At 43.0% G+C, this 144,179-nt stretch overlaps 2 protein-coding genes across 3 annotated transcripts in view; both read right to left on the bottom strand.

Annotated features, from left to right (window-relative positions):
• Positions 1–10,225: 10,225 nt before the first annotated feature.
• Positions 10,226–78,141, bottom strand: etfdh (electron transfer flavoprotein dehydrogenase). 2 transcript variants are annotated; one of them, XM_078540493.1, is made up of 13 exons: positions 77,886–78,141; positions 65,336–65,485; positions 44,766–44,995; positions 43,276–43,357; positions 42,896–43,014; positions 39,902–39,979; positions 37,300–37,446; positions 30,462–30,602; positions 28,828–28,971; positions 28,147–28,315; positions 27,718–27,900; positions 25,288–25,509; positions 10,226–11,385 (listed from the first exon to the last, which is right to left on the bottom strand). In XM_078540493.1, the coding sequence occupies exons 1-13, from the start codon at positions 77,899–77,901 to the stop codon at positions 11,222–11,224; spliced, it is 1,845 nt and encodes a 614-aa protein (XP_078396619.1). In that variant the 5' UTR covers positions 77,902–78,141; the 3' UTR covers positions 10,226–11,221. The 2 variants fall into 2 exon arrangements, with proteins under 2 accessions (XP_078396619.1, XP_078396630.1); XM_078540504.1 differs by lacking the exon at positions 77,886–78,141 and adding an exon at positions 61,989–62,456 and having other exon boundaries at positions 65,336–65,474.
• Positions 78,142–95,845: 17,704 nt separating this feature from the next.
• rxfp1 (relaxin family peptide receptor 1) overlaps positions 95,846–144,179 on the bottom strand; it is a 161,252-nt gene continuing 112,918 nt past the window's right edge. The window contains exons 13-18 of the mRNA XM_078552868.1: positions 140,031–140,102; positions 135,615–135,686; positions 135,288–135,517; positions 131,969–132,379; positions 128,870–129,088; positions 95,846–96,126 (exon numbers count right to left, since the gene is read on the bottom strand). Of these exons, the coding sequence (XP_078408994.1) occupies positions 95,846–96,126; positions 128,870–129,088; positions 131,969–132,379; positions 135,288–135,517; positions 135,615–135,686; positions 140,031–140,102 (1,285 nt within the window). The remainder of the gene's footprint in view (positions 96,127–128,869; positions 129,089–131,968; positions 132,380–135,287; positions 135,518–135,614; positions 135,687–140,030; positions 140,103–144,179) is intronic.

The following is a 144,179-nucleotide window of genomic DNA, read 5'->3' on the forward strand; positions in this document are numbered from 1 at the left end:
GTGCCTGGTGCTGCTTGTGGCATGCTCTCCTGCACTCTTCATTGAACCTTGACTTGATGGTATTTGTAAAGTGGGGGTTATGCTGAGCCTGAGATTACAGATTGTGGTTGAACACAATTCTGCTGCTGCTGATGGCCCACAGCACCTCAGGGATGCCCATTTTTGTGTTGCTAGGTCTGTCCTGAATCCATCTAATTTAGCATAGTGGTAGTGCCACACAACGCTGGATAATTCTAGGTGTCAATGACAATTTGCTAAGGTATAAAATGAAGTTATGAGGGAATGAAATGCATGAATCAAGTACAGTTTCTCACTTATTGGTTTGTCTCTCAGTTTGATGTTAAAAAGTGCCTCTTGAACTGTCATTTCAAAGGCTGTACAGAGGTTTCCAGGTAGTTTTAACATTGACATAAATGAACACTTAGGAAACTTGTAAGCATCTCCCTTCAGGAGCCACTGATGCATGCAGAACTTAGTTTTAAAAAGGAACAACAATGATGCAGGTCACTTGTGGAAATTCTAAGCCAAATACTTTTATCAAATTAAAAAATTTGCATACAACCTTTGATGCTGCAGAATTTGGGCTTTTTTGGGTCAGCAACCTTTTCCCTGACTGCCATGTCTGCAGGAAATTTCTCTACCTTGAGTCACTCCATCTCAGAGATGTTGAGCTGGAGTGCAAGTTAGAGACCTTCTGACACATAATGGAGGAGGAGGAATTTCACTCTAGAATGCAATCACAACTCAGGGCGGCATAGGTGCAGGAAAGGGGGAGTACGTGACTCAGTTAGTTGAGCAAGAAGAGGGTCAGGGAAGCAAAGGAGGTCTCGAAGACACTGGTCCATCCCAACAGGTTCAAAGTACTTGCTACCTGTTAGGGATCACCATGGCACTGTGGAGCAGCAGGCAGTCCAAGTTGGAGAAGGAGTAGAAGCAAAAGTCCCCATTCAGTATCGCTCTTCTCCACCTGGCTGAAATGTCCTGACATTGAACAACTTACAAACATATGAATTAGGAGCAGGAGTAGGCCATTGGGCCCCTTGAATCTGCTCCACCATTCAGTAACATCATGGCTCACCTGATTGTGGCCTCAACTCCACATTCTGCCTACCTCCCATAACCTTAGATTCTTGATTAACAAGGGAGTCAATCTACTTCTGCCTTAAAAATATTCATTGACAATGCCTCCACTGGTCTCTGGGGAAGAGAGTTCCAAAAATTCACAATCTCTGCATTAAATGGGAGACCCCTTATTTTTAAATTGTGTCACCTAGCTCTAGTCTTTCCCATGAGGGGAAACATCCTTTCAGCATCCACCCTGTCAAGTCCCCTCAGGATCTTATATGTTTCAATGAGATCATCACACAATCTTCTAAACTCCAATGTATCCAAGCTCAGTCTGTCCAACCTTTCCTTGTAAGATAACCTGCTCCATCCCAGGTATCAGTCGAGTGAACTGCTTCTAATGCATCCATATCCTTTTTTATATCAAGAGACCAAAACTGTACCCAGCACTCTAGATGTATTCTCACATCTGCAGCAAAACATCCCTACTTTTATATTCAATTCCCCTTTCAATAAACAACAACAGTCCATTTGCCTTCCTGCTGTACCTGCATACTAACTTTTTGTAATTCATGTACCAAGACACCAAGATCCCTCTGTACATCAGAGTTCTGTAACCTCTCTCCATTTGAATAACATGCTGCTTTTCTATTCTTGCCGAAGTGGGCAAGTTCACATTTTCCCACATTATACTCCATCTGCCAAATTTTTGTCCACTCACAGCTTAACTATGTCCCTTTGCAGACTCCTTATGTCTTCTTCACAACTTACTTTCCTACCCATCTTTGTGTGATCAGCAAATTTAGCAACCATACATTCAGTCCCTTCATCCAAGTCATTGATATAAATTGTAAATAGTTGAAGTCCCAGCACTGATCTCTCTGGCACTCCACTCGTCACATCTTGCCAACCTGAAAAACATACATTTATCTCTACTCTCTGCTTCCTGTTAGCTAACCAATCCTCTATCCATGGTAATATGTTACCCCCCGTACCATAAGCTGTTATTTTGAGTAGTAAACTTTGATATGGAACCTTATCAAATGCCTTCTGGAAATTTAAGTACAGCACATCCACAGGTTCCCCTTTATCCATGTTACTAGTTACTTCCTCAAAGAACTCTGATAAATTAAACTTCTCCTTCAACTCCACTCACTTCCTCCAAATAAAAAGTTTTGCACTAAGTATCCGTATGGGTCCTAACTATACATGCATTTTTGTAGGATATGTAGAACACCCTGTGTTCCAGTTCTAATCATACTTCATTTTTTTTCTGGTATGCTGATGACTGTATCAATATCGTTACCTGCTCTCGTCCTGAACTGGAAAACTTCATCGACTTTTCTTCCAATTTTCACCTTCTCTCACCTTCACATGGTGTATCTCCAACTCTTCCCTTCCATTCTTTGACTTCTTTGTCTCCATTTCTGGAGTTAGGCTGTGTACTAATGTTCACTATAAGCCCACTGATTCCCAGAGCTACCTTGACTACACTCCCTCACATCTCACTTCCCATAAGGATTCTTTTCCATTCTTCCAGGTTCTCCTTCTCTGTTGCATCTGTTCAGATGATGCAACCTTTCACACTAGTGCTTCCAATGTCTATTTTTTGCTTCAACTGAGGATTCCCCCCACTGTGGTTGACAGGGCCTTCAACTATGTCTGCTCTCAGCCCTTCTCCTCCCTCCAAGAACCACAATAGGGTTCTCCTTGCCCTCACTTTCCACCTCACCTCCAACAACCTCTGTCATGCCCCCACCTCCAGTGTATTGCCACCATGAAATACATTTCCCCTCCCCTTTCAGTATCCTGAAGCGACCTTTCCCTTGGTGGCACCTTTCCATGCAAGCACAGGTGCAACACCTGCCCCTTTACCTCTGCCCTTCTCACAATCCAAATGCTCAAAACAGTGCTGCAAAGTGAAACAGCAATTTACTTGTGCATCTTTCAATTAATTATACTGTGTTTGCTTCTCATGATGTGGTCTCTGCTACATTAAACTGGGTGACCGCTTTGCGGAATGCTTCAGTTGTGTCTACACGTGTGAGTCTAAGCTTCTGGTGGCCTGCCATTTCAATTCTCTATCCTGCTCTCATGCTGATCCCTCTGTTCTTGGCTACTGCAATGTTGCAATGAAGCACAATGTAAGCTTGATTAAAAAAAACGCTCATCATTCAACCAGCCTTCCAGACTCTTGAGTTCAACAATTTCAGACCGTAATCTTGGCCCATTTTGTTTCCTTTCCTTTGCAAATTTCAATTATGGTCTTTCCCTTGTTTCTGCTTTTGGACAGTGGTTGTTCATCATTCTACCATTCACAACTCCCCTAGACATCTTTTTGTTTTTTTACTTATCCCGCTGTCACTACTTTTGGCTCTGCATCACCAATTCTTTTGTCATTTAATCTCTCCTATCTTCCAACTCATCATAGATCTTTTTGTTCTTTTTCCACCCTTCCACTTTTACTTGCCTAATACCTATTACATTTCCCAGTTTTCCAAGAAGGCCATTGACGTGAAGCTTTAAACTCTGTTTTTTCTCTCTCCATAGAGTGTTTCACAGAATCACACAGTGCAGAAGAGGCCCTTCTGCCCATCAAAACTGCACCGACACATGAGAAACACCTAACCTACCTACCTAACCCCATTTACCAGCACTTGGCCCATAGCCTTGAATGTTGTGACGTGCCAAGTGCTCATCCAGGTACTTTTTAAAGGATGTGAGGCAACCCACCTCCACCACCCTCCCAGGCAGCGCATTCCAGACCTTCACCATCCTTTGGGTAAAAAAGCTTTTCCTTACATCCCCCCTAAACCTCCTGCCCCTCACCTTGAACTTGTGTCCTCTTGTGACTGACCCTGCAACTAAGGGGAACAGCTGCTCCCTATCCACCCTGTCCATGCCCCTCATAATCTTGTACACCTCAATCAGGTCGCCCCTCAGTCTTCTCTGCTCCAACAAATACAACCCAAGTCTATCCAACCTCTCTTCATAACTTAAATGTTTCATCCAAGGCAACATCCTCTGCACCCCCTCCAGTGCAATCACATCCTTCCTATAATGTGGCGACCAGAACTGCACACAGTACTCCAGCTGTGGCCTCACCAAGGTTCTATACAACTCCAACATGATCTCCCTACTTTTGTAATCTATGCCTAGATTGATAAAGGCAAGTGTCCTTTATGCCCTTTTCACCACCTCACTAACATGCCCCTCCACCTTCAGAGGCCTATGGACACACAGACCAAGGTCCTTTTGTTCCTCAGAACTTCCTAGTGTCATGCCATTCATTGAATACTTCTTTGTCAAATTACTCCTTCCAAAGTGTATCACCTCACACTTTTCAGGGTTAAATTCCAACTGCCACTTATCTGCCCATTTGACCATCCCAAGACATTCAACCGCACTGTTAACCACCCAGCCAATCTTTGTGTCATCCACAAACTTACTAATTCTACCCCCCACATAGTCATCTATGTCATTTATATAAATTACAAATAATAGGGGACCCAGCACAGATCCCTGTGGTATGCCACTAGACACTGGCTTCCAGTCACTAAAGCATCCTTCTGTCATCACCCTCTGTCTCCTACAACTAAGCCAATTTTGAATCCACCTTATCAAATTACCCTGTATCCCATGTGCATTTGCCTTCTTTATAAGTCTCCCATGTGACTTTATAAGTCCCCAGGACCTGATGGCCTACATCTCAGGGTCTTAAAGGAAGTGGCAGTGGAGATAGTGGATGCATTGGCTATAATATTCCAAAATTCCTTGGATTCTGAAAAGGTTCCAGTGGATTGGAAAAATGCCAATATAATGCCCTTATTCAAAAAGGGGGGGAGGCAGAAGGTAGGAAACTATAGACCAGTTAGTTTAACGTCTGTCGTTGGGAAATGTTGGAATCCATTGAGGTAGTAATGGGACATTTGGAAAGTCAAAATGCAATTCATCAGAGTCAGCATGGTTTTATGAAGAGTAAATCGTGTTTGACTAATTTGCTAGAGTTCTTTGAAGATGTGACAATCAAAGTGGATAATGGGGATCCTGTAGATGTAGATGTAGATTCTGGACTTCCAGAAGGCCCTTAATAAGGTGCCGCACAAAAGATAAGATCGCAAGAAGTTAGGGGTAATATATTGCTTGGATAGAGCATTGGCTAACCAACAGAAAGCAGAGAGTCGGGATAAATGAGTCTTTTTCTGGATGGCATCTGTAACTAGTGGGGTGCCACAGGGTTCGGTCCTTGGGCCCCAACTATTTACAATCTATATTAATGACCTGGATTCAGGGGTAGAAGGTACTATAGCTAAATTTGCAGATGATACCAAAATAGGTGGGAAAGTAAGTTGCAAGGAAGAAATAAGAAATTTACAAATGGATATTGACAGGTCAGGTCAATGGGCCAAAATTTGGCAGATGGAGTTTAACGTGGATAAGTGTGAGGTTATCCATTTTGGTCAGAAGAATAAAAAGGTGATTTATTATTTAAATGGAGAGAAACTTCAGAATACTTCAGTGCAGAGGGATCTGGGTGTCCTCGTGCATGAATTGCTGAAAGCTGGTATGCAGGTACAGCAGGTAATAAGGAAGGCAAATGGAATTTTGGCATTTATTGCTAAAGGAATAGAGTATAAAAATAGGGAAGTGTTGTTGCAACTGTACAAGGCATTGGTGAGACCGCACCTGGAGTACTGTGTACAGTTTTGGTCCCCTTACTTGAGGAAGGATGTAACTCTTTCAGAGTTAAAACAATTAACTAAATTAACAAAAACAAGGGATAAATCAGGCACAGCCCCTAAGTCAGGTCAGCTGTAAAACCAAGGAAGGAAGGATGTAGTTGCACTGGAGGCAGTTCAGAGGAGGTTCACTAGATTGATTCCAGAGATGCGGGGCTTGTCTTATAAGAGATTGCGCAGTTTAGGCCTATACTCGCTATAGTTTAGAAGGATGAGAGGAGATCTAATTGAGCTATATAAGATGCTAAAGGGGATAGACAAAGTAGACATGGAGCAGATGTTTCCCCTTGTAGGGCATTCTAGAACAAGAGGCCATAGTTTTAGGCTAAGGGGTGGTAGATTTAAATCAGAGATGAGGAATTATTACTTTTCTCAAAGGGTCGTGAATCTGTGGAATTCACTACCTCAAGAGTGCAGTGGATGCCGGGACGCTGAATAAATTTAAGGAGGAGATAGACAGATTTTTAATTAGCAATGGGTTGAAAGGTTATGGGGAGAGGGTGGGAAATTGGAGTTGAGGCCGAAATGAGATCAGCCACGATTGTAATGAATGACGGGGCAGGCTCAAGGGGCTGAATTGCCTACTCCTGCTCCTAGTTCTTATGTTCTTACATACAAAAATAAGAAAAATCAGGATAGGGACAGTGCCACATGGGATGCACAAGAAAAACTTCGGTTATGACATCAAAATGGCAGAAATATTGAAGAATTACTTTGCCTCAATATATGGGATAATAAAGGCATATGGGATACTTGCCTTTATTAGTTGAGGCATAAAATACAAGAGCAGAGAGGTTATGCTGGAACTTTATAAAATGCTGGTTAGGCCACAACTGCAGTACTGCGTGCAGTTCTGGTCACCACATTATAGGAAGGATGTGATTGCACTGGAGAGGGTGCAGAGGAAATTTACCAGGATGCTGCCTGGACTGGAGGGTCTGAACTATGAGGAAAGATTGGATAGGCTGGGGTTGTTTTCCCTGGAGCAGCAAAGGTTGAGGGGACCTAATAGAGGTGTATAAGATTATGAGGGGCATAGATAGGGTGAATAGGAAGGTACTTTTTCCATTAGTGGAGGGGTTAATAATCAGGGAGCATAGATTTAAGGTAAGAGGTATAAGGCTAAGAGGGGAGTTGAGGAGATTTTTTTTCAAGTCTGGGACTCACTGCCTGGAAGGGTGGTTAAGTCAGAAACTCTATTAACATTTAAGAAGTATTTAGATATTCACTTGCGTTGCCCTAGCCTCCAGAGCTATGGACCAAGCACTAGAAAATGGGATTAGTATAATCAGATTGTTGTTGACCGGCATGGACACGATGGGTCGAATGGCCTCCTGTGCTGTAAATGTCTATGAGTTTATGTACCAAAGAGACATAACAAGGTAGACATCAAAAAAAAAAGACATTTAAGATAAAAAGGGAGGGGAGATAATTGATAAACGAGTCAAAATTAACAGTGAATAAAACCTTGGTCTGGATGGATTACATCCCTGAATATTAAAATATTAGGGACTATAAAGGAGAAGTATTATTACATATACATAAACATTTATTAGAAATGTGAATTGTACCAGAGGACTGGTGGGCATGGGAAAGTGAAATTGGGTGAAATTCGTAATCTGGATATGAATTGCGACAGTATTGAGAAGTGTTTTTGTTTTCAAATTTCCGCTCACAATCTTCCATGAACACATATTTGAGCAGTGCTTTAAAACCTAATTTTTGTTTTAATCTTGCTTAAAGTGTTTCTTAATATATTTGAGTGGTAACTTGGTGCAGTTTGATCAATACAGTTCACCACCAACAAGTAATTGGATTTTAAAATCACTGACTTAAAAAAACTATACAGAACCATTTAAAACATATCTAGAGTCACTAAGCCTAAAAGAAACTTAATTTTTAGACCCTCAGAGGCCTGCAAATGAATGTAATTAGTGGCAATGGTTATTAATTTGATTTTGAGTGAACTGTGCTGAAAAAACCAGAAAAGCTGAGCAAAAGCTCCAGGCTAGCATGTTTGAATTCTGCTATTTAAAAAGGGAAATAGAATAAGTCCACCGGTTAGCTTAACTTAGTTATTCTAATCTATACTCAAAGATTATTAATAATATAGTTCGAAACCAAAAGCATAAGGGGAATCACCAGTAATTTCAAAAAGGTCATGCTTGACCAGCCTTATTGAATTCTTTAAAGAAGTAACAAAGAGTAGACAAGGGTTTTGCAGTATACTTGGATTTTCAAAAAGCCTTCACTAAGGTACCACTAATGGTATCATCACTGAAGTCGGAGTATGTGGAGTCAGGGAACAAACAGCAGAATGGATAGCAAAACAAAAACAGAATTACCTGTTACCTGGAAAAACTCAGCAGGTCTGGCAGCATCGGTGGAGAAGAAATCAGTCAACGTTTCGAGTCTTCATGACCCTTTGGCAGAACTGAAGCATAGTTAGGAGAAAGATGAAATATAAGCTGGTTTAAGGTGGGGGGGAGAGAGAGAGAAGTTGAGGGTGTGGTGATTGTGGAGATAAGCAAGCAGTGATAGGAGCAGATAATCAAAAGATGTTACAGACAAAAGGATCAAAGAGGTGTTGAAGGTGGTGATATTGTCTAAGAAAGGTGCTAATTAAGAATGGAAGACAGGACACTCAAGGTACAGCTCTAGTGGGGGTGGGGTGGAAAGACTGACAGGGCATTACAGGTATAGATTTAAAAATAATGGAAATAGGTGGGAAAAGAAAAATCTATATAAATTATTGGAAAAAACAAAAGGGAGGGGGAAGAAACGGAAAGGGGGTGGGGATGGGGGAGGGAGTTTAAGATCTAAAGTTGTTGAATTCAATATTCAGCCCGGAAGGCTGTAAAGTGCCTAGTCGGAAGATGAGGTGCTGTTCCTCCAGTTCGCGTTGGGCTTCACTGGAACAATGCAGCAAGCCAAGGACAGGCATGTGGGCAAGAGAGCAGGGTGGAGTGTTAAAATGGCAAGCGACAGGGAGGTTTGGGTCTTTCTTGCGGACAGACCGCAGGTGTTCTGCAAAGCGGTCGCCCAGTTTGCGTTTGGTCTCTCCAATGTAGAGGAGACCGCATTGGGAGCAACGAATGCAGTAGACTAAGTTAGGGGAAATGCAAGTGAAATGCTGCTTCACTTGAAAGGAGTGTTTGGGCCCTTGGATAGCAATCTGGCTGTAAAAACAGAGTAGGAGTTAAGGTTCATTATTGAGACTGGCAAAAGGTGGGAAGTGGTGCTCCACATCAATCAGTGCTGCAATTTACCTTAACGATCTTGATTCAAAAGTACAATTTTCAAATTTGTGGATCACACCAAATTGGGGAGCATAGTTGATACAAAGGAAGAATGTGACAAAATACAAGACAACATAAACTTGCAGAATGGGCATATAATTTGACAAATTAATTTAAAAGCAGAAATCCAAGAAGTGGTGTATTTTGTTCGGAAAAATAAGGAGGCCACAGGTGGGGCTGGATTTTACGTGGAGGCAGCGGCCCCGCTGGCCTGGGAAACCATGACCAGATTTTATGGTTGTAAGGCCATGGCTTCTGTCCCCCTTGTGGAAGGTTGTCCCACCTCCAAGAACTGCTGGCCAATCAGATAGCCAGGAGCTCCCCAGTCCCATCTGCGCCACCGGAAGCAGTGGCCACAGCTAGAATGGCAGTCAATCCCCAAGCAGAAGCCAGGGAGGGGGCCAGTCTGGAAGATAAGGGTGGCTTCACTCGGGCCTTAGGCAGGCCCTGGCAAGGTGGGTGGTGATCAGTTGAGGGAAAGGGGGCTCCTCTGGGGTGCCTGAACAGGAGGGACCGCCCACAGCCAGACCACCAGGGTTTACGTGGCGGCCTCACCATGTGGCATGGCCCTCTCCCACTGCAGGTAAAATACTACCAGCAGAAGGAGATTGGCCCTTAAGTGGATAATAAGTCTCAGTCTAGTAGACAAGCAAAGAGGTCTAGTGGCACAGACAGATTACTAAAAGTAGTGATGCAGGTTAATACGACCATATAAACGGCAAGTCAAGAAGTGGGGAACTTTTCTAGAGGGATAGAATTGAAAAGTAGAAAAGTTATGTTAAAATTGTATAGAATCTTAGTTAGATCACACTGGGAGTACTGTACAGAATTTTGGTTTCCATATTATTAAAAAAAATATATATATATAGGAAAGATGTTATAAAGGATTCACAAAGATGATGGCAATGCTGGAAATCTTGAAATAATAACAGAAAATGCTAGAAATACTCAGCAGGTCTGGCAATGTCTGTGGAGAGAGAAAGTGAGTTAATGTTTCATGTCTGTGACCTTTCATCAGATTGGTTCTTGATAATAGTATATTGGAATTTAGGATCCACGGGAAAGAATTTACAATACTTTAAACATAGATGCTTTACAGGAAAATTGATGTTCATACAAAAATATTTCACAAATTATTTTAATTTTTATTACAGAAATAGAACATTTACAAGTTTTTATTTACAAACCAATAACATATCAGATTACATAATAATCAATTACTTGAATGATATGAGTAATGGGCACAAAGCACCACTACTTATTACTGTTTTTCTATCACCGAAACAGTAATCATCACTTCTGGTAATTAAAAGATGTCCATCTATCCTCCCCTCAATAAGGCTTTGCATTGCTTACAAATAATTTTTACTTCATATTTTGTTAAATTAAGTTCAAATAATTGTTTTCAATAGTATTTTAGCTTACAAATCAGCTTGTCAAAAGGTACATGCAAGTATAATTTTATCATCTCACAGGTAGCACCTTGGGTAAGGCAAGAAGGAACTGCAATTCAGAAGAATAGTTATGTTTGACTTTTCCTTGTTGAGCTGTATTTAGTGTTAAATTATTTTTTTTACAGCACTTGTTCCTTTTTAAGAATCACTTTCAATGTTACACAGCAGTCCACATAAGTTAAATTCTCAACAAAAAATGTATCAAGTAATTCCTGTTCTGCATAATGACTAAAATTAATTTTGAACCCAGAATTTTAATTTGCAGTTTACCAAAAAAACTTGTATTCTCAATGTACACATTATTCAAATATTTTTGCAATTAAAAGTGAACTGTCTAATTCAAGGATTCATATTTTATGCCAATTAACTGCCAATGAAATAAATGCCAATGAAACACATATCTGAGTCAGTAACATCAATAAGGGCAAATGTTGGACACAGTTTTATTTTGATCTATTTGACTGACAGTTTCTTGGAATAACTGATCCGAATTATAGAGAGTTGGTGAAATCAGAATGAAATATATATAAAATTAATTGCAAAAATGTAATTCTTCACTTTTAGATTTACAGTTGAACACTTGATTTTAAAAAAGAACCTCTCATACAATAAACAATATGCCAGTACATAATACTGGAGTTCCAGTTTGTGATTGAATGGTTGTTTACATTCCATTATAAGCAGGGCCACCACCTCCTTCAGGTACTACCCAGTTGATATTCTGGCTGGGATCTTTAATATCACACGTCTTGCAGTGAACACAGTTCTGGGCATTAATCTGCAATCTCATCCCATTACCACTTTCCAAAGGAACATACTCATAAACACCTAAGAGGAGGGGAAAGAAATGATTCATGTGATAAATAACCACAAGGATGGTATTGTGGGGAATTAAACAGTAACATGTATAGGAACTACAATGCAGACAAATCTCTCAGACTAACAGAAAAAATCAACTTGCAATTATATGGCACCTTTCATGACCTCATGATGCACCAAAGTGCTTTACAGCCAGTGAAATAATTTTGAAATGTTTTCACTGCTGTAATGTAGGAGATGCAACAGACAATTTGCACACAGCAAGGTTCCACAAACAGCAACATGATAATGATAGGATAATCTGATTTACTGATGTTGTTTGAGCGATAAATATTGGACAGGACAGCAGGTGGAATACCATTGCTCTTCTTTGAAATAATGCCCTTTTAAGTACACTCAAGAGGCCAGATTGGGCCTTGGTTTAATGTCCCATTCAAAAGATGGCATTTTTGACAGTATTATTAGCCTAAATCTTATGGCAAATCTCTCCATTGATCCCACAACCTTCTGACTCAGAGACAAGATTGCTACTAGCTGAGGAACAGAATGTCATAGGTGAATTACTCCAGCTAAGTCCCTTTACTTCTTAGTGGGCTACATGAAGCACTGGCAGAAGAGGTGCAAAAAACAGTCGCTAGACCTTCCTTTCATTTATAAATGAATCCATAATAACAGAATGTCAAGATTTTTATAAATTGTTCATGTAAATCTCTAACATAGCTATCTCCCTTTAATTTTTCACTTTAAAAGCCAAATCGGAAGCTGTTTTTTTAAACCAAGTAAGCTGTTTTAACAAGCAAGTGCAAAAGCAAAATTTACCTTAAACAGTGAGTTTTGACATTTGGAGCTTTCAGAGGTAGGAGAGTCTGCCATATTCTTACAAGTGTTGATAACTTTGTTCTGTATCAATACACTGAAGAGAATATCATGCCCCCCACATATATGTATTTTTAAAAGCTGATCTCTGGACGACTGGCTGGTGGTTCAGTTGGCCTCAACAACTCTTAGATTACAGAAGTACAGCAAATAAAAACAAAGCACTCGAGTTCTCACACACACACACACACACACATATACACATTCATCCGTGACTCCTGCTGATATGTGCATATATGTCAAGAACAAGGTTGAATTCGGTTGCAATACCTACACTGTTTTATAGCTCACAATGTCCAGACTTATGGGTGAAAAATAACCAATTGGACAAAACACTAGGGAACTTCCAACAAAATGCAATCTACTCTGAGGTCATCAAGGCAGCATTTGGCCAAGTATGGCTTTAAGGAATCCTCTTAAAATTGAAGTCAATGGGAATCTCCACTGGCTGGAGTTATACACAAAGGAAGATGTCATCTGGGACCGAGGACATCACTGCAGGATTTCAGGTTACTGTCTTAAGCCCAGCTATCTTGAGTTACTTCCTTCCATTGCAAATGCAGAAGTGGGGATATTCACTGATGTTCAGTGCCATTTGCAACTCCTCAGATAGTGAACAGTCCATGCCTGCATGCAGCAAAGCTTAGACAAATTCAGGCTTGGGCTGATAAATGGCAAGTAACATTTGCGCCACACAAGTACCAGGCAATGATCACCTCCAACAAGGCAGAGTTTAAGCATCATCCCATGACATTCAACAGCTATATCATCACTGAATTCTTTACTATCAAGATTCTGGGCGTTACTATTGACCAGAAATACTGTGGCTACAAAAAAAGGATGAGGCTGAGAATTCTGGAAATTCAAATTTCTCACCAAATAACTCAATAATTCAAATAACTCACTTCCTGACTTCCCAAAGCCTGTCCACCATCTACAAGACACAAGTCAGGAGTATGATGAACTATTCCTCACTTAGCTGTATCAGTGCAGCTCCAACAACACTCAATAATCCCAACACCTTCCAGGACAAAGCAGCCTGCTTGTCTGGCATCCCATCCATCACTGATGCACAACTGCAGAAGTGTGTACCATGTAGAAGATGCACTGCAGCCAGTCACCAAGGCTACCAACATCAACTTCCAAACCTGCAACCTCTACCACCTAGAAGAACAAGAACAGAAGATGTGTGGGAAAATCATCATCTGTAAGTTCCCTTCCAAGCCACACAACATCCTGACTTGGAAATATACTGCTGTTCCTTCACTGTCACTGGACCAAAAACCTGGAACTCCCCCCATTAACTGCACTATGGGTGTACACATGGCACAAGGAAGGATAGCAGCGGTTCAAGAAGGCGACTCACCACCTTCTCAAGGGCAATTAGGGATGGGTAATAAATGCTGACCTTGTCAGTGATGCCCACATCCCATAATGCAGAAGGTGGAACAGGCCTACTGTAGATCGTGGCACTTAAGTCAACCCAATATTTAAGACAACCCCATTTTTCCGGCCCCAAAAATCATGGTTTTGCATATAGTCAATGTATAAGCTGTTACAATCTTCGTGGAAACCAATAACTTTTAAAGAGAAATTTGAACTTCCAGTTACTAGCTGAAAGACACACAAGAATTCTTGTTTTATAACGTTTACTGAGACAAATACAAAAAGAACACTATTAACTAAACATTATTTGCATTCTGTAGGCAACTTAAACTTTAAATTACTGAACAGAATATGCCCCTTTCTACTTTTAATAGTAACTGAAAAACTCAATTTAAAGAAAAACTTACTCAAACTCTTAAGTAGACATCCAATTCTCTTGGAGCCAATCCAAAGAGATTTGCAGCTCTGGAAGGTTTATTTCTGTTCTTTTCCTTTCCCAATACTATTTTCCACAATGAGAGTTTTCCTGGGGGTTCTCCCTCTAGCTTCAGCTGGGTGAACCTTCCAGTCTTGTTTTAACTCTTCGTGAGCTTAGTTTTCAAGCTGACCGTGAGCTTCCACCCGCATTCCACATGGTGAGCAATAGAATCAGCATTTTGTTTGCTTAAGGTGCAAGCTTGGTTATATTTTAAACTTTCCTTACTCTCCCCCTCCCAGTTGGCTGAAGACACAAGACCAAATTGCAAATGCCACTCTCCATGATATTTCAGGATTTATAGGGAAGCCTGTAACTTGATCTCAAAATAGCTTCCTCTATCCCCTTCTCAATGGCAATGAAAAACATATTAGCTACGTATCCAAGTAGAACTGTTAATCAGCTATCTCTGATATCTGCCTTTCATACAGGTTTCAGCACAGCTGTTTACAACTTGATATCAATAACACTTTTTTAGGTCTTAAGAGACTTAGGGTCTTCTCATTGTGGACTTAGAAACAACTGTCATTGTCTCCAAGCGCAAATATCTGGCACCTCCCTCTCAATAAAACAATCTGAGTCTGCCATTTGATCCAGAACAATTAAACCACACAGGTTTACTGTCAGGCAGACTTCAACATGTCATATCATCTTTCAATTACATGAAATGTAAAGATACAGTCCCAAACTATAACACTCCTATAAAACAAAGGATATATTCCAAAAACATCATAATCTTATAAACCTCAAAGTTGTAACAAAGGACGGAATCGTCTGTGCCCGCTGGCATCAGGCATGTTCGGTGGCATGAGCAGATAATACGGCGAGAAGACCAAAAATTGGTTTCATGAATGACGTCGTGAAACCAGTTTGCGATCGTCTGCTCCGCCCGCTGATGGCGGGCTGCGTTTCCCATCATCGGATGTTGGGAACCTCATTGTAATACATCTGCATATCATTATAAGCCCAGCCTGCCGGAATTGTCACCCCACTGCTGGATCGTCCGCCAATTACGCCAACGTGTTTTACAACAGCATATAAAAGACATGCACTTTGTGGGCTGTACTTTGAGGGGTTCTTGGAGGTGAGTTCACAGTAACATTGCAGAGTGCTCACCCGGGTTGCCTGTTGGATTTTTCAAGGTTGAGGCGTATGGGGAGGGGGGGGGGTGGGGTGGCAAGGGCTGCCCTGCAGTTGAAGATAGCACACAAGCATGTGCAGGGTGTTGGGGGGGTGGGCGAGGGAAGCGGCCATGCATTAGGGAAACCTTGTATAAAATGACCATTTCTCGCAGTTGAGACAGTTCAGGCACAGCCACATTGATATGATTGGAATTGGGCCTCTAGCTTCTCTGCCCACTCAAGCAATGCAGAGGCATCAAAGTGCCACCAAATGCTCCAGAGCTTTTCACCCCTTGGGCACAGACTGCAAAGTAATGAATGTTTTAGTGAGCTGCAGAACAATTGGATGACTGGGCACTTGTACAATGTCCTTGCTAAAGTTGGCCATGGAGCAGTTAAAGGTGGAGGCGCTCACAGCCCCTTGCAATGTCAGCATCCTGGTTTGGACCAGTCTCCCCCACGGTTCAAGCTAATAGTGCAACCTTGCAGCGCGGGTTAGGAGAATGCCTGCGCCTGAGCATGCAGTCCAATGGACAAAGCTGCCGTCAATCGGTTGTCTGGATTGGGGTGGAGGTGGGTGGGGTTTTGGGCAGCCATGCAGCTCACTAATCTCTGGCCATCCAGGTGGTGGCCAGCACTCTCCGGGATATGTTAAGGGGCCTTCAGACTTAACCAAGACAGGTTCTTAGTACACCCATGCTAACCCAAGTGTGGCTCTCTTTCATCTGCAGGAGTACAATAGGGTCATGGAGCCTGGTGAATTAGCTGTATGCCTCATGGCTTACAGAGAGTGAAGACAACTGAGAAGAGAGCGACTACCTGGCTGTGCAGAGGGAGGAGCAGCGCCCTCTGGTAGAAGGAACGGCTGGGGCTCCTGCACACGGCACCGAAGAGCCACAGCAAGCCATTGCTGGTTGGTGCCTAGCTAGACGCAGGGTCTATAGATGCCGCCTTTCATTCCTTCAGATGACCAAGTGAACCAGTGTTGCCGAAGACTGCGCATGTCTATGGAACTAGTTGGTCACATCTGGAAGCTACTGCAGGATTTGGTGCCATTGGGACATGGAAGGCATCCACTGCCAGTGGCCGTGAAAGTGACTGCGGCGTTCAATTTCTATGCCAGTGGCCCCATTCAGGGTTCCGCAGGTGACCTCTGTGGGATATCACAAGCCTCCATCCACAAAGGTCACAGATGCCATCTTTGCAAGGGCACATCAACATTGTGCATTTCGCCCGGGACCAGGACAGCCAGGATGCAAGAGCAATTGGATTTGCCCAGATCTCAGGTTTCTCACCGGTGCAGGATGCCATCGACTGCACTCACGTGGTGCTCATATCTCTATTGCATCAAGTGGTCAACTATGTCAACCGCAAGGGATTCCATTAGCTGAATGTGCAGATGGTGTACGTCCACCACAAATGCATCCTGCAGGTCTGCACATGGTTTCCAGGGAGTGTCCACAACTCCTACATTCGCAGTCAGTCTCAGATCCCTGACATCTTCCAGGGTCCACAGAAGCTGCAGGGATGTCTTCTTAGGGACAAGGGCTACCGCAGAGGACGTGGCTGATGACACCTGTGTTGTGGCCTCAGACTGCAGCAGAGTGAAGATATAATGAGACTCCTGCTACAACTCGCAACTTGGTGGTGCAGACCATGGGATGCTGAAAATGAGGTTCTGGTGCCTGGGCCGGTCTGGTGGAACCCTGCAATACAGTCCACAGAGGGTGTCACGCATCATCATCATCTGCTGCGCCCCTTACAATCTGGTGCTGCATCAGGGAGATGAACTGGTTGAGTGGGAGATGGAGGAGCTGGAGGTCTCCTCCAATGAGGAGGATGCCGGCAGGAATGAGGGTGAGGTCCTCAAAGGTGACGATGATGGGTATGAGGCCCTCGCACTATGAGGCAGGCATGCTCGGGAGGCCCTCATTGCTGCTAGATTTGTGAAGGAGAATGATGTCGACATGCAGTGAGGAGATGCCATAGATCCTCACATTGCATCTATGAATGTTTGACTCCAGTCTGACTTATGGCAACGCACATACTCTCTGTGATAATGTTCCTGCCATGGAGATGCAGTGGAGGCCTTAATTATTGCTCAATTGCAGGAGGATGACGACGCCATGCAGTGAGGGCACTCCATAGATCTTCACACAGCCTCTGAGAATGTCTGACTCATGTCTGGTCGAGAGCAGCTCGCTTGCACTCTGATGAGGGTCATACCATAGAGATACAGCCATCAAACTTTAAAAGCATCTGATCCTTTGACCGCCTTCAGCACCTGACTCCTTTAGGAGCACAGCGTCACTGGTCATAGATGCTGAAGAGATGGGGGCCAGCCTCACGTAAAAGGTGCTGAGAGCACACAGAGAGAATGTGGGTACTTTGTGATGCCTGCCCACAACATTCTGGCAGCAACGACAAGCACCATTGAGGTGCAGGCATCAGTGATGTGTGGAGTGCGAGGCCGGACCATCACTTCGGTCTGAAGGCAGCACAAAACACAAGGAAGAGGACCTGGACTGAGATACCCGCCTTTATCTTATGCAGAAAGATTTCACATCTAGGTGAAATAAACACTGCTCAACAGAACAAGGATCCATAGGCAGGGAGACATTGTTGGGAGTTCATTGACAATAGTGAACAGTATGTACAAGTGATTGACACATGTGCCCAGCTTGTGCAACTATATCTTCTTAACCTTCCTAACCCCTGCCACCATGTCTTGGTGCTCCCCGGCCATCCACAGCAGAAGTGGAGATAGCCTGCTGACTGCTACGCCTGTCTGTGATGACCTTGGTGGGCGTCCTCTGGAGGGCCAAGACCTGGAGGGCCCCGGCCTGCTTTCGGACTCCTGCCGTGTGGCAATGACACTCTCCTCGGTCTGTGAAGCTGGAGTTGCTGAGGTCACAGGAAGAGAGGGTTCAGAATGGGCCAGACACTGCCAGGAGCACCTGGATGGATTAACCCGGGGGGTACGCCTGCTGATCCTCCTCCCTATGGGTGCCCAAGGGCCCTGGCTAACTCCTTGAGGAGAAGGGGTAGCTGGAGTGAGATTGAGCTGCCTTGCACCCCTCTCGCGTACACACTGTTGGAGGCCAACTGTGGCTTCAGTGATGGAGTTGAGCCCGCGCAACATTGCAGGAGCGACATCCTGGACCAAGGTCTCCATGCAGCTGCCATCCTACTAGTGTTGACCTCAGTGCGTTGGCATGCCGGCGCTATCATCTCAGCCTGAAGGCGGACGGACTCCTCCATTGTGCCTTGCAATGTGAGGAGTGCAACGGACATCCCTTCCTGATGTTACTGAGCTTCCCTTTGCAGCTCCAGCAACTGTGACACGACCAAGTCCAGAGGCTCGTCAAATGACTTGGACTCAGCAAATTTCTGGCCTCCAGCAATCCTCCGAGTGCCGGGGACCTGGGAAATTCCTGTCGCTGCCTGCTGAGGATCAGACAGTGCGATGTGCTCACCTGATTGTGATCCTGAGGCTACTGTAAAGCTAGGTCCCACCAAGGTGTGTGTCTGCACTGGTGGAGGGTGTGGGTGAGCACCGTGATGGGACTTCAAGGAGGGTGCCTCCAGATTCCTTTTCAGAAGTTTCTTCGGGGCTTGATTGGAGGCCCTGGGTCATGGACTCCATCGGCTGTTTCCTAGATGTGCCTATGGAAGCAAGGGGAGATAATTAGTGCATGGCAGTGGCCTATGAAACAGGAAACATTGGTCACACCATGGTTGTCTGATGGATGCTGCACTGCTGGATTCTCACTTGGTAGAGCACCACCGATCTCACCGTCAGCACAGGAATGGTCCAGATCCGCACCGACCAGCTGGATGGCCATGTTTTCAAAGTCAGTGAGCACCTTGATTTCAGGCATTCATCCACCAATGTGCGACCTCTGCCTCTTGTTGTGTGCCAGCTTGCCCTGCATGAACAGAGATGGACAGTGTGTAAGCAGGATACCTGCTAGGCCACATGATAAGTATGTTTGGCATATGTGGGTGGTAAGTGGTCTCATGGGATGAAGACAATGAAGGTGTGTGAGAGAAAGTGAATGGTGATGTGCCTTGAACTGGCAGTGAGTGAGGGCCCTGTGGATGTGTGATGGGTTTGAGCGTGTGAGAGTTGAGAATGATGAGAAGAGTGACTTACCCTGGTGGAACAGAGGAGATCATTCATCCTCTTTCGGCACTGGGTGGCTGTCCTCTTTTGAAGGGCGTTGGCGCTGACCACTGCTGCCACCGTCTCCCAAGCTGGATTAGTGAAGCTGCTGCCCATCCTGCGCCCAGAGCAGGGGTAGAGGACATCATGGCGAGCCTCCACTGTGTCCAAAAGGCACTCGAGGGACAAGTCATTGAACCTGGGGGATGCAGTCTTTTTGCCTTTTAGGGCCACATCTTCTTTGCAGCAGTCTTGGGCTGGAAGCACTGAGAGGTGTGCATGCGGCTCTACTTTAAATATGGTACCCGGCGTGCTGAAATGGTAAAGTGATGGTGTGGCGGGCGAATAAGAGCCCCCCTCCATGTAAGTGCCGTGTTTGCTGGGACTGCATAATTAATGCGGCGGGTTTGGGTCGATAAGGCGTGAAAAGCCGCCATTGCGGCTGGTGGGCTTAGTGCAAATCTGGGACAAATCCGCCCAAAGGCTACCCCCCTTTTCAGCCACAATATGCTATACTCGCATTAGTAATCAGCCTCAATTTTTCACCCCATAAATACATATTTTACTTAACGATACCTTATAGGGGTACAAGGGATCAAGTAGGTGATACGGGCCATGTTGCGAAGATATGCAGGAGTTTAACACATATCCACACATGTTAGTCCATTCGTGGTGAACGATGAAGAGAGATGAGTCTTCCAACAAAATGAACGAAGTATGATGCTGGTTTCAAGCTAAAAGTCATAAAATTTGCTAACTTATCAAATAACTGTGCTGTGGCGAGGGAAGTTGGTGTTAGTGAAAAATTGGTGTGAGAATGAAAGAAGCAGGAATCCACCTTGAAGAAAATGTCCAAGATCAAATACGTCATTTGAACCAGCCACTGGCTGGATCTTGAGATTAGTCCTTGAAAATCATCAGAATGGTTACATAGTCATCAGAAATGCAGTGCATATCTACACGCTTAAGTGGGCCAATTAAATGAGCCAAATCAAAGCCTGAGACCAGCAAAGATTTCCGAGTAACAGCTAGTTGGTGCAGTCACCTTATGGAATGAAAAGGTCTAATGTTGTGGCAGAAGGCTGAGATCACTCAGATTATCAAAAAACCTTGATGCCAAAGTTACCAGTTTCCGGTGAATCATTAGAGGACAGTGGCAAAAATGAGTACTCATTATATCAAATTGGCAACATGGTTGAAACGCTCATATTTTCGATGTACCCAGTAACTAAACTATGGAGTGAAAAGGTTCGAAAACAGTTCCAGTGAAAACCACAGGACATGAGAAGACACAATTCACGGTGATACTAGCCTGCATGGCCGACAGAACAAAATTAAAGCCTATGGTAATTTTCAATTGTAAAACCATGCTGAATATGAAGTTCCCTACAACAGCATGTCCAGGACAACGCTTAGATGGATGAGGATGGAGTGAAGTTGTGGATTGATAATGTGTGGAATAGGGGAGGTGATGGTGTAGTGGTATTGTCACTGGACTAGTAATCCAGAGACCCCGCGTAATGCTCCCCAACCTGGGTTCGAATCCCGCCACGGCAGATGGTGGAATTTGAATTCAATAAAATGCATTTATGCCCTTTAGGGAAGGAAATCTGTCATCCTTACCTGGTCTGGCCTACATGTGACTCCAGATCCACAGGAATGTGGCTGACTCTTAAATGCCCCAGAAAGCCACTCAGTTGAAATAAATCACTACAAAGTCACAAAAAAGGAATGAACTTCAACTTAGGCACCAGAAATGACAACCTGCAAAGCCCTCCCTCAGCTGATGAATCAGTATTCCTCCATGTTGAACATCATTTGGTGGCAAGGACGCAGGGTGGGGGACTTCAATGTCCATCAAGAGTGGCTCGGTTAGCACCACTACTGACCAAGCTGGCCAAGTCCTAAATGACATAGCTGCTAGACTGGGTCTGCAGCAGGTGGTGAAGGAACCAACGAGAGTTGACCTCATCCTCACCAGCCTGCCTGCCACAGATGCAACTGTTCATGACAGTATCAGTAGGAGTGACCACCGCACAATTGTGGAGACGAAGTCCTGCCTTCACATTGAGAATACCCTCCATCATGTTATGCGGGATAGATTTTGAACAGATCTAGCAACTCAAGAATGGGCATCCATGAGGCGCTGTGGGCCGTCAGCAGCAGCCGAACTGTACTCAAACACAATCTGTAACCTCATGGCCCGCCATATCCCCTACTCTACCATTACCATCAAGCCAGGGGATCAACCCTGGCTTGGTTCAATGAAAAGTGCAGGAGGGCATGCCAGGAGCAGCACCAGGCATACCTAAAAATGGGGTGGTCAACCTGGTGAAGCTATAAAACAGGACTACTTGTGTGCCAACCAGCATAAACAGCAAGTGATAGGCAGAGCTAAGCGGTCCCCCAGCCAAGGGATCAGATCTAAGCTCTGCAGTCCTGCCACATCCAGCTGTGAATGGTGGTGGACAATTAAACAACTCACTGGAGGAGGCAGCGCCACAAATATACCCATCCTTAATGATGGAGGAGCCCAGCACATCAGTGCAGAAGATAAGGCTGAAGCATTTGGAACCATCTTCAGCCAGAACTGCCGAGTGGATGATCCATCTCGGCCTCCTCCGGAGGTCCCCAGCATCACAGATGCCAGTCTTCAGCCAATTCGATTCACTCCATGTGATATCAAGAAATGGCTGAAGGCACTGGATACTGCAAAGGTTATGGGCCCTGACAATATTCCGGCAATAGTACTGAAGACTTGTGCTCCAGAATTTGCTGCACCCCTAGCCAAGCTGTTCCAGTACAGCTACAACACTGGCATCTACACAGCTGTGTGGAAAATTGCCTAGGTGTGTCCTGTATACAAAAAGCAGGACAAATCTAACCCGGCCAATTACCACCCCATCAGTCTACTCTCGATCATCAATAAAGTAATGGAAGGGGTCATCAACAATGCTATCAAGCGGCACTTGCTTGGCACTGATGCCCAGTTTGCGTTCTGCCAGGGCCACTCAGCTCCTGATCTCATTACAGCCTTGGTTCAAACATGGACAAAAGAGCTGAACTCCTGAGGTAAGGTGAGAGTGACTGCCCTGGACATCAAGGTAGCATTTGACCCAGTGTGGCATCAAGGAGCCCTAGCAAAACTGGAGTCAATAGGAATCAGGGGGCTCAGTTGGTTGGAGTTATACCTAGCACAAAGGAAGATGGTTGTGGTTGTTGGAGGTCAGTCCTCTCAGCTCTAGGACATCAATGCTGGAATTCCTCAGGGCAGTGTCCTCAGCCCAACCATCTTCAGCTGCTTCATCAATGATCTTCCTTCCATTATAAGGTCAGGAGTGGGGTTGTTCGCTGATGATTGCACAATGTTCAGCACCATTCGCAACTTCTCAGATACTGAAGCAGTCCATGTCCAATGCAGCAAGACCTGGACAATATCCAGGCTTGGGCTGACAAGTGGCAAGTAACATTCGTGCCACACAAGTGTCAGGCAATGACCATCTCCAACAAGAGAGAATCCAACTATTGCCCCCTAGATGAACAATGGCATTACCATCACTGAATCCCTCACCATCAGCATCCTGGGGGTTACTACTGACTAGAAACTGAACTGGACTAGCCATATAAACTGTGGCTACAAGTGCAGGTCAGAGGTTCGGAAACCTGCGACGAGTAACTCACCTCTTGACTCCCCAAAGCCTGTCCACCGTCTACAAGGCACAAGTCAGGGGTGTTATGGAATACTCCCCACTTGCATGGATGAATGCAGCTCCCACAACACTCAAGAAGCTTGACACTGTCCAGGACAAAGCAGCCCACTTGATTAGCACCACATCCACAAACATTTGCTCCCTCCACCACCGATGCACAGTAGCAACAGTGTGTACCATCTACATGATACACTGCAGGAATTCACCTAAGCTCCTTCGACAGCACCTTCCAAACCTACGGCCGCTACCATCCAGAAGGACAAGGGCAGCAGATAGATGGGGGGCAGAATTTTCTGCCTGTCGGGTGTTCCTGACCCAATCTCCGGCAGGCGGGGAGCCGATCCCTGCCAGCGAAGCGGGCCGCACCGCCATTTTACGTGGGCAGGCCAATTAAGGCCCGCCCAGCGTGACGTCCGGCGGGAAGCACTATCTGCTTCCTGCTCGGGGGGATTCCCTAAAAGCGAAAGTGTGTTCTTTCGCGCATGCGCACGAAAGAGCGCACATCTCCCTGAGGCTAAGTGCAGCCTCAGGGAGATCGCTTCCACTTTGAAAAAGATTAAAAATAGAAAAAAAAAATTCCCTAACATGTCTCCCTCAATGTCACATGAGATGGGGCTTGGTCATAATTTACAGATTAACTTTATTAAAATTTTTAACACCCTGCATGAAACCTCATCCCGCCTGTGGATGAGGTTTCATGTTTTCTCTATTTGCCGCTGGGGCTCCTGGCCTGCCCGCCAATCTTAAGGTTGGACAGGCAGGTCCTTTAATTGTTTAAATGATCCAATCAATGGCCTCATTTGGCCATTGACAGGTCGGCGGGCCCGCAGCTGATTTTGCTTCGGGCTCGCCTTCCTGAAAATTTAAAAGGGGCCAGATGACGTCAGGGGTTCTGCCTGACGTCATCCCGTGTCAGCGAGTGGGCCCTGCCCACTGCTCGCCGACGGCAAAATTCTGCCCAGGAACCCACCACCTGGAAATTCCCCTCCAAGTCACTCACCATCCTGATCTGGAAATATATCGCTGTTCCTTCACTGTTGCTGGGTCAAAATCCTGGAACTCCCTCCTTAACAGCATTGTGGGTATACCTACACTACATGGACTGCAGCAGTTCAAGAAGGCAGCTCACCACCAGCTTTTCAAGGGTAACTCGGGATGGGGAATAAATGATCGCCTAGCCAGCGAAGCCCACATCCAGTGAACGAATAAAAATTTTTTTTTAAAAAAAAGGTGGCTTATACAAAGAATGCAACTCCTTTGTGTGGGACATGTTCAGATCCCATGTAACTGATAAGATCAAGAGATATCTGCAAAGAAACAATGCCCAAATTACAGTTATACCAGGTGGTCTAACATCCATAGTTCAGCCTTTGGATATGTGTCTCAACAAGCCATTCAAGGATCATATTTGCCCCGAAGAGAATAGATGGATGGTTAACGTAGAAAAGACCTTCACAAAAAGTGAAAATTTGTATGCTGCCCCATTTTGTTTTGTGTGGTTTCTTCATCAAACCATGAGATGCTATTAGTGCACAAAGTGTCCATCTTTCAAAGATCTTTCAAAAAAACGTGGAATATTCAATTCAATGGATGGAGAGCAAGATGATGTGGAGGGTTGATTATGAAGCTGAAAGTGCCACGACTGATTCAGTGAGATCCTTACAATGATGCCATAGCCAAACTGATGCAGAATGAATTTGATGAACTCTTTGCCTCGGATGCCAAAGACAACAATCTGAAGGGTTTTAAGATGCTTTGATTGTGCTTAAAGGTATCTTTGTAGAATTAATTCAATAAGCTGCGGCACATTATTTTAATACGAATTACCAGTGTAATTTTTTTCCCACATTTCTAAATGGCAACCGCCCACACTGGTGGGTTACATCTTATACTAGGCATATAAACTGATCTCCATTTTTGGAGGGATTTTTGGAGGGTTCAAATGCTGCGCTCTGTGGTACTTATACTTGCTTCATTTCAAAAAATAAAACACAATAATAAAAAGGAATACTGGTGTTAATTACAATAATTTGATTTCAAAGGGTTTCAACTATAAAAAAACATATTTAATAATTGTAAACCATACAGATTACGAAGCAAGGCTTTGCCCATATCTTTACGTCTGAAAAAAATTTAATGAAAAAACTTCCTGAAATCAGATTAGTTAATAAAAAATACCTGCAGGACAGAATCTTTGCTCTGGTCCATCAAACTCAGCCAAGTTCCTGTTTACTGGTATACTATCATTTAATAGCGTCAAGTGTGCTGGCTGATCATCTTCATGATTGGTTCCGCTAAGAGCCACAGAGGAAAGAAGGTCAAAGCTGATTTTTCCATCTGGTTTAGGGTAATCAATGGGTGTACAATCCTTGGCTGGCTTTAACTGAGAATAATCTGCTCCTGTAATTTGATAGAAATATTTATAGACAAACACTAAATAATACAAGGTTTTACGTTGCATGTAAGTGCAAGGAGCTTGTCTCATTGAAAGTTACAACTTTGTTTCAGTGAGACAAGATCAGCTAACCTGTTCAAATTTCTGCCTGAGCATAGCTGAGAGTAGAATCAAGTAATATATTTAAGCACACTAATGAATCTGCTGTGACACTGAAGATTATATTGAATATCAGGATGGGACAGATGTTTGGGAGGAGGATTCAGGTGCAAGTTGAGGTCTACAGTGTGTGGATGGCGAGTCTGAAGAGGCAAACTGAGTTACAAAAAAAAATTTCCATCATATGAAAGTTAAGCTCTGGAAGAGGAAAAGGTAGGCCCTTTTGCAAAGCAGGCCAGGAGCTTATTAAATCAAATCCTTGTGTATCTCAAGGTATGTTTACAGTAATGTTCTCTAAGTGGAGTTTTAGCTTTGTGCAAATTTTACCCCCATAATTCTCTTGCAGCATATGATAATCCATGCATCTCGCATTTAAAGGAACACTATTAATAACACTTTCAACACTGAGCAGATGTGCAGTGTCGTGGTGGCTACAATCCAAACATTTTCTTTTCAATCAGCAGCCTGTAACTCATGCAATAGCCTTTGATGTCAATTCCCTCAAAATGATACAAATAATGCAAGGGGCACATAGGGTGTAGATCTGAAATATCATGTTAATTAAAATATTGAAATAATACATGATTGAGAAGAATCGTTGCTGAATTGTGGAGAAATGTTTTACAGGAACATGAGTAGGCCATTCAGCCTCAGGTCTATTCTGCCAATTAGATCATGACTGGTCTGATACTTAACTCTATTTTATTTAATATCAAAAGTATAACGAAGATAGAAAATAACTATCATTTGGAAGGAAAAAATAGAGACAACATTTCAAAGATGAAGAAAGTGACTTTGGATACAAAATAAATTTACCGAAGAATCAACTGATTGTATTGAAAAGATCTCTAAATGTGCAGGTCATACAAACCAAATGTAGAAATAAGACAAGATAAATGAAAAGAGGTGTTACTATATAAGTATAGAGTCCATCGCAAATACCATGTGCAGTACTGGCCATTATATCGAAGGGGTGGTATTAAGGCTCATGAGAGGGCACAGCGTAGGGCAAGAAAGGGTTATGTAGAAAAATGTAATAAAAAATGTTGTGCTAATTCTTATCGTAGAATAGGAGACTTTGAGTTGACCAGATAGTCAAAATCACAGACTGAAAGTTGATCCACACAAATTATTCTCTATGTGCTTCCTGTACCGGGGGGGAGGGAATCCCCATCTGTCAAAGTGCGCTGTTTCGCGCATGTGCGCGAAAGAGCGCACTGCTCCCTGAGGCAAAGTCCTGTTTCAGGGAGAATACTGACAGTGGAAAAAACTTTAAAAATAGAAACATTAAAAAATTATTAACATGTCCCCCGCATGTGACAATGTCACATGAGATGGGACATGTTAATAAAGAACACATAAACTTAATTAATTTTTTACAAAACAGACATGAAACTTCATCCCGCCAGTGGATGAAGTTTCATGAATAATCTGGAGCCCGCTGGGGCTCCTGGCTTGCCTGCCAGCCTTAAGGTTGGCTGGGCAGGTCTTTAATTAGCCTGTCAATGGCCTCAGCTGGCCATTGACAGGTCGGCGGGCAGACGGCTAATTTCGCTGTCTGCCCGCCTTCTTAAAAATTTAAATAGACCGGGATGACGTTGGGGATTCCTCCCGACGTCATTTTCCCCTCGGCGATCGGGCCCCGCCCCCAAATCGCCGAGGGGAAAATCCTGGCCAATGTATTACAACATAATATGTCCTTGGCAAGCCTGAGCAAAACTATTAGTTTACAAAATAAAAACAGAAACCACTGGAAATACTCAGCAGGTCAGGTAGCATCTGTGGGGAGAAACAGGGTTAATGTTTCAAGTCAATGACCCTTCATCTGGTGTTTTTATTTGTTGCTGTTAAAGCAACATGAGCTGAAGATGTTATTTAATTCTAATGTTGATTTTTTTAGTTGTTTATGCCTGAAGTTTCTTTAGGGGAAAAAAAAGCTTGTTAAATTTGTGTGGAGATAAAAAGGCATTTCCACAAATTAAAAACATTTTGCACCTTTTGGCCCTACATATTATCTTTGCAGAAATACCCGACATATTGTTCTGACATATCACCTTTGTGTTTCAGTGTCCAGGGCTCCAAACCTCGAAATATCCAGTAAAATATCCCAGTATAAATCATTCCACCATAAACACCCAATGGTCCATGGCAGGAGGGTCGGATATTCCTCACAGAATAAAGTTCCTTCCAAATCCAAGAGTTTCTTATGTCCACGTCATACTCTGGTACATGAAGACCTAAGTACAGAAGAAAATTTATTTCAATTTCAGAAAAGGAAACAATTAAAAAATCTTTTGATGATTTGAGCAAAAATAGCTGATGACGTGAAGGGTTGCCAACAAGAAAAACTTAACTTCTTTTTATCTCTAATTTAAAAAGAGATCAAAAGTCTAAAATCTAATTGTACATGCTCCTTTTCTACTATGTACATTGTGAAGAAGTATTTTAAAGGAGATTTGAATCAAAAGCTATCAGATCCATACCTTGAGTCACAGGCTGGCTATTATCTTCAAGTAGTTTTTTAAATATGGCCTCTGCAGCAATCATGCCACTCTTCATTGCAGTATGTGTTCCTTTAATTTTAGGGACATTCATCAATCCTGGGCTGCAGCCAATCAGTAGTCCTCCAGGGAAGGACAGTCTAGGTATAGACTGTGGAACAATATTGCTTCAATCACTAACTTCTTAAATTATATAATAACATGATCCATACAGATCTGTGAGGGTATTCCTTCTTTCACAAAATTATTGATAATATACTGACAACCAACATTGTCCAATATACCAGCATTACAAAAAGAGAAATAGTATCATCCTTAAGATTTTAATTGTAACCAAAATATGCCATTTCAAATTGCTACTTTGACCTTCTCCACTATAATGGAATGCGAATGGTAACTATTTTCCATGGATCTGGGGTGGAAGAGGGAAAGGGGAAAGGGTTTGAAATAGCTTATAATGATTTGTTTATGATTTTATATACTCACTTCATTTGGTGATTTAAATTATTTTAATTGGAGTGAAAAAGGTAAGGATTACTCATTTGTGTCAATAATCACATTGAGAACCACTGACTGCTAGCAATAACGAAGGTCAATCTCTCTAGAAAAGTATTTACATAATTTAAGTTAATGTTACACATAGTGCAGTATATCTTACGATACCTGAAAACCACCCTCATTTAAGGCACGGGCTCCATAGGCAATCCTTTTTCCCCCCTCTAAGGTTGGTACTACTGAAGGATGGTGCTTCCACCTCTGGAATTCTTTGAATGGATTCAGATATGGATTTTGATAATCCAAACCCACCTATAGAGCAAAACAAGCACCAAAGGTAAACATCTTGAGAAATGAAAAGTTCAGGTGCAAATAAACACCCCAAAAAAAATTCACATTGTAATTTACTGATAACTGATAACAGTGAAATAAACTTCACTATCTGAGGCGATCTGTTTATTCTGTATGGCTTTCAGAATAAGCACTGGGCTTTCCTATTTGGTACAAGTAAATGATGTAGGTATACAATGATTATCAATGAATTTACCATTTATACCCATGGGGTAAATACCAAATCACACTTCTGTCTGAACAGGATAAATTCAAAGGTTACACACTTAGACCTCAGGAGTGCCTGAGGGAATGGGTATATGGGTAAGAGAATTTATATGGAGGGAAAAGATTGCAAAGAATAGAAGGTCAATGAATTCAGGAAGTTGAGGGGGTATGAGAAATTAGTCAGAGATGTATTTTTCTGTGATGAGGTCATGGGAGAAGAGTGGAAATAGTCATGGATGGCAAGGACATTGTTTGCAAATGAACATACATTCTGGAGGGAAATGTTGCACAGGTGTCAACTGTTGGTCGGTTGGCAAAGTCTAAGGCAGTAATGGTGGATTGGGATGTGGAGGAGCTAACAAGGTTAGCTCCCAATGAACACAAAGGTTGACAAGCGATGGCTGAACTGTGAGGACTGTTGCTCTTAACGAGGCCTGAGTGGCTATACAGACCCTTTGTAGAATGCCAAGAGAGGCTCAGGAGGTAGCTGTGGTTTACCCAAGGGGGATTCAAGTCTGGAATGGCAAGGGCGTAGGAAGGCAGAAAAATGGTTAAGTAAGGAAGTGGGGGCAGTGGGAAATAATGTATTCAAGACGGAGAAAAATGTAAGTTGGTATGACTTTCAAAAGGAAGGGGAAACAGTAGGAGAAACGTGCATAAAGTAAAAGCATTGGATTGGTTTCAGAACATCAGTCAAAATAGACAGGCAAATGACCAAAGAGGGAATTTGATTTACATAGTCATGACAGATTGGAAACGATTTGTAAACAGAGGACCTTATCCCTTAATCCAGCTACATCGTACTGAGTGAATTAATAGGAATTTTAGTCACTAATAGACTGAAGAAAAAATCAATGCACTAGGTCCAGACAGACAAGGGTGCTGAAAAGAAATGGATAGCAAAATCAATCACATCCAAGTCACTATCTTTAACTGACAAAAGATGGGTCTGGAGGTGGTGTAAATTGGGGGTGCAGAATCAACAGCTGCCATCCAAAAAAAAGAGACAGTGATTAAAGCTTTGAAATTGTTGAACTCAATGTTGAGTCTGGATTGCTTTACAGTGCCTAATTTAAAGAACTACCCCAAAATAGACCAAATTTACTCAAAAAGGGAAACTGTTAATAATTAGAAGAAATTAAAACTTATTTCATTTTAACTTTCCCTCAGCTTACCTAGTAAATAAACCACCATACAACTGGCAACTACAATTATAGAAGTATAGCAGTAATTAACATACTTACCACAAAGCCCAAAGCCACCAATGGTTCCCCCTCATTTAAGTGATATAGGAATGACCCACCATATGTATGTTTATCGAGAGGCCATCCCACACTGTGTTCCACTCTGCCAGGTCGCCATTGATTTTCATCAATAGCCCAAATCTGCCAATAAAATGGAAGTCAGAAATGCATATTACCATGATGAACACTTCTGGTTGGAGGTAAGACCTTGTGTAATAGATAGTGCGAAAGGTAAAGTACTGTAAAAACACAAGTTAAAATGAACATATATGCAGCTAAAATTTGGAATTAAGATGTCACAACTTAACTTGAGGGTATAACAAGCAGAGTTGACAAAGGGGAACTGGTAGATGTAGTGTATTTGGATTTCCAAAGGGCATTCGATAAGGTGCCACATAAAAGATTATTGCACAAGATAGGGGCTCACCTTATTGGGGGTAATGTATTGGCATGGATTGAGGATTGGTTAACACACAGAAGTCAGAGAGTCAGGATTAATGGGTCTTTCTCAGGTTGGAAAGACGTAACTAGAGGAGTGCCACAAGGATCAGTCCTAGGGCCTCAATGATTTACTATATTAATGACTTGGAGGAAGGCAGAGTGTAATGTATCCAAATTTGCTGACGATACAAAAATAGGTGGGCGGGCATGTTGAGATGAGGACATAAGGAATCTGCAAGGGGACATAGATAGGTTGAGTGAGTGGGCAAAAATTCGGCAGATGGAGTTTAATGTAGGAAAGTGTGAGGTCATACACTTTGGTAGAAAGAATCAAAAGGCACACTGTTATATAAACGGAGAGGGACTCCAAAAAAGTGCAGCACAAAGGGATCTGGGTGTTCTTGTGCATGAAACACAAAACATTAGCATGCAGGTGCAGCAAGTAATTAAGAAGGCAAATGGAATTTTGGCCTGCATTGCTAGGGGGTTGGAGTTTAAAAGTAGGGAAGTCTTGTTACAACTGTACAGGGTGTTGGTGAGGCCGCACCTGGAGTACTATGTACAATTTTGATCCCCATATTTAAGAAAGGGTATACTGGAATTAGAGACTGTTCAAAAGAGATTCACTAGGCTGATTCCTGGGATGAAGGGTTGACTTACCAAGGATGGCTAAACAGCTTCGGCCTTTATTCGTTAAAGTAAAGAAGAACAAGGGGTTATCTTATTGAAACGTACAAGGGCCTTGACAGGGTAGATGCTGAGAAGATGTTTCCACTAGTGGGGGATCTCGAACTAGGGAACATAGTTACAGAATAAGAGGACACTCATTTAAAACCGAGATGCAAAGGAATTTCTTCTCTCAGAGGGTAGTGAATGTCTGGAATTCTCTACCCCAGAGAGTTGTGGAGGCTAGATCACTGAAAGTATTTAAAGAGGAGGTAGGTAGATTTTTGAAATATCAGGGAGTTGAGGGCTATGAGGAGCTGGCACGAAAGAGGAGTTGAGGCCTGGGAAAGATCAGTCATGATTTTATTGAATGACAGGGCAGGCTTGAGGGGCAGACTAGCCTATCCTGCTCTTATTTCTCATGTTCTTATGCCATGTTCTTAATTACTATTTCCATCAAGCTGAGTATATTAAATATTAAAATAATTCCACTTCCTGTGTCACTAAACCATATGCACCAAGAGAAAACCTAGGTTCAATATTGGTGAAATCAGCCAATCAAGGTGCTACAAGTGATTTCTGCACTCCTGCACTGGGTGGAAAGTGGATGAAATTCTATTTAAATACAGGAATTGAGAACACAATATTGAAATCTAGGGTATATTGTACAGCTGCAAATCAGGCACACTGCCACCCGCTAAGGTAAAATACAGTGTGACGACGTCAGGTTGCCAACCCGATGTCTTCACGCCAGTCTCCGATATTACGAAATGTGCGTAGGCACCGAAATTGGAAACCTGCATACCATTTTTAAAAAATTCAATAAACGAGCAATTAACCTCATTAAACACCCGATTGACTGCAAATTTTACATTACTCTCTGCATTTCTCATTAGTGCATGGGAAAAACATCGAGTGAGTTACGTCAGGTTTGAAAAAGTGGTGCAAGGGCAGATTAAAGGCCTCCATTGCTACATGTAGCAGCAGAGTCTTCAGGTGAAGGTGGCAGTGTTTGGATCTTATTACACTTTATCTAATCACTGTTTTTAGACTACCATAACAATTAATGAGAGAGTGAGAAGAGGGCCTAGACACAGTGTTATCCTGGAGGTTAACTACTCTAGCATAGGAACCAGTGCTTGCTGTCCTGTACGAGTATTGTGCGCTCTGGAGTAGGCTCCTCCAGTGAGGTGGAAAGGAGGAGGCAGCCAGCTGTCCTGGGACAAATGCACCTGCAGTCCAGGCAGGTGAGGGACCTGTTGCTGCACAAGGGCCTGCAGCAGAGAGACAACAACACCAGGTTATGCCTGGTAGGATAAGACATTAACCTGCACAGACAGCGTAGATGAGGGTAGTGTAGTTGATGTAGTTTATATGGATTTCAGCAAAGCCTTTGATAAGGTCCCACATGGGAGACTTATAATGAAGGCAAATGCACATGGGATACAGGGTAATTTGATAAGGTGGATTCAAAATTGGCTTAGTTGTAGGAGACAGAGGGTTATGACAGAAGGATGCTTTAGTGACTGGAATCCAGTGTCCAGTGGTGTACCACAGGGATCTGTGCTGGGTCCCCTATTATTCGTCATTTATATAAACAGCATAGATGACTATGTGGGGGGTAGGATTAGTAGGTTTGCGGATGACACAAAGATTGGCCAGGTGGTTAATAGTAGAGGTTGAGTGTCTTGGGCTACAGGAAGATATAGACGGGATGGTCAAATGGGCAGATAAGTGGCAGATGGAATTTAACCCTGAAAAGTGTGAGGTGATACACTTTGGAAGGAGTAATTTGACAAGGAAGTATTCAATGAGCGGCATGACACTATAGATCTCTGAAGGCGGAGGGGCATGTTAGTGGGGTGGTGAAAAAGGCATATGGGACACTTGCTTTTATCAATCGAGGCACAGATTACAAAAGTAGGGAGGTCATGTTGGAGTTGTATAGAACCTTGATGAGGCCACAGCTGGAGTACTGTGTGCAGTTCTGGTCACCACTTTATAGGAAGGATGTGATTGCACTGGAGGGGGTGCAGAGGATGTTGCCTGGGATGAAACATTTAAGTTATGAAAAGAGGTTGGATAGACTTGGGCTGTTTTTGTTGGAGCAGAGAAGACTGAGGGGCGACCTGATCGAGGTGTACAAGATTATGAGGGGCATGGACAGGGTGGATAGGGAGCAGCTGTTCCCTTTAGTTGAAGGGTCAGTCACAAGGGGACATAAGTTCAAAGTGAGGGGCAGGAGGTTTAGGGGGGATGTGAAGAAAAACTTTTTTATCCAGAGGGTGGTGACGGTCTGGAACGCGCTGCCTGGGAGGGTGGAGGCGGGTTGCCTCACATCCTTTAAAAAGAACCTGGATGAGCACTTGACACATTATAACATTCAAGGCTATGGGCCAAGTGCTGGTAAATAGGATTAGGTAGGTCGGTCAGGTGTTTCTCATGTGCAGGTGCAGACTCGATGGGCCTCTTCTGCCCATCTGGTCACAGGAGGGGTAGGACAGTGGAAGAATGGCAAAGAATCTGTGAGAAGGTTATAGTCTAACAGCATGCCAAGCACTGGGAATAGTGGACAGATCCTTCAATGAGGAATGTTGAGGACCTTCATGCCTTCCCTCATAAGCTTCTCTCACGTCTCACATAGGTCCCACCCTTGGGAGCCGAGCAGCCCCTCAGACAAAAAAAGAGAACCTGTCCTAGGAAGCAGCGTTGCACCTGAGGAACTCATCAGGCACCAGCGCAGATAATTGCATCTTGGTGAGTCATGAGTGGAGGTGTCTGAGGCAGAGGCATCCGTGGACAGTCTCACTTTGAGGGGGAGGGGAGAACAGTTGCAGTGATGCTCTGCAAGGTAGTGATGGAGGGCCCAGGAGTCACAGTTTGGGATTCAGTATTTGGACCTGTAGATGTGTGGCAATCTGGCAGAATTCCCTGAGGTACTGAGAGCTCATGCATGTAAATGGAAGAGTCCATGGTGTAGATGAGCTCAATCATGTTGCAGGGATTCCAGTGCATGAGCTCCACCAAAAGAGAGAGTGGTTAACCTCATGGGGAGCGACATGCAGCAGCAACTGGAGTGCATGCCAGAGCAGTGTGATGTCCTGCACAGGTTGTATGGCTCCCTCTGTAGCCTGGATCAGTCAGTTCAGAGCTTGAGCGCTGATGTCTATGGAGGATGTGAGGAGCTGCACAGGGCACTCTTGCAGGTGGCTCAACCATGGCTGGAGGGGATGTCAGCTGCGCCCCAGCAACGGGCCCCTTCAAGCCAGTGGGACAGCACACCATGTACTCAGGAATTTCCAGAAGAGGATGAGAGTTCCATGCAGGTTTAGGGAACCTCACCTCCTTGGCTTTCTCAGCCTCTTTGTCAGGGAGAATATCTGTGATCCAGCACCGGTTGATGATGGTTGCCCCTGCAGAGATACAAGAAGAACAACCCCAACTTCATAGGGTACAGTAGTAGTATTGCATTTATGCTATTAGGTGGTCTGTAGACTACTCACTATGGACTGAATTTTCCCCCCGTTGGGGGGGAAGTTGATGGGCGGGCGTGTACGGGCGCGCTTCCTATCGGCGCCCCCGATCATAGACATGGCGCTATTTTACATCAATTAAGGCCCGCCCAGCGTGATGTCCGCAGGGAAGCGCTATGCGCTTCCTTTGTGGGCTGGGGGGATTCCTAAAATCGAGAGTGCGCTCTTTCATGCATGCGCATGTAAGAGCACACTCACCTCCCTGAGGCTAAGTGCAGCCTCAGGGAGATCGGCTCTACATGTAAAAATGATAAAAGTTGAAAAATAAAATTTCCCTTACATGTCCCCTCATGTGACATTGTCACATGAGTTGGGACATGTCCATAATTTTTACACAATCTTTATTAAAATTTTTTAAAGCCTACATCCCTCATCCCTCAGCCTCATCCCGCCCTTAAGGTTGAGCGGGCAGGTCCATTAATTGCTTAATTGATCCTGTCAATGGCCTCAATTGGCCATTGACAGGTCGGCGGGCGCGCAGCTGATTTTGCTGCGCTCCCGTCTTCTTGAAAATTTAAATCAGGCGCGGTGACATCAGGAGATCCCCCCGACTTCACCGCACGTCATTTTACGCTTCGGCGAGTGGGCCCCACCCCTGCTCGCCGACTCGTAAAATTCAGCCCTATGAGTTTCTTATTCTTTCATATCAGCGTGGTTGATCCTTTATTATTACCTCTGTAATTTTTCTATTCGGCTTGGCATCCAGCATTTGTCACAAACCTGCTTTCTCTGTTTCCTTTTAATCTCTGTTTATAGTCATCCAGGAAGTTTTAACTTCGAATGCTCTCCCTTCAGCTCCAACCCCCATTCCTTCCTGCAAAGTGTCTACTCTGTACCATCTTTGAAGGCCTCCCATTGTTCATTTACTGTTTTATGTGTCTACCTTTGATTCCAATTCACCTGGGCCAGATTTCTTTTTAACCCACTGGAATTAATCCTCTTCCAGCTGATTTGATTTGGTCTTTCCATGCCATTTTCCACAACTACTCTAAACCTATCACAACTCTATTATGATCACTGTTTCCCCAAATGCTCTCCCACTGAAGCATGTTCCACTTACCTCATATTATACCAGAGCTAGAGTCAGCACTGCTTCCTTCCTCTCTGAGCTAGAAATGCTCTTATCAAGAAAGTTCTCTTGTATACATTTCAGGAATTCCTCCCCCTCTTTGCTCTTTATAGTGTCATTTTCCCTGTCTATAATAGGGTAACTCTAGTTTCCCCATTATCACTACTCTGGAGTTCCTGCATCTTTCTACAGTTTGCTTCTCTGTCTCCTTTCCACTATTTAGTGGCATATAGTGTACATCCAGCAGCTTAATAGTTTCTCTATTCTAACCAAATTGATTACTTGAACCCTGAAGCTGGTGCTCCTGTTCTGCCAAATTAGCTCAACCCACCTGTTGCCCCCACCACCAGCATGCCCACAGCACTTATTAACCTCCTTGCAAGGACATTGGTCCTAGCTCGGTGAAGGCACAATCTATCCATCTTGTACAGTTACCCACTGTCCCAGAACTAGTTCCAAAGCCCTAGAAATCTGAAGCCCTCTGTCATGCATCATTTCTCCAACTATGCATTAACCAGTCTCATCATATTGTCACTATACTTACTGGCATGTGGCACTGGGGCTACGTTTGAGGTCCTGCTCTTTAACATGGTGCCTAGGTCCTGAAACTTTGGGAAAAATTGGCGAAGTGCCACTTCAAACGACGCTTCGCAGGCTTGAGTGATTCCCAAGGGGCTGACAGCATCGTGGCAAGCTGCTTGAGCTGCCCCCAGCGCTGTTAATTGCACCACTACCCAAACAAATTTTTCCTCCCTCTATGTTTTGCTATCTTTCCTATGAAGTACCTTGGCATCTTTAATCACATCAGAAGTACTATGTAAATGCAAATTGCTGTTGTTGTACCCTCTACTTAGTTAATTTTAAGGTTATCTCCTTAGATCTAATTAATTACTGGTTATTTATATATTTGTTTATTTACTATTGCTCCTTGGTTTAAATTACTTAACACCTACTTTCCCCTTGACAACTAATTCTCACTCTCATCAAATTCTCGTCATCACTCTCTTTAGCAAGCCACTCCATTTAGCAGATTTCATCCAATTCTCACCAAGCTGCAATTAAAGCTTAAAAATATTAAAAAGTGACTAAATAGTAAACACTATTGCGGAAGAATTCAGAATGCATTTACCTCTTTTAATCCTATACCATAGGTCTGCGGTTCACAGTTCTCTCTTAGTTTGAACTGTTTGTACAACTGTTTGGCAAGGTGTCCATGGCATCCCTCACTAAATATCGTCACTTTGGCATGAAGTTCCATTCCTCTTTCAAATATGTCCTTTGTGAAAATATGAAGAAAATAATCTCAATTATTGTCTTTGAAATATTATAAATTGCAAGAAAAGTGGTCAGATTTCTTCAGTTCACTTAAACAAAGTTAACTACTTTATTAGCACAACCTATAAAAAACAAAGAGGGGTGGGGGGTGGGGGTGGAAACTATCTTTTCCCTTCCAAAAATAAATGCACAAAATGTAAGACTAGCTTAAAATTTTGTTTCAATTTATTCTGCAAATCTGTTTTGACTAGATTTTCAAAGAAACCTTAGAATGCCACATCAAAAGGACAAATAATTAGGATTTACCATGGAAAAATTGGCATGCAGTGAATGCAATTTCTAGTAACATGGGGGGGGTCGGGGGGGGTGTCAAAAATATCAAGTTCCAAATCATTTAAAAAAAAATGTACTTTTTAAAATGGCCAGGACTGTCCATATTCTGCCTTCAGTCCTTCTGGATGAAAATCTAGGTCACCAGAACTATTAAGATCATACCACGAATTCCAGTAGCTACTCCACACCTACTTGGGCCATGCTTGTTGCTGGAGGGGACTGCTGCTGCTTGTAGACCCACTCAGCTTATGCGAAAAAGAAGTGGGAAAACCAAATACAATGGTCTGACATTTTCCAGTTGAAGTGATTGTAACATAGATTGTCTTCTGTTACACTGGGATTTTACATCTTTTGTGGTTTAATTAAAGAATTAAATTTGAATAGATATGCTTCACTTAATTAAAAAATAAATTGGTTTATTATGGGTTTGAGAGTAGTTGTACTTGACATCAGGGCAGCATTCGACAAGTTAAGGCATCGAGGAGCACTAGCTAAATTGAAATCAATGAGGGGCCAAGAGGAAAACTATCTAGTCATTGTAACAGTGGTTATGGGATGCCAATCAATGAGCACAATCATTTTCAACATCTTCATCAATGACTTCCTCTCCATCATAATATCAAGAGAGGGACAGTTCATTGACAACTCTACAGTGTTCAGTTCCATTCACAACTCCTCCAATAATGCCAGCTTACAGTTTGACCTGGGTAACATTTAGACAGTGCTAGCTAATGATCATCTCCAACTTGATAAAACCCAACCATCATTTTCCCACTGCCCTTCCCTTCACTCAGCTCCCCACCCCCAACTTTCAATGGCACCACCATCAGCAAGCCCCCACCATCAATATCCTGAGAGTTATGACTTGAGTAGAACCTGAACTGGAACAGCCATATCAAAAATCTAGCTAAGAAAGCCTGGCTAATCACTCTGATGAGTGGTTTACCACCTGATACCTCAAAAACCTCTCAATATTCCATAAACCTCAAATCAGGGGAATGTTGGAATATTCACTACTCGTCTGGGTGTGTGCAGCTGCACCAATGTTCAGGAAGCTCAACTTACTGCATAGTTAGCTACCTTTAATGCATGCATTTAAAACCAACTTTCTCATATAAAATACATTGTAAAAAATTGTTCTTGGAATATGGCTGGTACTGTCAAAGCACCATTGTTTGTTGCCTGTCATTAGTTGCCCTGAGAAGATGGTGGGGGTGCTGGCCCACTTGAACCACTGCAGTCCAGGACAAAGCAGTACAATTGATAGGCACTTCTGTAATTGGAATTAGTTTTCATCCCGGCCACCAATGCTGAATTCTCATTGCAGCATGTTCTGTTTACTGGATGCACTGCACTGCAGGTGGTGGTGGCATAGTGATATTGTCACTGGACTAGTATTCCAGAGACCCAGGGTAATGCTCACCATGGCAGATGGTGAAATTTGAATTCAATAAAAATCTAGAATTAAAAGTCTGATGAAGGCCCCAAAACCATTGCCGATTGTAATAAAAATCCATCTAGTTCATTAATGTCCTTAAAGGAAGGAAATCTGCCATCCTTACCTGGTCAGGCCTACATGTGACTCCAGACCCACAGCAATGTGGTTGACTCTTAAATGCCCTCTGAACAAGGGCAATAAATGCTGGCCTAGCCAGCGATGCCTGCATCCCATGAACGAATAAAAAAAAACTCACCATGAATACTCCAACAGCACTTCTCAAACACACAACCTCTACCACCAAGATGAACAAGAGCAATAAGATCATGTGAATAGCATCACCTCCAAGTTATATATCATTCATAGTTATCACCATCAAGTTACATACAATAGTGACTTGGGTCAAAAATGTTGGAATTGTCTAACCAACACCACCAGCACAAGGACTGCAGTGGGTTCAAGTAGATCACCATCACTACCTTCTTAGGGCAACTAATGACAGGCAATAAGGAAAATAGTGCTTTGACAGCAACTGCTTTATTCTAAGAACAATGTTTTAAAAAAATGAGTTGCATGCGATTAAATAAAACTTTTGAAAAGAAACAACATATCACAAAAATCTATAAAATAAAACATATTCATCCTTTGATCAGTAGCATTAATAGGTATATAATTTGAAACCTACCTTTGGTGATCCATCTTTATGAATACCAACATCATTGGTAGAAATCCCTTTAACACTCCCATCTTCATGGAACAGAATCTGGATTGTTTTTAAAAAGAAATGAACTAATTAGCAGCACAATGATTTTAAATCAGCAGAACATAAAACGGCTGAAAATGATACAAGTGTGTGAGTATTTCTTAATAGGTATTAATCTGATCAATCTTCTTTGCCTCCACCTATCACTGGCCCTCTATCCAGCTCTACCTGTCCCACCCCTCTCAACCAGCTTATATTTCACCTCATTTCTATATTTCCTTAGTTCTGATAGTCATACGGACTCAAAACGTTAACTGTATTCCTCTCCGCAGATGCTGTTAGACTTGCTGAGTTTTTCCAGCTATTTTTGTTTTTGTTTAATCTGATCAATGTTTGAATTTCTTTGGCAAGCAGAATGCAGACTCTTCATGGATCAGGAAATGACTTGTACAGGGTAACAGAATTTGTTATAAGGATATCCTGCAGCAGTAGGAAAACATTATTCGTGAATAAATGATATGCTTTGTTTTAATCACATTTATCAATTGTCATGACAGCAGATCACAGCCCGAATTACTTTGAAGGGTCATGAGGACTCGAAATGTCAACTTTGTTCTTCTCCGCCGATGCTGCCAGACCTGCTGAGTTTTTCCAGGTATTTCTGTTTTTGTTTTTTTTTTTACTTACAGGCATATTGGACTTTGTTGAGGAAGGCTTGTTTTTTCAAAAAGGACATAAAAGCAAAAGCTGGCTGAGACTGTAAAGTAACCACTTGCTGGAAAATTCTTATGTGGATGTCATGAAGCTATTAATGTATATATTTTGGAAAATATTTTTCTTTAGTATAGAGGTTAGTCTATGGGTATGTCTTAGTTAGAGTAAAGACAGCTAATCTGGGTGCTTTGATATACTAGTTTGAGGTGTAAACAGAGAGATAGCGTGCATTTGCATTTTTTTGAATAGAGCATTCAGGAAGTGGGTGAAAATTGACGCCTTTCTAACAGCTACTAGGCAATATGTGTATATTACTAATAAAAATTGGTACAATGAACGGGGTTTCATTGTTAAAAGGTAAAGTTCAAAGAGGCTGTTGATACAATGAGAATTAACATTCAATGGGGCTGGTAGGTATAACTTTTTTAGTTTTTGGGTATGCAGGTAGAGGCAATGTAAGATCAAAAGGCAGCTGCAAGCCTCCAACTGGCTCCACAGTGGAAAGAACCTCATTTTGACTCGTAAAGTGAAAATGCTTCGATTGGTGTTTTGGTTAAGTCTATGGTTCATTGTTGCCTTAATGGGGATTAGTTTGGGAATTTGTTAAAAGTTATGATAGTAGTAATTTGTAGCCATGTTTATATATTTTAACCTGCGTAATTAATAAAATGTTTCATTTAGTTTAGTGTAAAACCTCGAGAACTAGTGGCCTGATTCTTGAGTTTAGAGTCGCATCTCAAACATAACACTTAAAATTATTGATTACGACAGCTGTTTAAAGTTTCCCTCTGGGATTTTTAAATAACTCCGCTTTACCAACTGCATCAGCCATAAGAGTGGACAACACTTGACCAACTAGTCCAGAGGACAGAATGTCGCACCTAAAATGTGTCAAGACCTACTTCAGACAGAGACACTTCAAAGGAAGAGATGCAATCAAAAACTGAGCTGTAATTTCCTATGGTTGCAAAGATAATGGAGTCTGATTATCATCTCAGCAGAAACCATTTCTTGTTGCGTTATACCCAGAATGTGGATCTGAGTTGAAAGAAAGATTCTGGGCGAATGACATGCTTATTTTTCCCTTCCAGGAATATACAAGAAAAGGGGTTAAAAACCAATTGCAACCGTGGAATGTGTGTTAGTTTTGGTGCTCCAAGCCTGGTGTACTACAGTATGTGTTGTGAAGGTCACTGCTAAAGAACATCAACTAGGCATCCCTGTAGCTTTCAGGTAAAAAAAGCTGTCTGTCTCTGTTGCTGGAGACAAGTCACAAGTCAGCAAAGCCACAGTCAAAAAGGAAACAGGACAACTCTTTCAGCTAACCTGCAGAACCAAGTGTCTCCAAACCAACCGCTCAACTGCCAAAGTCAGCTTCCCGAATCACCAAACTTCACAGCTGCAACGTTTCATCATCTACTCCTCATGGACAAGCCAAAGACTGATTTGTATATCTTTTTAACTTTTATTTTTTGGGACTCAATTTCTCATTTCTAATCTGTGTTGCATTTTTATTATTTTTCTTGGGGTTTTTTTTTAGTAACTAATAAACTTACTCTTTCTTTGACTCAAGAAAGCTTGGTTAAATTGTCTCTTTCTAAAACATAAATACATTTGGACTGGAAAAGGTATCCAAGAGGGAAAGGATCCTTTTCAAATTAGCCTTATTGCAATAAACCGAGGGGGCTAAATAAAGAAAGGGAGCCAGTTCATCGCTCCTCACCTGGGAGCATAACAATTTGGGGTATCCCATCTGGCATCATAACAAATTGGGGGACCTCATCTGGGGACCGGTTGTAACACAATGCACCTTTAAAGATGTTCTATGCATATCCATATACAGATTGAATAATCTAGGCTGCAGAACATCAAAAGCAAGGCTGACCAAAATCAGTACTGGTACATAAAATCTAGATCAATACCACTACAAAATTTTGTTAAAACATTCCAACAAAATATTTTTTCTTAATATATTATGGTGGGACTTGACAAAAAAAAAACTTAAAAATCAGAGAAATAGGTATTGTTCACTTTTACAAGACTTTTGGACAGTTTGAATGATCAATTAGGAAAACTTGCCATCAAACTAATCCTCATGAAAAAATTCTTATGACAGAGCTTCCCAGGTGCCTCTCTGGATGAACACACATATGGTATGATACTAAACTATTCAGACATGTAAAATCATATGTGGAAGCTTTAAAATACAATTTTGAAAAGGCAGCTAAATGTACAGAGTTTTAGATCTAAATCATTATTCACCTCAGAAGCTGCATACCCTGGGTACAATTCCACACCAAGTTCTTCTGCCTGTTCACCTAACCATCTAACCAAGTGACCCAAACGAACAATATAATTTCCATGATTCTTCATGGGAAGACCTGCACAGAAAACAGAAGTGGGAGACAATGCAGAATTTTATACGAGAAAGTTAGTTTTAAATACATGCATTAAAGGTAGTGAACTAAGCAATATTTTATCTGTAATGGCCCTGTCTGCAGAATCAAGTAAGTCACAGGATATTTGACTGAGGAATAATCATTCCTGCAATTCACAGCACAAGCAACAAGAAATAAAAAATCCCTACTACAGCTTTGCAAATTGAAAACAAAATAGTTACAAATAAAATATATTCACTATACCAGGTAACAATGGAACTGGAATTCTGTTTTTCTCTGTTAGAATACCAAATACATCTTCCTTTACTGGAGTGTGTAGTGGAGCCTGTTATGTACATACACACATGTTATTACATACCACATATAAACAAGTTTTGATTCAATTCTAAAAATAAAATCAATAAATAACTTGATTACAATCTCTGAATCAGTTTACATTTTGCAATGTTTTGGACTCCAATGTCAAAATAGATTCAGATTCATTTAATAACACATTGCCCTTGATTGAATTTAAGGGGGGGCTGTTGTCCAGTAACGAAAAGTCAGCTGCCTAACTGAACTCCAAGGGGGGAAAAAAGTGTAGAAAATTCATATTTGTTTCTAAATTAATTTAGTTTCTAGATCTGCCTGACGAGTTGCTTTAAAAAATTCAGCATGCTACGGAAGGTTGATTTTATTTTATAATCTCTCAACATTGTCAAGCTACTATTTGTTATCTGGGCTCTACGCACTTATGGGTTCTGCTATGAGATTCCAAAATTGCAAATTGCTTGAGGTAAGCATTCCAGCAATTTCTTCAGTTACAAAGGCATTAGCTACGCTACATTCATAGTATAAAAAATATATATCGCTTACTGTAGCATTTCCTTATGCTGCTAAACTATCAACAAAAAAACATTAATTGCCTTTTTATATTTATGTTATAACATTTGTGTAGTAAGAAGATTAAATGGAAATTGATGCTAATCAATTGGTTATAGGGACACTTTGTCCAATCCCTCCTAAAATATTCACTTCAGCGAATCAGAAATCGTCTATCAAAAATGAGATAGCTCCAGTCTGTTCCACCAAGAGTAGGCAAGGAATACTATTAAAGCAAAAAAATAAACTTGCATTTATATAATGCATTTCACAACCTCAGGACATCCCAAAGTATTTTACAGCCAATTATGTTTTTTTAAAGTGAGAGTGAGGTCACCATTTTCATGTTGGGAAATATGCCAGTCAATTTTCACGCACCAAAGTCCCACAAATAGCAACAAAATGATGACCATTTAATCTGTTTTAGTGGCAGTGGTTGAGAGATAAATATAGGCTTGGACAATGAGGACAACTCTCCTGCTCTTCAAAATAGTGCATGGGATTTTTGTATACCTATCTGAGAGGGCGGATCTAGTACTACAATGGAGTGTTCAGCCAGGATTTTGTGAAGTTTCTGGAGCAGGATTGTTAATAAAGATGCAAGAGTGAGTAGTCATCCTAAATTTTAAGATTGGAATGCCACAATCAGAAATCTGTTACGTTATCCCTTAGGACAGTCATATTTTACTAATGACCAAAAATATGGTTACTACTGCCAAAGGGGAATTGTTCAACCCCCTCACCATGTTGCAGGATACCTTTGATCTTTTACGTGGGTTTTGTTTTGCTACATAAACTCCAAATAGTATTTTTTACAAGCAAGCTGTTATGGAGGAAAACGGCTCATATTTAACATAAAATTATTTCCTCACCCCTCTGTCCTTCCAATCTGGGAACAACTCCATCAGGGCTTTTGGATCTAGACAGGCCCCCGAAAGGATATGTCCACCAATCTGTGCAGCTTTCTCCACCAAACATATTCGTAGTTCCTTGTCATGTCTATCAGCCAGATGTTTAAGGTGGATTGCTGCAGATAGACCAGCAGGTCCTCCACCCACTATCACCACATCAGCTTCGTCTGTAAACCGCTCCATGTTGATCCCTTGAAATAGGATGGAATGCCAGAATAAGAAATGTGAATCTATCATATGAATTTTAAAGGTTCAGGCAGATTTGATATGTTAAACTTGAGGAAACATTCAATTTAAAGGATTTTCCAAAAACATACAACTATCAGATACAAAGCAATAGTCACGCTGGAATGCTTCCAAACTAAAAACAAGATAAAAATGCAAGTTTATTTTTTATATAAGAAAGAATAATTATCAAAATATCTAAATGCATTAATTTTTTCAGTACAGTTAGAGCAATATGAATCATTAAATAAAGAATACTACAAATTGCAAGAAATCAGACAATTATATGTGATGCATTATTTGGAGAACACAATTCATCTGAATCCACTGTAACGCACATTTAAACGCAAAGTTCAGCAACTTACAACTTTAGCCAATGAATTCGGGGTGTGGGAGTTGGGGTGGCGGGGCGGGGTCTCAGATACACATATTTTGTTTAGCTAATTCTAAAGAATAAATTGTGTCCAAGATGATGAGCTGAGAATTTTGTACAGGCCACCTCCTTCAACATCAGACTCTGTGCAGAATTTTTCAACTTTCTTTCACTATCTTTATTACTGGTGTGAACCATCTACATCTTAAATTTCATAAAAAACACTTCCACATTGCGAGTGCCAAGTCTCATGTAATGATTTTGTACCAATTAAACTACTGAAGCCCTACAGGGAGCAAGCATGTTCCTGAAAACCATTACATAGATCTTAACTTCTTATATTGAAGCAAATTTTCTCATTTAAACGTATGTGATATCAGGAGGTGCATTCCCAACTCATGATTATTAGCTCCAGTTTGTAAGACAAACATGAAATAAACAAAATACAATGTGCTGAATTATATTGGGTGTGGTGGGGCCGGGGGTAGGGGGCAGATGGCATACCCTCCCCCTGGAAACCATGCGTCATGCCAACCCACCCTGCAGCTACAAAGCACTGTGGGCTGGATGAATGAGGGCCCGTTGGGACTTCTCATTCCTGCCCTGCTACTCATGCCAAAAGTGTTATGGTGAGGGCAGCATATTATCAGGGTCAAATAGCTTGATAACAAGCCTAATTGACCCTTAATTGTTCATTTAAATATGGTGGGCAGGCTGCTGATTTCATGAGGTCATTTTATGAGGTTAACTCAGGAGTGGGTGGGAAGGTGATGGGATGGGCAGTCGCCCCATTTTATGTGCATCCCCCCCCACCTGAATTTTATGTGCCCCTACCCATGGGAAACATGCCCAACAGGGGCATGTGAAATTCAGCTCAATATAAATAAATCTTCTACATTCCCAGTGATGTGGTAAAGAACCAAAGGGAACAGGATTTTGTTTTCCTCGCTACTCTAAGATAAAGCTATAAAACACATCCCCAAATATAGTTAGAATATTTTTGCAAGAACGATTTCCCCATAATCACTCATGATAATTTTTTCATCCCTTAAAATGACCAGGTGGCCTGTGCTAATTTTGCTTCCATTACTGGACAGCTCCTCGGCCTCGGCCCCCTTCTTCCTGCGGAATCAGTGATTGCTCTCCAGGTGGTGGGGGCACTGGTCGGCGCTGTCTTCCTCATGAAGCTCTGCTTCGTGGTCATGCTGTCGGGCACTAGAGGGCCCCAGGAGATCCTGGTCGCTGTGGTGGTGATCAGGGTCGGAACCACTGGGTTCCTGGTCAACATCCTGGGGCAAGGGAGAGTGAAGCTGGCTGTGGGCTGCTCCTCACCTGCTGCCATGGAACACGTGACGATGATTCAGATGGTATTCTTGGCCGTCGATAGGAGCATGAATGTAAGAACATAGGAAATAGGAGCAAGAGTAGACCACATGGCCCATTGAGCCTGCTCCGCCATTCACCATGATCATGGCTGATCTTGGGTTTCAACTCCATTTTCTCTCCCTCTCCCCGTATCCTTTAAATTCCCTGAGAGACCAAAAATCTTTCTATCCCAGCCTGAAACGTATTCAACGATGGAGCATCCACAACCCTTTGGGGTAGAGAATTCCAAAGATTCGCAAACCCTTTGAGTGAACAAATTTCTCTTCATCTCAGTCCTAAATGATCGGCCCCTTATCCTGAGAATGTGCCTCCGTGTTTTAGATTCCCCCACCAACGGAAACAGTCTCTCAGCGTTCACCCTATCAAGCCCCTTCAGAATTTTGTACGTTGCAATGAGATCACCTCTCGTTCTTCTACACCCCTGAGAATATAAGCCCAATTTACTCAGCCTCTCATCATACGACAACCTCCTCATCCCAGGGACCAATTTAGTGAACCTTTGCTGTACCACCTCCAATGCAAGTATATCCTTTCTTAAATGTGGAGACCAAAATTGCATACAGTACTCCAGATACAGACTCACTAAAGCCCAATACAACTGTAGCAAGAGTTTTTTTATTCTTGTACTTCAGTCCTCTTGCAATAAAGGCCAGCACGCTATTTGCCTAATTGCTTGCTGCACCTACATGCTAACCTTTTGCATTTCTTGTACAAGGATGTGCAATTCTCTCTGAACATCAACACTTACAAGTTTGTCACCTTTAAAAAAAAATCAGCTTTTTTAATTCTTATAACCAAAATGAACAACTTCACACTTCCCTATATTGTACTCCATCTGCCATCTTGTTGCCCACTTACCTAACCTGTCCATATCTCTTTGCAGCCTGTGTCCTTCCCAGAGCTTACTTTTCCACCTAGCTTGATATCATCAGCAAAGTTAGATATATCTCATCTCTTCGTCAAATATAGATTGTAAATAGCGGAGGCCCCAGCATTAATCTCTGTAGCACTCCATTATTCACTGCCTGCCAACTTGAAAAAGGCCCTGTTTATTCCCACACTGTTTTCTATCTGTTAACCAATCCTCTCTCCATGCTAATATTTCCCCATTTCCACAAGTCCTTATTTTGCCTATTAACCTTTTGTGCGGCACCTTATGAAAACCTTTTGAAAATCCAAGTATATTACAGCTGCAGGTTCCTCTTTATCTATCCCACTAATTACATCCTCAAAAATCTCTAATAGATTTGTCAAACAGGGTTTCCTTTTAGTAAAGCATGTTGACTTGCTCTAATCATGTTACGCTTTTCTCAATGCATTGCGAAGACTTTCTGAATATTGCTGAAAAAAAGAGACATGTCAAAGCTTTTCACCTTGCACTCGTCAGGACATTCGCAAGAATACCAATATAAGGGGGAAACAACAATTTATACTGTACGTGAAGAGACTGCTGATTGGTTGGCAAGTGGCATTGCCATGGAGAATGCACTGCTCATGGTGACTGACAGCTAACTGTCAAGATAAAAGCAAAATATTGCAGACGCTGGAAATCTGAGACAAAAACAGAAAATGCTGGAAAAACTCAGGTCTAGCAGCATCTGTGGAGAGAGAAACAGAGTTAATGTTGCAAGTCTGTAGAGAGGGTCATATGGACTCAAAACGTTAACTCTGTTTCTCTCTCCAAAGATGCTGCTAGACCTGCTGAGCTTTTCCAGCATTTTCTGTTTTTGTTTCAGTTAACAGCCAAGCATTGTTCGAAATTTAAACCAGGCAGTTTGACCCTGATTGGTCAAGGCATTGTTCTGAGGAATGACTCAGCAAATGGCTGTCACTTATTTTATTTAGCTGAAACAGGCGCAGTGTGTGTACATGTTCTGTCTGCAAAGTACAGGGGCCTGTGTATTAATATATGTAGCTTCCAGTACATGCAGATGCACCATATTGTGAGCCCGACTGACAATCTTAATTTGGTTGTCAGCATAATTCTTAGCACATTGAGGATTATTTAGCAAATGTTGTCCAATCGTAGAATCGCATCTAATGTCGGACATTGTGTTTTGAGTTTTGCAAGCTTTGGGTATGGTCTGTACTCTGCCTGTTGTGAACAACAGCTGGGACATGCTGTTTGATATGATCTGCCAGTCTTTGGGATGTACGGCCTACATACCTAGCATCACACTGGCACTGAAATTCATATACCACATTATTCATTTATGTGAAAGGCAGAACATTTTTTGGCTTGATGGCAGCATCCTGTTAGTGGCAAATACCACTCGTGTTGCTACTGCATAGTAGCAGAGTGAAACAGCTAGCTTCACCTGTTGCTCAAATTTTTCAGGATAATCTGAGGTAGACTGTGCACTTTTCGGGGCCGAAAGTGACGGCCATAGGCCCTTTCATGAGTTTGCGTGATATACAGCGCGAAATGATCTGATCAGGATAGCCATTATCCTGCAGGATGCCTTTGATGCATCCTATTTCAGCATCAAGTTTACATGGGCCCTATATACAAGGTTGCCGATAAGGCCAATCTTATAGCAAATGGAACTGTAAGATTCCCAACGTGTATATTGACCAGTGAAGGTAAGCTTGCAGTAGACCATGGTAGAGAATCCCCTGACAGATTTCTCAACTAGTGCATCAAGCAAGGGGAGTTAATTTGACTGCTCCATTTCAAAGGTGAATTTGAACACAGGATGGAGCCCATTAAGACATGCAAGGAAATTGCTACATGCAGCTGTGGATTTAAACATAGCAAACATATCACCCACATAACCTCCTACCCCTCGCATATTTCTGATAAGTGTCATTCCATCGAAGACAAGTTTCTCATGGAACCCCACAAAGAAATTTGTGAGAGCTGGGCCTAGAGGGGATCCCATGGCAACAACATCTATTTGGGCATACATGGTGTCATTAAAACTGAACTCAACTGCGCAAGTTGCCGAGTTCATAAGTTCATTAAATACTGATTCCTGCAATGGAGGAGAGTCTAGAACGCCATGATATAGCATTACAGCGCAAATATCTATGGCTTTCTTAAGTGGAACATTGGTGACTAGGCTAGCAGTGTCAAGTGAGCACATGAACACAGCATTTCTATTGATATGCAAGTCCTGTATGGCTTTTGCAAATGTGAAGGAGTCCTTCAACGCGTATGTGGAAAATTTGTAACAATTCATCCAACCATTTGGCAAATTCATGTTGTGCAGAACTGGTCATAGATAAGATGGACATCACTTTTGTGTGTCTTGGGCAGCCCATACATGTGTGGACGTAGTGAACCGTGAGGACGAACCCTGTCATATATATCACACAGTAGCTCATTGCTCTTACACAAGTCTAGCAAGCATTCTTTTAGCTTACTTTCAAGCAAGGCTGTCCGGTCATATTGAGCAGCAGGTCCAATGGATACAACTTTGGACATGTCATCAAGAATGGCATACATTTGCCTAAGGGCGTCACTTTCGGCCCTGAAAAGTGCCCAGTCTACTTCAGATTACCCTGCAAGGGCAAGGTATCTCAAAAATTTGAGCAACAGATGAAGTTAGCTGTTTCACGCTGCTAATATACAATAGCAACATGAGTGCTATTTACCACTAACAGGATGCTATTGTCAAGCTAAAAAGACATTCTATCTATCACACACAAATGAGTAATGTGGTATATGAATTTCAGTGCCAGCGTGATGCTAGTTATGTAGGCTGTATGTCCCAAAGACTGATGGACCATATCGAACAGCATGTCCCAGCCATCGTTCGCAATGGGCAGGGTATAGGCTGTACCCGACCAGTCCATGCTTGCAAAACTCAAAATAGTGTCCAAGATTAGATGTGATTCCGTGATTGGACAACATTTGCTGAATAATCCTCAATGTGCTGAGAATTACGCTGACAACCAATTTAAGATCATCAGTCGGGCTTGCAATGTGGCACAATTGCGTGTACTGGAAGTTGCATATATTAATACACAGGGCCCTGTGTACTTTGCAGACAGAAAGAACATGTACACACATTGTGCCTGTTTCAGCTAAACAAAATAAGTGGAAGCCGTTTGCTGACTCATTTCTCAGGGCAATGCCTTGACCAATCAGGGCCAAGCTGTCTGGTTTAAATTTTGAACAATGCTTGGCAGTAACTGTTAGTCACCATCAGTGGCACATCCTCCATGGCAACGCCACTTACCAACCAATCAGCACTCTCTTCACATACAATATAAATTGTTTTCCCCCCTACATTGATATTCTTGCGAGTATCTTGATGAGTGCTAGATGAATTGCTTAGACATGCCTCTTTTTTCAGTAATGCTCAAGTTCTGTACTACCAAATGACTACCTTCTTAATAAGAGATTCCAGAATTTTCCCAACAACTGATGTTAGGCTAACCGGCCTGCAGTTCATTGTTTTCTCTTTCCCTCCTTTCTCGAAAAGCAGTGTAACATTTGCCAATCTAGTGGGACTGTTCCTGAAGCTAAGGAATTTTGGAAAATCATAGCTAGCACATTCACCATCTCTGTAGCTATCTCTTCTAGAACCCTAGAGCGTAGGCTATCAGATCCTGGTGATTTGTCGGATTTCAGTCTAAGTTTCTCCAGTACTTTATCTCTGCTGATATTAATTTCCCTAATTTTCTCACTCTTTTTAGCCCCTAGGTAATCGTTTATTTCTAGTGTGGAACTTGTGTCTTCTACAGTGAAGACAGACACAAAATATTTATTTAATGCCTCTGCCATTTCCTCATTCCCCATGATAATTTCTCCTGTTTCTGCTTCTAAGGAACCAATGTTTACTTTAGTTACTATCTTCCTTTTCATATGCTTATAAAAGATCTTACAATCTGTTTTTATATTTCTGGCTAGTTTACTCTCATACTCTATTTTTTCCCTTTTTTATCAACATTTGGTGGCCTTTGGCTGGTTCGCGAAATACTCCCAATCCTCAGACTTGCTACTGTTTTTTGCAACATTGTAGGCCTCTTCTTTTAATCTAACACTATCCTTAAATTCCTGAGTGAGTCATGGATGGGTCCTCCTTGCTGAGTTTTTGTTCTTCAATGTAATATATTTTTGTTGAACATTTTGAATTGTTTCTTTAAATGTTTCCCACTGTTCATTTACTTCCATACGCTTTATTTACCCAATTAACCTTAGCCAGTTATCCCCTCAAACAAAGCCAATTACATAGATACAAGTTTAAGATTTTTGTTTGCAATTGGAATATGCCACTTGCATGGAATTGAATGGTGTTATGGTCACTATTTCCCAGTGGATCTTTTACTATGACATTACTAATTTACCCTGCTTCATTACACAATACTAGGTCCAAGATACCTTTGTTCCTAGTTGGTTCCACTATAAACTGCTCCAAGAAACGATCACAAAAATATTCTGCAAAGTTATCTTCTAGACCATTCTTGCCAATTTGACTGTCTCACTCTATATGAAGGTTAAATGTTCCTCACAGTTATTACATCTCCTTTGTTACAGGCTCCAATAATTTTCTGGTTACTGCTCTACCCAACTGTTAGGGGGCATATAAATTACTTTCACCAGTATTTTCTGACTTTTGTTATTCATAATTTCCACCCATGCTGATTCTACTTCATGATCTTCAGAGGTCAGATCCTCTCTCACAAATGTCCTTATGTTATCCTTTACCATCAGGGCTACTCCACCTGCTTTGCTATTTTGTCTTTCCAAAATATCACGTACCCTGGAATATGTATTGCCCAACGCTGATCACCATGGGTGGAATTTTAGGCAAATTTTATGGCCCCTCCTGCTGGCGGGATTTTACAGTCCTGCCAAAGTCAATGGGCTTTTGAACTGCTTGCCGTATTTTTCGGTCCCATTCCTACTGCGACTGGGTTTTAAAATTCCACACCCCATGTTTCTGTAATGCGATAAGATCCAAATCATTAACTTCTATTTGTGCCACTAATTCATCTATCTAATTACAGATGCTTTGTGCATTGAGATAAAGAAACTTTAATTTCATTTTTATTTTACTTCTATTCCCTGCATTATCCTTATTCGTTGATATACATTTTTAGTTAAACTTTAAGTCCCTTCCTGTCTCACTCTGCTTGATTTTACCCACATCACTATACAGTTCCGATACCTCAACCTTTGGATTTCTAAAGGTCCCTCCACCCGTACCCTTCCACCAAGCTGCGCTCCAAGTTGGGGGTGCGACAGAGGCCAAAACCCAAGCTGAAAATTCTAGAGAATGGGAAGCAGCCCTTTCATTAATTCACCCTGCGGATAACTGCACAGACGGTTATTAAAACTTTTACACCCAGTTCCTAACTACTTCATGATCGATAGGTAGCACTTAAAACAATTAAGTGGGTAGGAATTTTTTTTAACTAATTAATAACGAATCAAGGAACTACTTAGAACAGTATAGCTGTATTGTATTCTCTATCGGCAGTGCATGGACAAGATGCCCTTAGGGTCATTTGTTTTGCACCTCATTAGAATAAAAGAAACTTGCTTTGATAAACAACATAGATTTCAATGCTACTCAGCCTTTTCTTTCCTCAAACAATAATGAAAAATTTATTGATATGAAAGATAACACGTACATGTTGGAGATAATTTTCCTGCCTCTCCATTGATCCAGTGTTGGAAAGGCATACCTGAACTGAGGGAGCCACTGGCACAGGGCCCACCATCTGGGCATTCAATCAGCTAAGTCTCCAGCATTTTTATTCTTCTCTTAGGTTCCCCGTATTTATCTCTTCACATTTTCATATAACTCTGCCTTTAACAACTGTTAACCACTTTTGTCTTCTTACAGGAAGCCAAATAATCCAGTTTCCACTTTTACCACATTCTAAATTTTCAGACAAAGTTGTTCAATCCATTATTTCTCATCATCTCTTCTGTATTTTTTGTGCAATTAAAGGGCTCACTAATTTTCTGAATTCTAGTTATGTCATGTTAATCAATCTTTTCTGTTTATAGATGTTGACACACTTTCAGGAAACTATCTTTTTCTTATTTCAGACGCCTAACATTTGGAGATACTTGGGAACATATTTAACAGAGTATGAAACATGTTCATTGGGGGACAATATAGTTTGAATACAAGTTAAGATTGAAATTCAGGTGCAAAAACAAAAACAGAATTACCTGGAAACACTCAGCAGGTCTGGCAGCATCGGCAGAGAAGAAAAGAGTTGACGTTTCGAGTCCAATGACCCTTCAACAGAACTGAGTGTAGTTAGGAGAGGGGTGAAATATAAGCTGGTTTAAGGTGGGGGGTGGGGTGGGGGGAGAGAAGTTGAGGGTGGGGTGGTTGTAGGGACAAGCAAGCAGTGATAGGAGCAGAGAATCAAAAGATGTCACAGACAAGAGGATCAAAGAGGTGTTGAAGGTGGTGATATTATCTAAGAGAATGTGCTAATTAAGAATGGATGGCAGGACACTCAAGGTACAGCTCTAGTGGGGGTGGGATGGAAAGATTGACAAGGTATTAGTTGTAGATTTAAAAATAATGGAAATAGGTGGGACAAGAAAAATCTATATAAATTATTGAAAAAAACAAAAGGGAGGGGGAAGAAACGGGGTGGGGATGGGGGGAGGGAGTTTAAGATCTAAAGTTGTTGAATTCAATATTCAGCCCGGAAGGCTGTAAAGTGCCTAGTCGGAAGATGAGGTGCTGTTCCTCCAGTTTGCGTTGGGCTTCACTGGAACAATGCAGCAAGCCAAGGACAGACATGTGGGCAAGAGAACAGGGTGGAGTGTTAAAATGGCAAGCCACAGGGAGGTTTGGGTCTTTCTTGCGGACAGACCGCAGGTGTTCTGCAAAGTGGTCGCCCAGTTTGCGTTTGGTCTCTCCAATGTAGAGGAGACCGCATTGGGAGCAACGAATGCAGTAGACTAAGTTAGGGGAAATGCAAGTGAAATGCTGCTTCACTTGACTGAACAATTTCTCCTTTAACTCCTCTCACTTCCTCCAAATAAAAGGTGTGGCTATGGGTACCCGCATGGGCCCTAGCTATGCCTGTCTCTTTATGGGGTATGTGGAACATTCCTTGTTCCGGTCCCACTCCGGCCCCCTCCCACAACTCTTTCTCCGGTACATCGATGATTACTTCGGTGCTGCTTCATGCTCTCGTCGGGACCTGGAAAAATTTATTAATTTTGCTTCCAATCTCCACCCCTCCATCATTTTCACATGGTCCATCTCTGACACTTCTCTTCCCTTCCTTGACCTCTCTGTCTCAATTTCTGATGATAGACTTTCCACCAATATCCATTACAAGCCTACCGACTCCCACAGCTACCTCGATTACAGCTCCTCACACCCCGCTTCCTGTAAGGACGCCAACCCATTCTCTCAGTTCCTTCGTCTCCGTCGCATCTGTTCTGATGACGCTACCTTCAAAAACAGTTCCTCTGACATGTCCTCCTTCTTCTTTAACCGAGGTTTTCCACCCACGGTCGTTGACAGGGCCCTCAACCGTGTCCGGCCCATCTCCCGCGCATCCACCCTCATGCCTTCTCCTCCCTCCCAGAAACATGATAGGGTCCCCTTTGTCCTCACTTATCACCCCACCAGCCTCCGCATTCAAAGGATCATCCTCCGCCATTTCCGCTAACTCCAGCATGAGGCCACCACCAAACACATCTTCCCTTCACCTCCCCTGGCGGCATTCCGTAGGGATCGTTCCCTCCGGGACACTCTGTTCCACTCCTCCATCACCCCCTACTCCTCAACCCCCACCTATGGCACCTCCCCATGCCCACGCAGAAGATGCAACACCTGCCCCTTCACTTCCTCTCTCCTCACCGTCCAAGGGCCCAAACACTCCTTTCAAGTGAAGCAGCATTTCACTTGCATTTCCCCTAACTTAGTCTACTGCATTCGTTGCTCCCAATGCGGTCTCCTCTACATTGGAGAGACCAAACGCAAACTGGACGACCGCTTTGCAGAACACCTGCGGTCTGTCCGCAAGAAAGACCCAAACCTCCCTGTCGCTTGCCATTTTAACACTCCACCCTGTTCTCTTGCCCACATGTCTGTCCTTGGCTTGCTGCATTGTTCCAGTGAAGCCCAACGCAAACTGGAGGAACAGCACCTCATCTTCCGACTAGGCACTTTACAGCCTTCCGGGCTGAATATTGAATTCAACAACTTTAGATCTTAAACTCCCTCCCCCCATTTCTTCCCCCTCCCTTTTGTTTTTTTCAATAATTTATATAGATTTTTCTTGTCCCACCTATTTCCATTATTTTTAAATCTACAACTAATACCTTGTCAATCTTTCCATCCCACCCCCACTAGAGCTGTACCTTGAGTGTCCTGCCATCCATTCTTAATTAGCACATTCTCTTAGATAATATCACCACCTTCAACACCTCTTTGATCCTCTTGTCTGTGACATCTTTTGATTCTCTGCTCCTATCACTGCTTGCTTGTCCCTACAATCACCCCAACCTCAACTTCTCTCCCCCCACCCCACCCCCTACCTTAAACCAGCTTATATTTCACCCCTCTCCTAACTACACTCAGTTCTGTTGAAGGGTCATTGGACTCGAAACGTCAACTCTTTTCTTCTCCACCGATGCTGCCAGACTGCTGAGTTTTTCCAGGTAATTCTGTTTTTGTTTTGGATTTCCAGCATCCGCAGTAGTTTTTTGTTGAAATTCAGGTGTATGTTCCTAAATCCGGGAGTTGATTAACTCAGATGGCTGGATGGCTAGCATATGGTTCAGAATTAAACCAACAGCGTGGGTTTAACTCCCAGTCTGGCTGAGGTAGAATTGGGACCTGCCTCGTCACCCTGCCCAAGAGTGGAAGGCAATGGCAAACCACCACTGACAAAATCGGTCAGGAAAAATGGCTCAGGATTAAGCATCAATAGACAATGAACCAAGGACCTACCTCTGGGCAGAGCATCATGATTTGACGATATCACTAAATCTAATGAGGCACCAATGACAGTTTCTTCTTTAAATAGCCATTAATAAAAAGACTTTCCGTCTAGCACATATTTTAATCCTCCCATCTTGCTGCCTGGCTCAACGCAAGATAAAACTGCAGGTTGGGAATGCACATCCAAAATGTGACAATAGAGGCTTAAAAATTTCTAAGGGCTAATGAAAACAACTTCCTTGAATGGTAGATCAGGAGCACCCATGAATAAAAAAAGCTGAATGTGGTTATGCTACGGCTGCAGAGGGCACACTTTTCTCACATGGTTGAAATGCCTGTGATATCAAAGCCAACTACGTTGTAGGCTGCTGTTTACATCAAACATGATGCAGATCCAGGATAAAGAAAGAGAGAAGGAGATGATCTGCCAGGTTAGAACAAGGTACTGAGTCCAAGGGGGAAGCAGATGGAGCCCGATAGTTTCTGGCTAAAACCCCGAGGCACGAAGTACGATAGAGAGGTGGCAAGGACTCAAGGCAGTGGGGGGGTGGGGGTGTGTGTCTGTGCAAGTGAGGGGTGGAAGCAAAATGATTGTCATGCTGTTACCCTGAGCTGGAGAGAACAGCTGAATGAATGGCCGGCAACTGTCGGTGTGTCATGACATCACCACGTGCTGGCCCAAACCAATACTGCCACTAACTGGCAGGTGCCACACCAACGATGTTAGCAGTGAGAGAAACTGCGCATCCATTGGGGGTGCAGTGGAAGGGAAGTGCGCATATGCACAGAAACCTGACTGATCGGCGTCAGGTGATACAGTGTAATAAAACAGGATGAACCAATCAACTTTTCAACATGATTTTTTAAAACTATATTTTTCAGAGGTAATGAAGAGAGAGAAATAAAGACAAGGGGCTCATTTCAAACATGAAAGAGTATTTGTTAAATTTGCTGTAATTTTTATGCTCAAATAATAAATGGTACCTTTCTCATTTGAAAGGTGAAATTGCGATTATTAGTATTTCAGTTGGAGTGTTACAAATTGGATGGTTAAACTGAATATATAATTAAAAATGTGTTTCTTTTATTTAAACTTATTCAAGTTGCGAGGTGAAAGAAAGCAGCACCGACTGAGAGCATCTTCTAATTTAATATCGTGTCACCAGCCCTCCCCCTAATTAATCAAAGTTGAATTTTGAAAGCTTTTCAACAAAGACTCTGATCATTAACAATATTTGATTATAGTTAGAAAGCATAAGCATTCTAATGTGTGGCAGCTAAGGGAATGGCAGACAGATACATGTGTTTGGAACCAATTACAAAAGTTAGAAACTACCCCTTCCCAAGTCACATCAGGTCCTTGAACTCCCCTCATCTCATTGGTAGCACACACAATCCAATGAACCAAACCCTAAATCCCGCCCCAAGTTTTGTCAAATCATAAATTTCCCAAGTTCTGTCAACATTCAGGTTCCCCTTCCAGTGATGCCAAGTCCCAAAACCACCACCGACTGAAACTATCCCCCACTTCAATATTGCTACATAGCAGATACCCACCTCCAACTGGTACCAAGGTCACAAATGACATCCCAGTCAACTGTGACAAAGGTAAACTATACCTCCTCGTCCTTTGTGTAGCATTTGAAATGATTGACAACAAAATGTTGCTCCAGCATTTCTCTACAGTTATCTGGCTGGGTGGGACTGTACTTTCCTGGATTAATTTGTATCTATCCTGTCTCAGCTGCAGAACCACTTGCTTCTCTTCTTGCACCGCATTGTCACCTCTGGTATAGGTTCTCTCTGTGGTCGTCTCCTTTTTCCCATCTAAATACTGCCCCTCAGCAACATCATCTGAGATCATGGTGTCAGTTTTCGTACGTACGCCAACAATATATACCTCCACCTCTTTTAACCTCCTTGTCCCTAAATGGTCAAAATACTTGTCTGCCATCCAGTGTTGGATGAGCAGAAATGTCTTTCAATTAAATACTGAGGACACAGAACAAAAACAGAATTACCTGGAAAAACTCAGCAGGTCTGGCAGCATCGGCGGAGAAGAAAAGAGTTGACGTTTCAAGTCCTCATGACCCTTCAGCTGAACTGAGTAAAGTGAGGAGAGGGGTGAAATATAAGCTGGTTTAAGGTGGTGGTGGTGGTGGTGGGGGGGGGGGCGGGGGGATGGTAGGGACAAGCAAGCAGTGATAGGAGCAGATAGCAGATAATCAAAAGATGTCACAGACAAAAGGAACAAAGAGGTGTTAATGGTGGTGATATTATCTAAGAAAATGTGCTAATTAAGAATGGATGGCAGGATACTCAAGGTACAGCTCTAGTGGGGGTGGGGTGGAAAGACTGACAGGGTATTACAGTTATAGATTTAAAAATAATGGAAATAGGTGGGACAAGAAAAAACTATATAAATTATTGGAAAAAACAAAAGGGAGGGGGAAGAAACGGAAAGGAGGTGGGGATGGGGAGGGAGTTTAAGATCTAAAGTTGTTGAATTCAATATTCAGTCCGGAAGGCTGTAAAGTGCCTAGTCGGAAGATGAGGAGCTGTTCCTCCAGTTTGCGTTGGGCTTCACTGGAACAATGCAGCAAGCCAAGGACAGACATGTGGGCATGAGAGCAGGGTGGAGTGTTAAAATGGCAAGCGACAGGGAGGTTTGGGTCTTTCTTGCAGACAGACCGCAGGTGTTCTGCAAAGCGGTCGCCCAGTTTGCGTTTGGTCTCTCCAATGTAGAGGAGACCGCATTGGAAGCAGCGAATGCAGTCGACTAAGTTAGGGGAAATGCAAGTGAAATGCTGCTTCACTTGAAAGGAGTGTTTGGGCCCTTGGACGGTGAGGAGAGAGGAAGTGAAGGGGCAGGTGTTGCATCTTCTGCGTGGGCATGGGGAGGTGCCATAGGTGGGGGTTGAGGAGTAGGGGGTGATGGAGGAGTGGACCAGGGTGTCCTGGAGGGAACGATCCCTACGCAATGCTGCCAGGGGAGGTGAAGGGAAGATGTGTTTGGTGGTGGCATCATGCTGGAGTTGGCGGAAATGGCGGAGGATGATCCTTTGAATGCGGAGGCTGGTGGGGTGATAAGTGAGGACAAAGGGGACCCTATCATGTTTCTGGGAGGGAGGAGAAGGCGTGAGGGCGGATGCGCGGGAGATGGGCCGGACACGGTTGAGGGCCCTGTCAACGACCGTGGGTGGAAAACCTCGGTTAAAGAAGAAGGAGGACATGTCAGAGGAACTGTTTTTGAAGGTAGCGTCATCAGAACAGATGCGACGGAGGCGAAGGAACTGAGAGAATGGGTTGGCGTCCTTACAGGAAGTGGGGTGTGAGGAGCTGTAATCGAGGTAGCTGTGGGAGTCGGTAGGCTTGTAATGGATATTGGTGGAAAGTCTATCATCAGAAATTGAGACAGAGAGGTCAAGGAAGGGAAGAGAAGTGTCAGAGATGGACCATGTGAAAATGATGGAGGGGTGGAGATTGGAAGCAAAATTAATACATTTTTCCAGGTCCCGACGAGAGCATGAAGCAACTCCGAAGTAATCATCGATGTGCCGGAGAAAGAGTTGTGGGAGGGGGCCGGAGTGGGACTGGAACAAGGAATGTTCCACATACCCCATAAAGAGACAGGCATAGGGGGACACAGAAGCCATTGTTTGGCCACAAACTCTGTTCCCTCACCACCAATTCCATTGCTTTCCCTGGCAAATATCTTAGGAGGAACCATACTGTTCATAGTCTTGGTGTTATATTTGACCTAAAGGTGAGGTTTCTAGCACACACCCACACCTTCATTAAGATCACCTATTTTCCACCTTCATAGCATCACCCAACTTTGACCTTGCCTTAGCTTATCTACTACTCAAGCCCTCATCTATGCCTTTGTATTTCTAGGCATGACCATTTCCATACACTTCCAGCCAGTTTCGCACATTCTGCTTCTGCAAACTTGAGATAATTTAAAGCCCTGCTCCCATGCCCTAACATGCATCAAGTACCGCTCACCTATCTGATCTGTACAAGCTCATTTGCATTGGCTCCTTGTCAAGCAATACCTCAATATTAAAATTCTCACCCTTCTTGTCAAATCCCTCCACGGCCTTGTCCCCGCTATCTCTGTAATCTTAGTCAGCCCTACAACCCCTCCAGATCTCTGCACTCTTGACAATTTTGGCTTCTTCAACATTCCTGATGTTAATCACCCTCCATTGGCAGAGGTGACTTCAGCTGCCCAGGCCCTAAAGTAATGATCCCTGTAGAGACCAATAGCTTTTAAAATGAGGTGAATTTTTCAAATGACCAACTGAAGGACAAGATTTCATGCTTTAAAGCTTTTACTGTAGAAAAAACCAAAATTAACATAGATCAAACATTAATTAACAGGCAGCCAACATACCAGACTAAAGAAAAGGTACTTCCGCATTAACTGACTAACATAATTGAAATATGTCTTACAGTCCCTTTTTGCTCTCCACTGCACTTCTGGCAGCATTACAGGAACAGCCCAATGTATCACCTGGTTCTCCAGCGGGCTTACTTCTCTTTGCTGTGCTGTATCGAAACTTCCAGTGTTCTTCGAAAGTCACTTCATTCAGTCTTAGTCTTCCAGATTTGACTTTCACAAGCAATGCTCATCTCGGTGACTCTTTGTTCCTTAAATCTCCAAAACTCCTGCTGGTTCTGTCGCCTTCCTTTCGAATAAAAAAGTAACTCCTACAAGCATCCTGCTTGCTGTTCACACAAACTAGTCCTCTGCTCTTCACAACAGTATCTGATTTATCTCTCTCTCTGTGTCTCACAAAGCAGATGTCTCTTTTCTGTGAGTTAATGTGTACAGGTGTTTAAACTGTCACTTGATTTCAATTGGCTTCTGTTTAAGAATTTCACCCCTAGGGCTATCAGACCCCAGAGGCATGTCTCTGAGCTGGGATGCTTCCTGAAATTCCAATTTTACCTTAAGTTAAGGGAGGCATTTTAAACATAACCATCTTGTAAAGTCCAATGTTTGTAACACCAAGCTCTGCAATTCCCTCCCTAAATCTCTCCACTTCTCTTCCTCTCCTTCCTTTAAGACACTCCTCAAAATCTACTTCTTTGGCCAAACTTATAAAGGTGCTATACGAATGCTAATTGTTGCTGTTGTTTTGAGAATTGTGGAATTCAATTTCTGACAGTGGTTTGACAATCCAAATAATAAATACAGATTCGACAATCCAAGTAATAAATACAGGTTCAACTTATTCAGTCATCATTAAATCAACAGTTCTTATGCATGGGAGAAATAAAAACAACTGTTATAAAACAGCAACTCACTGAGCAGCACAATGGGAGATCAGATGGCATAGAAAGAAGTTATTGCTCCTCAACGTAAATCTTCGTTAGTGTGGGAAAATGGATTTAAATAAAACTTGTATTCTTGTAATGCTAGATTCACCGTATAACAGATTAACATCCAAAGCTGTACAGAGAAGTTCTTTTCAAAAGAAAATCATCAGCCTGAAGTAGACTGCGTCTTTCAGGTTTTTCTCCAGATGCAAGTTTTGGTTCATACGGTAGAAGTTGAGGCAGGGAAAAATGTCTGAGGTGTCAATTAATCATCTTGATAAAGTACCAACATATAGATCTTCAAACATCTTGTGAAAATGTTAAGAGATGAATGCATTGCCTTCAGCTTTAACCTTCGCAGTTCACTGAAGAAAGCGAAAGGTCCTTATCAGATGAAATCTTTTAATTGCCAGCTTGATGGTCAGACTCCATTTCACAGAATTAAATGGAAGTTCTCTAAGAGAGAGAGTTATAACATACAAAAAAACAGACAGCATATTTGTAATATACCACCTACAATACCGAGTAGTGTAATTTTAAAGTTTCAGTAGCAATAGGCTATTCTGGATTACAGCAGGCTTGTCCGAGGTTAAAATTAAACAAATTTATGGTTAGACACGGTTTAGACAAAAGAGCAACTTTTTAAAAATTCATTCATGCGATATGGTTAGGCCAGCGTTTATTGCCCATCCCCAATTGCCCTTGAGAAGGTGGTGATGAGCTGCCTTCTTGAACTGCTGCAGTCCATGTGGTGTAGGTACACCCACAGTACTGTTAAGGAGGGAGTTCCATGATTTTAACCCAGCAACAGTGAAGGAACACCCCTATATATTTCCAAGTCAGAATGGTGTGTGGCTTGGAGGGGAACTTCAAGGTGGTGGCGTTCCCATGCATCTGCTGCCCTTGTCCCAGTAATGGTCGTGGGTTTGGAAGTTGCTGTCTAAGGAGCCTTGGTGAGTTCCTGCAGTGCATCCTGTAGATGGTACACACTGCTGCCACTGTGCGTCAGTGGTGGAGGGAGTGAATGTTTGTGTATGGGCTGCCAATTAAGCTGGCTGCTTTGTCCTGGATGGTGCCGAACTTTTTCAGTGTTGTTGGAGCTCCTTATTCAGGCAAGTGGAGAGTATTCTATTACACGCCCGACTTCTGCCTTATAGATGGTGGACAGGCTTTAGGAGTCAGGAGGCGAGTTACTCGTCGCAGGATTCCTAGCCTCTGACATGTTCTTGTAGCCACAGTATTTACATGGCTAGTCCAGTTCAGTTCCTAGTCAATGGTAACACCCAGGATGTTGATAGTGGGGTTTCAGCGATGGTAATGCCATTGAATGTCAAGGGGCGATGGTTAGATTCTCTCTTATTAGAGATGGTCATTGCCTGACACTTGTGTGGCGCGAATGTTACTTGCCACTTGTCAGTCCAAGCCTGGATATTGTCCAGGTCTTGCTGCATTTGGACGTGGACTGCTTCAGTATCTGAGGAGGCAGGAATGGTGCTGAACATTGTGCATTCACCAGCGAACATCCCCATTTCTGACCTTATGATGGAAGGAAGGTCACTGATGAAACAGCTGAAGATGGTTGGGCCGAGGACATTCCCCTGTGGAACTCCTGCAGTGATGTCATGGAACTGAGATGATTGACCTCCAGCAACCACAAACATCTTCCTTCGTGCTAGGTATGACTCCAACCAGCAGAGAATTTCCCCCCGATTCCACTGACTCTAGTTTTGCTAGGGCTCCTTGATGCCACACTCGGTCAAATGCTGCCTTGTAATCAAGGGCAGTCGCTCTCGCCTCACCTCTGGAGTTCAGCTCATTTGTCCATGTTTGATCCAAGGCTGTAATGAGGCCAGGAGTTGAGTGATCCTGGTGGAACCCAAACTGAGTGTTAGAGGGCAGGTTATTTCTAATCAAGTGCTGCTTGGTAGCACTGTTGATGACCCCTTCCATCACCGAGAGTAGACTGATGGGGCGCTAATTGCCTGGGTTGTATTTGTCCTGCATTTCGTGGACAGGACATACCTGGCCAATTTTCCACATTGCCGGGTAGATGCCAGTATATGTAGCTGTACTGAAACAGTTCGGCTGGGGACGCGGCCAGTTCTGAGCACAAGTCTTCAGTACTACTGCCGGAATATTGTCAAGGCCCATAGCCTTGGCAGTATCCAGTGCCATTTCTTGACATAACATGCAGTGAATCGAACTGGATGAAGACTGGCATCTGTGATGCTGGGGACCTCTGGAGGATGCCAAAATGGAACATCCACTTCTGGCTGAAGATTCTTCGGCCCTATCTTTTGCTCTGGTGTGCTGGGCTGACCCATCTTGAGGATGGGGGTATTTGTGGAGCCTCCTCCTCTAGTCAGTTGTTTAATTGTCCACCATGATTCACAACTGGATGTGGCAGGACTGCAGAGCTTAGATCCAATCCATTGGTTGTGGGATCGCGAAGCTTGTCTATTGCATGCTGCTTATGCTGTTTGGCATGCAAGTCATCCTGAGTTGCAGCTTCACCAGGTTGACAACCCATTTTAGGTGTCTGGAACATTATCTGTAAGGTATGACTCCATAAGTGTGACTATGTCAGTCTGTTGTTTGACTAATCTGTGACACAGCTCTTGCAATTTTGGCACTAGCCCCCAGGGGATGAGTTTGCAGGGTTGAATTTGCTGTTGTTGTTTCCGCTGCCTAAGTCGATGCCGAGTGGTCCGTCTAGTTTCATTCCTTATAGACTTCATAGCTAGGCCATTTGAGGGCATTTAAGAATCAACCACATTGCTGTTGGTCTGGAGTCACATGTAGGCCAGACCAGGTAAGGACGGCAGATTTCCTTCTCTGAGGCGCATGGTCATCATCAGACTTTTATTGCATTCAAAATTTTACTGCATTCAAATTCCACCATCTGCTGTGGTGGGATTCGAACCCGGGTCCTCAGAGCATTACCGTGGGTCTCTGGATTACCAATCCAGTGACAATGCCACTATGTCACCACCTCCCCTATTGAGTCCTTATTGTTTTTATTAATTGAGAAATGCAGGAAAATATACATTCTCATCGTATTAACTGTTCGTATTAAATATTGTATTTTAGTGGAATGCTTATTTAATCTGTTCTTAAGGAGATAAATTATGTGGTGGCAACTGATATATTTCTGTAGCTAATGTATAGATTAAGAGTTTGCTATTACCATCTCTGTCATGCTATCATTTGTTCACATACTGGGCAAAGAAGGATGCACTTCAGATTATAGGGACACAAAATCCACATTTGGATGTTACCGTTGACACTGAACAAGGAAATTTCCAGTGTAAAAATCTAACATCCTTGACAGTTACCTTCCCATCGTGAATCTTTATCCCGAGGATGGACTGTGTAGTGTGTAGTGATACGGGAAATTGAAGAGGAGGAAACACATCTTTTTGTACACACCAAGGATGGAAGAGATTCCTTCTGTATCGTTTTCAAAAAATGTAGACACCTGTGCACTGTAAAGGAAAAGCATGTTAAAATACAAATCTTTAAATACACTCCACGCAATTGTCTTAAAACATTGCACTCCTTAACACAACTACCAGCTGACACGAGAATTATGGTACACATCAAATAAAGCTGCACACCAGAAGTCACTGTACTGATCTAACAAGGCTCTGCAATTACCTATCCTGTCTCTGAGTCAATCTGCAATTCTCACTAGGTTGGAGAAAACCCAAGAGTCGAGAAAAGTATTCAAATACTAAAATTTTAAAAAATTAATTTAATTTAAGCACAGGCTTAAACATCTATAACAGTGGATTAACTGTAGTCATTTTTCATTTAAAAGAATCCAGGTCCTGGATGGGGATGGGACTTTTGGATCCAGGTCCTGTACATGACTGCGAAAACCCAGGCTTTGGCCTGAATTTTCGCAGTTGCAGACAGAACCTGGATCCAAAGTCCCACCCCCATTTCCGACAGATCCAAATTTTGCTGGGAGGGGAAAGGAAGCGGATGGGGTGCAACTCTCACAGGTGGAAACTCTAACTCTGCAGGGCCATTGAACAAAGTGCTGAGTTCAAACAGACTCCATTTTCATTGCACCATGGGTCTTAGCCCACAGTGTGGGAGTTACAAACTTTTAGAGTAATTATGAAAGCTCTTAAAGGGCAGATAAGGTCTGTAATGACAATGTTAGAAATGCAAGTCCCTTTAAGAGTAAACCAGGACAAGCTTCAGAGTGATTTGAGAAGCAGATGCTGCTCATTGGAGCCTGTACTTAGGAGCTGGGATTTTCCCCAACAGGGAGATTTTGCTTCTGGACAGGGAGAGGATCCAGAAGGCAAGAGTGTAAACTGTTATTTATATAGAACTATAGTTTAATCATAAAATAGTTGTGATTCACAGAATGTCTTCTGCTGCCTGATTCAATAAGTGGTATCCAGCTATTAAACATGTGGAAGTATTAAGCTGTCAAGTTATTGAAATCCCCAGTCCTTTACAAGTTAAAAAAATACTCTGCCTGTGTCAGTGCGAGATAATCAAAACTCATGCTGTCAAGTTATTTAAATCCCCAGCCCTTTAATTTAAAAAAATAAGCTGCCTGTGTCAGTGAGAATTGAAAAAAATCTGCCCTAGCAGTCATAATAGCTATTTGCTGACATTACCCCAAGGGCTATCATTGTATCATTAGCAATGTTTGGCTGCTTTCCATAACCTACAATTATCCCAACTGGGGTTATAAGTTCAATTTTACTGACAGCTCAAAAGGAGTTATTAAAGGAATAGTTGTCTTTGATGTGGGGGTATGAATACAACTATTTGTTTTTAATAAAGGATTAAGTGCTTGAGGGGATTTAAATGTTTTGATTGGGCTTTCATGAATGGGAGCTACAATAAAGGCTGTAATAGATATTTAGAACTTTATTTTTATTTCATCTCAACTCGGCTCCTGAGGTCTGCCCATGCTAGATTCTGGGTGAGTTGGCATGGAGGATGAATAGGCAAGAGGTGGTGGGTGGGTTTGGCATAGAGAGTATGAGGCGCCATTGGGGGTGTGTAGGGGCATGGGTTGACATGGATGGAGCTTGGGGAATAGGTGGGGGTGTAAAGGTTAGAGGGCCTAATATTTAGCAAAACAACTGGGACGAAGTCCAGAAAACCAAAAACGGTCTTTTAAAACAGCCCAGCTCAGCATTGGAGAGCCCCTGTGGCTGCCTTGATCTGCATTCGGGAGCAGTGAGCCCAACTCCATCCAGTACTCGCCTCCCCAAAAAGGGAAGATCCCGCAATTTTGGGTGAGTTTCACCCCAAGGCGGGCGTAGCGAATAGGGAAATTTCCTGATTCATGCTGTCTGCCCCAGGAGCAAAAATTTGGGTCTTTATGTCAGATGCACTTTGTCTTTTCTCCTCTCCCTCCCCATACCACCTAACCATTCAGTGGCACTGCACTTACATGCCAAAACATCACATCAGCTTGTTTTTTTTTCACTTGAACCTCAAATATGTTGGCAGCCCTTGTAAAATCAAAGCACATTTCAAGTAAAATATCAATATTCTGGGTAATTCAGCAATTCTCCTTCCAAGAAATAAAATGTAGGATAGCCTGTTTAATTATGGAATCATTTCACTCGAGTACAAAAAAGTTTTTGACTTGTTTAAAATCTACATGGAGAAAATAAAAACATTTAATTGATCTTAAACCTACTGTCAAGTTGAAATGCATACCACCTATTATTCAATCTGAACTGCAACGCTGCCAACTTAAAGTCAGACAGCAGCACTAACCTTTGACACATTTTCAATCAGAGTAGCATGACAACAGTCTCTTTGGACTCCAAAGTTCAAATGTGTAGATGTTATGATATGTACAATATAAAAGACTATCTTAGTGGTGATTCAAATAACACTTTATTTAATTGTAACTTTCAAACCACAAGACGTATTTTTTACACTGCAGTATGTGAGAGTGGTGAACATTGCCCAATATGGTTTTTGATAATTTTGTGGTAAGCAGATTTTTTATATTGGCTCTATATCTGGTGTCCTCAACCTTTACCCTACATTTGTTCAGACCTTAGGAAGAGACACATTGAAAACAACTTCTGAAAACTTCCCACTTTCAATCACATTACTGGAAAGGGATAATGTAGTTGAGGGGTCAAAGAGAATCTATTTGACTGGAATTAAGGGACAGCAGAGAAGTTTTACATAACTGGGCATACCTGATAAGCCAAAGTGGAAAGAGGATAGTGGAACAAATATACAGGCAAATTGTTGAAAGATGCAAAATAGAGGAACAAATTTATAAGCAAATTACAGGAAGATGCAATAAATTCACAGTACTAATAATGGGGATCTGAATTATCCTAACAGAGACCAGGATAATAACACTGCAAAGGAGCAAAGAGAGAGAAATTCCTGAAATGTGTACAAGAGAATTTTTGTGATCAGTATGTTTTCAGCCCAAAAAGGAAGGAAGCAGTGCTGGATCTCGTTCTGGGGAACGAAGTGTGGCAAATGGTGCATAATTCAGTAGGGGAACTTTTGGGGAACAGTGATCGTAATATCATCAGATTTTGAACAGTTATGGAAAAGGCCAAGGAACAATAAGGCATAAAAATACTTAACTGGAGGATGGCTAATTTCACTGAATTAAATATATAGATCTAGCCCAGGTGAACTGAACGAAAGATTGGTAGGCAAAACATTAACTGAATAATGGGGGGGGAGGGGGCCAAAGACAAGATAACGTGCGTACAACGTGTTCATGTTCCCAGAAGGACATCCAAAGCTTGAGCTCTTTGGAGTACTAGAGTTGTAGAGATTAAAATGAACAGAAAAAAGGGAGGCTTATGACAAATGTAAGATTGATAATACAGTAGGGAACTAAAATGAAGAAAAAGTACAGAGGAGTTCTGAAAATAATATGAGGGACAAATAGACAGAATGAGAATCGATTAGCAGCGTACATAAAAAGGGACCTAAAATCCATTTTATAAATAGTATAAGGGTAGTCAAAGGAATGGTGAGGCGATTAGGGACGAGAAAGTAGATCCTCTTTTGGAGGCAGAGGCTGTGACTGAGATAGTGAATAATTATTTAGCATCTGTCTTTACTAAAGAGGATGCTGCCAAGGTAGCAGTAAAGGAGGTAGTAACAATATTGGATAGGATAAAAATTGATAAAGTGGAATTACTTAAGTAGTGGCAGCCTTCAAAGTAGAAATGTAAGCCAGTGCAGATCAGAAGCATCCTAGATTACTGAGGGAAGTAAGGGAGGAAGTTATGGAGACTCTGATCACAATCTTTCAATCCTCCTTAGATATGGGAGTGTTGCCAGAGAACTAGTGGATTGCAAATGTTGCACTCCTATGCAAAAAAGGAGAGGCCAATCAACCCTTGGAGAAACCTTTAGAGGCAATAATCTGGTATGAAATTGTCACTTGGAAAAGTGTGGGCTAATTAATGAAAGTCAGCATGGATATGTTAAAAGGCAAATCCTGCTTGGCTCATTCAGTTGAGTTCCTTTGATGAAGTAACAGAGTGAATGAGGACAGTGTAGTGGACATTCTGCATATGCATATGTTTGATAAAGGACTGTAAAGCAGATTAGTAAACAAAATTAAAGCCCTTGAATTAAAGCGAAAGGGGTAGCAGGGTTACAAAACAGGCTAAGGGACAGAAAGCAGAAAGCGTGGTTGTTTTTTGGATTGGAGGGAAGTATGCAATGGTGTTCCCCAGGGATCTTAGGACTTCTGCTCTTTTTGATATGTTAATGACGTGGATTTATGCGGGGCATAATTTCAAAGATATTAGATGGCATGAAACTGAAACGTAGCAAACAGTGAGTGAGGAGGAAAATAACAGACTTCAGGGGGATAAAGACAGACTAGTAAAATAGGCAGACTTATAGCAAATGAAATTTTAGTGCAGAGAAGTGTGAAGTGACACATTTTGTTAGTAATGATGAGGCAAGGCAATATAAAATAAATGAAAGAGAGAGACCTGGGGCTGTATCTTTGAGGGTGGCAGAACGACTTGAGAAAGGTTGTTGAAAAAGCATATGGGATCCTTGCCTTAATTACTTGAGGCGTACAGTACAAAAACAAAATGGTAATTTTAAACAATTGTAAAACAATACTTAGGCTGCAGTTGGAGTATGGTGTTTAATTGGGGCACCACACTTTAGGAAAGATGTCAAGGCCTCGGAGAACTTGCAGAAGGGATTTATTAGACTAGTACTGGGTTGAGGGACTTCCGTTATGTGAAGAGACTGGAGAAGCTGGTACTTTTTCCTTTGGAGATTTGGTAGAGGTATTCAAAACATGAATGGTATCGATATAGTAAATATGGTCAAACTGTTTTCAGCGGCAGAACGGCCAGTAACTAGAGAACACAGATTTAAGGTGATTGGCAATTGAATGAAAGGCAACATGAGGAGATTTATTTTTGCGCAGTCAATTTTTGCGATCTGGAATGCACTGCCTGAAAGATGGTGGAAGCAGATTCAAAGGAAAATTGGATAAATACAAGGTTATGGAGAAGGCGCTGGTAATTTGTTGTGAAAACAGTGTTAATAGAGTGCTATATTAGGAATTTGGTGCAGGGGAGAAAGGAGGAGCCAGTTTTTTTTAAAACTTCAATACTTGTAGTGAAAGCTCGATGCAGTTAAGTATTTAACATTTTTGCCATTGCTTAGAGTAAGTTAGTAGAAAAAGAAAAAAATCTTGCAAACTAAAAACTAGATATAAATAACAAGTAACTTAGACTAAGATATAGCAAAGCAGGTTGTATGTCTGGACTGCTGGATGTAGGAGTTTGTGGACAACGAGATTGTTTTAAGTGAACACATCTTCAGTAAATATTTTGCCTCAAATCTTTCCAGCTGAGTCATTGAACTGGTATGCGAGTTGGTGACACTCCAACACAAAGGGGGACAGTACCTGGAAAGCTTGCTCCAGGCTTCGGTCACACCTCACAGAGAGGTACAGAATGGGGTTGGTGTAACCATTAATGTGTAGAGAAAGGGGAACTCAGATAAGAGAGTGATTGAGAATCACAGAAACTGATCCTGTCCAAAAGGTACAATTGTACTTGCTACCTATGAGGATAAGCATAGAGACTGTTAAAAATGACAGCCAAAATGCAGACCTTGACCAAAGAGGGGAGAAGGGGAAGCCTAGTGTGGTAATTGCAGAAGATTCAATAATTAGGGGACAGACAGCATCCTTGGTAAGCAGTATTGAGAGTCCCAGATGGTTTTTTGCCTGCATGGTGCCAGGGTGAGAGACATTTTGAATCAGCTTGAAAGGATATTGGACAGAGAGGAGGAGGAGGATCCAGTTGTTGTGGTCCAGGTTGGGACCAACAACATAGGAATGAGTAGGTAAGCGGTTATGTTTGGACAGTACCAGGAACTATGAGCTAAATTAAAAGACAGGACCTCAAAAGTTATAATCTCCGAACACCCAAGCCATATGCAAATTGGCACAGGGATCACCAGATCAGGCTGAAGGAGTGGTGTGGGTGTTGGTGGGGGAATTCAGTGATGGTAATGCCACCGAATGTCAAGGGAGATGGTTAGATTCTCTCTTGTTGGAGATGGTACTTGTGTCATGGCACTTGTGTCATGAATGTTACTTGTCCCTTATCAGCCCAAGCCAGGTCCAGGTCTTGCTGCATATGGACTCAAACTGCTTCAGTGTCTGAGGATTTGCTAATGGTACTGGACACTGTAATCATCAGCGAACATCCCGCTTCTGATCTTATGATGGAGGGCAGGTCATTGATGAAGCAGCTGAAGATAATTGGGCCTAGGACACTGCCTGGAGGAACTCCTGCAGTGATATTCTGGGGCTGAGATGATTGGCCTCCAACAACCACAACCATTTTCCTGCATGCTTGCTATGACTCCAATCAATGTAGGGTTTCCCCGATTCCTGTTGACTTCAATTTTTCTAGGGCTTCTTGATGCCACGCTCATTCAACTGCTCCTTGATGTCAAAGTCAGTCACTCTTCCGTCACCGCTCTTTTGTCCATGTTTGGGCCACGGCTATAATAAAGTCAGGAGCTGAGTGCCCTGGCGGAACCCGAACTGAGCATCAGTGAGCAGGCTATTACTAACTAAATGCTGCTTGATGGAAGGAGTTGTTGACCATGCTATCACTTTGTGAGGATAGAGAGTAGATTAATTGTGCAGTAATTGGCTGGACTGGATTTGTCCTGCTTTTCTGTGGCAGGACATACCTGGGGAATTTTCCACATTTCGGGTAGGCACCCAGTGTTGCAGCTATAGTGGAATAGCTTGGTTAGCATAGTGGTTAGTTCTGCAGCACCAGTCTTCAGTACTATTGCCAAAGTATAGACAGTCATGAACAACTATAGCAGTAAGAGACAACATAAAAAGCATACAAAATTGCAAACAATAGCATAAATCCTGGCAAATTGGGAAGATACAAAGAGCAGCAAAGGGTGACAAAACATCCTTTGGGGCTACAAAAAGGAAGTATGAAATTAAATTTGCAAGGGATATCAAAATCAACACAAATCTTTTACAATTACATTAGGAAGAGGGTGGACAGGAGCCATGTTGCCTCCTTGAAAACTGATAATGGTGATGTTGTCAATGAATATAAGGTGATGTCAATGAATATAAGGTGATGCCAGACATGCTGAATAATTACTTTGCACCAGTATTTACAGTAGAGTTTTAGATATCCAAAGGAAAGTATATCTGTATTGGAGCAGAGACTTAAAATTAACAAGAAAGATAACAGTAATGGCAAAAATAATGGCACTAAAGAGTGACAAACCAGGACCAGGTGGTTTCCATCTTGGTGTTTTAAAGGAAGTCTCCAACTACAATCTTCCAAAGTTCTCTCAATTTGAGAACCTTTTCTTTAGATTAGAAAATTGTGCATGTCAGTTCACTGTTTAAGAAAGGTGATGGAGGGACACTAGGGAATTATAGATAAGTTAGCTTAACATCTGTTGTCAGGAAATTGCTAGAGTATATAAGTAAGCATAGGGGACTGAACACCTTGAAAGTCTTTAGCTGATTAGAGAACCAGCATTGATTTCTAAAGGGTAAGTCATGCGCAACAAAACTGTTACATTTTTTTGACGATCTTGATTGTAGTAGTAAATAGAGGAATATCTGTGGATGATATATATATATGGACTTCTAGAGGCACCTGATAAAGTCCCTAATAAGAGACTGTTAGCTAAAGTTGAAGCTCATGGAATTGAAAGCAAATTATTGACCTGGTGAGGAAATTGAAGTGGCAGGACACAGAAAGTACGATAATAGGCAGGTACTCCAGTTGGCAGGATGTGACTAGCAGTGTCCTGTAAGGATCAGTGTTGTGCCTCCACTGTATTCATTAATGACTTAGATGGTTAGATAGAAAGTAGCCTATCCAAATTTGGTGATGACACAAAGATAGGTGGTATTGTAAGCAGTGTCAGCAAATGGAAACACTAAATCACAAAGAGACATTGATAGATTAAGGTGAATGGGTAAAACTGTGACAAATTAATTTCAATGTAGGCAAACATGAGGTCACCCATTTTGGACCTAAAAAGCATAGAACATTGTACTTTCTAAATGGCTAGAAAAATGAAGGTGCAAAGAGACTGAGGGACTATGTAGCTAGATAATTAACATATCACGAACAGGCACAGAAAATAATCAAATTGCAACAGAACACTGTTCTTCATATCTATAAGCCTAGAATACAAAGAGATAGAAGCCATGCTGCAGATGTAAGAAATCCCTGATTAGACCACAACTCGAGCACTGTGAGCAGTTCTACGCACCACATTTTAGGAAGGATAGATTGGCCTTGGACGGAATGCAGTGTAGATTTATTAGAATGATACCAGGATTCCAAAGGTTAAGCTATGGGGGATTAAATAAACTAAGTTTGTATTCTGGGAATTTAGAAGATTCAGGGTTGATTTGATGAAAGTTTTCAAGATATAAGATAATGGAGAGACATCTGGGAAATCTAGGACTAGGGGCTGACGTTTCAGGAATAAAATTTAGAAACATTTCTTCATGCAAAGGGTGGTAGAGGTTTGGAATGCTCTTCTGCAAACAACAATTGATGGTATATCAATTCATAAATTTATAACTCAGATTGATAGATTTTCGTTAAATAAAAGGTATTAAGGGATTTGGACCTAAAAGCAAGATACGGAGTTAGGTCACAGGTCAGCTAGGATCTCACTGAATGGCAGAACAGGCTTGTGAGGATATGCCTCTGAGTGGCATAGCTCTGACAAAAAGCAGGCACAGATGTGATGGGCCAAATGCCCTTTTCCTATTTTGCATCATTTTGATTCCCACACTTGTGATGTATGGGCAAAATTTAGCGCAATGTTGAGAACAGGCCTGGAAGCAATGTCCTCAATGGGAGGTTCACTACTGCAGTTGGAGAGGGTTTAAACTAAATTGGCAGAAGGATGGGCACCATCATATAGAAGTAGAAAAGAGGAATAAAGGTACACAAAGTAAGAGCGTTGAATAGTACTAGAGAAGGAAGCAGTACCATATTAGAAAGGAGCAGACTAAGAAGGACTATTAGGAATACAAGGACAGGTTTAGAATGCATGTGTATAAACACAAAGTGTGGTGAATAAGGTTGGTGAGCTACAAGCACAAATAGCTGTGTGGGAATTTGATGTAGTAGCAATAACAGAAATGCAGCTTAAAAAGTGGTGAGGGCTGGGCACTTAATACTTAGGGATACAAAGTGTTCAGAAAAGATAAGAAAGGTAAAAAGGGAGGTAGGAGGCTGTACTGATCAGGGAGGCAATGCGTTGGAAAGTGAGAATAGCCTTGAGGGATCAAGGACAGAATCTACTTGGTTAGAGTTGAGAAGCAAGGAAGATATGGTCACGCTACTGAGGGTATTCTATAGGCTTCCAAATAGTGAGAGAGAGAGAGAGAGATTAAGGAGCAAATCTGGGAAAACATTAGCGATTATAGCTCAGAACTATAAAGTGGTGATATTGGGGCACTTTATCCCAATTATTATTTGGATAATTAATGTCAGAGTAAAGGATAAGGAGGGGGAGGAATTTCTGAAATGTATTTTGGAGTACTTCCTTGAACAGCATGTTCTCAGTCCAACGAGGAAGGAGACATTGCTGGATCTGGTGCTGGGGAATGAGCTGGGCCAAGCGGAGCAATTGTTTGTGGAGAACACTTGGATAAGAGTGATAATTGTATCATACGGTTTATATTAGTGATGGAGAAGGACATGGAACAATCGAAAGTGGAATGTTTAAATTGGAAGAGGGCCAACTTCAATGGGATGTGAGAGGATCTAGACAGGGTAAAATGGAACCAAAGACCGACAGGAAAAATTGTAATGGAGCAATGGATGATCTTTAAGGAGATATTTCAGGTACAGGCTAGCTACATTCCAACAAATGGGAAAAAGGTAGGAGAACCAAAGCCAGGGCTTCTTGGATGATGAGGGAGGCAGTATATGACAAAACAAAATGCATGTCAGGTGAATTCGTCAAACAAGAATGAGGCTAAATATAATAGGTTAAGAGGGGAACTGGCGAAGAATATAAGACTCCAGAGAGAATATGAGCAATTTAGGCCTATACTTGCTAGAGTTTAGAAGGATGAGAGGAGATCTAATTGAGGTATATAAGATGCTAAAGTGGATAGATAAAGTAGACGTGGAGCGGATGTTTCCCCTTGTGGGGCATTCTAGAATGAGAGGCCGTAGTTTTAGGCTAAAGGGTGGCAGATTTAAATCAGAGATGAGGAGGAATTACTTTTCTCAAAGGGTCATGAATCTGTGGAATTCACTACCTCAAGAGTGCAGTGGATGCCGGGCCGCAGAATAAATTTGAGGAGATAGACAGATTTTTAATTAGCAATGGGTTGAAAGGTTATGGGGAGAGGGCGGGAAATTGGAGTTGAGGCCGAAATGAGATCAGCCATGATCGTGTTGAATGACGGGGCAGGCTCGAGGGGCTGAATTGCCTACTCCTAGCTCTTATGAGAATAGAAAGGCAGTTAAAAAAATAGGAACCCAAAAAACTTTCACCAGCATATAAATTATAAGTGGGTAGTAAGAGGTGGGGTGGGACCTATTCGGGACAAAAAGGCGATATACCTTAGAGGCACAGGGCAAGGCTAGAATACTTAATAAATACTTAGGATCTATGTTTATTAAGGAAGAGAATGCTGACAAAATATTGGTAGAAGTTGAGATGTCAGAGGTAATGGCTAGGTAGAATGCACTGGAAAGGGTGGATATACTTATGAGTGGATAAGTCACCTGCCCCGAATGGCTTACATCCCAGGTTCCTGCAGGAAGCTGGGGTGGAGATAGTGAAAGGGATTGCCATGATCTTCCAAACTTCCCTAGATACAGGGGCTGAGATGCCAGAACTTGGGAGAGTGGCATATGTGACACCCTTATTCAAGAAAAGATGTAAAGAATTCCCAGTAACGGCAGGCTGGTCAATTTAACGTCAATGGTGGGTAAGACTTTAGAAATAATCAGGGAAAAAGAAATCAACAGGCAATTAAAGCGGTCTGAATAATTTAAAGAGAGCCAGTGTAGATTTGTAAAAGGCAGATCATGCTTGATCAATCTAATTGTATTTTATGAAGCAGCAAAGAAAGTTGAAGGGAATTCAATGGATGTTGTCTACTTGAATTTTAAGAAAGTGCTTGACAAAGTACTGTAACACATAAAAGGCTGGTTAACACAAGTGAGGCTCATGGAATGAGGGCCATTGTCAGCTTGGATAAAAAAATTGCCTTAAATGTCCTGATAAATGATTCTTTTTCAGACTGGGGAGGGTGGACATTTGTGGTCCCACAGGTCAATGCTAGAACCACTGCTTTTTTGGCATATACTAATGACTCAGACATTGGAATAGAGTATAATTTCAAAATTTGTCAATGTAAACAAACTTGCAAAACAATGGCAAACAGTGAGGATGATATGAATCGAATGTAACAGGACAAAAAATATGCTAGCAGAATAGGCAGATATGTAGCTGATGGAATTTAACACAGAAGTGAGGCAATGCTTTTTGGCAGAAGAGGTAGGGGCAGGCAATACAGACTCAACAGCATAGTTCTAAACAGTGCATAGGGGCAGAGGGACCTGAAGTTTCATGTGCATAGATCTTTGAAGGTGGGTGGACATGAGAGAGTATTTAGTAAAGCTTGTAGGATCTTGTGTTTCATAAAGAGGTATTGAGTACAAAAGCAGCAAAGTTATGCTGAATCTATATAAAGCTTTGGTTAAGTTACAACTATTGTACTGCATCCAATTCTGGTCACCACACTTTAGGAGGGGCATGAAGGTCTTTGAAAGGATGCAGAAGAGATTTACCAGAATGGTTCTAAGGATGAGGGATACAAGGTTAGGTTGGAGAAGCTGGGGCTGTTCCCCTGAGAGCATAAGACATTGAGGGGGATCTGGTAGAGGTGCACAGGATTATGACAGATTTAGACCAAGTAGAAAAAGCTCTGCCCATTAGTTGATAGTACAAGGATTAGTGGGGCACAGATTTAAAGTTTTAGGCAAGAGATGCAAAGAACAACTTTTTTGACAGTGAGTGGTAATGACATATAACTTGATTGCTAAGAGGGTGTGGAAGCAGAGAGGATCATGATTTCAAAAGGGAATTGCGTGGACACTTGAGGGAAATAAACTTGGAGGGCTACAGAAACGTAGCTGGATTACGGGACTGACTGGATTGTTCAACAGAGAGCCGGCATGGAACCGGATTAACCGTATGGCCTCCTTCGGCAGGGTCATGACTCTTATGTGTGTGGCAGGCTACGATTTAATTGTCAGTCAGTGTTAGGCACTTTTGCTGTTAGAGGTCGGTCTTCATTTTGCCGAGGGAAGGGCCTCTTACCTTGTGCTGACCACATCCCGGATCCGCCTGTTACCCACTGAAAACAATATGGCACTCCGCTCCCCCTCTCTCTGGCCGCTGTAGATAACCTCTTAAACCTTGGTCACAACTGTCAATCTGGCCTACAACTCGTGCTCAATCTCCGCCTTCGTCCCGGCTCAGTGAACAGTCATAATACCCACTTCTTACGCTTGCGCCGTAAGGCCCCAAACCCTCTGCAAAATGTAGTCCAGTTGGGCGCTGGCAGCACTACGCATGCTCAGACGTATTTAGCGCTGTCACCGACAGGTGACAATCCGCCTTGACGTGAACTCAGCATCCCTATGGCTACAGCTCAGCAAAGAGGAGTGGAGGGAGAGAAGAAACTTGCTGTTTCTTGTACAAAGTCTCCCCAATCCTTCAAATTAATGCAGAATCTCTTAGAGAGGACGAAGTTATATTAACATTTGGTTTTCACTATTATACTGACCAATATTTGAGTTTCCCACCTATTTCCCTCATTCTACACCATACAATGGCCAACTTCATCACTAACTCAGATCATCTGCTGCTGAAAGCCTTATCCATGTTACCTTGGCTACCTGTACATCGTGATTTTTCCAATGCTGTCCTGAACTCATCCTGAAATCGGCTAGCCGTACCCTAATACACCAAGATAAAAGCAAAAAACTGCGGGTGCTGTCAGACCTGCTGAGCTTTTCCAGGTATTTTTGTTTTTGTCCCTAATACACCAAGTCCTGTTCACCCCTCAGGGGATAGGGGGAAGGAAGGAGGTTGAATTGAGGGGAGGATGTTATGAGGAAGCTGTGGGTTTAAACTACACATCCCAGAATGCAGTATACAGAACGGTGCCTTTTACGGCCAGTCCTAACCCATCGCTACGAATTATTCTTTACTCGCCTTCACCATGTTAAAAACAAATAGTTTGCAAATGCCGCAAGAGTTAAATTTTCTGAAAATATTAGATCCTGTTCGTAAGCGACAGCACTTGAACCAAGCGCCAGGAATTACGAGAATTATTGAGTGGGTGCTCAGTGATTAATCTGATCTGAATTGCACATTTTTAACGAACATAAAAAAAATGAGACAATAGTGATTCGACAGGGTATAAATTAATAAATGAATTGATGTACTTTTTACAGGCACAGGTTTGGACAGACAGAGTACGCGGTTTGACCGTTGGTTTGGGCGCGGGGTTTGACGGTTGAGCTCACAGTGAAGATGGAGCGGAGCGCGAGCCAACGGCAGCTGCAGGAACTCGAGCTGCAGATCGACCAGGTCAGTGAGTGAGGGGTAACAGACCATCGCTGCGGGACCCAGGACCGCCAACCCGCCTGGCGCGGGACCCTTTTGCCCCCGGCTGTGCCTGGCGCGGGACCCTTTTGCCCCCGGCCATGCCCGGCGCGGGACCCTTTTGCCCCTGGCCTCCAGCCGTGCCCGGGTCCCTTGGACCCATCCCCATCCGTGTCCTTCGTGGGACTTTTGCCCCCAGCCAGGTGTCAACCTGCTGAACCCTGCAACACATGACTACTTGCATGCCAAACAGCATAAGCAGCAACTGATAGACAGAGCTAAGCGATTCCACAACCAACGGATCAAATCTAAGCTCTGCAGTCCTGCCACATTTAGTCGTGAATGGTGGTGGACAATTAAAAACTCAGTGGAGGAGGAGGCTCCACAAGTATCCCCATCCTCAATGATGGAGAAGCCCAGCACATCAGTGCAAAAGATAAGGCTGAAGCATCTGCTACAATCTTCAGCCAGAAGTGGATGATCCATCTCGGCTTCCTCCGGAGGTCCTCACCATCACAGATGCCAGTATTCAGCCAATTCAATTCATTCCATGTGATATCAAGAAATGACTGAAGGCACTGTATACTGCAAAGGCTATGGTGCCTGACAATATTCTGGCAATAGTACTGAAGACTTGTGCTCCAGAACTTGCTGCGCCCATAGCCAAGCTGTTCCAGTACAGCTACAACACTGGCATCTTCCCAGCTATGTGGAAATTTGCCCAGTATGTCCTGTACACACAAAGCTGGACAAATCCAACCCAGCCAATTACCGCCCCATCTGTCTCCTCTTGATCACCAGTAAAGTAATGGAAGGGGTCATCAACAGTGCTGTCAAGCTATTGCTTAGCAATAACCTGCTCACTGATGCCCAGTTTGGGTTCCGCCAGGGCCACTCAACTCCTGACCTCATTACAGCCTTGGTTCAAACGTAGACAAAAGAGTGAACTCCCGAGGTGTGATGAGAGTGACTGCCCTTTGACACCAAGGCTGCATTTGACCGAATGTGGCATCAAGGAACCCTAGCAAAACTGGAGTCAATGGGAATCGGGGGAAAACTCTCCGCTGGTTGGTGTCATACCTAGCACAAAGGAAGATGATTGTGGTTGTTGGAGGTCAGTCATCTCAGCTCCAGGACATCACTGCAGGAATTCCTCAGGGTAGTGTCCTCAGCCCAACCATCTTCAGCTGCTTCATCAATGACCTTCCTTCCATCATAAGGCCAGAAGTGGGGATGTTCGCTGATGTTTGCACAATGTTCAGCACCATTCACAACTCCTCAGATAGTGAAGCAGCCCTTGTCGAAATGCAGCATGACCTGGACAATATCCAGGCTTGGGCTAACAAGTGGCAAGTAACATTCGCGCCACACAAGTGTCAGGCAATGATCATCTCCAATAAGAGAGAATCCAACCATCGCCCCATGATATTCAATGGCATTACCATCATTAAATTCCCCAATATCAACATCCTGGGGGTGACCATTGACCAGAAACTGAAATGGACTAGCCATACTGCGGCTACAAGAGCAGGTCAGAGGCTAGGAATCCTGTGATGAGTAACTCACTTCCTGACTCCCCAAAGCCTGTCCACCATCTACAAGGCACAGGTCAGGCGTGTTCACTTGCCTGGATGAGTGCAGTTCCCACAACACTCAAGAAGCTTGACGCCGTCCAGGACAAAGCGCCCGCTTGATTGGCACCACATCCTCAAGCATTCACTCCCTCCACCACTGATGCACAGTAGCAGCAGCGTGTACCATCTACAAGATGCATCGCAGGTCTTCACCAAGGCTCCTTCGACAGCACCTTCGAAACCCACGACCACTACTATCTAGAAGGACAAGGGCAGCAGATAGATGAGAACACCACCACTTGGAAGTTCCCCTCCAAGCCACTCACCATCCTGATTTGGAAATATATCGCTGTTCCGTCACTGTCGCTGGGTCAAAATCCCGGAACTCCCTTCCTAACAGTGCTGTGGATGTACCTACACCACATGGATTGCAGTGGTTCAAGAAGGCAGCTCATCACCACCTTCTCAAGGGCAAGTAGGATGGGCAATAAATGCTGGCCCAGCCAACGAAGCCAACATCCCATGAATGAATGTTTAAAAAAAACCCTGTCCCGCACGGGACCCTTGGCTACTCGTAAACCCGTCTGGCGTGGGACCCCTGCTCGCTCTCAAACCCTCCTGGTGCGGGACCCTGGCCCCTGCCAAACCTACCCGACGCGGGACATTTGCCACCTGGAACCTTCCTTCCCCCGCCCATTCCCTCCATATTCATAACCCTCCTCATCTCCATCTTCAAAGGCAGACCTCTTATTCTTACAGTGTCCCCTAGTTCTAGCTTCACCACAAGTGGAAACATCCTCCTGGTATCGACCCCAAGTCCTCCCAGGATCTTATATGTTTCAATAAGATCATCTCGTTCTTCTAAACTCCAGTGGGTATAGAACAAAGAACAAAGAAAAGTACAGCGCAGGAACAGGCCCTTCGGCCCTCCAAGCCTGCACCGATCATATTGCCTGTCAAACTAAAACATTTTGCACTTCCAGGGTCCGTATCCCTCTATTCCCATCCTATTCATGTATTTGTCAAGCTGCCTCTTAAACACCACTATCGTACCTGCTTCCACCACCTCCTCTGGCAGCGAATTCCAGACACTCACTACCCTTTGTGTAAAAAACTTGCCCCACACATCTCTTCTAAAGTTTTCTCCTCTCACCTTAAATCTATGTCCCCTAGTAATTGACTCTTCCACCCTGGGAAAAAGTTTCTGACTATCTACTCTGTCCATGCCACTCATAATTTTGTAAACTTCTATCAAGTCGCCCCTCAATCTCCGTCGCTCTAGTGAGAACAATCCGAGTTCCTCCAACCTCTCCTCATAGCTAATAACCTCCAGACCAGGCAGCATCCTGGTAAACCTCCTCTGCACCCTCTCCAAAGCCTCCATATCCTTCTGGTAATGTGGCGACCAGATTTGAACGCAATATTCCAAGTGTGGCCTAACCAAGTTTCTATACAGCTGCAGCATGACTTCCCAGCTTTTATACTCAATACCCCTGCCGATGAAGGCAAGCATGCCATATGCCTTCCTGACTACCTTATCCACCTGCGTTGCCACTTTCAGTGACCTGTGGACCTGTACATTCAGATCCCTCTGCCTGTCGATGCACTTAAGGGTTCTGCCATTTACTGTATAATTCCTACTTGTATTAGACCTTCCAAAATGCATTACCTTGCATTTGTCCTGATTAAACTCCATCTGCCATTTCTCCGCCCAAGTCTCCAACCGATCTATATCCCGTTGTATCCTTTGATAATCCTCTTCACTATCTGCAACTCCTCCAACCTTAGTGTCATCTGCAAACTTACTAATTAGCCCAGTTACATTTGCCTCCAAATCATTTACGTATACTACAAACAGCAAAGGTCCCAGCACTACTGATCCCTGCGGAACACCACTAGTCATAACTCTCCATTCAGAAAAGCACCGTTCCACTGCTACCCTCTGTCTTCTATGACCAAGCCAATTCTGTATCCATCTTGCCAGCTCACCTCTGATCCTGTGCGACTTTACCTTCTATACCAGTCTGCCATGAGGGACCTTGTCAAAGCCTTTACTGAAATCCATGTAGATAACATCCGCTACCCTTCCATCGTCGATCATCTTTGTCACTTCCTCGAAAAACTCGATCAAGTTAGTGAGACACGACCTCCCCTTCACAAAACCATGCTGCCTCTCTCTAATACGTCCATTTGCTTCCATATAGGTCCACCTCATTCAACCTTTTTTTCATAAAATAAGCCCCTAATCCCAGGAATGAGTCGAGTGAATCTTCTCTGAACTGCAAATGCAATTATATCTTTTTCAAATAAGGAAACCAAAAATGTACATATACTCCAGATGTGGTCTCACCTGGTACAGCTGTAGTAAAACTTTGTTATTTTTATACTCCAACCCCTTGCAATAAATGCCAATGTTCCTGATTACTTGGTGTACCTGGATGCTTATTTTTTGTGATTCATGCACAGGGGCACCCAGATCCCACTGTACAACTGAGTTTTGCAATCTCTCTCCATTTAAGTAGCATATTGCTTTGCTGTTCTTCCTGCCAAAGTGGTCTACATTATCCCTCTGCCAAATTTTTGCCCACTCACTTAATCTGTCTATATCTCTTTGCAGACTCTCTGTCTCCCCTTGACAACTTACCTTCCATGGTATCACTGGCATATTTCGCTACCATACATTCAGTCCCTTCATCCAAGTCTTTGATGTATATTGTAAATGGTTGAAACCCCAGCACCGACCCTGTAGAAATCTACTAGTTAACAGCTTGCCAACCCAAAAAAGACACATTTATCCCTACCCTCTGTTTGTTAGCTAACCAATCATCTATTTATCAATGTTAATATGTTACCCCATACATCATGTAATCTTATCTTGTGTAGTAACCTTTGATGTGGCAGTTTATCAAATGCCTTCTAGAAATCCAAATACATCAGATCTGCAAGGTTCCCCTTTATCCATCTTGCTTGTTACTTCCTCAAAAAACTAATGAATTAGTTAAACACAATTTCGCTCTCATAAAGCCATGTTGACTCTGCCTAATCAAATTATGATTTTCTAAGTATACTGCTATAACGTCCTTAATAATGGATTCTAGCAATTTCTCTATGAAAGGAGTTAGGCTAACTGGCCTGTAGTTTCCTGCTTTCCTCTCCCTCTTTTCCTGAATATAGATGTTACATTAGCTATTTTCCAATGCATTGGTACCCTTTCAGAATCTAAGGAATTTTGCAAGATTATAACCAATGCACCTACTTTCTCTGCAGCCACTCCTTTTAAGACTCGAGGCTGTAGGCCTTCTGGCTTTGGAGCCTTGTCAGCCTTTAGGTCTTATAGTTTGTCCCAACCTTGGTCACCCTGCAACCATGTCTCTGTGATGGCTAAAATAAACGCAAAATACTGCAGATGCTCTGAAGAAGAGTCATACGGACTTGAAACACTAACTCTGTTTCTCTTTCCACAGATGCTGCCAAACCTGCTGAGTTTTTCCTGCATTTTCTGTTTTTATCTCTGGTGGTTATTAGGTCATACATATTTATTTCTATCTGCGCTAGCAATTCATCCATTTTGCCGTGAATGCATTCAAATGCAGAATCTTTAACTCTTGTCTTTTTACCATTTTTGCAACCTCTGATCTTATCTGCTGGTGCACTCTGAAGTTTATACCCACTGCCCCTTCCTGCCACACTCTGATTATCATTATTCAAATAGCTACCCTGCTCATCACTTTTTGTTTCCTTTTGATTTACTACAGCTTCTCTTGCATGATGCCTTCTCCCCCCATATTTATTTTAAAGCCCTCTGCCTACTTCATTCAGCTTTTTAAGCTAACCATGGAATCCATCTTTTCACAGTCTTCCTTCATGTCTTATTTTGCTAATATCTCTGTACCGCTATGCTTGATTTTTTATTGTTTCATTAGCCCTAGTTTTTTCCTATCCGTCTAAAAATATCATTTTAATTTTAATTCCTCTTTAAGGAACTTCTACTTTTGCTGTACTACCTTTTGCTTGTTTAAATTTATCTAATTCCTACTGGCACCAAATTACAGTTGTTTTGAAGGAGATGGTGTAGAGTAGAGGTTGGTGAAATTAATGAAGGGAACATAGAGTGAGATTTTTAAGAGACTTTTGAAAAATATTTCTACCTTCCAGAATATTTGGCCTTGGAGCATGTGTAGTAGCACTGCTTGATGTGGCTGAACTGAATCTGGTGGTGGAAAAACCAGAGGGCAGTGAGGGTGCCTGACATCTGCCACCAGTTGGAAACTCTCTAATTGCAATCCACTTTACTCTAGAGTGAAAGGGTGGAATTTAATACCTCCCCAGAGGCTAGTTCCTAGGCATGAGGAGGGGTGGGCCTTTGATTGGGCAAGAAGGTGTGCAGTTTACTTGAGGCTTTCTATGGGAGTCTCTCATCCAAAGGCACTTGGTGCCTAATCAAGGGACATGGTATCGGGAAGAGGAGTCAACAGAGAGCCACCTCCCTTGCCCTTTCCTTCAAACTCTTCCCCCACTCTCTTCCACCCCCCCCCCACTTTGCTGGTGTCCCCTTCTCTACAATCCCCATCCCATCCTCACTTACCATTCGCCAGGGATCTAATGATGATCTCTGGTGAAGACCCAAGTAAATTATGGTCAGCAGTCACCACTCCGTGGTGATGCTGTTAGTGGAGACCTGCTGGCCTCTGATTCGCCAGCAGCTCTCGGGGATAGCATTTCCACCCTTTTGGGTGAAGTGCAGCAGACAAATGCCCCATGTCTTAGGGAGTCAGGAGCCCTGACGGCAGGGTTTGTGCTTCCAATTAGGGACTTATTTTCCTCAGGGCTCCTGGAGATCAGGTCAGCAAGGTGTCACCAGTTTTAGTGGCAGATGCCTGGTGCTCTCACTGTCCTCCTTAAATTCTGCCCCAAGTTACAAAGGTGGATTGTGTACTATGAATGGGAATGGGGGCTCCCAGCACCCAGGAAATGGCATGGATGGTGGAAGCAAGGTGTTTATGAAGCAGATCGGAAGAAAAATTGACATCATTTCTAAATTTTAAGTCAAAGGCAGCTGAGAGCAGTAAAGCACATTTTGATGATGTTGATATACAAGGTGCAATTGAAAATGTGGAACATTGTTTTTCTTGGTTGCTCGCTGGTTTTCATTGTCCAAGATGTTGACAGTAGTTTTCAGAGTATTTGTGTTGTGCTGTTCAGGTTGAAATATAACAAAGACTGGGATAGCATTTCCAGTTGCCATTGGATTTGCAACAGGGTTTACTGTGGGATTCATGTGGAAGTTAATGACTTTGTGCTGTAGTAATGCAGCTGGTTGTCATTGTAGGTTTGGTCTCCTCCTGAGGTCCACAGTAACACAAATGCCAATCTTCAGCTAGTTTGATTCACTCCATGTGATATCAAGAAGCAGCTGAAGGCAGTGGATGCTGTAAAGGCTATGGACCTTGACAGCATTCCGACAATAGTACTGCAGACTTTTGCTCCAGAATTAGTTGTGCCCCTAGCCAAGCTGTTGCAGTACAGGTACAACACTGGCAACTACCCAGCAATGTGGAAGATTGCTTGTCCACAGAAAGCAGGATAAATCCAATCCTGCCAGTTACCACCTCATCAACCTCCTCTCGATTGTCAGCAATGTGATGGAAGGTGTCTTCCAGAATGCTGTCTCACAGCACCTGCGCACCAATAACCTGCTTACTGATGTTCAGTCTGTGTTCCGCCAGGCCACTTCAGACTTCATTACAGCCTTGGGCCACACATGCACTAAGGAGCTGAACTCGAGGGGGAGGTGAGAGTGACTGCCCTTGATATCAAGGTGGCACTTGACCAAGTGTGGCATCAAGGAGCCCTGACAAAATTGAAGTCAATGAGAATCAGCCTCTGCACCAGTTGGAGTCATACTTAGCACAAAGGAAGCTGTGGGTGTTGGAGGCCATTCATCTCAGTCCCAGATCATTGATGCAGGAGTTCCTCAGGGTAGTGTCCTAGGCTCAAACATCTTCAGCTGCTTCATCAATGACCTCCCCTCCATCATAAGGTCAGAAGTGGGGATATTCGCTGATGACTGCACAATGTTCGATACCATTTGCAACTACTCAGATACTGAAGCAGTCCATGTCCATATCCAGCAAGACCTGGTTAAATTCAGGCTTGAGTTGATAAGTGGCAAGTGACATGCCACACAAGTGCCAGTCAATTACCATCTCCAACAAGAGAGAATCTAACCCTATCCTCTTGACATTCAGTGGCATTACCATTGCTGAAATCCTCACTATCAACATCCTGGGAAATCTTCCCACTATCAGCATTGAACAAAAATTGAACTGCACCAGTTATATAAATGCTGTGCTGCAACAGCAGGTCAGAAGCTGGGAATTCTATTGCGAGTAATTCACCACCTTACTCCCCAAAGTCTGTCCACCATCTACAAAGCACAAGTCAAGAGTTTGATGGAATACTCTCCACTTACCTGAATGAACGCGGTTCCAACAATGCTCAAGAAGCTTGATACCATCCAGGGCAAAGCAGGCTGTTCCATCAGCACCACATTCACCACCCTAAACATTCACTCCCTCGACCACTGACACACAATGGCAGCAGTGTGTACAATATACAAGATGCACTGCAGCAACTCACCAAGGCTCCTTTGACAGCACCTTCTTCTAAACCTGTGACCTCTACCATCTATAAGGACAAGGGCAGCAGATACATGGGAATACCACCACCTGCAAGTTCCCCTCCAAGCCACAATAACATCCTGATGTGGAACTATATCGCCATTCCTTGACTGTAGCTGGATCAAGATCCTGGAATTCCCTTACTAACAGCACTGTGATATACCAACACCACATGGACTGCAGTGTTTCAAGAAGGCAGCTCACCACCTTCTCAAGGGCAATTAGGGATGGGCAACAAATGTTGGGTTGCCAGTGATACCCACATTCCATGAAAGAGTTAAAGAAAAAGTAATGCATATGTGCCAGTGGTGTGCAGCATTTTTATTTCATATTGGTCCATCAGACTTTACTGTCTTCAAGAGATCCTGCACTATAGACCAATGAAATTTTACAAATTGTTTGAAAATGTGATAATATGGCTTCCTAGTATTACTATTATAAATTCCTTTTGCAAAATTAATAAAATGGTAAAGTTGAAACTTGACATGGTGCTGTGGGGAAGAAGAGGTATGGTCTGAACTGATCTTGTATCACAAGGTATGTTTGATAGGCTCAGTGGCCTTTTATGACTCCTGCCTTTTAAATTTGCTGCTTTGTTTTCATTTCAGACTGCCATATATTTAACAAAAGTCTGGGAAGTCACATCGGCTCTTTCAGCTCAAGTGGAAGACCTAACTGCAAAATGCTCAGAAAATGCTCAGTTCTTGAAAGCATGGAGGGACCTACTACAAGAGGGGTATGAATCCCTGAAACCAAACAACTAGCTGCAAGGCAGAAGAGAAGTTATTCCATGTTTTATGGAGGAAGAACTTAAAGACATAATGTTTAATATGGGAAGCATAAAGAATCTGCTTTTAAGGCCAAGGAAACAATGACAAGAATAGGAAGCCAAAGGGGATGCATATATATCCATCTACAGTCATATGTGTTAAGTAGAGACTGTTGATGGTGTTATCTTGAGCAATGGCGTAAAAAAAACCTTTTTATATTTCTGAAACTAGTATATGTCCTGCCAGTGAATGGAGGGGGCTTCAAGGATTTAGCTAAATCCCATCCCAAAGTTCCTTTGCATTTAGAATTAAAAATGTAGAGGAAACATAAGCAGATCAAAAGATGATGTTTGAAAACGGAATAACTCTTCAGACTTAACATAATCATTGAGTTCAACTTCTGAAGTATTAGAACAGCATACTGGTATATACATTGATAGTTGTGCAGTTTGAAAGGAGGAATGCTAATTTTCATGAATTTGGCAGTATACCTTTCCTTTTTTATGATGGTAAATCTGATTCACTGTTCACCTGCAATGTGCTGAAATTCTGCTTCAGACAAAAAGGCAGTTTTCTGTGGAACTGGAAAATTGGCGACTGGCTTGAAGTGATTTATGCTGCTGAAGCTGTTTAATATTAACATATCTTCTGATGAAGAGTCATATGGACTCGAAACGTTAACTGTATTCCTCTCCACAGATGCTGTCAGACCTGCTGAATTTTTCCAGCTATTTTTGTTTTTGTTTCAGATTCCAGCATCCGTAGTATTTTGCTTTTATAATGTTAACAAATGCTGATTTAAAACAGTAATTTGAAAGGTGTGAACTTGGACTGTGTTGTACAGCATTGTGAGCGAGCTTTTGGCTATCCAAAGGAAAAGCTGTGGGTATATGTGCGTAATTTTGGGAAGTAAGCAGATAATGAGAGCTGCATTAATTATAACAACCACTTAAGTGAAAAACTTGATCTCACCAATATTTGTACCATGATTTTTCACAAGCTAAAGACTTGTAAATTTATACTGGTCTTGCTCAAAGATTTCAAGTTTCCTAGATAAAAACTTGAATCTTGCTTATATATAACCTTTTGAAAGTGGAAGTTCATCCCTACCAAAGTGACCATTCTTGATGTAAAAATCTGGTTGGTGAATTCTAGTGGGCAATGCAAACTTAACCATTGGCCAAGCCCAATCTTGCACTTGCTTAGATAGATGTACATCTATCTGCACACACCTCTGGAGGGTGTTGCTGAATGATGATCATAGACATCAGTTGATGTATTTTGTTTTGTTGTGGAGTATCAAAAAGACACTCAACATCGGGTCAGCTGTAGGTAAAGACAAGCAGCAGTTTTATTCAGTACAAGCGTGCACACGGGATTCAAAGTTATACAGCTTCTGTTGATTCTTTATATCGTCTTTCAGATACCTCATCATTAACTCATAATATTCTTTTACGTCTAGTTCGTTACATCCATAATTACAAATTAGTTTACAACATAACACAAAATGACATATTCAGTACATCCGTAATTACAGAAGAATTTGTAAAACAATCACGGAAGGACCTGACCGTTAGCATGAACGATGCCCGCAGTATATTCCAAAACATGAAATTTGCTTATCTATCCTCACATTTCACTGCAGTGCCAAGTCACCTGCATATCTTAGCTCGACCCTGAGATCAACTCATCAGTTTATTATGGTATAATTCATAGATCATTCATCAACTTATTTTATCCCAACCCATTCCTTTAGCTTATCATGGATTGACTCATAGGCTAGTCATCAGTTTCCTGGCCAATTCATATTCCCAACTATATCCATTCTAGTTTTGTTTTTGTTACTGCAGACACTTTAAAACTTATATCTGCAACTTGGCCAAGCCTGGGTGATCCCATAATGTATCCTGATATGCCACTTCAGTTTCATTACCATTTCTGATTTATGATGGCCATCTAATTTTCAGCAGACCAAGGATGACATGTTATCACTTTAAATTATATGAGTCAGATTCTCCTTGTGGGACCTAAACCATATGTTTTACAGTACACTAAACTATTCATATACAATGATTGTCGTTGTCTTGGAAGAATTTTCATCACTTTTTAAATAAAGTGGCTATCAGTTTTATATATGTTAAGACAGAAGTGATTGCTAAAAGATAGTTCTTACTACAGTTATACTCGGGGCTTTCTAGTAAAGAAAACCATAAGTTATTTTGATAGACTAAATACCCCAAAGTTGTTTTTTTTTTAAAAATTGCCTATTAAAATGAAATATTTCAAGCATACTGAGCAGTATACTAGTATGCATAAAAATAAGATTTTTATTTCACATTATTCAAAGTAAAATTGGTACAGAATATTGTTACATTTATACCATTAAATTGTTTTTGTGTAATTGTGGATGTTATCTCTAGCTTTTCATTTCCTTCGAGTATAGTGATTGTGATTTGGACTAGATTTCATTGATACTGCATTTTGTGCAAGAAGGTTTTTGTAAATTTTGTTCTACTAAGGATGTAGATCACAAATTCCATCTATGTGCTGCTTAATTCTGCTTATCTAATTTTATTCTTAGTCAACAATGATGTATTCAGTGTTCATATTTAGTGGCTGTCTTGTATCTTTTGATCTACATGTCTATTCAACGTTTTGAAAAAATATTATTTGAAGTATTTATATTCTGTCAGCATTACCATGTAGTAAATTAATAAAATATAACCTTTCAGCCTGTGTCTTTCAGTATGAGATGTAAAAAACCATTGTTTTAACCCTTTCAGATTTTTTGGGAAGACATTTCTAAGGATTCAATTATTTTGATATATACTTTAAACATTTTAAAATTTAAATTAATCTGTTGTGCAATTCTTTAGGCTATAAACAAGGACTAACTTTTATTTTGGTGCTTTTAATGTCTTAGGATTTTTATGTAGGATTTTCCCAGCGGGGGGGCGGGACCCGCTCACCAACGTGTAAAATGACGCGCCTTTCACGTTTCAGTGGCGGGGCTCGGCTGGCCACCCACTGCTAAGCTGGTGGGCCTGCATGCCATCCGAGGGCAAAATTCTGCCCATAGTTACCAAAATTCTTGGTAAATGTGCTTCCAGCTGTACCAGGAGCACAAACATAAACACATAAATTTGCCCCTAGTTTAATAAAGTCTCCTGTCAAACGAATCTGTCAATGGATTGCACTGACAGAGGATATCCCAATCATGTATGCATATATCATAATGAACATCACATAAAAGACAGCCTTGTGTGCCAGGTACTTGGCAGCCTGCACTTGCAACCCTGCAGAAATTTACTCAAACTGACCTGGCAGACATGATACCATTGTGATTAGTAATTTTGCCATCCCAGGTTTTGGGGTTTTAGTCTTTAGGTGGCCTTGAAGCATATCTGTGTTTCAATATTAGTAGTTTGTTACATCATTTGATTCCAGGGCTTTCTCAAGCTTAGTAGAGAGCGCAATCTGAATGAATGTGGTAATTCTCGAGTGCATTGGATATTTAGTGGTGTGATAAAAGGTGATTGGGGTTTACTTAAAAATGATCATTCTCACTATCTGATTACCAGCAATGAGCACTGTTAATTACACATATAATCATAGCATTTTGCATGTTGCACTAGCACACAATTACGGTGACAGTGGCCAGAGCATGGATGTATCCTGTTGAATCAGTGTTGGTGATGGCAAACTGGTGTTGCATGCTGGTGACCAGAAGGAAAGTACTATGAGTTTTTGCTGCTAATCCCATGACGTCAAATTACCTTTTCCCACAATCGATACAAGCATTGAAATTTGAGGATTATTTGTTTGTCTTTTCTTAGTGTTGTTTTGATGTTGAAATCTTCACTGTCATTGGGGTGCTGATCATGGTTAGCGTACAAGTACTAATGGTGGCATATGATATAGACTGAAGGGGATGTGAAGAGCCATTAGCCTGTCGATGCCTTTTGATATGGCATGTGGCCTTTTTGCTAAATCCAGGCAGACAGTGGAACTTATTCTGGAAAGGTCACATATCGTTTCTAGCTTGCTGATACAGTAAAAGATGTTGCCAGCACCCACCTCCTTGAACTGAGAGTTGTCAGGGAATAAGGACTCACCGAAAATAGTTAGGTCATTGTCATACTTGACAAGTTCTCGGCCAAGTATGGACGTGCAGCTGTTGATGTCACTGATATCATCTAGCAGAGTGTAAGCATTCCAGGGATAATATTTATAGTGCAGTTTAGCAAGCCCCATTGTTGCTTTGTCTGTTGAGCACGTGATTAGATGAAAAGCATGGTGCAGCAGACTAGCAAATAATACAGAGCAAGGGATCTTTAGGCATCTTCTCCCCATCTGCACTTGGGGAGGGCAGTATGGTTGGTGAAAAGGGCCGAGTTGATTTATGGAAGATGTGAACAGCACTTAATCCAGGATCAACGTCAAATAAACTTGAACTGCCTGCATGCAGGTTTGTGGCTCGGTACTCATAGCAACTTAACCCGCTATAGTACCACTATGGCAATGACGTAGTGGTATTGTCGCTGGACTAGTGATCCAGAGTAATGTTCTGGGGACCCGGATTTGATTCCTACCATGGCAGATGGTGGAATTTGAATTCAATAAAAATCTGGAATTAAAAGTCTAATGATGATCATGAAACCATTGTCGATTGTCATAAAAAAAATCTATCTGGTTCACAAATGCCCTTTAGGAAAAGAAATCTGCCGCACTTACTTGGTCTGGCCTACATGTGATTACTGACCCACAGCAATGTGGTTGACTCTTAAACACCCTCTGAAATGGCCTAGCAAACCACTCAGTTGTATCAAACTGCTAAAAAGTCTCAAAGAAATGAAATTGGACAGACCACCTGGCATCGACCTAGGCACCAGAAGAGTTTAGCTGTCTCACAAACTGGTCAAGCAACAGCCTGACATAGTCATACTCATGGAATCATACCTGACAGACAATGTCCCAAACACCACCGTCACCACCCCTGGGTATGTCCTGTCCCACCAGCAGGACAGACCCAGCAGAGGTGACGGTACAGTAGGTACTCATACAGCCGGGAGGGAGTTGCCCTGGGAGTCCCCAACATTGACTCCGGACCCCATGAAGTCTCATGGCACCAGGTAAAACATGGGCAAGGAAACTTCCTGCTGATTACCATGTACCGCCCTCCTTCAGCTGATGAATCAGTGCTCCTCCATGTTGAACACCACTTGGAGGAAGCACTGAGGGTGGCAAGGGCGCAGAATGTACTCTGGGTGGGGGTCTTCAATGTTATCACCATGAGTGGCTTGGTAGCACTGACCGAGCTGGCCGACCCTAAAGGACATAGCTGCTAGACTGGGTCTGCAGTAGGTGGTGAGGGACCCAACAAGATGGAAAAACACACTTGACCTCATTCTCACCATGCATCTGTCCATTACAGTATTGGTAGGAGTGACCACTGCACAGTCCTTGTGGAGACGAAGTCCCGTCTTCACACTGAGGATACCTTCCATTATGTTGTGAAACACTACCACCATGCTAAGTGGGATTGATTTCGAACAGATCTAGCAACTCAAGAATGGGCAACCAAGAAGCGCTGTGGGCCATCAGCAGCAATAGAATTGTACTCAACCACAATCTGTAACTTCATGGCCTGGCATATCCCTCACTCTACCATTACCACCAAGCCAGGTGATCAACCCTGGTTTAATGAAGTGTGCAGGAGGGCATGCCAGGAGCAGCACCAAGCACACCTAAAAATGAGGTGTCAACCTGGTGAAGCTACAACACAGGATTACTTGTGTGCCAAACAGCATAAGTCGCAAATGATGACAGAGCTAAGCAATTCCACAACCAACGAATTATATCTAAGCTCTGCAGCCCTGCCACATCCAGCCATGAATGGTGGTGGACAATTAAACAGCTCACTGGAGGAGGAAACTCCACAAATATCCCCATCCTTAATGATGGAGGAGCCCAGCACGTCGGTGCAAAAGATAAGGCTGAAGCATTTGCTACAATCTTCAGCCAGAAATGCTGAGTCGATGACCCATCTCTGCCTCCTCCAGAGGTCTCCAGCATTTCAAACGCCAATCTTCAGCCAATTCTATTCACTCCATGTGACAAGAAGAAATGGCTGAAGGCACTGGACAGCGCAAAGGCTATGGGCCTTGGCAATATTCCGGCAATAGTACTGAAGACTTGTGCTCCAGAACTTGCTATGCCCCTCGCCAAGCTATTCCAGTACAGCTACAACACTGGCATTTACCCAGCAAAGTGGAAACTTGCCTAGGTATGTCCTGTACACAAAAAGCAGGGCATCATATGGAGCCACTAGACCTGTGATGATGGCCGAGTAATTGCAAGTTTTTTTTTATTCATTCAAAGGATGAATCCTCCAGATAGAGTCTCTCTCACTATAATCCACTGTATCTGGTAAATCATTTTTTCATGAGGTTGGGAGTTTCTCAATAAGAGGCATAGATGGCATGGATGTAGCAAGTTGTGAGGATCCAGGCTGAAAACCCACAGACTGGAGCTATTTATGACCAAAGTAGCCATAACCTAATGCCAGGGCTCCACTATTGTGCTAAGCAAGTGGCACAACATTGCTTTAGAGTAGACACTAAGTTCAGTTATTGACTGGAATCCTCCTAAATTAATTTTGAACAGAGGTTCATGAGGTAACTATTTCTACATCATGTTTTACTCCTAAATTGTTGAACCTATTTAACAATAAGCATTCAGAATAATGAAACAACACAAATCATATAAATCTGTTAAACGTTCACAATAGTATTTACATGGGAGTACAATGATGTGCTTGATTAAGAGATGTAATCTTTGAGGGTGAGTAATATTGCTATGATTTTAAGATTACATTATTAACTTTAAACCAAGCGGGGTAGTGGTAAAACACAGTGATTCCTAGCAGGCACTGCCGCAACCTGTCTTTTGGAGGCTGTTCTGTGATTGTGTAGGTTATCCCAATATTGTCCATGTGCTGCAACACTGAGGATGATAACTGACTTTCTAAAACATGAGCTTCAGATATGCAAATATGGATTATACTAATTGAGCAATAGCCACAAAAGGAATATGTAGAGTAATGACTCAAACCGACTAGTGAAAAACCACAGTGAAGCCTCTGTAGTGTCACTGTGTCCTCTTCTGCTATGACCTACAATAAGACACATTAAATATAAATCTGTACTTCATACAAATGGAGAGTTTATTTAAATAGTAAATTACCTATACATATGCATTATTGCACTGTGCAAAGCCACAGGAACAATTCATTAAAACATGGTTCAAGTTATTTGTTAGTTGTTCTGAGGTAAAATTTGGTAGCAAGATGTATGACAGCACATCAAAAGAGCTGTGTTTATTTTTACATCCAGTATGGAAGATACACCAAATGCATGCTAAAGATATGTCTCAAAAATGCCAGAAGGCAAAATATAATAAAAATTTAAGCTTGCTTCAGAATAAATAAATAAGATGAAACTTTATTTTTGCTTAAATTGGCAATGCTTTCTGCTCCAGGTCTTCAGCTAAATGTGATCACTTTGTGATATGACTGTATCCACCTTGTGATAAATTTTTGATACAAAATTCTCTCAGAGCAGTTTCTTTGTAAGAGTTCAGCTTCATGGTGATCCACGAGTCAGTGAAACTTCTGAAGGATGTTGTAAAAGTTCACTTTTTCCTAATGTTGGTATGGTCTCTTGCAATGGCCACATTTCCAAGAGGATGAATGATGGAGCATAATTTTTCTGGCTTCGTTTATTGATGAATCCTCTATTTTTATAGTTGTACCAATACTGTAGTATCATTTCCTTAAAAGATCGCGTTGTTAGAGTGTAGAGTATAGGGTTTAATGCACTATTAATAGGCAATATGAATACGACCACCCATGAACTTATGGTACCTGATTGGAAAATGCAAAAAAAAAGAGAATCCATATGAAAACCTATAAAAAATACAATCAATTCAATTATGCTAGGCCCACTGAATGCAATCTTTTGGGCCTGATAGCATAAATCCATGTCTTCATCTTCATTTCATGTAACTACCTGGAACCCAGGACAGGAAACAAAGAGTAGTGGTTAATGGATGTTTTTTCACATTGGAGGAAAGTTTGTAGTGGAGGTCCCCAGGGGTCAGTGTTGGGGCCCTTGCTCTTCCTAATATACATTAATGACCTAGACTGTGGTGTTCAGGGCATGATTTCAAAATTTGCAGATGATACAAAGATTGGAAACATTGTCAACTGTGATGAGGATAGTCTTGAACATCAAAAGGACATAGACATGTCGATAGATTGGGCAGACAAGTAGCAGATGAAGTTCAATGCAGAGTAGTGTGAAGTGATTCATTTTGGCAGGAAGAATATGCAGAAACAGTATAAAATAAAGGGTGCAAGAACAGATGGACCTTGGTGTATATGTACATAAGTCATTGAAGATGGCAAGGCAAATTGAGAGAGCAGTTAATAAAGCATATAATATCTTAAGCTTTATGAATAGGGGCATTGAGTACAAGAGTAAGGAAGTCATGTTGAACTTTTATAAAATACAAGTTATGCCTCATCTGGAGTACTCCATCCAGTTCTGGGCACCATACTTGAGGAAGGATGTGAAGGCATTGGAGAGAGTACAGAGGAGATTCACAAAACTGATTCCAGGGATGAAGGACTGTTGCTCTGAGGATAGATTGGAGAGGTTGGGACTGTTTTCCTTGGAGAAAAGAAGGCTGAGACGAGACTTGATAGAGGTATTCAAGATCCTGAGGGGTATGGACAGGGTAAATAGTGAGAAACTGTTCCCACTCAAGGGAACATCAAGAACCAGAGGGCATAGATTCAAAATAATTGGCAAAAGGAGTAAAAGTAATGTGAGGAAAAATTTTTTCACCCAGAGGGTGGTTGGGGTCTGGAACAAACTTCCTGAAAGGGTGGTGGAGGCAGGTTCGATCGAGGTATTCAAAAGGGAAATGATTGGCTATCTGAAAAAAAACGAATGTGCAATGTTATGGGGATGAGGCAGAGGAGTGGGACTGGGTAGAATGCTCTTTCAGGAAGCCAGTGCAGACTCGATGGGCCGAATGGCCTCCTTCTGCACTGTAAAGATTCTGAGATTCTGTGAACCTCTTGCTTCCATCACATGTACAGCAAGTTATTAGCTAATTGAAAGATAAGTACAATTGGCTTTTATTCTTGTTACTGTTACAAGTATGCCTTTTAACAAGATCAAATAATATTTTGAATATTGCTGAAAAGAGAGACATGTTGCCGAAACCTTTTGTCTTACTCTCATCAGGACAAATGCAAGAATGCCAAATTTCAAACAATTATGACAATTTATGCTATAGGAGAAAAGACTGCTGATTGGTTGGCAAATCAACTCTGATTGGTTGAGCCATTGCATGGTGAAAGCAACAGGGAACTGGGCTCCCCAAGCTCCCAGATAATTCAAAAAGTAATATATTCACATTAGTTCTGTTTTTACTAACTTCTTAGTGAATAAGTTGCCTTTTCAATGTTGCAGTGAGTGCTACTTTGCAAATTGATAATCAGCACGAAGCATTTATTTGCAGGAGATCGTTGAAAACTAATTCATTTACACTGAAAGCATGCATGTGGAAAATGTGAATCTAATATCTTGTAGCAAAGAACCCATTTAAAATGCATATTATTCACTATGTACTATGTACTATGTATATGTACTATGGTACAATTCTAAAATGGGTACTTGTGCACAAATCTTTGAAAGTAGGACAGGTCAACAAAGCAGCTTTTTAAAAGTTCATTCCAGGGATGGACAAGGCCAGCATTTATTATCCACCCTTTTTGAGCTGCCTCCTTGAACCACTGCAGTTCTTATGGTGCAGGTACACTCATGGTGCTATTAGGAAGGCAGTTCCAAGATTTTAACCCAACAATAATGAAGGAATGGCAATATATTTCCAAGTCAGGATGATGTGTGATTTGGAGGGACACTTGCAGGTGGTGGTGTTCCCATGCGCCTGCTGATCTTGTTTATCTAGGTGAATAAGATCATGGATTTGAAAGGGCTGTCGAAGGAACCTTAGTGAATTGCTGTAGTGTATCTCGTAAATGATACACACTGCTCCCACTGTGTGTTGGTGCTGGAGGGAATGAATGTTTAAGGTGGTGGATGGGGTGTTGATTGAGTGGGCTGCTTTGTCATGGATGGTGTCAAGATCGTTGAGTATTGTTGGAGGTGCACCCATCCAGGCAAGTGAAGAGTCAGGAGGTGAGTTACTCACCGCAAGATTTCCAGTTTCTGCCTGCCTTTGCGACATTTAAATGCCTGTTTTGGTTAATTTTCTGGTTATCAGGGACACCCTGGTTGTTGATGATGAGGAACTTGGCAATGATAATGCCGTTTTGTTGCAGATGGTCACACTAGTGTGGTGTGAAGGTTACTTGCCACTTCTCAGCTCAAGTCTAAATGTTATCCAGGTCTTGCTGAATGAGGTGATGTCCTGGGACTGAGATGATTGGCCTCCAACACCCAACCATCATCCTTTGTATGAGGTATGACTTCAACCAGTGGAGACTTTTCCCTGATTCCCAATGATGTCAATTTATGCGAGGGCTCCTTGATGCCACACTTAGTCAAATGTTGCCTTGATGTCAAGGGCAGTCACTCTCACCTCAAGTCTGGAATTCAGCTCTTTTGTCCATGCTTGTATCTGGCTGTAATGAGGTCTGGAATGGAGTGCTCCTGGTGGAACCCAAACTGAGCATGGGTAAGTGGGTTAATGTTGAGTAAGTGCTGCTTGATATAGCAGTCTATGACAGCTTCCATCACTTTGCTGTTGACTAGGAGTAGGCTGTTGAGTGATAATTGGCTGAATTTGGTTCATTCTGCTTTTTGTGGAAAGGGCATACCTGGGTAATACTCTACTTTCTTGGGTGGTGCCAGTGTTGTTAGCTGTATTGAAACAGCTTGGTTAGGGGCATGGTTAGTTCAGGAGCACAAGTACTACAGCTGGATGTTGTCAGGGCACATAGCCCTTGCTGTATCTAGTGCCTTCTTGAAACATGTGGAGTGATCAATCTGGCTGAAGACTGGCGTCTGTGATGATGAGAACCTCAGGGATAGGTTGATGTGGATCATTTACTTAGCACTTATAGCTGAAGATGTTGCAAATGTTTCACCTTGTCTGACGTGCTGACCCCTACCATCATTGAGGATGGGGATGTTTGTGGTTTTCTTGTCTGGTTAGTTGTTTAATTGTCCACCACTATTTACAACTAGGTGTGGCAACAGGCAGAGCTTTGATCTGATTCAGTTGTTGTGGGATCAGTTAGTACTGTCTATTGCATGCTGCCTCTGCTGTTTAACCTGTATGTAGTCCTGTGTTGTAGCTTTACCAGACTGGCATCTTATTTTCAGGTATGCCAGCTGGTGCTTTTGGCACACTCTACTACACTCCTTATTGAACCAGGATTGGTTCCCTACTTTAATGTAAGGGCAAAATACTGCAGACGTTGGAAATCTGAAAGAAAAACAGAAAATGCTGGAAAAACTCAGCAGGTCTGGCAGCATCTGTGGAGAGAGAAACAGAGTTAACGTTTCGAGTCCGTATGACCCTTCTTCAGAGCTAAAGAGAAATAGAAATATGATGGATTTTTATGCTGTTTAAGAGGGGGTGGAGCAGGTGGAACGAGATAGCTGTCACCTATCCCTGACCTTCTAAGGAGAGATTGACAAAGATGTCATGGACACAAGGCAAAGGAAGTGTTAATGGTAGTGGTAAAGAGTAAAGAAGGTGCTGATAATGGCATAAAGGTAAATAGCAGAAGGTGTTAATAGCAAAACAAGGATCAGCACTCTGTGAAAGCAAAACATAAAAACAAGTGACTGATGGCCTTGTGGGAGGAAGGAAGGGAGTGGGGAAAAAAGATATATATAAAAAATAATAAAAATTGGATTAAAAAAGGGGGTCAAGCTGGAACAGAGAGTTCATGGTCTGACTTCAATGTTAAGTCCGGAAGACTGTAATGCGCCTAATCGGAAAATGAGGTGCTGTTCCTTCAGTTTGTGTTGGGTTTCACTGGAACATAGCAGCAGGCCAAGGATGAACATATGGGCATGAGAGCAGGATGGTGTGTTGAAATGGTAAGTGACAGGGAGGTCAGGCTCATGCTTGCAGGCTGAGCGAAGGTGTTCCGCAAAGCGGTCACCGAGTCTGCGTTTAGTCTTCCCAATGTAGAGAAGACCGCATTGGGTGCAGCAAATACAGTAGACCGAATTGAAGGAGGTGCAAGTGAAGTGCTGCTTCACCTGAAAGGAGTGTTTGGGGCTTTGGAAAGTGAGGAGAGAGGAGGTAAAGGGGCTGGTGTTGCACCTTCTACGATTGCATGGAAAGGTGCCGTGGGAAGGGGTGAGGAGTTAGGGGTGATGGAGAGTGGACCAGTGTGTCATGAGGGAACAGTCCCTACAGAATGCTGACGAGGGGATAAGGGGAAGATGTTTTTGGTGGTGGCATCATTGTAGAGTTGCCGGAAATGGAGGATGATCCTTTGTATGAGGAAGCTGGTGGGGTGAAAAATGTGGACAAGGGGGACCCCATCATGGTTCAGGGAGGGAGGGGAAGGGGTGAGGGCAGAGGTGCGGAAGATGGGTCAGGCACAGTTGAGGGCCCTGTCAACCACAGTGGTGGGGGGGGAGCCTCGGTTAAGGAAAAAGGGAGACATGTCCTAAGCGCCATTTAGGAAGGTGGCATCATCAGAACAGATGCAATGGAGGCAAAGGAACTGAGAGAATAGGATGCTATCCTTACAGGAAGCAGGGTGTGAGGAGCTGTAGTCGAGGTAGCTGTGGGAGTTGGTGGGCTTGTAATGATTATTGGTGGACAGTACATCACCAGAAATGGAGACAGAGAGGTCAGGGAAGGGAAGGGAAGTGTCAGAGATGGACCATGTGAAGGGGCGGAAATTGGAAGCAAAATTGATAAATTTTTCCAGGTCAAGACAAGAGCATGAAGCGGTACCGATAAGTTAGTGATGTACCGAAAGAAGTGTTGTGGAAAGGGGGCCCCTGTAGGACTGGAACAAGGAATGTTCCATATACCCCACAAAAGGACAGGCATAGCTGCGGGTACCCACTGCCACACCTTTTATTTGGAGGAAGTGAGACAAGTTAAAGGAGAAATTGTTCAGTGTGAACAAGTTCAGCCAGGTGGAGGAGAGTGGTGGTGGATGGGGATTGTTTGGCACTCTGTTCAAGGAAGAAGCGAACAGCCCTGAGACCATCTTGGTGGGGACTGGAGGTGTAGGGGGATTGGATGTCCATGGTGAAGAGGAGGCAGTTAGGACCAGGAAACTGGAAATTGTTGATATGACATAGGGCATCAGAGGAATTACAAACATAGGTGGGAAGAGACTGGACAAGGGGAGAGACAATGGAGTCAAGATAGGAAGAAATGAGTTCTGTGGGGCAGGAACAGGTTAACACGATGGGTCTACTGGGTCAGTCCTGTTTATGGATTTTGGAAAGGAGGTAGAAGTGGGCTGTGTGGGGTAGGGAGACTATGAAGTTGGAAGCTGTTGAGGGAAGATCTCCAGAGATGAAGTCAGTCGCATTCCTGGAAACAATGGCTTGATGTTTGGTGGTGGGGTCATGGTCCAGGGGGAGGTAGGAAGAAGTGTCTGAGAGTTGGCGCTCAGCCTCTGCAAAGTAGAGGTCAGTACGCCAGACAACAACAGCACCACCCTTTTCAGCAGGTTTGATAAGCAAGTCAGGGTTGGACCTGAGAGAACGGAGTGCAGCAAATTCAGAAGAAGACCGGCTGGAGTGGGTGAGAGGAGCAGAGAAATTAAGATGGCCGATGTCATGCCGACAGTTCTCAATGAAAAGATCAAGAATGGTAAGAGACCAGAGAGAGGGGTTCAGGTAAAGGGAGAATAGTGGAGGCAGGTGAAAGGATCCATTGAACGGGGGCAGGACTCCAGCCCAAAGAAGTGAAAGTGGAGACGAAGGCAGCAGAAGAGCTCAGCATTGTGCCAAGCCCGAAATTCATTGAGGTGAGGGTGTAAGGATATGAAACTGAGTCCTTTGCTGAGTACAGAACATTCAGCATCAGAGAGGTGAAGGTCAGAGGGTATGGTGAATACGCAGCAAGGGCTGGGATTAGAAGAGTCCCACTGGACCATGACCCCATCAAACATCAAGCCATTGTTTCCAGGACTGTCATTGACCTCATATCCTCTGGAGATCTTCCCTCCACAGCTTCCAACCTCATAGTATCCCAACCCCGGACAGTCCGCTTCTACCCCCTCAAAATCCACAAATAGGACTGTCCCAGTAGACCGATCATGTCAGCCTGTTCCTGCCCAACGGAATTCATTTCTTCCTATCTTGAATCCGTTCTCTCTCCCCTTGTCCAGTCTCTTCCCACCTACTTTCATGATTCTTCTGATGCCCTACATCATATCAACAATCTCCAGTTTCCTAGCCCTAACTCTACTTCTGAACTTGCTGTACTCTGTTCTCTCAGGTCCAACCCTGACTCTGTTATCAAACCTGCTGAAAAGGGTGGTGCTGTTGTTGTCTGGTGTACTGACCTCTATCTTGCAGAAGCTGAGTGCCAACTCTCAGACACTTCTTCCTATCTCCCCCTGGACCATGACCTCACCACCAAACATCAAGCCATTGTTTCCAGGACTGTCACTGACCTCATCGCCTCTGGTGATCTTCCCTCCACAGCTTTCAACTTCATGGTCTCCCAACCCCAAACAACCTGCTTCTACCTCCTTCCCAAAATCCATAAACAGGACTGTCCCAGTAGGCCTATCGTGTCAGCTTGCCCCTGCCCCACAGAACTCATTTCTTCCTATCTTGATTACATTTTCTCTCCCCTTGTCTAGTCTCTTCCCACCTACGTTTGTGATGCTTCCTCTTCACCATGGATGACCAATCCTTCTATACCTCCACCCCCCCACCAGGATGGTCTGAGGGCTCTCCGCTTCTTCGTTGAACAGAGGCCTGAACAATCCCCATCCACCACCACTCTCCTCTGCCTGGCTGAACTTCTTCTCTCACTGAACACTTTCTCCTTTAACTTGTCTCACTTCCTCCAAATGAAAGGTGTGGCTATGGGTACCCGCGTGTCTTCAGTTATGCCTGTCTTTTTGTGGGGTATGTGGAACATTCCTTGTTTTAATCCTTCTCAGGCCCCCTCCCACAACTCTACTTTCAGTACATCGATGACTGTATCGGTGCCATTTCATGCTCTTGTCTGGACCTGGAAAAATTTATTGATTTTGCTTCTAATTTCCACCCCTCTCTCACCTTCATATGGTCCATCTCCGACACCTCCCTTCCCTTCCTTGACCTCTCTGTCTCCATTTCTGGTGATAGACTGTTCACCAATATTCATTACAAGTCCACCAACTCCCACAGCTACCTTGACTACAGTTCCTCACACCCTGCTTCCTGTAAGGATTCTTTCCATTCTCAGTTCCTCTGCCTCTGTTGCACCTGTTCTGATGATGCTACCTTCCAAATTGGTGCTTCTGAAATGTCTTCCTTTTTTCTTAACCGTGGTTTCTCCCGCACTGTGGTTGACAGGGCCCTCAACTGTATCCGACGCACCTCCCGCACCTCTGCCCTCACTCCATCTCCTCCCTCCCAGAACCATGATAGGGTCCCCCTTATCATCACTTTTCACCCCACCAGCCTCCGCATTCAAAGGATCATCCGCCGCCATTTCTGCCAACTCCAGCATGATCTCACCACCAAACGTCTTCCCCTCACCTCCCTGTCAGCATTCTATGGGGACCGTTCCCTCCGGGACACCCTGGTCCAACCCTGGATTACCCTGAATTCCTCATCCCCTTCCCACGGCACCTTCCTATGCAATCGTAGAAGGTGTAACACCTGCCCCTTTACATCCTCCCTCCTCACTTTCCAAAGCCCCAAACACTCCTTTCAGGTGAAGCAGCACTTCACTTGCACCTCCTTCAATTTGGTCTACTGTGATCGCTGCTCCCAATGCGGTCTCTTTCACATTGGGGAGGCGAAATGCAGACTGGGTGACTGCTTTGTGAAACACCTTCCACAAGCATGACCCAGACCTTCCTGTCGCTTGCCATTTTAATACACCACCCTGCTCTCATGCCCACTTGTCCATCCTTGGCCTGCTGCAATGTTCCAGTGAAGCTCAACACAAACTGGAGGAACAGTTCCTCATCTTCCGATTAGGCACTTTACAGCCTTCCGGACTTAACATTGGGTTCAACAACTTCAGATCATGAACTCTCTCCTCCATCTTGACCCCTATTAAATCCAATTTCTATTTATCTATTTTAAAATTTTTGTTCATTCTTTAATTTATTTGTTCATTTTTTTATATCCTTTTCCCCAACCATCACCACCACCCACCCAGTCACCACAGGGCCATCTGTCACTTGTTTTTATGTTTTACTTTCACAGAGTGCTGACCCTTGTTTTGCAATTAACACCCTCTGCTAATTTACCTTTATGCCACCATCAGCACCTTCTTTACTCTTTACCACTACCATTAACACTCCCTTTGTCTTGTGTCCATGACATCTTTATGATTCTCTCCTTAGCTGTCACCTATCCCTGACCTTCTATCTTGCTCCACCTGCTCCACCCACTCTTAAACAGTATAAAATCCACCATATTTCTACTTCTCTTTAGCTCTGAAGAGTCACATGGACTCGAAACATTACCTCTGTTTCTCTCTCCACAGATGCCACCACTCCTACTGAGGTTTTCCAGCATTTTCTGTTTTTATTGGTCCCCTACTTGACAATAATGACAGAATTAGGGATCTGCCGGGCCAAAAGGTTGTGGTTGTGGTTGAATACAAGATTGTGGTTGAATACAATTCTACTGTTGCTATTATCTCACATGGCCTCATGGGTTCCCAGTTTTGAACAGCTATCCCATTTATCCCATTTAGCACAGTGGTAGTCCCATGCAACACAATGGTTCATGTCCTCAATGTTAAGATGGGGACTTTGTTTCTATAAACATTGAAGGCATTCATTCTTACTTTTATTGACATGGACAGATGTATCTGCAACATGTAGATTGGTGAGGATGAATCAAAGTAGGTTTTTCCCTTTTGTTCATTCCCTCACCATCAGTTTCAGGCCCTGTCTGGCAGCTATGTATGTCAGGACTCAGCCAGCTCAGTCAACAGTGGTCCTTTTGAGCCATCCTCAGCTGAAATCCCCCACCCAGAGTACATTCTGTGTTCTTGGTACCCTCTGTGCCTCTTCCAAATGGTCTTCAACATGGAGCAGCAATAACGCATCAGCTGAGGGAGGGTAGTAGGTGGTAATCTGCAGGAAGTTTCCTTGCCCATGTTTGACCCGATGCCATAGGATGTTATGAGGTCTGGAGTCAATGTTGAGCACTCCTAGGGCTACTGCCTCCCAACTGCATATGACTATATGGCCACTTCTAGTGGGTGTGTCCTGCCCATGGGACAGGACATACCCAAGGATGGTGATGGAAGAGTCTAGGACATTGGCTGTAGGTTATGATTTGGTAAGTATAACTATGTCAGGCTGTTACTCAGTAGACTATGGGACAGCTCTCCTAATTTTGGCACAAATCCCCAGAGGTTAGTGATGGGGACTTAGTAGGGTCAACAGTGTGCCTTTGTCATTTCCAGCGCCTAGCTCAATGCTAGGTGTTTGTCCAGTTTTATTTTCATTCAACTTTTCTGTAGTGGTTTGGTACAACCGAATGGCTTGGTAGGCTATATCAGAGGCCAGTTATGACTTAACCACATTGCTGTGTGTCTCGAGTCACATGTAATTCAGACCCGATAAGGATGGCAGATTTCCTTCCCTGAAGGATATTGGTGTATCAGATGGGTTTCTGTTTAATTTCATGATCATCATTGAAGCAATAAGCTGCTCAAAAATTGCACGGTTGCGTTCCACCAGATCCACTTGGCTTCAGACTTCATTACAGCCTTTGTCCAAACATGGACAAAAGAGCTGAACTCTTGCTAACGATGTTAGCTTTATTATGTGAGGAATTGTGAATGGAACTGAACACTGCAATTTATCAGTGAGCAATCCCCACTTCTGGCCTTATAATGAAGCAGCTGAAGAGAGTTGGGCCGAGGGCACTGCCCTGAGGAACACCTGCAATGATGTCCCCGTGTCCCAATGATTAGTTTCCACTAACCACAGCCATCTTCCTTTGTGATAGGTATGATCTCAATCAGTGGAAAGTTTTCCCTTGATTCCCATTTGCTTCAATTTTGCTCGGGCTCCTTGATGCCATATTCGATATGCTGCCTTGATGTTGCTTCCATCTCATCTCTTTCAGCTTGGACAAAGGCTGTAATGATGTCTGGAGCCAAGTGGATCTGGTGGAACACAACCGTGCAATTGTTGAGCAGCTTATTGCTTCAATAAGCAATTAAGTATGTGTCGCTTAATAGCACTGTTGACGACACTTTGCTGATGATTGAGAGTAGACTGATGGGGTGTTTTTTGATGGGATTGGATTGGTCCTGCATTTTGTGGACAGCATATACCTGGACAATTTTCCACAATGTGTGGTAGATACTAGTGTTGCAGCTGCACTGGAACAGCTTGGCTTGGGGCGTGGCTATTTCTGGAGAATGTCTTCAGTTCTACAACCAGGATGTTGCTGTGGCATATAGCCTTTACTGTACCCAGTGCCTTCCTGATATGTCAAGTAATGGAATTGGCTGAAGCCTGGTTTCCGTGTTGCTGGAGAACCCAGGAAAAGGCCGATATGGATCTTCAAATTGACACTTCTGATTGAAGATTGATGCAAATGCATCAGCTTTTTCTTTTGCACTGATGTGCTGGGCTCTGTGTCATCATTGAGGATGGGGATGTCCTTCAGCAGTTGTTTACAGTTGGGTTGTTGCTAGAGCCCAAAGCCTTTGCTCTATTTAATGCAATCGGCTGTTTCATAATATCATATACAATGAATTGAATTGCATTAAGACTGGCATCTGTGATGGTATCTGCGGGCCTCAGAAAGAGGCAGAGATCAATCATCCACTGGGCACTTCTGGCTGAAGATGGTTGCAAATGCTTCAATCTTGCCTTTTGTCTTCATATGTTGGGGTCTGCCATCATTTAGGATGGGGGATGTTCACTGGACCTCCAGTAGTTGTTTTATTGCCCACCTCCAGGTCATGAGTGGATAGGGCACAACTGCAATGCTTTAATCTGATGCGTTGGTTGTGGGATCGCTTAGCTCTTTCTATAGCATATTGCCTCCATTGTTGAGCATGCATGTAGTTGTGTGCTGGAGCTTCACCAGGTTGGCTCCTCAATTTGTGAAGCCGTCTCTGGCATACTTTCCTAAACTCATTTAATCAGGGTTGATCCCCTCCATGGCTTGATGGTAATGGTAGAGTGAGAGATATGCTTGCCCTTGAGGTTACAGGTTGTGGTGGAAAACAAATGTTGCTGCTGGTAGCCCACAGCTCCTCATGGATGCCCAGTTCTGAGCTGTTAGATCTGTTTATAACCTATACCATTTTGCACAGAGTGGTAGTCCCACAAGACGCAATGGAGTGTGGGCTCAGTGTGAAGATGTGACTTCTTCTCCACAAACACTGAAGGTGGTCACACTTACTTATACTGTAAGGCACAGATGCATCTGAGACAGGTGGATTGATGAGGATGGAGTCAAGTAGTTTGGCCCCTTGTATTGGTTCTCTCACCATCTGTTGCTAGCTCAGTCTGGCAGTAAAGTCTTTCAGCACTTTGCTACTTTAGTCAGTAGTGATGTTACCGAGCCAATCTTGGTGATGGACTTTGAAGTGCCCCACCCAGAGTACATTCTGTGCCTTTGCTATCCTCGGTGCTTCTTCCAAGTGGTGTTCAATATGGAGGAGCACTGATTCATCAGCTGATGGAGGGGGTTAGGTGGTAATAAGCAGGATGTTTCTTCGCCTATGTTTGACCTGATGCCATGAAACTTAATGGGTCTGGAGTCAATATTGAGGACAAGGCCACTCCCTCCCTCCTGTATGCCACTATGTTGCCACCTCTAGTGGACCTATCCTGGTGTTGGCACAAGGCATAACCAAGGATAGTGATTGTCTTCAGTCCTGAGCGCAAACTCCATTATCTCACCATTGAGTGCATCCCTCTCCTGGACAACTGTCTAAGGTTGAACATTCACAACTGTGGTGTTATATCTGACCCCAAGATGAGCTTCCCACCTGACATCTGCACCAACAATGACTGGCTATTTCCACCTTGCATGATAACGCCCAACTTCAACCTTACATCAGCTTATCTGCTGCTGAAACCGTCATACATACTTTTCGTACCTCTAGATTTGATTATTCCAGTGTACTCCTGGCAGATCTTCCATATTCTATCCTTTGCAAATTTGAGGACATTCAAAACTCTACTGCCTGTGTCCTAGCACATACTAAGTCCTGCTTACTCATCTCCCCTGGCTCCTGGTCAAGCAATGTCTAATTTTTAAAATCCCTTCATGGCCTTGCCAATTCTATCTCTGTAATCTCCTTCAGCCGTACTACCCCCTTAGATTTCTGCACTCTGCCAATTATGGCCTTTTGAGCATTTCTGATTTTAGTCACTCTCCATAGGTGGCCAGGCCTTCTGCTGCCCAGGCCTTACCTATGGAATTCATTCCCAATATCTCTCCATCTCTTTTTTTTCTTGATTTCCAAATCAGGGTGGTGTGTGGCTTGGAGGGGAACTTACAGGTGGTGAAGTTCCCATGCATCCGCTGCCCTTGTTTTTCTAGGTGGTAGAGGTTTCAGGTTTGGAAGGTGCTGTTGAAGGAGGCTTGGTAAGTTGCTGCAGTGCATCTTGTATATGGTACACACTGTAGCCACTGTGCATCAGCGGAGGAGGAGTGAAAGTTTAAGGTGATGGATGGAGAGAATATCAAGCAGGCTGCTTTTTCCTGGATGGTGTCGAGTTTCTTGAGTGTTATTGGAGCTGCACTCATCCTGGCAAGTGGAGATCACTCCATCATGCTCCTTACTTGTGCCTTGTAGACTGTAACCAGGCTTTGGGGGATCAGGAGGTGAGTTACTCACCTTAGAATTCCCAGCCTCTGACCTGCCCTTATAGCCACAGTATTTATATGGCTGATCCAGTTAAGTTTTTGTTCAATGGTAAATACCAGGGTGTTGATGGTGGGGGTTTCAGCGAAGGTAATGCCATTGAATATTAAGGGAGATGGTTAAGTTCTCTCTTGTTAAGTTCTCTCTTCTCCTCTGCCTCTCTTTCCTCCTTTAAGATGTTCCATAAAACCTACCTCTTTGACTCTTTTGGTCATCTGACCTAATATCGCCTTATGTGGATCAGTGTCATTTTGTTTTATATTGCCCCTGTATCTTTTATTATGGTAAAGACACTATATAAATACAAATTTTTGTTGTTGTGATGGAAAAGTCTGGAACATTGGCTAAAAGGTATGACTCTGTGAATATGATCATGTCAGGCTATTGCTTGACTCATCTGTAGGACAACTCCCCAGATGTTAATGAGGAGGACCTGGCAGGCTTTTTAAAAAGGTATTCTTTCATGGGATGTGGGTGTCGCTGATAGGCCAGCATTGATTGCCCACCCCAAATTGCCCTTGAGAAGGTGGTGATGAGCCGCCTTCTTGAAATGATGCAGTCTATGTGTTGTAGGTACACCCACAGTGCTGTTAGGAAGGGAGTTCCAGGATTTTGACCCAGTGACAGTGAAGGGACTGCAATATAGTTCCAAGTCAGGATGGTGTATGGCTTGGAGTGGAACTTACAAGTGATGGTTGTTCCCATGCATCTCTGGTGGTAGAGGTTGCGGATTTCAAAGGTGCTGTCAAAGGAGCCTTGGTAAGTTGCTACAGTGCATCTTGTAAATGGTACACACTGCTGCCACTATGCGCCAGGGGTAGAAAGAGTGAAAGTTTAAGGTGGTGGATGGGGTGCCAATCAAGCAGGCTGCTTTGTCCTGGGTCGTGTGAGCTTCTTGAGTGTTGTTGGAGCTGCCCTTATCCAAGAGGAGAGTATTTCATCATGCCTTGTGATGGTGGAAAGCCTTTGGGAAATGAGGCAGTGAGTTATGTGCTGCAGAATTTCCAGCCTCTGACCTGCCCTTGTAGCCACAGCATTTATATGACTGGTCCAGTTTAGTTTCTGGTCAATGGCAAACCCCAGGATGTTGATAGTCAGGGATTCAGCAATAATAATGCCATTGAATGTCAAGGGGAGATGGTTAGATTCTCTCTTGTTGGAGGTGGTTATTTCCTGGCACTTGTGTGGCACGAATGTTACTTGCCACTTGTTAGCTCAAGCCTGAATGTTGTCCAGCCTTGCTGCATATGGACACGGACTGCACTAAGATGTGGTGAATGGTGCTGAATTGAACATCCCCATTTCTGACCTTATGAAGGAAGGGAGTCAGTGATGAAGCAGCTGAAGATGGTTGGGCCTAGGACAGTACCCTGAGGTACTTCTCAGGAACTCTGGCAGCGATGTCCTGGGACTGAGATGATTGATGTCCAACAACCACAATCATCTTCCTTTGTGCTATGTATGACTCCAACCAGTGGAGAGGTTTTCCCTGACCTCGATTGATTTCAGTTTTGCTAGGGTTCCTTGATGTCACACCCAGTCAAATGTTGCCTTGATGTCAAGCACAGCCACTTTCACCTCACCACTTGAGTTCAGCTTTTTTTTCCATGTTTTTGTTTATTCATTCAAGGAATGTAGGTTTCGCTGGCTGGGCCAGCAGTTATTGCCCATCCTAATTGCCCTTGAGAAGATGGTGGTGAGCTGCCTTTTTGAACTGCTACAGTCCATGTGGTATAGGTACACCCACAGTGCTATTAGCGGGGGGAGTTCCAGGGTTTCCAGGTCAGGAGCTGAGGAGCTCTGGCAGAACCCAAACTGAGCAGGTTATTGCTGAGCAAGTGCCGCTTGATAGCACTGTCAATGGCCCCTTCCAGCACTTTGCTGATGATCAAGAGTGGACTGATGGGGCGGTAATTGGCTAGGCTGGACATGTCCTGCTATTTGACTGGGCTGGATAAGCCTTTGTTGTATTTGAATCTGATGGGTAGATGATACATCCAATTTTATTCCTATTATAGGATTTTGTCTTCATAAAGTATGTGAGATCTTGTGTTTTATAAATAGAGGCATGGAGCACAAATGTCAGGAAGTTATGCTAAACCTATATAAAAGACTAATTCAGCCCCAGCTGTAATATTGAGTCAAATTTTGGGTACTGCACTGTAGGAAGAACATGAAGGCTTTGAAGAGGGAAAAGAAGAGATTTACTAGAATGGTTCCAGGGACAGGATACTACAGTTGTGCCAATATACTGCGGCTAGGTTTGTTCTCCCTGGAACAGAGAAGGCTAAGATGAGATCTGATAGAGGTTTAAATTTATGAAAGGCTCGGAAAGAGAGAAATGGTTTCTAGTTGCTGAAGGATCCATAACCAAAGGGCACAGATTAAACAAATGCAGGAAAAAGTCTACTAAATGTCACGTTTGGTGTTTTTGTGAGAATAGTATACTATTCAGCATTGTATTCTGTTCAGGATCAGATGTTCTGGTTGCCCGCTCTGTTCACACTGTATTAATGTTCATGTGGGTTCAGTTTGTCCTAAAGGTTACATTTGAAAAATCAGTGTTTACAATGAATTTGAAACTGAGACACTTTAAAAAAATCCAATATAAACAGTATGGATTTATTTACTTCAGGCACATATCAGAATAAACACATTTGCTTGACAGTGTTTAGGGCACAGTGGGTGTCCACTAGCATATGATACTGAATAATTCATATTCATGCAAGTAATTTCCCACGAAGCTAATTCTATTTTGGGGTGTGTTGGCAGGGTTGTTTCAGGGAGGACAATTTAATTCAGTGTTGAGTGAACACAATGAGAAGTATCACTCCGGCTGTTTATGTGCTTCTACTTGGAAATGGTTGCAGACTGTCACTCATTTATCCACCTACCCTTGTGTTCAGAGAATGATAAGTAGCAGTTCAAAAGTAAACATAAGTTTCCTGACCTTCAGAGGTCACATTTGGGCAGTGAGAGATTGCAAGAAACTGGCAGAAACAAAACTGTTGCAAATATCACACAAGTTTGAACTGAGGGTACCCGTGAGGCATAATGACTTCATGTTACACTCTGCACACATCCAAGTTAATTCCAGAACAACGGGGTCAAGTAAAGTCAGCTGTACTAGAATCCTGCGTCCAGAGCATTGGGTTTGAGCATCATCGTCATCAGGACTAGTTTGATGAAAACAATGTTGAAATAGCTTTTATTGCCTGGCAGAACAACCCATGGTCATGTGTCAAGAAGGCAGTTTTCCAACAGCTCAAGGCTGGCATCCAAACACAAGTAACATTTGCGCCACACAGTGCCAGGCAATGACCATCTCCAACAAGAGAGAATCTAACCATCACCCCTTGACATTCAATGGCATTATCATCACTGAATCCCCCAATATCAACATCCTGGGGGTTACCATTGACCAGAAACTGAACTGGACTAGCCATACAAATATGGTGGCTACAAGAGCAGGTCAGAGGCTAGGAATTCTGTGATGAGTAACTCACCACCTGACTCCCAAAGCCTATCCACCATCCACAAGGCAAAGTCAGGAGTGTGATGGAATACTCCCCACTTGCCTGGATAAGTGCAGTTCCCACAACACTCAAGAAGCTTGACACCATCCAGGACAAAGCAGCCCACTTGATTGGCACCACATCCACAAACATTCAATCCCTCCATCACCGAGGCACAATAGCAGCAGTGTGTACCATCTACAAGATGCGCTGCAGGAACTCACCAAGGCTCCTTAGACAGCACCTTCCAAACCCACGACCACTACCATCTAGAAGGACAAGGGCAACAGATACATGGGAACACTACCACCTGGATGTTCCCCTCCAAGTCGCTCACCATCTTGATTTGGAAATATAGTGCCGTTTCTTCACTGTCGCTGGGTCAAAATCCTGGAACTCCCTTCTTAACAGCGCTGTGGGTGTACCTTGTGTGAAGCTTTTTTGAAGCCAGCAGGGCCACCTACAGACCAAGGTCAAATGGACAATATTCCCTTCGCTCAAAGGATGGTGTCTCTCTTCTTAAGGATGACAATGCCATCCATCAACGTTGGAAGGAAAATTTTCAACAACTCTTCAACTGTGAATCCTCAGTGGCAGCTGACTTTCTCCAGGCTATCACCCAATATATTGGGGTAGAATCCATGGGTCAACCATCATCAATGGGAGAGCTCCAATATGCTAACAAATGGATGAAAACAACAAAGACTGTGGCTCCAGTGGTATTCCAGCTGAGGTCTTCAAAGTTGGTTGGCATTTGCTCACATGAAGGCTCCATGCATTCATCCTATGGATTTGGGAGGAAAAAGAACTCCCCCCTATCCCCACCAACCACCCCACTTCAGGATTGCAACAATTGTAAGTATCTTCAAGAAGGGAGATAAATCATTCCATGGAAAGTGTCAAGGCCCTCTTGTCCATAGCAGGGAAAATCCTGAGACGCGCTCTGCTGAACCACCTACTTCCTGTGGCTGAGGAAATCTTCCCAGAGACAAATCCAAGAAAAATGTCGAGAACAACACTAGGGATGCTTCACGACATTCATCGACCTAACCAAAGCATTGACTTAGTAAATCATGAGGCTCTGTGGATTGTGATCCAAAGGTTTGAGTGTCCAAGAAACTTCATCACAATCCTGCAATTTCTTCATGATGATATGACTGTAACAGTCCTACATGGGAGATCTTAAACAGTAGCCTTCACAATCTGGACTGGTGACAAGCAAAGCTTTGTAATAGCCCCCATACTATTTACATTCTATCCTGACAGTAGCTATTCACCTCATCAAAGATCAACTGCCCTCTGGATGTGAGTATTAAATATTGCCTACTCTTTAACCTCAGTCGCATCTGTGCCAAAACTAAACTGATCACCATAGACTACATGATCTACAGTTTGTGGATGTCTGCAGCCCACTCTGCATCAGATTTGCAAGCCACTCTCGATCTCTTCAATTCTGCATACGAGAAACTTGGCCTGTCCTTAAATGTTGCCAAAACAAAGCTCACATATTAACTCACACTTGGTCAGCCAAATATTCCACTTTCCATGGATATTGAAGGAGAGACTCTGGAATATGTTGAGCGCTTCCCATACCTTGGCAGCCACTTCTCTCAAAGGGCCACCATTGATGTGGAGATCCAACACTGGATTAGCTGCACCGTCTCAGCCTTCTACAAACTATAGCAGAGAATGATGCGAGTTTGACAACAAAGACCTTCACAGTCAATAAAAGTCCGAGTGTACAGAGCAGATGTCATCACCACACTCCTGTACTGTAGTGAGACCTAGACTGTGCATCAGTGACACAAAACAGTGCTAGAGAAATTCCATCAGCAATGCTTCCGCCGCATCCTCTGGAGTCAATGGGAAGACTGTCGAACAAATGTTAGTATAAAAGCAAAATACTGCGGATGTTGGAAATCTGAAACAAAAACAAAAATAGCTGGAAAAACTCAGCAGGTCTGACAGCATCTGCGGAGAGGAAGACAGTTAACGTTTCGAGTCCGAATGACTCTTCATCAGAACTAAAGAAAAGTAGAAATGAGGTGAAATATAAACTGTTTGAGGGGGGTGGGACAGGTAGAGCTGGATAGAGGGCCAGTTATAGGTGAAGGCAAAGAAGAGATTGCCAAAGATGTCACAGACAAAAGGACAAAGGGGTGTTGACGGTGGTGATATTAGCTAAAGGATGTGCTAATGGTGACATTAAGGGTGGAAAGCAGGACAAGCAAGTGACAGATGGCTCTAGTGGGGGTGGGGTAGGGGGAAGGGATCGAAATAGGCTAAAAGGTGGAGTTAAAACAATGGATGGAAATAAATTTAAAAATAATAATAGAAATAGGTGGGAAAAGAAAAATATGTTTAAAAAAAAATATATAAAGTACTAGAAAAAAGGGGGATCGGAAAGGAGGCGGGGTTGGAGGAGAGAGTTCATGATCTGAAGTTGTTGAACTCAATGTTAAATCCAGAAATGTTAGTGGCTTTCTTGAAGCCAGCTCCACAAGCATTCAGGCAAAACTGCAAAATTAACTTAGATGGACTGGACACTATGTCCAGATGGCTGAAAAGCATCTAGCTCGCCAGGTCTTGTTTTCCCAACTTTCAAATAGTCAGTGTTTCAGGGGAGGACAAAGAAATTGCTTCAAAGACTCGCTGGAGCTCTCCTTGAAGCGTGGGATGAAGTGGTAGAATGTTGCGACCAATCACTCAAAATAGTGTCAACTTGTCCATCAAGTTGCATCATGACTTGAGTCACAATGTCTTAATAATGTGGCAGAGCGGCAGCAGAGAAGGAAAGAAAAGTAAGCAAATCCTGTACTCCTGATCCCACTACCTTGTGGGACATCCTACCCCATGTGCCCAAAGATCTGTGGGTTGAGAATTGGCCTGTTCAGTCACATAAAGACCCATAGAAGAAACTTGCAACCCTAAGTAGATGTCATCCTTGAATCTAGGGACAGCTGACGATGATGCCTCTCAACTCACAGGGAGTTATGCTCAGTTCAGTTATAGCACGCATTAATAAATGCTGATGGATATAAATTTGGTATGAGTTTGTTTGCTTGTTTAATAGATTGGACCTTAATCCTATAAACACAAAATAAAAAGGGAGAACATTCTCATCTCCTTAGTGGCTATTCATTGAATATAACTGCTTAAAAAAAAAATCAACCAAACAAAGAGGGAATGTTTAAAGCTAATGTTTAATGTAGTATCTGTATCTGAATCCTTACTATTAGAGTTAGATATTACAGGCTCCACTTATTATTGAATCCTATGAAGGATACTGATATCATCAATTAATTAGTATACAATTAATCTGGAATTAAAAGATAGTCTCATTAATGGTGACCATGAGCCCATTGGATTGTTGTAAAAACCCATCTGGTTCAACAATGTCCTTTAGGGAAGGAAATCTGCCATCCTCACCCAGTCTGGCCTAGATGTAACACCAGATCCACACAATGTGGTTGACTCTTAAATGACCTCTGAAATTGCCTAGCAAGCCATTTAGTTGTACCAAATCACTACAGAAAAATCAAAAATGAATAAAACAGCATGGATCATCTGGCCTTGACCTAAGCACCAGAAGCAACAATGATACAACATGCCCAGTTCACCCTGCAAAGTCCTCCTTACTATAATTTGGATACTTGTGCCAAAATTGGAAGAGCTGTCTCACAGGCTAGTCAAACAACAGCCTGACATAGTCATACTCACGGAATCATACCTTACAAACAATGCCCCAGACACCTTCATCACCATCCCTGGGTATGTGCTGTCCCACTGCCAGGACAGACCCAGGAAAAGCTTTGGCACAGTGGTATGTGGTCAGGAGTGAGTCACCCTCGGAGTCCTCAACATTGACTCTGGACACCATTAATTTCATGGCATCAGGTCAAACATGGGCAAGGAAACGTCCTGCTGATTACCATCTACTACCCTCCCTCAACAGATAAATCAGTACTTCCATACTGAACACCACTTGGAAGAAACATTGAGGGTGGCAAGGGAACAGAATGTACCGGGGGGTGGGGGACTTCAATGCCATCGCCAAGAGTGGCTAGTAGTATCGCAATGACCGAACGGGCCAGTTTCTAAAGGATATATCTGGCAGACTGGGCATGCGGCAGGTTGTGAGGAAACCAACAAGGGGGAAAAACCTACTTGACTTCATCCTCACCAATCTACCTGTTGCAGATGCATTTGTCCATGACAGTATTGGTCGGAGTGACCACCACACAGTCCCTGTGAAGACTAAATTCTGTCTTCACTACATCCACGCTGTTGTGTAGTATTACCATCGTACTAAATGGGAAAGATTCAGGACAGATCTAGGAGCTCAAAATTGTGCAGCCACGAGATGCTGTAGGGCATCAGCAACAGCAGAAATGTATTCAACCACAATGTGTAACCTCATGACATCCCTTGCTTCACCATTACAATCAAGCCAAGGGATCCCTGGTTCAATGAAGAGGGCAGGAGGGCATGCCAGGAGCAGAATCAGGCATACCTAAAAATGGGGTTCCAACCTGGTGAAGCTACAACACAGGGCTGCGTGCATGCTAAACAGCATAACCAACAAATCAGATCAAGACTCTGCGACATCCGATCGTGAAAGGTGATGGACAATTAAACAACTAACTGGAGGAGGAGGCTCCATAAATAATCCCATCCTCAATCATCAGGAAGCCCAGCATATCAGTGCAAAAGACAAAGCTAAAGCATTTGCAACCATCTTCAGCCAGAAGTGCTGAGTGGATGATCCATCTCAGCCTCCTCCTGGGGTCCCCAGCAGCACAGATGCTAATCTTCAGCTTATTCAATTCATAGTGTCAAATTGCCCAGGTATGTCCTGTCCATAAAAAGCAGGACAAATCCAATGTGGCCAATTGTTGCCCTATAAGTCTACTTTTGATCATCAGCAAAGTGATGGATGGCGTCATTGATGGTCCTATCAAGCGGCACTTACACAGTAATAACCTGCTCAGTGATGCCCATTTTGGGTTCCACCAGGGCCACTTGGCTCCTGACCTTATAGCCTTGGTCCATCCATTGACAAAAGAGCTGAAATCAAGTGGTGAGGTAAGAGTGACTGCCCTTGACATCAAGACAGCATTTGGATAAATGTGGCATCAAGGAGCCTAGCTAAACTGGAGTCAATGGGAATCAGGGGAAAACTCTCTGCTGGTTGGAGTCATACTTAGCACAAAGGAAGATGGTTGTGTTTGTTGGAGGCCAATCATCTCAGCCCCAGGAAACTACTGCAGGACTTTCTCAAGGTATTGTCCTAGGCCCAGCCATCTTCAGCTGCTTCATCAATCAGGGGGAGGCAATGGCGTAGTGGTATTGATGCTGGACTAGTAATCCAGAGACCCAGGGTAACACTCTCAGGACCTGGGTTCGAATCCCACTGTGGCAGATGGTGGAATATGAATCCAATAAATATCTGGAATTAAAAGCCTAATTATGACCATGAAACCATTGTCAATTGTTGTGAAAACCCATCTGGTTCACTAATGTCCTTTAGGGAAGGAAATCTGCTGGTCTGGCCAGACCCACAGCAATGTGGTTGACTCTTAAATGCCCTCTGAGCAAGGGCAATTAGGATGGGTAAATGCTGGTCTAGCCAGTGATGCCCACATCCTGTGGATAAATATTTTTAAAAATAGTGTTGATTACAGAACATTGTCTGTTAGGGAAGTCTTTGTAGTCTTCTGTACGTTAATAGCAAGTGTTTATTAACTACTTGTAACTATATACAGATATACAGTAAAGGGCGCAGGCATAGAGCTATCTGCGTGTCTGCGTCTTAACACATCTCTGGCAAACACCACACTGACCCTAGGTCCAGATCATGTGCCTGTGTGGGCGATACTGTACTCAGTTCCACATTAACCATGTATATACCAGACCCTTATACTACATCCCATGGATGTAGAGTTAATTTGCTTTACTTCAAGTCTTACATTGTCATTTGCTTTATTGTTACAACCTTAATGCTATTCCAACATTATTGCTATTACAGTTTGACAACATTCTCACTCCCTGATCTCCCCCCTTCAAGTCCTTTAAGTTAGAGGGTCAGGTGGTCTGGAGGAGTTATAACCCCTTCACATCTTGTTCGCTGTTCTGTTGGGAGAGTGTAGGCTCTTTTGGTTTTTGTTCTTGTTGTTGGCTTGGAGGTTGGACTGGCATTTGGGTATGCTTTCATTCCTTTCTTCCATTGCTTAATGTTGACCCAGGCCTGGTCAGTTGGCTGTTGCGTTGATACATGGTTGCTGTTACTTTTGATCATTTCTTGTGGGGTGGCTGAACATGGTATTCATCTCCTTGGCGCTGCTTTTTCTTCTTCTTTCTCTTTGGGGGCTATCTCGAAGCCCTCTGAGGTTGGGGAAGAGTGTTCCTGTGGCAAGACGAAGGTTGAGTGGTACGTTCACCTGTGTTTTGTTGTCAATGGTGAGAGACTGGTACCAGATTCCAGCATCTTTTGTGGTTGTGACATGCTGACTGGAAGTTACAGTGTGTGCACGGTGGTTTCTGTGTTGACCAGCTGTACCATTGTCATAGTTGAAGGTGGAGGCTTCTCAGACTGCTGATCATTCTCTGATACCACTTCCACCGGAGGTGCGATGGTGATTTTGTGGATGGTAGGTTGGTCTGAATATCTGGGGCTTTCTGGAACCTGCAGTGATAATGGACAAACCTGCTCCAAAAAGAAGAGAGCTCGAAGGTGAAATCCGAGTCTGGATATTCTTTAGTGTTTGAGTACTCAGACCGTGCTGTTCTGGCTGGCTAACGATGGTGGTAGTCTTGACATCCTCTACTGTCTAGGGGAGATGCAGGCATTTCTGCTCAGGAGAGAGAAAGGCTGGTTATGGATGGTGTACATCAGCTCAAAGATCTGTTTGCTACCCCATGTTGTATTCTCTCCACTGTTCGGTTTTTCTCTGGTAGAGTATAATTCTGTTGTGCTACCTTTCACAGTTGGATTCACACAATACAGATAGCAATGTATGTTATATTTTGGAAATGCTGCAAATGTTGCTAAACTCAGTACGCAGGGTACCTTCACGTTACAATGTAATTCTGATAACTTCCACCTCACAGGGTCAAAATTTCTGTCGGCAGTGATTGAATCATAACTTCAAATAGTTCAGTTTCACTGTTAAAAAATAACCAGTCAGAAATACACACACACACACACACACACACAGATACACACACGCACACACTCTATCTCTCTCTTTTTCACACACACACACACGCACACACACACACACACACACAGTTTTGCTGTATTTATTAACCATTTCAGACGATGTGATAAAATGCTCCATATCCTACTTTGCCAATGACACAATAAATTAGACAGCATTGGAAGCAGTGTAGCTGGAAGCATCAAATTACAAAGAGATATGAATATATCCCATACGCACACACACACGCACACACATTCTCTCCCTCTCACACATGGGCACACTCACACTTATAACTAAATACACACTTGCAGTAAAGTGTACAGGCATGGAGCTACCTCCATGTCTACGTCTTCACATGTCTCTGGCTAACACCACACTGACCGAAGTCCAGATCATGTGCCTTCTTACAGCGCTGTATGGGTGGTACCTTACTCATTCCCACATTAACCCTGTATATACCAGACTCTTGTAATACATCAATGACCTTCCTCCCATCATAAGATCAGAATTGAGGATGTTTGCTGATGATTGCAAGTGTTCAGTACTATTTATACTCCTCAGATACTGAAGCGGTGCATGTCCATATGCAGCAAGACCTGTGCAATATTCAGGCTCGGGCTGATAAGTGGTAAGTAACATTTGCACCACACAAGTGCTGGACCATGGCCATCTCCAACAAAAGAGAATGTAACCATTTTCCTTGACATTCCATGGCATTACCATCACTGAATCCTACACCATTAATATCTTGGGTGTTACCATTGACCAGAGGCGCAACTGGACCAGCTATATAAATACCGTGGCTACAAGAGCAGGTCAGAGGCTGGGAATGCTGCGGCAATTAACTCACCTCCTCACTCCCCAAAACCTGTCCACTATCTACAAGGCACAAGTCAGGAGTGTGATGGAAAACTCCGCACTTGCCTGGATGATTGTGGCTCCAACAACATTCAAGAAACTTGACACCATCCAGGACAAAGCAACCTGCTTGATTGTCACAGCATCCACCACCGTAGAGGAGGTGGGGGGTGGAGGAGGAGGTGAGGGAGGAGGAGGAAGAGGGGGAGAGTGAGGAGGAGGAGGAGGGTAGGCGGAGGAGGAGGGGTTTGGGTGAGGGGGAGGAGGAAGGGGATGGGGGGAGTAGGAGGGGGAGGAGTGGTAGAGGGGAGGGGAGGAGGAGGGGGCAGTGGGAGGAGAGTGGAGGAAGAGAAGTAGGAGTGGGGAGGGGTGTGAGGGGAGGAGGACGAGGGTGAAAGAGGGTGGAGTAGGAGGGGGAGGAGGAAAAGGGGGACGGGAGGAGAAGGAGGGGGAGGGGAGGGAGTAGGATAGGGGAGGTCAAGAAGTAGCAGGGGAGGAGTAGGAGGGAGGAGGAGGAGGAGGAAGGTGAGGAGAAGGAGGGGAGAGGGAGTAGGAGGGGAAGTGGGAGTAGGAAGGGGAGGAGTGGGGGAGGAGCAGGAAGGGGAGAAGTGGGAGGGGCCGGTGGAGCAGGGGGAAGAGGGGAGGAGGAGGAGGGTTGGAGGGGATAGGGTGAGGGGAGGAGGAGGGGGGATGGGAAAGAGTAGGAGGAGGAGGGGAGGAGGATGGGGAGGGGGTAGGAGAAGGAATAGGAGGGGGAGAATGAGGAAGGGAGGAGGAGAGGGAGTGGGAGTAGGTGCAAGGGGGAGGAGCGGGAGAGGGAGGAGCGGGAGGGGGGGGAGGAGGAGGAGGGGGAGTAGGAGGAGGGGAGGAGGGTGTTCTTTTATTTTTTCTTTCTAAGCCTGCAGGAGGTCAGGAGTTGAAAAGCTGCATGAGAGGGTTGAGTTTTGTAAACATCCAAGAGTGACATCACAGGACAAACATAAGTTAATTGGCTGGTGAGGAGCTGCTGTTGGGGAGGGTCTTTCAGTAGCTGAAAATTTAAAAAATGCATTTTTTTAAAAGAAGGAGCTACTTAGATGTCAGTACGAAACACAAGCAACCGGGAAGTAAAGTTATGTCAAGGCCAGGTAAAATAAAGTAGTATATGTAAACCAAAGTAAAATAAAGTTAACATAAGGGAAGTGAATTGAAACTACTGCAGGTCAGCTCGATCGGGTGAAATGCGTGTCCTGAAATGCGTGGGAGGTTTTGGTTGCTACTGCTGTCCAAGATGACCACATGTGCAGGAAGTGTCGCCAGCTGCAGAACCTTGAGCTCTGGGCTTTGGAGCTCGAGTGGCGGCTAGAATTACTGTTGTGTATCCACAAGGCTGAGAGCTACGTGGATAGCACGTTCAGAGAGGTGGTCACACCGCAGCTTAGAAGCCTGGAGGCAGAAAGGGAAAGGGTGACCACCAGGCAGTCCAAGAGAAATAAGCCGGTAATGCAGGAGGCCCCAGGGTCCTGCTTGCCAATTGGTTTTCCGTTTTGGATACTGGTGAGGGTGTTAGTTCCTTGGAGGAGTGCAGTCAGAGCCAGGTTTGTGGTACCACAGGCGGCTGTGCTGTACAGGAGGGGAGGAAGAAGAGGGGAAGACCAGTAGTGATAGGGGATTTGTTAGCTATGGGAACAGGCAGGCATTTCTATGACTCCAGGATGGTATGTTGCCTCCCTGGTGCCAGGATCAAGGATGCCACAGAGCAGTTACAGGGCATTTTTCTGGGAGAGGGTGATTAGCTGGAGGTCATTGTCCACGTTGGTACCACTGACTTAGGTAGGAAAGGGGATGAGGTCCTGAAAACAGGTTTTAGGGAGCTAGGAAGGAGATCGAAAAACAGGACATCTAAAGCAGTAATCTCAGGATTATTCCCAGTCCCACATGCAAGTCAGTATAGAAATAGGAGAATTGAGTGACTGAACACATGGTTGGAAAGCTGGTGTAGGAGGGAGGGCATCAGATTTCTGAGACATTGGGACTGGTTCTAGGGAAGGTGGGACCTGTACAAGCCAGACGGTCTACACCTGAACAGGACTGGGGCGCATATCCTCACAGGGAGATTTGCTAGTGCTATTGGTGGTGTTTTAAACTAGATTGGTAGGGGGATGGGAACCTGAGGGCAAATTCAGAGTAGGGAACGGGAGATGGAAAATTAGTGAGTGACTCTGAAAAACTGAAGCAGCACAGGTTAAAAAGTGTACAGCACAGGAATTTGGCAGTGTTAGAAGGTGTATATGTAAGTGCAAGGATTATAACAGTAAGGCTAAGCTGATGGCAGCATGGTATCATTGCTATCATGGAAACTTGGCTTAAAGAGGGGCAAAAATGGCAGCTCAACATCCCTGGATATAGAGTTTTCAGGCAGGATAAAGAGGAGGGTAAAAACGTTGGGGGTGTTGTATTATTGGTTAAAGAAACAATTACAACTGTGAGGAGGGATGATATACTAAATGAAGCATCAAATAAGGCCACATGGGTTGAGCTCAGAAATAAAAAAGGCAGCCACACTGCTAGACGTGTACTACAGATCCCCAAATAGTGGAAGGGAGTCAGAAGAACAAATATGTAGGCAAATTTCTGAGTGCAAAAACAATAAGGCAGTAATCGTTGGGGACCACTCTAATATCAACTGGGTTACGAACAGTGTGAAGGGCACAGAAGGCCCAAAATTCTTGAGCTGCATTGAAGAGAACTTTTTAAGCCAGTACGTAACAAGCCCAATGAGAGGGGAGTGCAAATCTAGTCTTGGGAAATGAAGCTGGGCAAATGGACGAAGTAGCAGCGGAGGACCATTTTGGAGATAGTGACCATAATATGGTTAGTTTAGCATTATTAAGGAAAAGGACAAAGATAGCACAGCAGTAAAAGTTCTAAATTGGGGGGAGACAAATTTTACAAAGCTGAGAGGTGAGCTGGTGAGAGTGGTCTGGATGCAGCTACTAGGAGGGAAAATCAGTGGGAGGTATTCAAAAGCGAGGTTCTACGGGCACATTGTAGACATGACCCCACAAAGAAAAAGGATGGTACTGCCAAATCTATAGCCCCCTGGTTATCCAGAAGCATACAGGGTTAAGATAAGGCAGAAAAAGAAATCTTTGACGGTCACAAAAAGCCTAGAGAAGTATAGAAAGTACAGGGGTGAAGTAAAGAAGGGAAATCAGAAAGCAAAGAGAGGATACAAAAAATATTGGCATGTAAAATCAAAGAAACCCAAAGATGTTTTACCAGTACATTAACAGCAAGAGAATAACTAAGGAAAGGGTAGGGGCTATCGGAGATGTACATAGTAACTTGTGTGTTGATGCTGATGATTTGGGCAGAAATGAATACTTTTTCTCTGTCTTCACTAAGGAGAGGGATGATGCAGACATTCTAGTTAAGGAGGAGGAGTGTGAAATATTATATACAATAAGCATAATAAGAGAGGAAGTACTGGAGGGTCCGGCATCCTTGAAGGTGGATAAATCACCAGGGCCATATAGATTGTATCTCAGGTTGTTAAACAAAGCCAGGGAGGAAATGGCGAATGCTCTAAGGATCATTTTCTAATCCTCACTAGATACAAGCAAGGTTCCAGAGGATTGGAGGTGTGCGAACATTGTACCATTATTTAAAAAGGGTATGCGGGATAGGCCAGAAAATGATAGGCCTGTGAGTCTGAATTCGGTGGTGGGCAAATTATTGAAATCAATTCTGAGAGACAGGATAAACTGTCACTTAGAAAGACACGGATTGATCAGGGATAGTCAGCATGTTAGAGCAAGATCGTGTCTTACTAATGTAATAGCAAGGAGGATTGATGAGGGTAATGCAGTGGATGTTGTCTACATGGATTTTAGTAAGGCATTTGACAAGGTCTCACATGTTAGACTGGTTAGAAAAGTGAGATCCCATGGGATACAGGGGAAGGTGGTGAGTTGGATCAAAAATTGGCTCAGCAACAGGAAACAAAGGGTAATGGTCGATGTTTGTTTTTGTGAATGGAAAGCAGTTTCCAGTGGTGTTCCTCAGGGCTCAGTGTTGGGTCCCTTGCTGTTTGTTGTATATATTCGTGATTTGAACTTAAATGTGGGAGGCATGATTGGGAAATTTGCAGATGACACAAAAATTGGCCGTGTAGCTGATAGTGACGGGGGTAGCTGTTGTCTCCATAAGTATACCAACGGTTTGACTGAGTGGGAGGAAAGGTAGCAAATGGAATTCAATTTGTAAAAGTGTGAGGAAATGCATTTGGGGAGGGCAAACAGAGCAAGGGAATACTTAATAAATGGGAAGTTATTGAGAGGAGTTGAGGAAGTGAGAGATCTTGGAGTACATGTCCACAGGTCCCTGAAGGTGGTAGGTCAGGTGGAAAAGGAGGTAAAGAAAACATATGGAATGCTTTCCTTTATTAGATGAGGTATTGATTACAAAAGCAGGGATGTAATGATGGAACAGTATAAAACTCTAGTTAGGCCACAGCTGGAATTTTGTGTACAGTTCTGGTCACCACATTACAGGAAGGACATAATTGCTCTGGAGAGAGTACAGAGAAGATTTACAGGAATGTTGCCAGGGCTGGAAAATTGCAGCCATGAGGAAAGATTGTATAGGCTATGATTATTTTCCTTAGAACAGAGGAGGCTGAGGGGTGACCTAATTGAGGTGTACAAAATTATGAGGGGCTTAGATAGGGTGGGCAGGAAAAACTTGTTTCCCCTAGCTGAGGGGTCAATTTGGGGGCCCAGATTTAAGGTGATTGGTAGAAGGAATAGAGGGGACATGAGGAAAACTATTTTCACCCAGAGGGTGGTGGTCATCTGGAATTCACCGCCTAAGTTGGTGGTTGAGGGTGAAATGGTGAACTCATTTAAAAAGGTACCTGGATCTGTACCTGAAGTGCTGTAACCCGCAAGGCTATGGACCAGGTGCTGGAAAGTGGGATTAAAAATGAGGGGCTAGTTTCTTTTTTTCTCTTTTTTGGCTGGCGCATACACAATGCGCTGAATGCTTTCTGCACTGTAGCTTTTCTATGATTCTATGGAAACGGCTGAAGGCACTGGATACGGCAAAGGCTATGGACCCTGACAATATTCTGGCAATAGTACTGATGACTTGTGCTGCAGAACTAGCAGCACCCCTAGCCAAGCTGTTCCAGTACAGCTTCAACACTGGCATCTACCCAGCAATGTAGGAAATTGCCCAAATACGTCCTTTACACAAAAATCAGGACAAATCCAACCTGACCAATTACCGCCCCATCAGTATGCTCTCGATCATCAGTAAAGTGATGGAAGTGGTCATTAACAGTGCTATCAAATGGCACTTGCTTAGCAATAACCTGCTCACTGATGTTCAGTTTGGCTTCCGCCAGGGTCACACAGCTCCTGACCTCATTACAGCCTTGGTTCAAACATGGACAAAAGAGCTGAACTTCAGAGGTGAGGTGAGAGTGACTGCCTTGGACATCAAATCATTTGACTGAGTGTGTAATCAAGGAGCCCTAGCAAAACTGGAGTCAATGGAATCAGGGGAAAAGCTCTAACTGGTCATATCTAGCACAAAGGAAGATGGTTGTGGTTGTTGGAGGTCAATCATTTCAGTTCCAGGACATCACTGCAGGAGTTCCTCAGGGTAGCGTCCTTGGCCCAACTATCTTCAGCTGCTTCTTCAATGACCTTTCTTCCATCATAAGGTCAGAATTAGGGATGTTTGCTAATGATTGCATATTGTTCAGCATCATTCACGACTCCACAGATACTGAAGCAGTCCATATCCAAATGTAGCAAGACCTGGACAATATCCAGGCTTGGGCTGACAAGCGGCAAGTAACATTCGTGCCACACAAGAGCCAGGCAATCACTATCTCCAACAAGAGAGAATCTAACCAGTGCCCCTTGACATTCAATGGCATCACCAGCTCTGAATCCCCTGCTATTTATATGGCTAGTCCAGTTCAGTTTAACTGAACTGGACTAGCCATATAAATACTGTGGCTACAAGAGTAGGTCAGAGATTAGGAATCCTGCGGCAAGTAACTCACCAGCCCCAAAGCATGTCCACCACCTGCAAGGCACAAGTCAGGAGTGTGATAGAATACTCTCCACTTGCCTAGAGGAGTGCAGCTCCAACAACAATCAAGAAACTTGACACCGTCCAGGACAAGGCAGCCCACTTGATTGGCACCCCATCCATAAACATTCACTCTCATTCACTCTTTCCACCGCAGACGCACAGTAGCAGCAGTATGTACCATCTACAAGATGCACTGCAGGAACCCGCCAAGCCTCCTTAGACAGCACCTTCCAAACCCACGACACTACCATCTAGAAGCACAAGGGCAGCAGACACATGGGAACACCACCACCTGGAAATTCCCCTCCAAGACACTCACCATCCTGGCTTGGAATAGGAAATAGGAAAACGAATAGGAAAAAAAGTTTTGTTGCCCTGTCATGCCATTTGATGTTCGTGCTTGATATGATCTTGTTTCTGGAATATGCTGACAATTTCTGCTGGATTCCATGTGCCATCAGTTGGGTGTTGTACTTGAACTTTGTGTCCAAAGTGGAGGTTGATAAATTCATTACTTGCATGCCAGTTGTGGGCATCTTTCATCTTCCCCTGTTTTTTGATCAATGCATCACGGATGCCTGTGAGTATTGACAAGTGATGGCTGCAGAAGATTGTCTGCCACATAGTAATTCTGCATGGTTCCACAGTACGATGAAGTTTGAAAGTTCGGAATGGGTGTACATATTCAGTTCCAACTGTACCACTCAGCCTGTTGGCTGATGATCTGTGTTGATGATTTGGTCTTCTCCCAGTGTAAGCAAAGGGTTTACAATGGTGCTCTTAGTGATCTGTGGTCCTCGTCATTGTCTTTGCAATACCATGGATGGTGACGAAGGACAAGTCCCTGCACACCAGTAGGGCTGGGATCACCGGACCCGTGGTGTCCACAACATAAAATATCTAGGGTGAGTTATTGTGGTGTAATTTGAGTGTAATAGATTCCAGGGACAGAATCTTGAAGCCATTTTACATAGTGAGTTTGGCAGTGGTTGGTTGAATCTTCACTTGCCACTTCTGTGTGTAAATACGTTTCAGTATGCAAAGTGGAAGGATGTTTGCGCCTTCACCAGTGTCCAGTTTTGCATATGCTGTCCCTGCATTTGTGGGCATATAATCTGAATGTTGGTAAAGGCTTCTGTTGGTATCACTGTGCCAAAACATTCTTTGATATTCACCATGCTCTATGTCTGCTCAGTTTGTGTATAAATGGTCTGGTCATCCTGATCATCCAGCTGTATAGCTTGGCTAAGCATTTTATGGACCTTATCTTGATGCTGTTTGGTCCACAATTTCTGTGTGCATGTATGAGGTCGCATTGCCTGATTAAGGGGTTCCAATCACTTAAGTAAACTAATTGAACTGGTATACACTCATTTATGTCAATGAAATATTGCTAAATGTTATACCTGGTTTGTATTTAGAATTAGTAATTCCATCTTAGATAAGAAATTGAAAGCATTAGATCTCTGTTTTAATCAAGTCAATATTTAAAATTATGCAGCTAGAAAATCACACAATTGAAATATGAGGAAAGGAATGATGCAGACATGATGGGCTGAATGGCCTCCTTCTACACTAACAATTTTGTGATTTTGTGATATCTGGGGTCTAATGTACATGGCTGAAGAAATGATTTACTGCAATTGTGGAACATCATAACTTCCAAAAATGGGAGGCAATGCTGTGTATTAGTGGCATATTCTGTAAGGTAAACATTACTGATTTACTCGTAAACTATCTCCCCCCTCTTACAAAGCGCATCTGGTCGTTTGCATCCTCTGCTGGCTGACTTTTGGTCCAATTCACAATACTTGGGAAACATTTATAAGGCATGCAGGCAACTGAAAAAATATCTTGGTCTTTAAACAGAGAGTATTAGATGACCTACCCGGTATTTCTACTTGACGTACAGATAGAATTTTTAATATGAAAATAGGTATCCAACAAAGAGCGTCTGTGAAGACGATGAAAAAGAAGCGTTTGGCAATGGTCACTTCCTTTTTAATGTGGTTGCTGATTTCTGTTGCCATTGTACTAGTTTGATGAATATTGTAGAACATACTTCCATAGGAAAATACTATCACTATGAAAGCGATAAGGTTTAGACCTGCAAAAACAAAATAAAATTTTATAAATATATACATTTAATAATAAACCAATTACTGACGCTTTTTTCATAATTGCCTTTTCCAACCTTCAAATTCCTGACACCATATTTTTATACTCAACATAACAAGCTTGGAAGGAGCCAGATGCACAATTGTTCATCGGCCTGGTCATCTTCACAGCCTTTGACAATGCGGTCTTTGCTCTGCTCTGAAGTTGGAGTTGTTGGCTACAGCACTTGGTAGATTTCACTGAGGACTTAGTGGCGCACAAACATCTCACATATTATTCATCACTGATGTTTAAGTTTGAGAATTGCTTCCTGAACCTGTGTGTGGATCTGGTCTCCTGCTGAGAGCTCTTATCTCCTTCTCACCCCTCTTCTAGCAGCTGATGCTTGTTTGGTTTCTGTTCATTCTCCCAATCATGTTCTATTCCAAGATGAAGGCTTACCATTGCATCCATGTTTGGAGGCAACTGGTTTGTTGAAGCCTTGAAGTCAAAAAGTTCTTCAGCGCCTGCCTCGCCACTTCCTGTAGGCTTTTGATATTTGCAACAACTATACAAAGCACCAAAATATGTACATTTATAACAACAGTCAGAAGAAATTTATCAGCAACTAATCTGTAAGTAGTTGATGATCCCTTTAAATAGCTCTGGTGCAGTGTCCTTCCTGTTCTGTTGTGCAAGCGTAAGAGAGGGCGCCGGCTAGAGTGTTGAGCTTCAAAATGCACTGTTGCTGTGCATGCTGGCTGATGTCATGATCTGCCTGTTCTGCATAATTCTGATGGATGTTAACCGCACTCACACTAATGCCTGTACCAAAATAGCCTCTGGTGTGCTTTGCATCAGAAGCATGTACATGAGTGCTTCAGAGGCCACCTTAAGGGCATTTACAGAACTCAGTTTGTTACTCAAAGACTCTGGAATGCCCTTTATAATCATAGATTCAGAGTGTAGATGTTATCCATGGATAACATCCACATTCAACAATAGACCTGCAGTTAAAAAGAGCACATCTGGAGGAGTTTCAGGGCTAGCCAGGGAAATACTGTCCATCCATCCTGAATAAGGGGTTGGGGAACTCATGCCTGTTGAGACCAGGTGTAAGTTTCTCTGAAGGCCTTACAAAAGCTGTATACTTTACTATGGGAAGATAATTGATTCCAGATGGTACTCATTACCTCCTCCAAAAAGTCTGGAAAAATGTAGAAAAGGTACACTTATATAGTGCCTATCAGATGTGCTTTATAGCCAATGAATTGATTTTGAGATGTAGTCACTGTTGTTATGTAGGCAATCACAGCTGATAGTGCACAATAAGGTCCCAAAACATCACTTACATAAATGACCAGTTATTTTTTTTGGTTAAGTGCTATGGAGTGGCTAGGGTAAATTGAGAGCTTCCCTGTTTTTCAAATAGTGCCACGGAATCTTTTATAGGGCCAAAGTGATCAGTCACTTCCCATAAATTGATATCAAAATATACATGAACGTTCTTATGCTTATAAATATGCTAAAACTCCCTGTTTCTCACAGTTCATTGATAAAATCTGTTGGGCTATTTACATTAGAAAAATACTTCAAAAATCTAAATTGTAGACCAAAGAAGTAAATTAGATTTGTTATGACTATTCAGTATCTTTTACCTGGAGACAATACTGTATTAAACACTGTGCTATACCCATCTGCAAATGATGTAGTATTTTAAGAAGTGATCTGCCACTGTTAGAAACCTAGTTGAACTTTCTGATTATCAAATGGCTTTTGTGGCTTTCAAAGCACATTTTTGTTATTTGGCATATGTATTCTGCAAGCATGAGCCTTTGCTGATGCTGAGTGTATAATGTTAATGGTTTCATACAGAACATCACACATTTCACTTCCACAATTACCACTTCCATTATTCTAATGCATGGTAATTGTGTTTTAGTTTCATATCTATGTAGAAATGGGCTCAGGAGTCTTAAATTACATAACATACAACAGAAATAATGACGCACCACAAGGGTTGCAATGAGGATTTAACTCCCTGTGATTTCCCCTTATTGTAGGATCTCATTCTCAGCTGGGCCTCTGGTGGAGCAGAATGGAGTTCAGTAGCATGGGGGTGAAAGTGGAGGATGAATCAATCCAGCCTGTTCTTGTACATCTAGCAGCTGGTTGGGAACAGGCTACCTTGATGTTATCTTAATCAGGTGTTTGGATCAGGAGGAAAACAGGGGCTAAAGATGGGGAAAGAATAAACAAAATAGTGGGGGAGGGGCAAGTTACAAAATTAAAAATAAGCATAAGACCTGTATAAATCAAACACCCTTTGCTCTTATTAGAAAAAAAAACATTGAATCTGGGGGAGTTACAACATTTCTAGATGCAGTTTAAGCATTTTATTTTCCATCTTTTTTCACTCCTCCCTTGAAAGTACTGACTGATGCTGGGGTACGGTTCTGTGGGTGTTTGGAGCTCTTTAATACCTCATTAAAGTGTCCATTTGATGAGTGTGAATCTAGACATTGAATGTTAGCATGCTACTTAATGGAGTGTGGGCATAACAGCCAAGCTTAAACATCTTCTCATACGGTGTCCTTTATCACATGGCTCAATGGGTAGCAACCAGGACTGGAAATCTTAACTGATTTTTTTCCTCCAGAGCCAAGTAGCACTAAGACCAGCTATATCGCCCTTACAGTCGTCCCCTTCCCTTCCCCCCTGCTGAGGCTAGGTAACTAAAAAAAAACACCTGTACTTTCTTTTAGGTATGCCTTTTCCTGCCTGTCTAGCAATGAAGCTATAGATTAAATTTTATACATAAAAGGATTTGCCAACTAATTTGTTAATGAAAATCATAGAGTTAGGTACAACAAATAATCATCAAACTTACCAAGAAAAATGACGGCTGAATATGCCTGTGCTCCATCAGTCTCCAGCTGTTCTGAAAGCAGTGGAAAGCACACTCCATTTCTGCCATAATAATTCTTAAAGAAGTTGCTGTTCATCAGGGGAGTGAATGCAATGACAAACCCCACAAACCAAATAAATATCAAAATAGAAACTGTCCTGCATTTTCCTGGCTTCAAGTTGCTGAATGGATAAACAATGCAGAGATACTTTTCCAAAGTCAGGAAAGACAAAAGTAATACAGACACTTCTGTTGAGAGCATTGCTAAAGACCCAGTTATCTGACACTGTATGCTGTCCATCCACATCTGAGCATGCCTGTTGTACTCGCCACGGTATCTAAGGTCATATGATCCAATCAGCAAAAGATATATTCCCATCAGGCAGTCTGCACCTAGAAGGAACATATGCAAACATCTATTAGCCAAGTCCACAAAAAGACATGAATGTCAGCTGTGACAGCAGAGTGTCAGCTATGGTTCAGTTGGTAGCACGTTTGCCTCTGAGTCAGAAGGATGTGGGCTCCTAGTCCCACTCCAGGAATTGAGCACAAAAATCTAGGTTGAGACTCTAGTGTGGTACTGAGGGAATGCTGCACTATCGGGGGGTGCCATCTTTCAGATGAGACGTTAACTGAGTTCACATCTGCTCTCTCAGGTGGATGTAGAAGATCACATAACAACCGTTTCAAAGAAGATCAAAGGAGTTATCCCTGATGTCCTGGCTAATATTTATCGCTCGATCAGTATCACTAAAACAAAATTATCTGGTCATTAATACACTGCTGTTTGTGGAGTTTGCTGTATGCAAATTGGCTGCTGCATTTCCTACATTACAACAATGAAAACATTTCAAAAGTACTTCATTGGCTGTAAGGTGCTTTGGGATGTCCTGATGTCATAATGTCATATAAATGCAAGCTCTTCTTTTGCTTAATGAATTATATATAGTCCGATTGGCACCTTTTATGTTATTATCCTAGCAAAAACTTATGGTTAGCTCTAAAAGAGTGAAATACACTTCTCAGAGATTTGGGAATTTAGAAGTTTACTTTAGAGATCATGGCCTTGGAATTCTATGGGGATTCTACTGGGTCCACATCGTAACCCTCGCGGGAGACCAGAGGGTGCACTTGAAAAATGATATAAATGGCTGAAGGTGACTGTTTGTTAATTTCTCTGCAAGTGGCTGGTCTTATGTTCTTCTGTCTCCTACCACACTTAAAGCAAAAGATGATAGAACCCCTGTGGAATTTCAAACTCTATATAATTGGACATATTACATTGTTTTTATCCTCTCCCCAGTGGAGGTAAGTGGGGGTTAAGGATTCAAGTGAATCTTCTGAGACAACACTGATAACCTGATACCTGAGCTAGACAGGTTCACAATACTCTGACTGATCACCCAGCTTGCTTGACCAATGTCATCTGGAGGAATATTACAATCCAATGCCACAATATCATAGCATCATAGAATGATTACAGCACAGAGGAGGCCATTTGGCCCATCATGCCTGTGCTGGCTCTCTGAAGGAGCAACTCACCTAGTACCACTTCCTGGCTTGCTCCTTGTAGCCCTGTACTTTCTTCCTTTTCAGATAATAATCCAATTCTCTTGTGAATACTTCAACTGAACCTACCTCTACCATACTCTCAGGCAGTGCATTCCAGATCCTAACCACTCACTGCATAGGACAGTTTTGCCTCATGTCGCCGATTCTTTTTTGCCAATTACCTTAAACCTGTTTGCTTCCTTCCACCAATGAGAACAAGTTCTCCCTATCTGCTCTGTTCAGACCCCTAATAATTTTGAACACCTCTATCAAATCTCTCACCCTTTTCTTCTCCAAGGAGAACAGTAGCAATTTTTCCAATCTATCCACATAGCTGAAGGTTCTCATCCCTGGAACCATTCTTATGAATCTTTTCTGTACCCCCTCTAATGCCAACTCAATCTTCCTAAAGTGTGGTGCCCAGAACTGGACATAATACTTCAGTTGAGGCCGAACTAGTGTTTTATACAGGTTCAACATAACTTCCTTGCTTCTGTACTCTGTGCCCCTATTGATAAAACCCAGAATTCCAGATGCTTTATTAACTGCTTCATCAACTTGCCCTGCCACCTTCAATGATTTATGCATGTATACATCCAGGTCCCTCTGCTCCTGCACCCACTTTAGAGTTGTACCTTTATTTTATATTGTCTGTCCACATTCTTCCTACCAAAATGAATCACTTCACACTTTTCTGCATTAAATGTCATCTGCCATTTCTCAGCTCATTCCACCAAACTGTCTATGTGCTTTTGAAGCCCTGTGCTAACCTCCTCACAGTTCACAATTATTCCAAGTTTTGCATCGTCCGCAAATTTTGCAATTGCGCCCTGTACACCAAGGTCTAGATTTTTAATATATATCAGGAATAGCAGGAGTGCTATTACTTAGAGGGATCTTAACTGGATAAGCAGTAGGAATCTTACCTGTGCTGGTTATATGTGTAGTCTTAACTGGTTAAACTCTGCTAGTGCTTTGTCCATGTTTGAGGATTCTAAACCTTGCCACTACCTAAGCAGTAGACCTGAGCTTGACAGGTTTAAGGTAAAATGGATTATATCCCTACGAGGAAGGCTGTGCCCGCCATTTCAGAAAAACAGAAACGTGACTTGCATTCCTCAGTAGCTTGGTTTGAGGACATTCAAACACGATGGTGGTTTTGACATGAGCCACACATCCCGCTGAGCAAGAGTAAAAATGTTTTTTTATGTACTTACAGATCTCTAGTCCTTCCATAGACTAAAAAAAAGCTCCTTGAAGGAATATTTTATAATGTAATCCACATGAGCTTCAAATGAGGAATTCTTCAACAAAAGTGAGTTTATTAACCTTAATATTTGTATTTACAACTATTAGCCATTGGATTCAAATAGCTATTATTAACTTGACCTACCCTCTGATCTCCCTGTAGACGACAGTTTATGAGATGCATTTATGAGATGCATCAAGCCAATATGATTCCTTGCACATTTGAACAGCTAACTTCACCTACTTTGTCATGGAATAATGGAGCAGAATTCAGTTTATTCCTACCAGGACATCAGAGGGAGAGTCATTATTGCTGTGTTCCTGTGCACCTTTCTGTTGGACAGCACAACAATGACATTGGTAGAGGCCTGTGGAGGTTGCCTGATTGCCCTTTTGACTGTATGTACCAGTCAGTACACCAGAAAGAGAAGATTGATGCAATTAGAAAACATGTGCTATACCTAAAGGAAAACAAAAGCTGCTCCTATGAGCGTATACTTACAGCAAAGTGACATTATAGACAAGGCGTGAAGCTTGTTCTCAGATCTGATGTAAGATCTCATGCATATGACAAAGATGTTTCCAAAACATGTAATAGCAGAAACTACCCAAACGAAGACTCGGAGGAGAACATTAGCCAGCAGGTTCTCTAAGGACGATATCCCATCAGTGTTGGGTTTGCAGCTACGAACATGTGGAGCATAACCACAGAATTGGAATTTCTTGAAATATCTGAAAGAAAAATTGATTTGTTAGCATTATCAAAATCATGAGCTGCAACAGGAGATGCTCTGTAAAGTTTTCTACAATATGAATGCACAGCACTTACATATGGGATAGATTTGTAAGGGGCTGAAATATCCTGTTCCGTAGAGCCTGAAGATCCATTCCATCCATACTGCTGTAACAATAGAAAATATCAATATCCTTACCACACATATTTATTGAATAAGCATTGGTGCAATTTGCTAAAGTTATTTAAATCAATTAGCAGTAGTTTTTAATTTCTACACTTTGTGTTCATTAAGGATATGAAAATGCTCAATCAGTTTTTATGATCAAAATCAAGATCAAACACAGGTTAATTTCACTGTAGGTTACATGAGGGGCAAAACTCCCTCCATTCTACCCTAACCTAAGGGGAGCTCACCTTTACTGACTGTCTGATGGAAATTTCCAATTGAATGTCAACCATTAGCCATATTATAGCCATATTGTGCTGTGAACTTGCACCTGTTAAGAACTATGTTGAAAGTGGCCTAACTAATTTTTTTTTTACGACTCTCAAAACTGGCTAAGAAAAATGACTCTCTACATAAAATGTAAATACAGTTACCAGAATCACTGGAGGCCTGTGGATTTAGAAATCCATCCTAAAGCCACCTTGTGTTGTGCCACCTTTTTAAGACCATTGTTTTCTAAATTCCTTGACTCTAATATTGGATAAGTTAGCTTTTGGCTACTTAGCTCCAGTAATACACTGTCCTGATGATGTACTAGGAATCCCAGTGAGGTCCTCCTGTGTTTTGACAAACTCATATACAATAATCCCCATATATACTATGTGGTGTGGTATTGAGTCATGAAAACTGGGTAGTCAAGAAAAGTCAGTCAATTGTGGCCAACAAAGGAAGTTAATGAAAAAACAAAAACAGAAATACCTGGAAAAACTCAGCAGGTCTGACAGCAATGGCGGAGAAGAGCAAAGTTGACGTTTCAAGACCTCATGACCCTTCAACAGAACTGAAGTTAATGATTGTATAAGATTAAAAGAAAAGGCCTATAAAGTTGCCAGAAATAGCAGCAAACCTGAGGATTGGAAGCAAAGGAGGACCAAGAAACTGGTAAAGAAAGGGAGAATAGAATATGAATGCAATCTAGCAAAAAATATAAAAATGGATTGTAAAAGCTTCTATAGGCACATAAAAAGGAAACATTTTGCTAAGACAAATGTGGATCCATTACAGGCAGAGTCAGGAGAATTTATAATGGGGAATAGAGAAATGGTAGAGAAGCTAAATGATTACTTTGTGTCTATCTTCACTGAGGAAGATACAAGAAATCTCCCAGAATTAGAGGTCCAAGGGACTAGAGAGAATGAGGAATTGAAGGAAATTAGTATTTGTAAGGAGTTTGTATTGGAGAAATTAATGGGACTGAAAGTTGATAAGTCCTTGGGACCTGCTATTCTATATCCCAGAGTGTTGAAAGAGGTAGCTATGGAGATAGTGGATGCATTGGCGATCATCTTCCAAAATTCTATAGATTCTGAAACGGTTTCTGCAGTTTGGAAGGTAGCAAATGTCACTCCACTATTTAAGAAGGGAGGGAGAGAGAAAATAGGGAACTACAGACCTGTTAGCCATACATCAGTAGTAGGGAAAATGCTAGAATCTATTCTAAAAGATGTGGTAAATGGACACTTGGATAATAATGATCTGATTGGGCATAGTCAACACAGATTTATGAGTGGGAAATCATGTTTGACGAACCTGGTGGAGTTTTTTGAGGATTTTACTAACAGAATTGATAAGGGGGAGCTAGTGGGTATAGTATACTTGGATTTTCAGAAGGCTTTTGATTAAGTCCCCCACAGGAGGTTGGTTAGAAAAATAAAGCACATGGGATAGGAGGTAATATATTAGCATGGATTAAGAATTAGCTAATAGGCAGAAAACAGAGAATAGGAATAAATGGGTCATTCTCATGTTGGCAGGCTGTGTTGAGTGGGGTGCTGCAAGGATCAGTACTTGGGCCCCAGCTGTTCACAGTCCATATCAATGATTTGGATGTGGGGACCACATGTAATATTTCCAAGTTTGTGGATGACACAAAGCTAGGTGGGAATGTGTATTGTGAGGAAGATGTAAAACGGCTTCAAGAGGGTTTGGACAGACTTAGTGGCCAGGACTTTCCCCCCGCTGGGGGAGAGTTGAAGAGCGGGTGTGCAGAGGTGCGCCTCTGATTGGTGCTCCCAATCGAGGGCGCGTCGCCATTTTACGTGGGCGGGCCAATTAAGGCCCGCCCAGCGTGACATCCGCATGGAAGTGCTATGCGCTCCCTGTGCAGGCAGGGGGGTGGGGGTGAAATCCCTAAACCCAAGAGTGTGCTCTTTCGTGCATGCGTACAAAAGAGTGCACTCATGTCCTAGAGGCAAAGTGCTGCCTCAGGGAGATCGGCTCTGCTGTAATAAATATTAGAAATAGAAAAAAAAAATTTCCCTGACATGTCCCCTCATGTGACACTGTCACATGAGTTGGGACATGTTCATAACTTTAAAAAAAATCTTTAATTAAATATTTTAAAACCTGCATGAAACCTCATTCCACCCGTGGATGAGGTTTCATACTTTTTCTAATGCCCGCCAGAGCTCCTGGCCAACCTTGAGGTTAGACGGGCAGGTCCATTAATTACTTGAATGACTCTGTCAATGGCCTCAATTGGCCATTGACAGGTCGGCAGGCACACAGCTGATTCTGCTGAGCCCCCGCCTACCTGAAAATTTAAATGGGGCGGGGTGACGTCGGGAGTTCCACCCGACTTCATCCCGCGTCATTTTACGTATCGGTGAGCGGGCCCCCCCCCCCGCTGGGAAAATGCTGGCCAGTGAGTGGGCAGGAGCATGGTAGGTAGAATATTTGTGGAGAAATATGAGGTTATCCACTTTGGTAAGAGGAACAGATGTGCAGAGTACTTTTTAAATGTTAAGTGATTAGAAAGTGTAGATGTACAAAGGGATCTGGGTGGCCTCGTCAATAAGTCACTGAAAGCTAACATGCAGGTGCAACAAGCAATTAAGAAGACTAGTGGTATGTTAGCCTTTATTGCAAGAGGATTTGAGTACAGGAGTAGCAAAGTCTTGCTTCAATTGTATAGAACATTGGTTAGACCGTACCTGGAGTACTGTGTGCAGTTTTGGTCCCCTTACCTTAGGAAGGATATTATTGCCATAGAGGGAGTGCAACGAAGGTTCACCAGACTTCTTCCCGGGACGGTGAGACTGTCCCATGAAGAGGGATTAGGGAAACTGGGCCTGTATTCTCTATAGTTTTGAAGAATGAGAGGTGATCTCATTGAAACCTACGAAATAATTAAAGGGATAGACAGGGTAGATGCAGGTAAGATGTTTCCCCTGGTTGGGGAATCTAAAACAAGGGGACGCAATTTCAAAATAAGGGGTAAGCCACTTAGGACTGAGATGAGGAGAATTTTTTTTTACTCAGAGGATTGTGAATGTTTGGAATCCTCTACCCCAGAGGGCTGTGGAAGCTCAGTCATTGAGTATGTTTAAAGTAGAGGTTGACAGATTTCTAAATACCAATGACATAATGGGATATGGGAATAGTGTGGGAAAAAGACATTGAAGTGGATGATCAGCCATGATCGTATTCAATGATAGAGCAGGTTCGAAGGGCTGAATGGCCTACTCTTGTAGGTCCTGGGTTCAATCTCTGCCCTGTGCAAGCGTAGTTGATCTCAGCATGGGGAGTTGTAAAGGTGCTACAACTAGCCTTAGTGCTTCTGGGTTAGGAAGGAGGCAAAATAAAAACAAACAGGATGCCTTGTTCCTGATCACTATCACATGACCTCTGCTGGAACATGTACATGTGTACGGTGATTTCAGGTTCAGTTATGAGTAACAGCCAGTTGCTGTCTGGATTTACATATGAAGAATGAGAGCTTGAATGAAGTACTAAATGCCAGCTGGCATCGACTGAACCACGTTCCAAGTGTGAGTCTCCAGTTGCATGCAGCAGCAATTGGAGAAAACAAAAGTTTTAACAAAATTAATTTACTAGAAGTTTTAATTCTTTCTCTGAAGCATGGTTTCCTGCTAAAGTTACACACTGTATAGAAATCTATTGTAAACTGACCCCAAATTGACGCTAAGTTGAAAATCTCAATAAGAGGCCTCAAGAAATAGGACTTAATACAAAGTAGCTCTAAAAGGCTGAATGTGTGGGTGTTGTGGGACAGAGTGCCCCAGGAGTTCTTGATGGGGCACCGGAGCCCTGAAATTCTGTGTGAGTTCTACCAGTTTCCCGCCATCACTCTGGCTGCAAACAGCTGGCTACACAATTTCCCTGGAGGACACCGAGGCAGAACGCCATTTCCCCAGGCTCACTATTTGATAAGTGCAAAATTCACAACAAAATGAGAACAATTACTTTTATTAACAGCAAAAATGACAATACTAAGTTGAATATTAAAGCATCCACATTGCGAAGGTCCTGGAAGAACTTACAGAGACTTTAGTTTCTCCAGGTAATCAAATTGATCTGCATGAATTTGCTTCATGATATTGAAAGAAATGTTCCTGCAATGACAGCAAATGGAAACCAGTTATATTTTTCATGTCCAGATTTTTATGTGCAAAGCTCGTCATTATATGCTACTGCAGGAAAATGCTTCCATGTAAACAGTTTCTTCTGTGATTTCATTACCTGAGTCAAAAGAGAATAAAACATTGACAGGAATGCTTGGTAATGCATATGAACCCTTTTATTGGTTACAGGTTATACAGTTGATATTCTTTATGAACGTAGATTCCTGGTACAGATTGTCACTTGTGAGCTGTGCATTTTTTGACTTTCCCACAATTTTCTGTCCATTAATTTTTTAAATTGGATTTTATATGTATGACACACACAGGCATCTATTTACTGAATTGAATGAACGTCCTTGTCATTTTACTTAGTTGTAACTTGAAGCAGGCCCTTTTTAAGTGATTTCGCTGTACAATGAAAATAGTGCAACATCAAAGTAAAGCCAAGGGATTGTGTGTGTGCCTGAGCCAGTTTTAGCTTCACATCAGATCTACATACATCTACGTACATACAAACTAGGAGCAGGAGTAGGCCATTCGGCCCCTCGAATCTGCTCCGCCATTCAGTTAGATCATGACTGATTTGATTGTGGCTTCAACTCTCACATTCTGCCTACCCCAATAACTTTTGACTCCCTTGTTAGTCAAGAATATATCTACCTCTGCCTTAAAAATATTCACTGACCCTGTCTCCACCGCTCTCTGGGGAAGAGAGTTCCAAAGATTCACAACCCTCTGAGAGAAAAAGTTTCTTCTTATCTCTGTCTCAAATGGGAGAGCCCTTATTTTTAAACTGTGTCCCCTAGTTCTAGTCTACTCCACAAGGGGAAAACATCCTTTCAGCATCCACCTGTTGAGTCCCCTCAGGATCTTATATGTTTCAATAAGATCACCTCTCAATCTTCTAAACTCCAATGGATACAGGCCTAGCCTGTCCAACCTTTCCTGGTAAGATAACCCCTGCATCCTAGGTATCTACTCTAATCCTATTTTCCTGCTTTCATAATACAACTTTCAATATTTTCTACCAAATATTTATCCATTGTAGCTGTTTCAATAATCACTCACAGTAATGCATTCAGATACTTTATCACCTTCGCCAATACTTATGCCTAAAACTGTCAACGTACATTCTTACCCAGCCATTGTCTGAAGGAGTATTCTTATGCTGAGGTTAAAACATATGCTAGAATGTCAATAACAACATTTTGGGCCCAGGAATAGGTTGAAATTAATATATCTGTGCGTGCATAAATCAATATGAAAGTTTTACTTTGATACAGAAACAAAATACTGCAGATGCTGGAAGTATGAAATAAAAACAGAAAACTCTGGAGCCAGTCAGCAGAACAGGCAGCATCTGTGGCGAGAGAAACAGAGTTAATGGCCCTGATTTTAAATTGAGGGCAGGTATGATGTATACTAGTCCTGAAGCAGGTGGCGCATCTGGGGAGAACCGGAGGGTCTTAATTGAATAAGTGCTCCTGGAGTCCCACCTCAACCTGACCAGCTCTATTACCTAACTGGTGGGTGGGGGTGGGAGTTCAACAGCAGGATGACATTATGGGCAGAATTTTATGGTAACCCACTGGCAGGTTTGCAGGCTGGGGAGGGGCCCATAAAATTCCCCAGGTAGCCTTCCCGCCAGGCCCCGATCTGTCTGCAATTTTACATGGGTTGGCAAGGCCTACCCTCGCCCCAGTTGAGGTCCTTAAGTATTATCATTGGCCCAATGATTAGTCACTTAAGGGCAGATTCCTGCCTGACCTCGATTTTGGGCTGGCATGGGGGGGTTCTGGGAAGGGGACAGACCTGACAGGTCACCCTGTTCACGCCTTGGGCAGGAATGGGGTGGGGGGGCTCCTCCCACAAGGGCACAGTTTCCACATTGGGTGCACCCCCTAAACCTCCCACAGGTGCTCTCTCCCCACTGATCTTTCCATCAAGACTCCCACCCACTTCTCCTCATCAGGGCCTCAGTTCTCCTCCCTGTTGTGAGCCCCGCCCTGAACTTACCTGGTCCTGGTCTCTGGAACTTAGAATCTGGGGACTGCTTGTAGTCCCACGCCTGGCTATTGCTGCTGCTCTGATTGACTGGCAGCTCTCTGAGGCAGGACTTCTGCCTGAATGAGGGACAGAAGTCCCGTCTCTAGCCAATTAATGCTCCATAGAGCGTTAAATGGCTGCAGGGCTGCATTCCCTGCTGATTCTCTGCCATCTGAAAAAGTCCTGCCTGCTGTGTCCTATATTCCAACAGTGACTGCGCTTCATAAGTACTTTGCTGTCTGTAAAGTACTTTGAGATGTCTGGTCAATGTGAAATGCAAATATAAATGCAAATCTTTCCATAATCGGAGCCAATCTGTAAATTTAAGCAGGCCCCCACTTCCCTCCTGTGGCTGTTCTGCTCATCTGCTCAAAAGAGCAGGTTAAGATAGAATAAGTGACTGGCCTCCTTTTAACTGCCCAATCCTGCATGTTTTCTACCAGGCTGTTGGTCGGGGAGGGGGGCGGGGTGGTGGGAGGGTTTTGGGATGGTGGGCTGGGGGTGGATTAAAATTGGAGTCTCCATTATTTCAGGTCAATGACATTAACCCTGATTCTCTCTCCTTGGATACTGCCTGACCTGCTGAGTGTTCCCAGCATTTTTAACTTCACTTTTATGAGCCTGAGGTTCTTTTCCAGCTTTCTAAGTAAAGTAACATAAATGTAAAACAATTGATAGAGGTTTTGGAGTTTTACTGAATTACCTTTGAGAACTGGGAGAAATTGTGCAGAACTTTCCTGTAGGAAATTAAATAATAGCGCAGAATCCATGATAAAGCAGCTTCTATGTGGCTCGTGGATGGAGCAAGCTACATAGGCTCAATGATCTTTGTATTTTAGAGCAACTTTGTTCTCAAGTCAGTGGCATATTCAAAACATTAACTAAAAATGTTCAATTAATTAAGTTAAAATACCTTTTCTCCTCTGGTTCTCCCTCTGTATGTAACTTTTGGTGACTGAAAAAACTAAGTGACCACTACCAGCAGGGATCTGTCAATACTCTTCATAACCAGCTGCAAAGACTCCTTAACTCAAGATTTTCACTTACTGCTAAAAGGAAACACTTTGTGCCAACTCTCTGCTGCTCTGGTTGCATAGGTTGCATGGAATGTGTAGATTTTATTCACCTTCCTTGGAGCTCATTGATGATACAACTAGAATATCCTCAATTACATTTTTCACTAAGAGCAAACTTAGATCCCATTAAAATTTAATGTATGGATTTCTCATCTACACGCTGCCCCTCTGCTACACCATTCAAATTCACAGTTTTCACATGTACGTTGCAACACCCAGATTTACCTCAACACCATCTCTCTCAACTCTTCCACTATTGCTAAGTTATTAGACTGCTTATCTGACATCCAGTACTGGATAAGCAGACATTTCGTCCAATTGAACAGTGAGAGGACTGAAACCATTGGGTTGAATTTTCTGTGCCTGCTGGCATTGGGCATGCTTGGCGGCATGAGTGGACAATATGGCGAGAAGGCCAGAAATTTGTTTTACGACGTCGTGAAACCAGTTTGCGATCATCCGCTCAGCCCGTTGATGGTGTGCTGCGTTTCCCGCCATCAGATGTCCAGTACCTCGTTGTAGTACATCTGTATATATCATTACAAGGCTAGCCTGCTGGAATCATCCCCCCCCACCCACCCCCGGCTGGATCATCTGCCCACTCACAATGATGTGTTTCACAACAGCATATATAAGGCGTGCACTTTGCGGGGAACCCGGAGGTGAGTGCACAGTATCTTTGCGCAACGCTTCGCCTGGTCATCTGTTGGACTTCAAGGTTGAGGTGTGTTGGAGGGATGGGGCAAGGTCTGCCCTGTGGTTGAGGCACATTGGGGTGGTGTGGGGGCAAGAGCTGCGCAACAGTTGAAGGTAGTGCACAAGCATGTGTGGGGTGGGGCGGGGGGCGGGTGGTGGTGGTAGTGGGGAAGCAGCCACACATTAGGGACACCTTGTATAAAGTGACCATTCCTCCGCAGCTGAGACAGTTCAGGTGCAGCCACATTGA

The sequence above is a fragment of the Cetorhinus maximus genome, chromosome 1, assembly GCF_964194155.1.
Source record: "Cetorhinus maximus chromosome 1, sCetMax3.hap1.1, whole genome shotgun sequence".
Classification (NCBI taxonomy): Eukaryota; Metazoa; Chordata; class Chondrichthyes; order Lamniformes; family Cetorhinidae; genus Cetorhinus; species Cetorhinus maximus.

Bases quoted from the DNA above. Each gene is read 5' to 3' on its own strand.
- etfdh (XM_078540493.1), bottom strand. The intron at 43,358-44,765 runs GTGAGGAAATAA...TGTACATAACAG, and splicing joins CAGATTGGAAGGACAGAGGG to GCTCCACTACACACTCCAGT. The intron at 11,386-25,287 runs GTATTTTTTATT...CCCTCCTCTTAG, and splicing joins GCAAAGATTCTGTCCTGCAG to GTGTTTATGAGTATGTTCCT.